The following is a 144,179-nucleotide window of genomic DNA, read 5'->3' as shown; positions in this document are numbered from 1 at the left end:
TCTAAAAATAATCCTTAGGTATTACAGTTCAAAAGAAGTGATTCAGGTTCACATATCCTTAGGCTAAGGTTTGCAAAACCTTACATACAAGGCTGTGCCAAACAGAATGGCTATGAACAAGCCTTCCCCAGAAAGGGAAAGAGCTGAACCACAAAACAACAGAAACAGGAGTGAAGCCCTATGCTTTTATCTTAAATTTATAGAATACCCCTGTGAGATATCTGGGATCTTATGCAGAAAGGCTGTTCCTGAGCCCTCTCCTTCAATGAGATGGCCTTCTGCTTTTCCCAGTTCCAAATAATTGTATCTTTGAAATCCCAATTAGAGATGTGGACAAGAGGAGACAAATCCCATGTCAAGGCTGTAAAAGGGCTACCAGTACTTAAACAGATTATCTCTGCCAGCACAGCTCTGACGAAAACGGTCTCTGGAGACCTATAATGCTTGCTATGCCCCTGGCTTTTACATGCCCTAGACTTGGACCTCCACACTTCACACAGGGAGAGGCATCCTTCAGCTTATTGATGTTTCCAGGACCTCAGCAGGAAAAACTCCCTGGCTAGGTGGCAACAGTCCTCCTGGCAGTATGTGGCACTTTGACTTCAGCCACCTACAGCGTGCTATCCAGGGACATCAGTGGAGAATAAAAAAGTGAAGTTAGAAGCACTAACACATTCAACCTCCTAATCAAGACTGCTCAGGCAGGCAGGTGTTCCTCAATACAGAGGCAAGCCTTGCAACTGAAGGACTGCTTCTCATTTGTATCCTCTTACATCCAAAAGCTCTGTCTTGAGCTCTTACAAGGTCATTTTTACACTTACCATGTCATACATTCTTTAAATGAGGGAAGAAGGGGAAGGTAGAATCATTTAAGTACTCTCTTTTAAATTGCAAGTTGCTTTGGCCATGAACCATTTATGTTAACCCAGAAATATCCGATACCCATCCAGACAAAGCTTTGCTGATAACTTGTCCCAATCCTTTGTTGACCAGTAAATAACAATCAAGAAATTAGTGCTTTTTCACTAGAGGACTACAGACATTCCTCTTATCCTTCATGCAGATATTTCCCCCAAGCTGTTGCTCTGTAAGCTACTAGCTGTGATGAGAGGGCAAATAATTAGTTAGACTGGATGTTACCAATGAAACCCATATAAAGCTGAGACAAGCAAGCTCAAAACCCAAGCATAAGAGTGGTATACACTGCTGTCTCAAAATTCATAACACTCCAGCTGATATCAAATGGCTGCTAGACAATAAGGTCATGTCTTTTTTTAACATTTTAAAACACAGACGAAGATTTAAGCATTACCTTGCAATTTGCATCCAAATGAATACAGAAGAATTGTTATCTATAGCAAACTTCACTGTAAAAAACAGAGTGTTTTTCCTCCCCTGTCCAAATTGTGATCTCTTCTTTAAAGCACAGGAAGACTGCATTTCTTCCAACAAAGAATATTGAACCTGTCAAGATTAAGTAGGAATACATCCCAGAACTGGATATTGACTGAATAGGATTCTAAAAGGATTTTTTTGGTAGTTCTTCGTTTGTTGAAAGAGAAGCTAGAAATGCTGAGAGTTTAAATATGTAATTGCCTAAAGGGTTATGAAGGAAGCCATGCAAGTGACTTGTTTCCAAATGATTTTAACCAGTCTTCAACCTTGCAGCTCTTTATGAACATATGCTCAGCACGTTGTACAGCAGTGCTCCTCATACAATTTAGCAGTCTGTTAATAAGGGTCTCTCTAACATCCAGTTCCCACTCCTTAATGCCTTGGACATAGCTTTCCATCATTAATTGAGCTAAACAAAACTTTACAGGGAAGTTAATGTAAGGAAATGTTTGGGTGCAGAAATCCATAAATATAGAAGTATATTACACACTTGTGTTTTTCTTCCCTTTTGTGTATTGCAGCTCAGTCCATGTTACTAGTTTCCCTTCTTGTCCACCCCTGCCCTAATCAAAGATGAAGCAAATATAGATTAGCACATGCAAATCTAGGACAGATAAGAAGCAAGAAACATCTTTTTGCAAACAGGCTGAGAATATAGCTTGTGCTCCTCCTGCATTTTCTAAGGTCTTTTTTAGTCCTTCTGATTTCATAAATTTCATAGCTGATGAACAATTTGGCTGCAGAATCTAAGAAAACCAGGAGCCTAAGGCACAACATTAATCAACTCAACCATTATAGTAGTCCTTATTTACTTTTGTGGTTTTTTTAAAATACAAAAACCCTACATGTCTTGCAAACTAGAGAAAACTGTGATCACTATGGTAGCAACACAATAGATTATAAACAAACTATAAATAGACTGTTATTTTTAGAGCTCTATGTTTCTTAATTGCCTATAAACTTACCCAGTTGTGAGCACTTTGTGAAGACTCTGATGAAAAAATGCACTCTCCAATTTTCCACAGGGCATAGAGACTCTACATTATATTTTTTAGATAGGATGCTGATATTAACTGGCAGAAACAGAACAAGACAGGTATTTTCAAATGAGAGAAGAAAGGAAAAGGGAGCTTTATTATCTCTCTCTTCTTCTCCAATTGGCTCAGCTGTGTCTCACAGCTGTGAGGAGATGAGAGTGCCCAGCAGACCTCAACCCTGTCTGAATTTTAAATTGCCTTTGGTAACACCTGGATCTGTATAGATTTACATGTACTAAAGAGAACTGAAGCCAGATGAGAACATCCTAGTGAAAATTCCTAGAAACCAGCTTTTGTCCTCAGCAGGTGTAGATCCTGCTGATGATTCATCCAGCATGCAGTCTCAGTCAAATAGTAAAATCCTTTTCACTTTAGGACTGGTCTTTCTGCAATAAAAAGTGTCCATGTGTCTGCATCTGTGTGCCTACTTACCATTAACAGACAGATTGAAGTGGTGATGTCACTATTTTAATAACAGAAGCCAGAAACATCAGAAGAAAAACATTGTCAAGTGGAATTTGTTCATAAAGGTTTTACAAGATTCTTAGAGGAAAAACAGTGTTAATGGAGACAGCTGCAATTATCAAGAAAATTACTGGGTGTTATGTACTATTTCTTTCAGTCTATGGCATTAGTGAGGTAAATGAGAGGTGCTGCTTTTTCCTGCAGAATGAGTAGCCACTGCTGAGTGCCTCTTGACCTTCCCTTGCCCAATTCCTCTAGGCTCACATCCCTGCCCGCCTGCTGTATCTGTCATAACCCTTCCCATTATCCTCCACTTCTGCTGCCCCAGCAATGCCCCACATGTATTTCTACCTCAGCCTTTCAAGTGCTTCCACCATTTTCCTGCTGGTGAGCCTCCTCTTTTTCCCAAGGCCTTTTCCCCGTCTTCCAAAGCTCCTTAGCTGTAGCTCAACTGCCCTCTTCACCTTGTTTTACTGACCTGATGACCACATATTTTTAAAAAGATGGTTTTGTTTTTTTTTTTTTTCTACTAGAACTGAAGCACCCCCTTGTTTTTCATGGCTTGGGTTGCTTTTGGGTTGTAGTGCCTGTGTAGTCTCTCCATCAGTGCTCATGGGCTACAAGATCTTCATGCAGCCCATGCAACAGTATCTTTAAAAGCATCAACTTTCCAGCAGAGAAGTCACTGACAAAAAAAAACCAAAACCCAAAAAGGATGGCTATTTGCTTTAAAGTATTCGATTACTTGCTCCTTGTTTGAAACAGAGGGACTCAGACTGTGTGAAACAACCCCCTTTTTCAGAAATCTGCACATTTCTCTAAGGCCAGATCGGTCTCAAGCATTTTCTTTAGTTTCAAAGGTGAGGCGGGGAGCCAGTGACTAGTTTTTGGCCAAGGACATTTCACTGGCAAATGAGTAACAATGCAGAATTTATTCTAAGATGTAGCAAGCTTTGCACAGCTGTAAAAAAAGTTTTATCACTGTGAGTAACAGTGCCATCTGCTGACTCCCACTATAACCATACTGAGAGGATTCCATCATCCATAATTAAGCAATAAATTTTTCCAAAATCCAATATCTTTTCACAGAAAACAGCTGCCGTTAGAGGTTTTTTAAATCATCTTATAGGGTTCTGGGGTAAAACTAATTTTTTCAGTATTGCTTCTGATATCAAGAAATCCTCACCCATTTTCCTATAGACCTGAGAGACAGCAGAGTCTTTTATTTAATATTGCTCTGATGCCTGTAGGATATTTGAATTACATTATTACACAAAACATTGGAAAGCTTTGCATAGCTTTCCATTTTTTGACCTAAGTGATTTTCTGTGCCCGATGAACTGAGTACCTACCATTTCAGATGGAAGCAGGACCCTTAAGGTGTGCAGAAAAATTCAAAGCAGCACTGTCTGAGGTCAACTGTTGAGAAGCTGTCACTTTTCACAAAGCTTAAAAAAAACCCCAAACTCAAAAAAAAAAATTCCTATTTGTTATTTACAATAAGCTTGCAAGTCTCAGGAGGCTAAACCCCAATTATCAGTCTCAAGGAATGCAACACGTAAGGACTGATGCTGAGGAGATCTGTTTTAAATGCCAGACTCTGAAGTCCTGCTCACAGCCTTCTTCACATTCAGACACATTATCTGTTTTTATTACGACTTTTAAGCTAGAGATCAGTTTGGTGTTTTGTTTTGTTTCCAAACAAACTGTGCTTGATGGGGCATTCCTTTCTAAATCAAGAAGATTACTTCCATACTTGTATCATCCTTATTCATGCCAGGGAAAAGCTTTTTGTCTACTCTTCACTTGGCCACAATCAGCTTCATGAGAAAGAGACAAACCCCTAAGAAAAATGGAAGGTAAAAAAACCAGATACTGGTGTGGGGAAGCAACACTTCTGGTGTGTAGCTGCAAGACTTGCTGAGTCAACCCAAGTCCTGATGCAAACGATGCTTTATCACATATTTCTTAGCAGTCCGGAAGAATTTGCCTTTCAGCCTGCTATTGCTAGGCTGATGTGGGTTGACTGCAAAGAGAAGATGCAATTTGCTGCTTCTTCAGATGTTCCTTTTCTGCCATTCCAGATGGTTGAGTAGAGTCTACAGCTTAAAGGCTATAGGGACCTTTGCTGTGGGACTGGCATCACTATATAATACTATTACCAATCCTAAAACATTACCACATCATAATATCAAGTTTGCTAGTACTAAACTGGCAGAAAATGCATGTAAGGCAGATGTGCTTGTCTAATTTTTATTCTGTGTTAACATGACAAAGCTTGGAAGGGCTAAGCATACGTAAATTAAAAGTCTGAAACAAAAAATGCAGAAAATAAAGAACAGAAACTGCATACAAAGCCTAGCTTAAAGATCACGGATAAATTTTGGACTTCTATAGTGTTTGGCTTTGTGTGATACAGCCAACTGCTGAGATTATGAGGACCATGGCAGCATTTAGAGCTGAGTGTGGGAAGGTAAATAGTAAGCAAATTTCTGGGACTTACGGCTGGCAAGAAGGGATTTCACTAAAGGCAGTGATTTTTTGGAGTCCTAGTTGAGATGCTGGTAGACAGCCTACATGAAATAGTTAAATAAGAGGAGACTGGAATAAATAATCCCTTTGAAGAGAGGCCTTTGATGATGTAGCCATGCACACTAGCTTGCAAATATACTGAAGAAGGTTTATGCGGTAACCACTTCTGGATTTGCCCCACTCAAATCAATGAGTGTATTGCAATTCCTTCCAGGGGGTGTAGGAAAAAAACTGACACCAGGCCAATGTCCATATGTGTATATGCTGCTTCCACCCGGTAATGTGAAATGAGGCTGTCTGGTTTTCCTTACAGACTGGAAAAGCGAAGGTAGATTGAACTGTCATAATCAGTTTGATGGTAAATGAAGCAATAACTTTATCTCTGGCTTCACTTTCTCCCTTTTTAGTACTATTTGCCATGTACAGAATTCATCTCTATTTATCAGGTTTTCTCCTCATCTGGCTTGCTCTTTCAAACAGGAGAGCTGGCAGGGTTTTCATGATTAAAGAGGTCCAGTTTTGTATATCCTCCTTGAACATCCACTGCCAATCCAGCCAAGGGTTACTTCATGTGTCTTTCAAGCTGTGCTCCAGTTTAAAGTACACCCCAGAATGAAATATGCTATTTTTAATTTTCAGTGAGACATTTCTGACTCCTGGTCATCTTGTGACACTCTGAAATCACCAGCAGAATTCATCAGTGGAAAGCCGCTACTCATGCAATTCGCATGCGTTCCTGTTTTTCTGCCTTGGCGCACCTTACTCTTCCATATTTCATGTCATTGCAAAGGAGATCTTCATCACATTTTTCAAATTCAAAGGGTTTTATAATCCTGTTCTCCAGAATCCACAGTTCTTCCCAGTCTGGTGCAACCTGCAAATTTAATACAATTATGATGATGTTGCCTGTGACAAGATGCTGCTCAAGATGTCTTCCGTGCTGGCACTTTGAAGATCTAGGCTGGACTGCCAGACAGTGAAATCACTTAATGGCTTGGGAAAAAGCATAATGACAATTCTGGAGTTTGTACTCAGGCTTACTGGGTAATGAGGTCTGTTCAGCAGGAAGTAGTGGGTAGGATCCAGTTCTGCCCACAAACCATATGATAGATACTGGTCATGCTGTGGCAGGGCCACCTCAGCTGGTCGGTGAGAGATCCAGTTCTGGAGTTCCTCCCAGGAATGCAGGAAATGCCTTACAACCAGAATTCGATAATATTCAGACCAGACTTATTCACAAGACATATATACATCATGCTGTGCTGTACTATTCAGCAGTGACCCTGGGATCATGTAGGAAAGTGTGTGGGCCAGGTGTGGGTGGCTCTTTCAGACATATTTGTACATATAAAGTTCAGCATGTGCCCCAGAGGTTAGTCAGGCACCCAAAGAGGCTTCCAAGGACTCTGTCAGTGGCATGGAATTGCTCTCAACATTTTCATTTCTGTGATGAGTACGTGATGCTTCTCATACATAATTATGATTTTTTAAAATATATTTTGAAAGGATGAAAGACAGGGTTAAACACTTGTTAAATCAACTGCCCTCTTTCAGTTCCTCACAGAAAACTTCTTCCTGCTAAAGGCACTTTCATACCTACCAGCTTCATGAAGCATGACAGAGCCACCCTCAGCAACTCCTGAACCAAAGAATTTGAATCCTTTACTCTTCAAAACCTCCTTTCTATGGTGACCTTTATGCTGATTCATTTACCTGCTTGTAGTGGTAAGATATGTTCATGTCTCCTTCTTTATCAATACTTCTGCCAATGTTCCCTATTTAAAATTGGCTTCCAGGACATAATTGTGTACTGATTTACATTAACAAGAAGCTGGTGAGTCACAATGGTTTTAGGTACTGGTAATAATTTTTACTCATTGAAAGAGTTCTTTTTCCTTGAATGAATTATAGCTGGAATTTTAACATGATCGTTATCACTTGAAAACTAATAATGTTTTTTTAACCAGAAATAGAACTTCCTGTGGACCTCCTGCTAATCCGACGACAAGACTGCTACCGGCTGCTTTGCATGAGGAGTGAAATCAGTGAAGTCGTGGTACAACAAGTTCTACTGCTGTAATATAAAGCAGGCTCTTGTGCAGATACCAATCTCAAATATGAGTGGCAACATTCAGTAGTGTTCCTACACAGGGCGAAATTTTCTGTGGAACTCCTATACAAAATAACTTCTCTAATTTCTATGCCAATCCATTTCTCCATTTAAAGGCAGAAAAAAAGTGCTCAGAAAACAGATGAGTCCTAATATTCATTGCCTAACAAAATACCTATCCGGTGGCTTTTGACAAAGACTATTAAACATGCAGCACATCCTCAAACTGGAAAGTCTCACCTAGATGCAGGTGCAGATGTTGGAATCTCCTTTCACAGCTGTGGCTACCCTACATGCAATTTACAGAAAAGCTAAGGCTTTTCTGTTCAGATGTGGTTCCAATTCCATCACACATTAATACTTCAATGCTGGATCATAGTTTTGCCCATCATGGAGATAAAAGAATTTGGATCTAGATCTACAGTCATTGTTTATGGTCTTTATTTGGATGACTAATTTTGCAATTTAGATTTATCACCCTGGGAGGACCACAGTTTATGAGTTAAGCCCTTGTACTATTAACTGGCATTGTCTATTTTTTAATAGGCTATTACAGTGGAGAGAATACATAAGACAAGGCAGCAGTCAGTGTGCTGCAGAGACGCTATTGTTCTGGCACAAGATTTTGTTTTATTTTTGGCTGTTTACTGAATTAATCCTTTTGCACTTCAGATTATGCAACACAGAAAGAATCAGAAAACTGATATTCTTTAATACTTGTGTGTGGTTTTAGTCCCCAAATTTATGAAACTGAACACAATTTAATCAAAAAGAAGAGACTGCTTCTCAAAAGAACACTAAATTATGAAAAGCTAACTACTTTGACTAAGAAACTACTCAAGCTAGGAACTACTCGACACCTAAATCAAAATCCAATGTATTTACTGCATTCACAAAACCAATTCAAGACTGTAAAAACTAACTGCTTATTTTAGAGATTTCAAAAAAACCCATAAAGTGAGTCAGAAATGTTTGCAGTCATCCACTGGCTCATTATAACCCACCCATTTGTTGGTTTTTGTTTCCTCATGCCATCTTCTGTCGTAGAGCTTGGCTGCACTGCAGGCAGTACTCACTGCTTTGCAACACTTACCCCAAGCACAGGTGTGCCACGTCTTCACATTCCTGGTGACTCCATCCATTTGCCATGGTGATGAACATCCATGGAGCTGGTACAGTCAAAACTTCCAACTGAGAACTGTGGAGCAAAGCAAGAAGCCACGGTGTGAAGACATGGGGGCAATGGTTTAGTGACAGACTTGGCAGTGGTAGGTTAGTGGTTTGACTCGATGATCTTAAAGGTCTTTTCCAACCAAATTGATTCTATGAGTGCCCATAGTGACCAAACTGAACTGGTTCTATCAGTGCTCTTTCTGCACTGCAAGTCAGCAGCACAGTCCATGTGGAGACATTGTCCAGATGCTCATGTCCAGTGCTGCGTGCAGATGGGCTCATCCTCACAGTGGTACTGTATCTAAAGTCATCTGCAGTGATCAGCTCCTTGCTGCAGACAATTTCAGATGAGGCCCCACTCTGAGGGAGCTTGGGCCTTTATTTTTGGCCCTTTTCATTTGCTAGTGAAGTCGTGAACACAAGATTATTTCTTCAGATGTCAGCAATACCCACTGATTATTCCCCTGTTCACTTATAACTGCTTAGTAACTGAATCACTTCCCAGCAAGCAATTGTGAGCTCAGAGATGGAGGCATCTGTTCACAGAAGCTGAGGTGTGGGAATGAATTAACTTTAGGTTTGGAAAGGGGGGAAAAGGAATGGGGGACTCATTTTAAATACAAGTATCTCAAGCCCTAAGGTAGGCAAGACAGTCTTGGAAAATATCCTCCACTGGACTGCAGTGGTGTTTGAAATGAACTTCTCAAAACCACACAGAAACAGTTTTAAAATTTATTAATTAAAAGAATCATGAACAGCAGTAAAGCTGGATGGTTGTACCCTGTTATAGCCTGTTGCCAGTCCAGTTCAGATCTTTGTTTTGTAGCTTAGCCTAAATAGTTTACCAGATTCTGTCATTATGCATGGCAATATGATTTGTTATTTGTTCTGCTACAGGATAGCTTTCATCAGTGTGAAATGATTAAAGACTCATCAGTTTGGAACTGCTGGGTTCTGATGGCTGACATGCCCCTAAGCCTTCGAGCCACTGAGCAGAGCATCCTGTTGTTTTTTTCCATTTCTCTTGCTCTCCTATATCGCTGTTTCTTGTATTTCCTAAATGCAACAGACTGCCTCTCAGCATCCGAGCTGGCCTCCTAACTGTCCTTCTCTGATGGAAGCCTATTCAAGACAGTCTTCACAAGCTTTCCCTAAAGCTCTTACATGGTCTGCTAAAAGCTCCATGGACAAACACACAATCAGCCACTTAAAAGCATCTTTACTGGGGGAATGCTCTGCATCTCTGATGGCAATTTTCCTGAGGTTAATTAGAATATGTCCAATTTTCATTGTATTTCCAGCATCACAGATTCCCTGCAATCTGCTATAAAGCAGCACGGACCTTTACAGCTCCTACCTCTCACAGTGACAGCTTTACACTTGGCAAAGTAAGAGCAGAGAGAGGAAAGAAGGCGTGAAGGGGAGAGAGGAACGTGGTCAAGCCTGAGGCAGAAGCAACAGTGAGAGCTTGTAACCGTGCTGAATTCACCCAGGAGCCTTACCCCTGCAGCCTTTCACACAAAATCCTTTCCCTACAGAGCAATGCACGCTCCCTTTTGCACCCTGCAGCCAGCATTAGAAAACAAAAACGACCAAACCTACAAACAAACAAACCCCCTGAGGTCTGGCATAACTTAAAAAATAAAAGAATGGCGCCTCAAAACTTGATTTTGCAACCTATTTCTTGCAACATGCCTGATCTGGACAGCTTCAGGCTCTTTTTGACAGAATTGCCAGATATACGTCTTCAGTGTGTAATTGCCCTCACCAGTGAATATGTGTCAGCATTCCCTCAGCCTTTTATATCTGTGTGCATTAGTGTCAGGAGCTCTGAGGGATAGTTAATGATTTCTTGCCTCCAAATCCACAGGAACAATAAACACAGACATTTTGCAGTGTGGTTTGGGCTTTGGTTTGTACACACGGTGCTTTAGGTCTGCATTTGGTTAGGTTTACTGGCCCCTGGACACCAAGAGTCAAAGCAAACTGCTGTGCTCTCCAGCACACACATGCTGCGGTGCAATTAACAGTTACCACCTTTTTCCTGCGAGGCTGAGAAGCAGAAACAGCAAATGAAATGTTGCTCCACTGCTGCTGTTTCTAAAACCACAAGAAGACCTGCACATGCAGCTTAATGAATTTTCATAGCAGCTCCTGAAAAAAAGGGAAAGAGCTGAGGAGGGCACTGATTTTCCTGATAAGGGCTCAGAAAACAGTTGAGCAAAGGCACAGGCCATAAGCTGCACTTTGTTGGGGGAGGGAGTAGGGCCTGGGGCCACTTGGATCCAAAGGAAACACCTAACTGTGGTGCTGAGAACATTCTTACAGGGAAAACTCTCTCTAGGGGTGGCTCATTTTCACCCATGCTCCAAAGCAAGATAGCACAGCTGTAGGATTTGACTCTGGAGTGACAACCCTGTGAACCATAGGCATTTGGCATGTATTAGGACTGGAAATGAAGAGTTATTGTGACTTAATGTCTTCCTTCTTAATTAATTGGCTTACGAGTAAAATGAACTAATGCAAAAGAAAACTAGCCCCATCTTCCCCTGCCAATAGGTTATACCTTCAGTAGCAGTACAAACACCTCGTTCTCTGGCTGACAACTTTTCAAAGCATTGGGAAACTATAATTTTTATGAGCTCCACGTTTCCAGCAAATTTGGCCAGGCAATGAAAAAGTAATGGGCAGAATCACTGGCCAACCTGCAGGTATACAGGCCTCATCTCCACAGAAGTCTAGTCTAAATAGCTCTTCTGCCCAATGCAGGTATTTGAGTGATGTCCAAAATGGAGTCAGAGCATCTGAGGCAGCTTACAGCTAAGCATCAACCCTATACTCCACTTTGATTCAGTACTGCACACAGACAACTTCAGACACCCAGATGTACGGTGACTCAGGAATTTTGTGAACTAGATGGGCTTGAAACAACACCCTGCAGAAGAGGACTTACAGGCAGCTCTGAATTCCCATCAGCTGTTGAGTGTCTGCTCAAAGGTCAGGCACCAGGACAAAGTTGAGGGATAAACACAAAACTCTTCAGAGGCTTTTGCTCAGAGTTAAAACTGCTGGTACGGATACATAGACGATGTGTATTATTAAAAGAAAAAGTTATTATCTCACCAGCACCTAGATACTTTGGTGTTTATTCACCTTCCACCCTTGATAAAGTTAATTAACAGATCTCCGGATAAATGGTTTAGTTATTTAGTGGAGACCTGGCTATTTATGTGATAATCACTCTCACTATTCATGTTCATTTGATTAATCTCTAGAATAAACTGAGGCCCTGCGTGACTTGATAACAGCAAGTCCTCATCCTAGGTGGGGTACTTGTCAGCCCAAAATGTCAGCTGCTCTCAAATATGCCAGCAATTAGAGAATGAGAAAGTCAGTGCCTTGGAAAACCTCACGAATCTTTTCCATCAGGAAAAGAAAAACTATAGCCTCCTGTGTGAAAGGTTGGCAGTTTAATGAAGGTGAGTGAATTTGTACTGATAAGCTGAGCTGGAACAGTACAGCCTTACTACAGTCAAAAGAGTAAGGAAATCTTTATCGGTTCTCAGGAAGCCTGCTTTTTTGTGAGATTGCTTTAAAACAAATTTATATCAGAAAAGTGAATGGGAGAATTTGGGAGTTAATGCCAAAATAGAATATAAGACAACTTGCTGGCACTTGACTGTCCTGCAAAAATGCTGTGTTTCCTCTGCCCAGAAACAGCACAACTGCTTCAGCTGCACCTAGACCACCACCACCACCAACCACAAAGGAACTTGGAAGAAAGGCTTTCTGAAATGTTCTGACATTTTCAGTGTGCAGTTTGAATTGCAGGAGATGATCACTGCAAATTTTGCACTGTTTCTGGGGGAGCTGTTTAAAGATCATTCCTAATACAGCATCTTAGCTGTGCAGAGTTGGGCTGCAAAATGGAGTGCTGAAATATCCCATGATCAAGAAAAGTCTCAGATTATAATAAGCTGGCAATTAAATTTGTATTGATGAAATTCATTTTGGATCATGTGTACATTACATACTGGTCTTCAGAGAACAAGAGAGATGACGTGATTTAAGTCACAATTGTTGATATATTTTGTTTCTGCATTTAACAATATTGTATATTTCAATATATCGAGTAAAAATATGAGCTCATACCACGAAAACTCCTCAGTTAAGAATCTGTTTGTTTCCTACTGCCTTCCGTTAGTCTTTTCAAGGAAACAAAGACCTACTGCACACTACCCATTGAATTGAATAGGCACAATGCCAGCAAGCTTTGCTAGAACAAGGAATTCCATCAGTATGGAATTAGGAAAGCCTAGGTTCACGTAGATTGGTGTCAAGTAACTCGTCATTGCTCTGGCCATGTTAATTCTTGTTTTCTATATCTGCACAGTATTCCCGTCATGGACCCTAATTATTTCTCAAGGCTGTATGTATTTTCCCACCTCTTTCATGCCTGGAGATTGTTGTTTCCATCTGCACATAACACACTCCTTTCTGCTAACCTGGCATCAGATATCTAGCTCTCAAAACCACCCGAGCATCTAATGAAACAAGACACTTTTCTTCTCGCCAAGTCAAAAATACAAGTTGCATAGTTGCTACTGCAAGTTCACCTTGTCATGGAATCACCACAGAGCACAGAGCATCTCTTATCTGAGTCCAAGATCATCTTTCACAAACAAAGAAAATTACATGAAATAGTCGAGTGTATTTTATCAAAGCAGATGTTTAAACAGTTGAATAATGAACTGTAAATAAAGAACATTTTAAATGTAGATACTTATCCTTTGGTTTTGAGACTTAAATTTTTCCTCTCCTCTCCCTGTTTATCTTAAAATATATTTCCATTGCATTCCTTAGAAACAATTTGTCATGGGAAACACAAATTGTTAAATAGCTCATTTGACTCATTGCTTTTGATTCACTCTAAGTTCTGCACAGAAAATAGACAAGTTGATATCATAGGCAGAATTTTGTTCTCTAGATTTCTTCTTCTCCTTGTCACTAACTTTAGGAGCTATGCACTCACACATACTGGAATATCCTCAGTCCTCTCTGCAGTGCTTCCAGTTCCCCAGCTCTACATCTACCCATGTTGCAGACTTCTATCTCCTGCATTTAGCACTCCTGTCAATCCCACCATACCCTTCTGGTGTCTCCCTCCATTATCCTGCCATTTGTAGCCTGATCCCATCCCATCACTACACCTGTGTTTGACCTCTTGATTTGATAAAAAGCAGACACTTATTAGACAAAAACCAGCAAATAACTGAAGCAACTGGGAGCTCTGTATGTAACGATTGGTGAAAGAGCAGCTTCCTCAAGGCTACAAGGCAATGGCTAAAGCCTGTCTCTCCCTCAATGCAGGCTATAGAAATGCCTCTTGTCTCTGTATCTCTAAGATATTATCCTTCAATTCCTTTGCCAAATTTAACTGAGGTGACTCAGCTGATGAAAAAGGAGAAGGGCAAGAGGAAGGAAGGAGAAGACTGGACGAAAAGAGACAGGCAGATCTGTCACATCATCTTTGTTTTAATAGGAAAACAGACTACTACTCCCAGACAGCTCTGAAAACACTATATCCTCAGATGCTGTGCTGTGTTCAGTTTGTGTTCTCCTTCCCAGTAGTCTTACTGAAAGTGAAAAACCAGAAGAGAAGCAGTTCAATGAGCCAGAGTGAAGCATGGGAAGAGAAGCCTCTCTGAAACAAAATGCATCTATGCTCCAAAATCCACCCAACATCCATCCTGTCAGTATTTGAACAAGACAAAACAATGAAAGGATCTTAAAATATGGTTCATATGTACAAATTATCACAGCTTGATTCCATTTAGCACACGTTTTATAGTTTGAAAACATGCTATTTGGTGGCATGACAAAGATGAGATGTCAGATTCTTTTTGCACAGATACTTGTTGTTCTGTTGCCACTGATACTCCTAATCTATGCCAGTGGAGACGATGTGCTTGCATTGAAAACAATTTTGTCAAGGCCTTCAGTCTCTATCCCTACAGAAACTTCTCTGGTAAAAGATATGCTCCCAGAAGTGTCCTTCAGGTGTGCATCTGAGGCAAAGAGAGTCTTTGGAAACATGAACTATCCCAGCATTTAACCACATTGCTCTGTTTTGTTGGGTTTTTTTTCATTATCGGAAGGTATCAGTAAAGACAAAGGGAAACAACTAAATTCTTCATAGGCACAAAAGGAAGGGAAGGCCTTCATTGCCCTGACCTAGTTACAGTTCTGTGGACAATGGGCACCATGGCACGTGTAGAGCAGTTCTATGTGGCTTTTCTCTCCTGTTATCACTAGTTTTCTGTGTTTGTCCTCCAAACTTCTTCCTGTCACCCCTGGTCTGGTTCTCGCTGAAATGAATCACACACTTTTTGCATACTGCACATCCTCAGGCAAAATATCTCATGGAAATGCAACCACAGTTTAATCACAGTTTGAATTAGATCCACTCAGGCACACACTACTGGGAGGGGGGCAGGGGCATGAAGTTGTTGATTTGTTTGTTGCATATATACTGGCTGCTAATTTTTATTGCTTATAAACTTTCTCTCTGTAAAATCTGTGTGAAAGCTGGACTGCCATGTTAAAGGAAAGTTACCAGATGGGGAAAATATGGTTGATTAAAGTGGCTGTTTCCATGTTTGCTCAGTGTTGTGACACATCTTCACATTGGGTAAGGTGATTGGCAGAGAAACAACAGCAGTGAGCACTGATGAGCGTTATGCGTCATGTGTAAATGCCTGGAGCTGAACAGGGCTTGGATTTGCAAACTTCACAGAGCTCCTGAGTCTGATTTATTGTAGGTTTTGCTGCAAAAATGAAGAAATTAAAAAAAAAAATTAAAATAGTGTCACAGTTCGTGCTTTAGAGTACTGAATACAAAATGAAGGAGAAGCAGGGAGACTGCCTCAGGCAGGGAATTCAGGTAATTTTAACACTCCAAGTACCCTACAGAAGGTACAATCCTATTTATTCCTGTGTATCTGCTTCCTTCTTTCTGAAATATGGATAGTTTTCTTGTTAAACCTAAATTTCCAGACCTGTCACAGACATTGAGTATGATCTGGAACTCCTGTCATCTCCTATTCCTTCAGCACCTCATCTATAAGACGTGGATAACGCTTCTTCCCCCTTAGTCTTGAACCTTGCATGTTCTGGGTGCAGTTTATTCCATGTATGTGCATGTATGTGTAGATAAATACTGAGAGACAGACAGAAATACACAGACTATTTAGCTGGCCTCTAACTGGTATTATAAAGTGAGAATAAGTAGCTTTTAGCAAGGTATGAGCATGACAGACAAATTGTTAACTCACCCACTAAGTCTACAAATGGACAGCAATTGGACCTGTAAGCACCGGTTCCCATGATGTGCCACAGGTAGCGAAGATTTGCACCTCAGGATATTTAAGCATTAGAAACAGCTTGTTTCATTAGGGAGGGACAGGACAGGCCATCCGTAGCCTGTGGAGTGGAAAGTCCAAACTTAGGCTCGCCTAAACTGTTCCCTAGATGCAGAAGCCCCTGCGTTAGTTATTCTGATGCTGTTGGACTTCTTGCCCCTGTGGCACAGAAGGATGTTGGCAGCTGGTCTGATCCTCACTGCACTGCTTATGGTACACATTGCTTCAGCCCTTGTAGATGCTTTACCAGCTGCCACTGGTACACACTCATCCTGAAAAAGCCTGGAGGCCTGGTTTTCAGATTTTCAGACTGTACACAGACATTTCTTCCCTTCATCAACAGCCTCTCCTCAGTTAACTCTGCTCCTACTTTAGTCACAGCAGGTAACCTAGAGCTGTCTTTTCTTCAGCCCAAAATATACCCTCACATCAAGGCAAAAGTCCCAGAGATTCACTTTATATTTGCTGCTGGCCTGAGGCAAGCCTCAAATCAGTGTGGTCCCTTCACCAGACATCACTCTCTTTCTCTATTGAGCTGTGTTCTGCTAAGGCCCGGATTTCATGGAAGGCCCTGATTTGCCCAAGGATTGAGATTTTTCTGAGCTAATACCAGGATAGAGGTCCCAGAGAGATTTCCCTGTCCCAGCTGGCACATCGCTGGCAAAACCCCATGCACTGGTACAGGCTGGAGACTGACCTGCTGGAGAGCAGCTCTGCAGAGAGAGACCTCAGAGTCCTGGTTCATAATAAACTAACCATGAGCCACCAATATGTCCTTTTGGCCAAGAAGGCCAATGGCATCCTGGGATGCACCAAGAAGAATGTGGCCAGCAGGTTGAGTGAGGTTCTCCTCCCCCTCTACTCTGCCCTGGTGAAGCCTCATAGAATTGTTTCAGCTGGAAGAGACCTTTAAGTTCACCTAGTCCAGCCTTTGTCCCAGCTCTATCAACCACTAGACCATTTCTCTAGGTGCAACGTCCAACTATCTCTTAAATACTTCCAGGGACAGTGACTCCATCACCTCCCTGGGCAGCCCGTTCCAATGCCTGACAACCCTTGCAGTAAAGAAATTCCTCCTCATATCCAGCCTGAACCTCCCCTGGCACAACTTGAGGTCATTTCCTCTTGTTCTATTGCTTGTCACTAAGGAGAACAGGCCAATCCCTGCGGCACTACAGCTTCTTTTCAGGTAGTTGTAGAGAGTGATAAGGTCTCCCCTGAGCCTTCTTTTCTGCAGGCTAAACAGCCCTAGATCCCTCAGCTGTTGCTCATATGAGACGTGCTTCAAATCCTTTACTGGCTTGGCAGCCTGCCTTTATCCTCTTCAGCACCTCATTGTCCTTCTTGTAGAGAGGGGCCCAAAACTGGACACAATATTTGAGATGTGGCCTCACTAAAGCCAAGTACAGGAGAATGATCACCCCCCTACTCCTGCTGACAACACTGTTCCTGATACAGGCCAGGATGCCATTGGCCTTCTTGGCCACCTGGGCACATGGCTGGCTCATATTCAGCCAGCTGTCAACCAACACTCCCAGGTCCCTCTTTGCCTGGCAGCTTTCCAGCCACTCCTCCCCAAGTTTGTAGTTTTGGGCTCCTCAGCTCAAGAGGGACAGGGAACCTCTGGAGAGAGGCCAGTGCAGGGCCACCAAGGTGATCAGGGGACTGGAGTGTCTTCCTTATGAGAAAGGGCTGAGGGAACTGGGGTTGTTCAGCCTGGAGGAGAGGAGACTGAGAGGCGATCTCATTAATATTTACAATTTCTAAACAGTGGATGTCAGGAGGTTGGGGCATCACTGTTTTCTGTTGTGTCTAGTGACACAACAAGGGATAATGGAAAGAAGCTGGAACACAAAAACTATTTTACTGTGAGGGTGAGGGAGCCCTGGCACAGGCTGCCCAGGGAGGTTGTGGAGTCTCCTTCCTTGGAGGTCTTCAAAATCCACCTGGATGCATTCCTGTGTGACCTGATCTAGGTGGACCTATTTTCATAGGGGTATTGGACTAGACGATTTCTAAAGGTCCCTTCCAAACCTGACCATTCTGTGATTCTGTGAATGGCACAGCAAGGATGAGGCATGGGGGAAGCAGAGCTGAGGCAGAGCAGGGAATTAAGGAAGTCTTTAGATAAGAGTTTCTCCTGTTTCAGATGGATCGTAGGTTTGTAGGGAGAAGGGGTGAAGTTGCCATTAAGCCTTGTCTGATTCTCCGAGTCTTGGGACCAGTCTGCCATGAAATCCACTCCTACAGCACTGAAGACTGCTCCATCTGTGAACTGCTGGTTACAGCTTCTCTAGGAACACCCGCATACTGCTGAATTCACTGAAGGGAATTAGTCAGGTTGTTACTGGGGAAATTAAGTGCTTGAATAACTCTGTGAAGTCTCACTGAAAACAATGGGCCTCAATCCCTGGTCTTGCATTTGCATCCAATTATTGCAACTGCAGCTGGCAAAATCCTATGGGGAAAAAAAAAAATCAGCTCAAATGAAGGAAGAAGAAAAGTATTTGTAGCTCTTGCAGTGAACACCTACAGAGAGGGAAGCTGCTCTCCAGCTGCATCAAAAGCTGCACTGGACACGTATGTAATGTGCAACAAAAAGCTCTTCACTTGGGCAGAATGGGGAACAAGGTAAACCCAGGTGGAGATGAGATGCGTTTCAGAAGATTTCCCACAATGCAGTAATGAAGTGGAACTTGACAGAAAGGTTAAAGAGTGCAGGACCAGCTTTTTAACTTTCCAAACAAAAATCAAAGGCACAAAAGAACAAACAACCCAGAGTTTATGATAATGCTAAGCTCAGATGATTATTTATAGACTTCATTGTACAGCATGAGAGACTTCTCCTGTTTGGTTATCCCAAGGGGATGGATCCTCTGCTCCCAGACCCCAGAAGCAGCAAAAACATCAAAGAGCTGAAGGGTGAAAGCGGGTGCTGAGGCTGGCACTAGTACAAGGAACTTTTCTGCTGAATATAACTTTCTATTTCTTTTACCAATGTTTTTCCTCCTTAAACCCTGCTTGGTAGCTAAAGAGCTAAACTGCTTGATGAAATGCTTTGCAGTACATAATTATTTATAGAGGCCTAACCAACAGTTTGCGAACCTTGGTGACAAAATTTACTTTAAATATTCTTAGAAATGGAAGAATATTCAGGCTTGCTCTGGTGTGGTAATTGATGAGCTAGCTGACAAGCAATAGTTTATGATCTTCCATTAGAGGGTATGAAGTGTTTTCTGTCAAAATTATCAGTGCTTCAGACATTATTTTAACTTGTGTAAGTTAGGCTTTTCCCCTCAAGCTTGTCAGTGAAGGATGTCTACCTACTCCAGGCATGTTCCCAAAGTAAAAACATGGCATGGGATAATTTCTGTGCAAGAAGGTGAAACATAATTTAACTTGATGGCATGACATTAGGAAAAAATACTTCATTTCAAGGGAGGCTTTGTTACAACAGCAGTGTAATATTCAGCATCACTCTAATGATACTTCTTTTGGTGGCCAGTTAGCAAGAAGAAAAGGGGGAGGGGAAGACAGCAAGCAAGCAAGCAACTTTTTTTGATTGTTAAATAATAATTTTCTGCTGAATTTTACAGGAGATTTTGGGATATGGGAAAAGTACATCCAAAATGAAATGTATGTCCAAAAAAGCCAAACATGGGCATAAAGTGTATGTCCAAAAAAGCCAAACATGGGCATAAAGTATTACTGTGTTTGGTTCTGATACAACACTCACAACCTGCCCCTTGCCCCTCCCCACCCCCTAAAACAAACGGAAAGTAAAAAAACCTTATTCTGCATTGTCATACTTAATCCCTCCCTGGTATCCATGAAAGGCAGCTTTGTAGGGTGAGACTTCTGGATCTTCATCTCTGGCCTCAGCTCAGCGCTGGCACCTTGGACACTCGACTTCTCCTCAGGCATCACTTTGTGGCATCTGGGAATACCAAGAGGCCCCATGGTGCACACAACTGGACTGACTTCTCATGGCATCTGGGAATGCCAAGAGGACCTGTGGTGCACACAACTGGACATTCCAGGTACTCCGAGTCCAGATGCCATGTATCTGGCTGTCAGGGCAGCATTTCCAGTGAAAAGAGATGCATTCTGCTGGGAAATAACTGGGAGGAGACTAATATCACTCTGGTGCTAGCAGTGGGTAAAACACCGATGCAGATTAAAAAAAAATCCAGCTAAATATAAGTTTCATGGTACCACAGGAACTGATTAAATGCATACTTTCTTTTGATATAGTACTCCGTTTGCTCACTCTGCTGATGAGGTAGGCACCAGGGACTGGACTCCAGTTGGCTGCTGCACAGAGAATAACACTGTTTATGTTGCCAGGACCTCCCTGGGCTTCAGTGAGACTGTCTGTGGCATGGCCTCTCCTCATTAGTGTGGCCTCATGGGGAAAGAGTGCTTCAAATCTCAGCTGAAACATGTGTGAGTGAGCACCTGCGATAAGCAAAACTTTCTGCTTTTGCTCAGAAGAAGGAAAGCCTGCACAGTGCTCACACAGTCCTGACCACCATCTGTGAGTCCTCCTCTGCCTCTTGCCATGTCTCATCTGTGGACAAAGGGACAACCCAGCCTCAGCTTACCCATTTAACTTTTATACAGCACAGCTGAATGCCAGTTGCCTTGTGGCAACTTGCTCACAGCAGCCCTGAGGCAAATCCTCTGAAATCCTGGAGAGACCAGCTGCTGATCCCATGGCTCCCCATAGCTAAGAGTGAAACAGCCTCATGCCTCTGAAAATACGGTTCCTTCTAGCCTGAGAATACCCTGTTTGGGGGTTGTGGTTTTTTTTCCTGATCTCATTTATTTCCCAGCACTTGTGCCTGTGATTACTCTCCCTCAAAACCCCTCTCTCTCTTACCAGCATGCCTTGCCTAATTCCTCCTGAGACATTATCAACTGGGCTGATGAGCAGCTGAGCTGCCAGTATTAGTGCTGACGCAGGCAGGCTGATAAACGAAAGGGTGAGCATGAGCTCTGCTGGGTTAGCTTTTGTGGGAAAGGAAGAGAGGGAGGCTGAGGGGCTGGCATAGAGGAAGAGCTGGTGGCTCTGGGCATAGAGTGATGCAGGGAAAGACCCATCTGCTTCACTGTCCTTGGCTTGCCAAGAGCCCCTGACTACCTGGCTTATCTAAGCCCTGTCCAGCACACTGTTGCACAGCCAGCTGGCAGCTTTGCCAAGGGATTCGGTGTTTTTTATCAGGTTGATTGGTTGTTTTTTTTTCCCTTGCCTACACCCCTAGGATAAAGAAACGTGTGTGACCTGACTGCTTGAAGCGTGCTCAGAAGAAAAAGCTGTGAGGCAGTGGAAGTGCCATTTGAAGAACAATGTTTCTCTCCAGAAAAGGGACTGGATCCTCAAATTTTCACAACACATTCCCTGTGACCACAGGGACTTTGGGGTCAGAAACCAATCAGTGAGGAGCCAGAGGCACAGTTTGATTCTGCTTGTTCAAAAGCCTCACTGCAAACTGCTGTGTCCTGTATTGCTGGTGCAGTACAGGGTGCACCGATGAATAGGGCAAATCTGGGATTAGCAGTGTTCATCTTTGTGCAGCACACTGAGAGAGCAGCATAGTTAAGGAGGAGGAGGAGGGTGGTGATCACAAAGCCCAGGGTCTCATGTTCTTTTTCACAGCAACCAGAGCTTGAGGGGTGAGCAATGAGGCAAGAGGCAGTAGGTCAGCCCTTGACAGATGCAGAGCCACACAGGTTGTCTAATTAACAGGAAAAGATCTGGGATCAAAGAAAGGAAATGGCACAGAGCCAGGAGACAGGCTGAGGACTATTTTAAGAAGGGGTGAAAGGGTGAGAAAAGGGAACTTCTGCTTTGGGAAGTGAATCACAGCACCTTTGGCTCCTTTGCATCCTTTTCTTAGAACTTCAAGCAGAACTAGAAATATGCCTTTTCTGTAACATAGGAGCACTTCTCTGGCACTAAACTGGTGACAAGACACAAGTGGAACAATATGGTCAGAGGGATCCGTAGGACCAGCCACAGTTCTTATCTTACCAGTTCAAAAAGGCCATCAGGCATTTGTCATTTTGGAGTGTAATTCCTCCTCAGACAAGAAGCTGAGTTGAAAGAGGGAGCAGAGCTTTTCTTTCCATCGGCATATGCCACAGACCTTGTTCCAGCAGGAGGGAGGTGTGTTAAGAGGAGGCTGCCCATGGTTGAAGCAGGGCTATGAGGCCATGTAGCCCTCTTCTTCCATGGGATTTTCCTTAAGCCTCGGTCCTTGGCTTCAACTGAAAATATGGGAAGTTCATATTTGTCCTGAAAAAAGGCACGTTTCCAGTTCTGCACTTGGAGATGTGCATTGAGTACACACAAGTGGATTCCAACTGTAAAATCGCTCCCACGACACGATGATTTCCAGGTGACTTGCAGGCATTCAAACTCTGCTTTTCCTCAAAAGACTCCCTCAGACAACACCTTGAGCTAGGCTTGTTGCACTGCAATTACTGTGATGAACTGTCAGGAAGCCAAATCAGGAAAATTGCACATAACCAGCCAGTACTTCTCCATTTTCCTTTGTCACCAGCTCAGCCACCTTTCCATGTGTGTTCCTGGTGAGAAGTGTTTCTTCTTTAGTATTTGACTCATTAAAAGAGAATTACTGTGTTTATGCCCCGCTTCACTAATGAAGCAGGATTCATGTGTGAAAGAAGGCAAAAGAGTTTGGGAGAAAATCTGCTCTGCAATGCAAAGATCTTTAATGTCCATTCTTGCAATGGACACATGATATATCACAAGGAAATAAATCTGTAAACATCCCTTATCAAGTAAAATTCCCACATAACTCCTAGGGAGTGAGGCTGAGGCTGGTGGCCAGTGTACCCAGACAGACAGAAGGACCCCTTCTGTACCTTTCCTGCTCATAGAAAAAGCTCTGGCTGAGCACCTTTTGTGTTTGCTGCTTGCTTAGCTGTGGTTGCCTCAAATTATTTTACCTTAGCCCACGTAAAGGAACCCCTGCAAGGACAAAAGCAAAACCAGGCGTTAACACATCCATCCCGTGAGGCTGTTAGAGCGCATGACGAAGGAAACACGAGGCACATACAACACTCTGTATGGAAACCAGGGGGCAGGTGGTGGCCTCTGGGGTTCGTGTGGCCTTTGTGGGTTTGTTTCACCGCTAGATGACACTCACGTCTCTCCGAAAGTCTCCCGTCGCGGCCGCAAGTGACAGAGACTTTGAAGCCTGAGATTAACCTGGCGTCTCCTCCCCAGGTGGGAGCTCTCTGAGCAGTGCTCAGGCACAGCCACCGCATGATTAATGCCAAGGGTTACACGTGAGGAAGATTTGCTTGGTTTTTTATTTTGCCAAAACTCAGGTGAGAAAAAAAAAAAAACAGCTGAGTTGGCTTTGCAAATTTTGGTTTCCCTCCTAACAGAAGGAAGGTAATGGTGTGCCTCAGCAAAAGGGTTTCTCCGACTGAGCTGTGGAATGGTGGCTATGGCTTAATGAGAAAAGGCATGGAAAAGTTACTTCACTGTTAAGGTGAGGAAGCCCTGGTACAGGGCTGCCCAGGGATGGTGTGGAGTCTCCTTCCTTGGATGTTTCCAGAACCCACCTGGACACGTTCCTGTGCGACCTGATCTAGGTGACCCTGCTTCTGCAGGGGGGTTGGACTAGATGATCTCCAAAGGTCCCTTCCAACCCCTACCATTCTATGATTATATGATTCTATGACATATGCTGTGCACAGGGCTCAGGTCCTGCAAGACCCTGAAACTGTGGCCATGCTCTGCCTCCCACCTAACACCATTTTCAAAAGGCCACAATGCTTATGTGGTATTACTGCTAATACTCAAATTACCCTCTGCAAAACTAGGGCAACTCCTTGTCACCCAGCACTCTCAGGAAACAGAAATTGGTCCTGTATTCAAGTGCCCAAATACCATAGGGTAATGGGCTGTAGCCACCACAGCAGTGGAAAACTTTCTGGGTGATGCTCTCAGTTCTTTTGCTGTGCTTGCCTATAAGCATTTGGAACTGTAAATTTTGAAATGACGAGTCAGTAAAAAACCAAAAAAAGCCTGAGATCAAAATGCTGGTACAGCTTTGGGTTAACACAGCCATCATGTAGCAGATAACTACAAAGGATGCAGGAAAATGTAGAACCTAGCATTTAAGAACAGCTGTAACTATATTTCTGTCATCTCTCTGTGAAGCAATATCTATACACTTCTGATTGTGGATATCTGTGCTTGTTGATGTCCAGGCAAATCTGAAGGCTTGAAGACTCTCCCAGAAATAAGAGAATACAACAACTTTCAAACATAGCCTGAGATGGCAGCCCTAATCCTATCCTCTGATTGACTTGAATGTGCTGGTAGGACCAGGAAAATCTCACAGGACTGTACTTCCATAGATCTGCTTGCAAGATGGCAGATTTATGGTTTTTTACAGCTTAGCAAGTGATTATAGAGATAATGGGGGCAATTTGTCAGCAAGCTAACCTTTACAGAAGCTTCCCAATATGAAGATCTTCTGCTCACACTGTGCATCTTAACATGAATAATGATAGCCTCATGAATTTTGCTATTTCAGGTTTTCTGCTGCTTACGGTCTTTGTTTCCTCCTTTGCTACAAAATGGAAAGCTGCTTCCCAAACACGTTTCCTCACTTGCAGTACTGGCCAGGCAGTTAACAACTTCACCCACAATCAATACTTAGAGTTTTCCTGGGTATATAATGCAGTAGGTAAGGAGATGAAAATAGATTTTTTTTTTCCCAGGTAAGATTTCCACAATAAACCCGAGTATTTATTTCTCTTGCAGTAAATCTACTTACCTCCTTTTAATCTTGAGGATGAAATCAATTAAAGATATTTAACTTGTCTGTCCAAAAAACTAATGAGGAGAAGATTTACAGGAAAGCAGGGTATTCTTGATAGTGAATTACTGAAGAGACGTGAGCTAGCCTCTAATTCTGTCAACCTGAAAAGTCTAGTTAAGACTTTACAGTGCTGGACAAGTCTGACGGTACACCAGACCACCAGTCCCTTAAAACTTACATTGTTCCTGTGGCAGAACGAAGCAAAAGCTGTATGTATGATTAGAGCTACAGCCATACAAAAGGGAAACCAGTCCATATAAGGGACCCAATTTACAGGAACAGCTTGTTTACTTTCAGACAAACAGTACTGCCTATGAGAGCCCTGTCTCAAGCACAGCTCCTGCTGACTTCAGTGGGAATCTGGTATGAGTCAAAAGTGGAGGCTCAGTAGTGCTCTACAGAGAAGTATAATCATAGTTATAGCAAGGATTATAATTGGACACTTTCAAAGTCAATCAGACTGCTTCTGTTAATACCAGTAGCTGCCTGGTGGCTCAATTGCCTAGACTAATTCTTTTTTAACACCTCAGACATAAGACTCATCATTAGACAAATGCCATATCCTAATATATACTGCAGCTTAAACACAATGAGAGCTTCAATCTGTTTTTTAATCTCAGTGATATTCTGTCTTGTTGCCCACATACTGGGAAAAAAAGTTTATTGTAGGCAGAAGGCTGCACGGACTGTTCTGCATCAAAAGGTTCTCGCAGTCTTCTCGTCCCTGAGAAGTGACGGGCTCCTGCAGACCTTTGGTGCTTGCTGGCATTTGAAACAGAAAAAATGAACACAATTTAAACCTAATGTAAGTGGTTTGCTGCAGCTTTCAATGCCGCAACTTGAAAAATTTGCTGAAAGAAATTTGCATAGTAATATTATCTGATTGGTACATGGAAGGAAAAGGTCCATCAGCTGTTCAAAAATCTAAGCAGCCTCTAGTATGATTCAACTTACAACAGTTAGCTCTTCAGTCTGTGCAAGAGTACTTGGAAGGCAGAAAATAGACTTATCCAGGCCCCCATTTTCATCTGCTGCAACATGAGGAGTATGGATTTGGTGTCCCAGCTGAAGAATCTGTTCATGATCAAGCAGATCCATGTCCCATGGAGCTGGCACTTGTCCTGTGTGTTAAATTAAGGTGAGGGCTTTTGGGTCAGGCTCCTCATTGGCACAGGCAGGGTCAGTGCCACTGAATAGTACCCTGAAGTTGTCTGGAATATTTTTATGCTTGTGCATTCCCTGGATCTGTTTTAAAAGGCAAGTGGAGACAGCAGCCCATGTTTTCAGAGCTAGACTCCAACAGCAGTTAATTCAAAGTGGCCTGGTTTTCAGTGCCCCAATTTGAAGCAAGTTCCTCAGCTCCTCACAAAATCAAGTCATTTTTAGTTAGAGTCCTACCTTTTGTTAACTGATTGGGAACATTATGACCTGCCTTTAAACTGTAATGTGTTATAAAATCAGAGGGACAATTTATGGGACAGCAGATACTTCCCTTTGCAAGTCACCGACTGCCAGTGCATTATATCCTTATAATGAGTCAATAAAACAAGTCACAGCTACAGCACAATGAATGTCAAGAGGCACAACAGACAGAGGGTATTTTTAATGATTTATTGTATCAGCCTCCTGAAGAAGTGCTTGTGCTTTTTGGAAGTTCACTGTACCACTCTGTACAAGGTAAGCAACTATCAGTGTTTCGGCTGCACCTCTTGTACTGCAGTGAGATCAATACTGTGCCCCCGCATCAACCTTGCTGGTGGAAGATGGTCAGCTGAGCATTTGTCTGGCCTGAGGACAAGCACTGCAAACAAAAAGTCAAAGTCTTCCAGGATTCAAGAGGCTTGAGGCAGCTGAAGTTCGACATAGGGGGCATGTGCATTCATGAGGGTTTGCAGCAGTGAATGTTCATCCACTGGTTAGCTGAGCTGTGTTTGAGGTTACTGCGGACCAGTTACAGACTCGGTCTTTCAACGGGCAGGGGGGGTGGAAACCACGCAAAATCCTTCCATTTCACACAATCATTTTCTTTCAAAAGCAGAACAGGGCAAGAGAGGGCACAGCTTTAAAGGGCCTAGCTGAAAGCACTAAGCTTTTGTTATTTTGCAGACCGATGCTTTTCAGTTCTTATTTTTCTACTTTATTTATAGTGCTACTGAAAACTGAGTACATATTTTGCTGTAGGGTAAATTAAAGAGACATCTATCCTTTGCCTACAGTCTCTCAAAATTAGCCCTGGTCCGCTAGAAATTTAGCATTTCTCCTTTCTAGCCGTGAAATGCCGAGCGCTCGGGTCTGGTGGAAGCCGGCCGGGACGCAGCTGCAAGCAGGAGCTCTCCCGGGCTCTCCCGTGCCGCCTCCCCCGCTGTCGGCAGCTGTGGGAGCGGACTGTGGGCGAAGGAGCGGGCAGCAGCGCAGGCTCCGACACGGGGCCGAGCCGGGGAAGGGGGGCTGTGGCGGGGGTGACCGCTCGCCCAGGCAGGCGGCCGGCACAGAAACACTTCCCTCTAGTGAGCAGCTCCGGCAAGGGCTGCCCGGCGCTCACGGGCGGCCGAGCCGCCTCAGGCTCTGCGGTACTCGTCGGGTGCCGGGCTCGGCGCCTGACCTGGGTGTCGGCGCAGGCCCGGGCTGCCGCTTTGCCCCGCTGCTGGCAGCCTCAGCCAGGAGCCGGAGCACCAGCGAGCTGAGCTCGGCAGGGAAAAGCATCCCTTACGTGCTGAATAAAGGACACGTTCGGAGCAAAGGCTCGTGCACCCAGCCCGGGGGCTGTGGCGAGCCCGAGGCTTGTGCTGCGATCGAAGCTGGTGCTGGAAGGGCGCTTATTGTTGCAACCGCTTTGGGAAGAAGAAAAAACGTCTTCAGTTTGGCAAAGCAGCACGGAGAGTGCACTCGGGTTTTTGCCTGCTTTGTGTTTTTATGAGTCTTGGAAACACCTCATACAGGCGGAAGGTGTTTGTTAGACTCCTGTAAAGCTGTCTTGTTCTAATAAGGAAATCATTTCTGATCTTTGCATGAGAAAACAGCAGCATCAGGGCTACAGAAAAAAAATTACAAGCCATTTAGTAAGCTAAATACTCTCTTAATTGCCTTATTCACGGTGTATATTACCTGTTGTTGGCATTGACAGAATTCACAACTCAGATTAGAAATTCCTCCAGGCAACAATCATCATGATGAATTCTTAAAAGTGACTGAATGACTCAGCCTTCAGATTTAGTTGGCCAGAGTTATGCATTGCCTCTGTACTGTTGGTACTATCTTTAATGAAAAATAGCAATGGCACAACCTTTCTGCAAGTGTCTCCCAGCTTCTTATGCACCTCCCCACTGGCAGAGCATAGGAAACTGAAAAAGTCCTTGACTTGAGATAAGCACTAATTAGAAATGAGTAAACCCACCAGAGTGTTTTCAACATTATTCTCCTATGAAATCCAGAATAGAGCACCATTGCATCTACTAGGAAGAGAATTAACCCCAGCTGAAATCAGGACAAAAGTAACTTCCACATTATCTGTATTTCTTCCTCATCTACCCCCACTGCTGCCAGGGTGACAGTATGAAAGCAGCTATGAATCCAGTGGAACCCATAAAAAAAAAAAAGATGGAACAAGGAGACTTTGGACCCTGTAATATCTGTAAGCAAAGTACTTAACTAAGCTAAGGGTGGTATCACACAATATCCTACCCTGTGCATCCTACTGCTGAAGTCCTAGCCTCTAATAAAACTCCAGCTGAATTTCACCAAGCAGGGACTTTGTCTTACAAATGTCTTGCACCTGATTTGCAATAGTTCTCCTCTGCACTGCACTCCATGCTGTTGTATCAGTGCTGTGTGTTAAATTACACAGATTATATACTCAGCACACATGTGCTGATAGATATGTGGGAGAAAATAAATAGATCTCTAGCTCTTGCTAAGATCAGTGAAAGAACTGGAAATAGAATGACACCTTGACTTGCTTTTCTGTGCTTCCAATTTATAATGATGGTAAGTAAGTACATTCTCCTGATCTTAGCTAGTTTCCAGAGGGGTTTTTTTGGCTTGTTTTGCAGTTGTATTGGGGTCTTGAAGAGAAAGCAGAAATGGATACAGACAAACACCCCAGACAGCACTTGAGTCTCTCAGTCTGTGTATAAATGGTATTTCAGAGCATCAATTATCAAAACGATTTCCATCTGCAACATCACAGCTGCAATGTCTTAAGGCAGTGATATATATGGGAGAAAAAAAACCACTCAAGGAAGCTAAGATGCTAATGAACTGAATAGTTTAGGTGAAAGTCAGTTAAACAATGTGCTTTTGGGAAACATACCTTTTGCACTGGAAAAATAAAAGCATTTCCTTTTCCTAATGCTTTCGATAATAATGGAGAAGTTTTGTGAAACTCATTCTAGCAAGAGTAAAGGACAAGATGAGAGGGAGTGGCTTCTTATTTCTTCATTAGCTGAACCTCACAATCCCAGGCCACATTTCTGTGGCATAAGAGTACAGGCGTTGCTTTAGGCACTTGTGACAAATTTCTGGTCTCTTGTCTTCCTCCAGTTCCCAAGAGTCATATTTTTAGGGGATATGTAAAACCTGTCTACTCAGATGCCTGGGAGTGGGGCAGATTTAGACTTTCCTGTATTTCTAGGTGTATGCCTCTGCCAACAACCATCTCCAGGGCCAACTCAAGCTTTCTCTGTAATGCCACAAAAGAAAGCTGAAGGGTCAGAGTTGTGTTGTGATCTTTGGCATGGGCAGAAAAGAGGAGAGGAAGAATGGATATTTCACCACCCCTTTGTATCCCTTTAGGCACTTACTGCTTTCTTTATGTCTGAAGTAGCTGTGGTTGCTCCTAGCAGTGCCACAGAGGAATCCTGATTGCCTCTGTATCCTGTCCATAGACGACATCTGGTTTTTGCTACCTGTACAATGTCCAGCCATAGGATAGAAATTAAATCTATGATGCTCCAGGCCATGAAACCGGTCTCTTTTTAGCAAGACAATTTATGTGACTTCTTAGCAAGTTAAACCTTACCAATATCGCTGAACTTGCAGCTGCTGTATCCCAAATCCTTGCACGTTCCAACTTTGTAATGAGTTGGCTTATACAGAGTCAGGGTTTCTCCTGCTATGCTATACACCCAGTCTCATGAGCATTGCACAGTGGTCCCGGTACTTGACAGTAGATGTCTCTGATGCCCTGTGGAGCGGGGTACACACCCATGGAGTCCACAGCTTCCTCAGGCTGGCTATTGCCTTCCATGGATGTGCTGCGCCCACTGGGCTACCGTGTGGCAAGGCCAATATCTCTCGTGTGCTCTTGACAGAGTGAGTATTTTGGTCCTTGCCCATAGGGAGAAGTCAAGGTGCTGGGCAGAGGAGCCCAGGTTGCAGAGAGGAGTGTGCATCCAGGCCTGACCTGAAGTGACATGTCCTAGCTACACCTCAGTCTGTACATTACCTCATTCTCAGATTAGCCTGCTAGTCCTTGTACCACTGTCCCTAACCACATACTTACTGCCACAAAAATCAAAGATCCTGAGTCCTACCTGACCATCCTCTCATCTCTTTTATTTTGGCTAGTAATATCTTCAAAACATCTTTCTTTTGTGCTATTTTCTCACTTCATATGGTGAAGACAGCTTCCTCTCCTTCCCTGACTTTCTACTTTATTTCCTGTCTCTCTTCACCTTTGAGATGGAGGACAACAGCCTATTGTTTTCTGCAAATAACATGAATATTTAAATTATCAAAACATTACCTGGACTGTGAATCTATTAGAGCTGATTCAAGAAACGAATAAGAGGAAAAAAGGTCTCTGAAAGTGAGATTTCTTTCATTCTGCAAACTGCTGTGTGATTATGCAAAGCTGATCTCTTATGTTTTCTGCCAGACAAAATATGTAGACACTTTTATTGCCTTTTGGAGGGGAAATGCTGTGCATGTGCATAAATGCTGTGTCTCTTCCTTGAATTAAAATGAGACCTTACAGAGCTGGTAAATTGCACATTGCCAGGATGAGCAGACTGGCAGCTCAGAACTGAGCCTGATTTCAGAGCACATTGCTTGTCTCAGCAGCGAGGCATCCTGGAACGGGCTTGGTCTGGTTTTTGGTCTGCAGCTCATTGTGTAAATGCCAGCCAAATTAAAGCAAAGCAGATGGGACAAATCATTTGAAGATTAATGAAGCTACTTGTGTCGAAAAGTAACTTCAGATATGTATTTCAATGAAAAAGATCCTTTCTGGTTCATAATAGCTGGTCAAAAGAAAAAGATCAAGCAGTGAAAATCGCTAAAGCTTAGCAGAGCACATCTACAAAGAATTATTAGAAGTGATTAACTCTTTCCAGAGTTAATCTTCATTAAACTCAATTATCAGGTCAAGACTTAATTTCTTTCTCAGGTGCTTTGTGAATGCTGCCATTTTCCCTCAAATGTAGAAGTAAAACAAGCAAACTGAGAAATTCTTTAGGGATTATTCACAATGCAGTCTAAAGTTGAAAAGTTTTCATTCTCCTGTGGCACTTGCAGGTTTCATCAAAACTTTTCAAAACTTCTGCTGAACAATGACATTTTCCTTTGTATAACAGGCTATATTTCATATGAAAGAGAAGTGAATGTCAGGGATCAGCACAGTAAACAAATTCTTTTTGTTTTACCACTACAAAAATGCAGCTCGACCTTAAAAATGCTCTGAAAGATGCCCCTGTGCTCTAAAGACTCTTTAAATCTTTATTAAAAAATCCATCCAATCACAAAGTACAATTGTAAAAGATTTGCAGTACTGCCTTAAGCTCCGAGGTCATCAGGTCTCTCAAACTGCATAGCTTTTCCCCAGAGAGCAAGCCAAGCTTGTGTCTCACATGCCACTGTGCTGCTTCCTGAAACTGCTTCTCCTTGTACAAGTCCTCAGTGATGATTAGCTACTAAGAAACTGTTTGACAGCATTTTAAATGCAGAGATTGGAATTAGCTTTGTATTTGGCTCATGAGTTGGAGGTACTTAAGGTGTGGGGGAAATCACACAAACACTGAAAAGAAAATCTTGCCAGAATATTGGAGAGCAGCTCTTTATGTAAGAAGCACACAATTTTCTACTAGAGATAGATCAGGTTTTGTGAACTGTTGTGACTACCCCATCCTCTTCATCTATGTACAGAGATGGCTATTGCCATACTCTTCTTCAGGAGTAAGACTTGGCATTTCATAGGAGAAATATGCAACTCTCCAAGTTACAGTACAACTAAACTGCAACATTTAGAGATCAACATAGCTATCTGTGCTGTTCTTCATATACAGAGTCCTTCCACGAACAAAAATTCAAATCTGTGTAAGTGACAAACTGTGCAAAATTTCTCAGGGATGGTTTTCTATAAGAAATGTTAGAAGGCAAACTGTTCAATCCCCGCTTTCACTCTCCCAAATCCAAACCCTCTCTTCTATGACTTGAAGCCACCAGATACCTGCAAAAGTGTGCTTTGATGCAGCCATTCCTCTATTGCACTTTCAAAATTACTGTCATCTTCAAAGATTGAGCAATCATGTCTCGATTCAGAATAGCAGTCCCTATCTAATCTGTTCTGTAAAGGGCTTCACTCCATGTTTCACTCCTTTGCTGAAGTTTTTTCCTGAAGAAGAAAAAGGCACATAATTTAAAGCTTGTCCTTACGCCCCTGTTCCTGAATGGCCAACACTGAGTATATGCAGGAATTATGACTATCCAAATTCCAGAGCTTTTATTACAGTAAACCTTAAGAAAATATGAATACTTGATGCAATATGGCATATTTCTAAAAGGTACAATCTGTAAAGAATTTGAGTAATTTCTTGCACTGAATACAGACAGCAAATTCCTTTGATATAAAGGCTGGTTAAATTTCATAAAATTATGGTGCTTAAAAGCTGCCTTACTCCTAAAAGGAAACAGAATAAAAGTGTTTTACCCATGTGAACACTATTTGACTACTGGGCAACTTTATCTACAAACTTGATGCAACAATCCTTTCAATTAAAACAATGTATAGTTGTTTGTTTTTCTTACAGTAGAGCGCTAGACATGATGGCTTCTTGAATTACTGCAAATGTCTGGTTTGAAATGCTGATACATTTTGTTTTACTTTACATCTTTCCTGACTAGCTTAGCCTGTAATATAGCAGACCATGTAAAAAGCTGTTGTGTTGATGTAAAACTGATGCATATGAAATTCCAACAGTCAACTGTTTCTGGGTGTAATGTATGTAAATTCTTTGGCACAATCCAATCAAAGCCTTTTCTCTCCCAGGCTCCATTACAAGGTAAGTGGGTATTTTGTTCTTCTGGAATATGCACAGGGATTTAATACAACTGCTGCTGTGTTTCTCTTAAGACATAACATACTCCAAAGTACAAGCAATTAAACAATGTGACACTCCCTCTTCATATCTGCATTGCCAAAATGATAAATGAGCCAACAGAGAAATTCACAAACCACACAGCAGACTCTGATCATGCCACATTGGAAATTTTGAAACTTAGAATTGTGCCTAACATCAAAATTAGATTTGATAATGTAGATCTGAGTACATTGTGTCTGAGTTTAAGTCAGTTTATAGCTGATTACATGCTGGGATGGGTTGTGATCATGCAGGTTATTAGCTGAATTTTTGACATTTAGATGCCGATTATACTGGCTCTGGGAATTGGATTGATTTTTACAACAGAATGTCATTACAGCGCTTACAGTGACATCAAGAACAGAACTTCAGCTTGATCTTCCTCTACAGAAGCTCATTAGAGATTCACAGAAGAAGACAACCAACACGTGCTATTGCCATGGAAACAAGATGGAATATTATGAAGCAGTATAGCCCATATTCCAAAATAGAGAGGACAAAGTCAGTGCAATTACAGCACAGGTCTGAGAGGTTTTATATTTGCAGCCTGTATGGGTCAAAGCAAAACTTAGCTCTTGCTCTTTGAAATGAAAATCACCAGTGCGGCTTTAGGACTCTCATTTCAATTCCTCCTTTCAAACATGAAAACTCAAGGCAGTTAGTTTTGTTTATCTTGTATGGGAGGAAAGGGGACAAGTGGAGGCAGAGGCATCACAGCAGGTGTGTAGGTGTGATGATGTACAAAGAACAGACATCACAGAACTGAGTGAGACAAGTTCAGGGCAGGCAGCAAGGTCCTGATAAAACAGAGGTGAGCAAAACCAGTAGAAGCTGAACATCTGCTGTGCCATTAATTTGCAGAAGAAAGGCTAGTTTCAAATGCAAAGGCTGCCCAGTACCAGTGGCCAAAGATTTCTTGTAATTTGCATTAAATAGGTGAGCCTTTCTCCCATTGCCTAGATAATAAAATGCTTTTGGACATCCTGGACATTGCAGGTATACAATGTGTACGCAGTTCAACTTCCTGAGTTTCTGCTTGTGACTACCCACACAGAAAATTCTTTAAGCCATTTAAACCACCTCTGTCTGGTCTAGATAAGAGTTTTCACCATTGTGAGAGTTTTGACCATTGTCTCCAAGTACAGAGTGTTAGCTAGTGAGCATGAAGGCACACATTCTTCATGTTTGATGACAATACCAAAAAAAAAAAACCTATGAATTCTATGCTAATGGAAGCGAGAGCTTAGAGGAAATATTTTTACCCTTCATGCAGAAAGCCTGTGATTGCCACTTGATTCACACACTGGTTCAGCATTTAAGAAACATTTTAAAATTCCATCTGAAGGTCTAGGAACCAAGGGTCTGTTGTAATCACCTTAAGCAAAGCCACCAAGCGCAAAACATAAATTAGGAAAGGTAAACAAAGAGAGTAACAGGGTTTTAAGGGGTATTCAACAAGTCTTGGAAGGTCATACTGTAAGTTTGCCATTACAGGGAGTTACTGTGAGATTCAAAATCACTGAAGAGAATCATGAAAGGGAAAAATACACAGTATCACAGAATCTTAAGGGTTGGAAGGGACCTCGAAAGATCATCTAGTCCATCCCCTCTGCCAGAGCAGGGCCACCTAGAGCACATCACAGAGGAACTCATCCAGCTGGGTTCTGAATATCTCCAGAGAAGGAGACTTCACAACCCATCTGGGCAGCCTGTGCCAGTGCTCCCTCATCCTCACAGTGAAGAAATTCTTCTTTGTATTTCTTTGGAACCTCTTGTGTTCCAGTTTATACCCATTGCCCCTTGTCCTATCAATGTACACAGAAAGCTTTTGACTGCCTACTGAAGTGGGCTTTGGGAAGTGTTCCAATGCCTGCAGATGAAAAGTGCGGTGTGACACTATTTCATTATTATAAACTCCACACATTGTCATGCACTTGAGTAACTAATGTTTCTGCCAACTACGTGACTTCAAAACTGATAGGACACATTTCACTGTTTCAGTCCTGATTCATTCTTAACTGGTTCTGTTTTGGTTGGAAAAAGAGGATGAAAGACACTTTGATTTTAGGAGAAGAATCTGAATGGAATATAAATTTTTATTGCAAAATTTTACTCCAGTAAAACACACAAACCTTTATAGTAGTGAGCACCCTTATGAGAAGCAAAGTACCAGACACGTGGTTAAAAAGAAGGCTGCCAGACCATTTTTTTTCACTAATACCAGGCAAAAAGATAAAATGTGGCATAGTTGACAAAAAAGTACTGGAAAATAACAAAGATTCTTTCTCATCTTTGCATCTAAACTTTCTTTCACAAACTGTTAAATACAATTCAGTAGTATTAGCAACTACTTTTTTTTCTCTAAACCTTTTCTTTGCTTTTTTTTGTGTGCATCTGGGATTTGCTTCTCTTCCTCTGCTTTCAGGGCTGCTTCATGAGCTGCTAGCTCCTCTTGTTTTCTGCGCTCAGCCTCTAGCAGCTTACTTCTGTATGCTTCCCGAATGCTGTGGACTCTGCCTCGTGTTTCATCTAAGGATGCCTAGTGAAAAACAAACAGTAATTACCCACCCTCACCTCAACACAAGTCTTGATTTTGACACAAGAAACCACATCCTTCCCATTATATTTCACCTTGTGACTCTATAATTACAGGGAAAGCATCTCTCTTTTTTTTTTTTTTTTCTTTTCATAGCGTCATAGAATGGTAGGTGTTGGAAGAGACTTTTAGAGATCATTTAGTTCAACCACCCTGGAGAAGCAGGTTCACCCAGATCAGGTTGCATGGGAACATGTCCAGGTGGGTCTTGAAGACCTCCAAGGAAGGAGACTCCACAACCCCTCTGGGCAGCCTGTGCCACTGCTCCATCACACAGTAAAACAGTTCTTTTCTTATATTTAAATGGAACTTTTTGTGTTCCAGCTTCATCCAATTACCACTTGTCCTGTTGCTAGATACAACGGAAAAAAGGGATGTCCCAACCTCCTGTCACCCACCCTTTAGATATTTGTAAATGTTAATGAGATTCCCCTTCAGTCTCCTCTTCTCCAGACTAAACAGCCCCAGTTCCCACAGCCTTTCCTCATATGAAAGATGTCTCCAGAAGTTCTCTGTCCCTCTTGAGCTGAGGAGCCCAGAACTGGACACAGGACTCCAGATGAGTCCTCACCAGGGCAGAGTAGAGAGGTAGAAGAACCTCCCTTGACCTGTTGGCCACACTCTTCTTAATTCATCCCAAGATGCCATTGGCCTTCTTGGCCACAAGGGCATATTGCTGGCTCATATTTAGTTCAATGTGACAAATCAATCAGGATTTGTCACAGGGACACATCTAGATGTCAATCTTTTCACCATAAAGAAGAGAAAGTTCATGAAATGGCATAATAAGAGAATTGTATGAAAGGAGAGTAGGGCAACAGACCAGTTACTCACTTGGGTGTAGTCCATCTTCAGTTACTGGCTTGCTTTGTTGTCTTAAACAAGTCCCTGAAAACTTAGTTTTCAGGAATGCTGAAATGGCTTAGGAATTCTAGTCCTTTAAGAGACTAAAGGAGCCAAAATCACAATGACATTCAGTGAGACTTAGGGCAAGTGGGACCTGTGAAAATTTTTAAATTTACACTTCCATCCTGGAAGTGATGAGGACACCTGGAAACCTTTATATAGGTCTATGTGGTCTACAGATAAAAGAACTGTAAAAGTGCTAATCAGCACAGTATGCATATTCCCAAAGAACTCATTGTAAATTTGTACTGTGAAAGGCTTACTTCTTCCACAGAGACACTTTCTAGAAAGAAATGAGGAACTACTCTTAATAAGAATTTGCCCTTCTAGTCTATGATCTGTTAGACATCCAAAATCATTCAATATCTGAAAACCCAGACATACTCTCTTACTGGGATCAATCAGACAGTGGTAGTGAACTATGGCTCCTAGGAGACTTGTATTTAATATACATCAGGCTGTCTGAGGACTTGTTAAAAGAAGGTGTTTCCAAGTGATTTCTGTAAATAGGTTGGTTTGATGTAAAATTATGTTTTGTGTCTCTTGTCCAGTTTTAAGCGCTCTGAATAGTTAACCAGCTGATTGCTACTCGTTATTGTATCACCACTGTGTGACAAAACATTCTGTTCCTGTTGCCACTCAAAGGTTACGCCAGTTTTGTGAAGATACTTTGTACCGATTTCATGTGCAATGTTTTGGCTTAGTTAATCCTAACAATCGATCCTACACTAATGCTACCAAGTTTATTATTTTTATACAGTATTTTTAAGGGTTAATAATACCAGTTTTTTGTTTATTGGCATTGTGCATATTCCAAGAAAACTGTGTTCTGGAGCTTTGCTGTACGACACGCTAGGAGCAACTGATCCTCCTATATAAATTATCTTCTTGTTATTACTTTCCAAAAAGCCCTATACAATTCTATAACCAAAAAAAAAATAGCCAAACCAGAGATGTTTTATCTAATATGCATCTATTCATGCATGTCAAACATACAATTTATTCTTACCCGTAACTATCCTTTTATGGTAATATTCTTAAAATAATGGTTTTTTAAAGAGTTGTATTGAGAAAGCACTAAGAATATCATATTAAGGATGTTGTGTAGTACTATTTTTTTCCTTAAAACCTTTAGTTTTAACTTTTGCCCCCGCGAAATTTCAAGCTTGTTCACTGTTTCTGATTATTGTCACTGAAGACAAAGTCTTGAGAATAGTTGATGAAAACAATCATACTAGTGATGGGTATCACAAGTTATAGTTACTGAAAAGTAATCTTGAAAACTTACCTGCAGATTCTCATACATTTGAAGTATATTTTGCTTCAATAAAGCTCTGGCATTTTTTTCTTTTTCTCTTTCTTCCAAGGCCAGTTCTCGAAGTTCCTTAAAATGTTGGATTTTTTCTGCTTTCCTTATCTCTTGCTGTTGATTGATGGACTCACTTCTCAGCACAGACTCATTTCCTAGTGTAGACTCAGGCGTTGTTTCTCTTAAGGAAACACAAAGATATTTGTCTCATTTCAAATACAGTTTTGGGTGGTATATATTTTTCTGAACATATTTCTGAACATATTTTCTGAACATATTTCTGATATTTTGCCTGTTTATTTCATTGTCAACATCCTGTGGTTAGACATGGTTGAGGAATCACTTTTTCTCTGCTTATATAGAGCATCAATGAGAAAGTATATTCCTAAGGCCAGGTCTTATACTCCAGTGTCTAAATGTGAAACTTATTTGTAATTTTCAAGAAATATAACATTTCCAAAAGATTTTGATATTAGAATTCAGCATTGAGACAAAGGTTTTGAGGGTTTTTTTGTTTTATTTTTTTGCCATTGGCATAATGGCAGCCAAGTGGATAATATATTTTTATAATTTAACTTAACTAATGTAAAAAGTCAAGGAGCTGAAGGTAAATTAAATGTTTGCAAGACTCAAGCCTGTGGAAGATATTTTGCTGTATTTTCTACCATTTTAATGTTATTCACTTCAATATAGCACCAGTTTCCCCTTTGATTTAAAATTAAATTTCGGGATTTTTTTTCAGCATGTTTTAAAGTCTTGAAAAATGAATGAGCTGCATAAATGCCACACTGAATACAAATGGATCTAAGCATGGACTGGGTTCTAGTTGCATTACAGCAAACATGCAGGGGCATGTATATTCGATAGATAGGTTCATATCAACATACGTTATAAAGAATATAGTTCTTTTGACTAAAGAATACAATTATTTCAGATATTAACTATTATTATGAACTCAACTGCATTTGTTAAATATATTATTTTAATCTAGCATCCCATCCTGAAAACTTCATATCTGCTTCTTTGAAGATGACCACTAAATAAACATATTTGCCTGAACGTGCATTTTCTTCACATTTTTATGTCACATTCTCATTACATTCGGTGGAGTGATTCAGCTCCTGTGGCATGTATTATGTTAAGGAAATGACATAAATTATAAATGAATGTGGGAAAGCACAGATTTTAAAACACATCACTGCCAGGAAAATGAAAGCTGCAAACTATATCTTGATGCCAGTTCACTGCTGAGTGATTTTGCGGACACAATATAAAGGAGAGGGATTTTCACAGCAACTTTAACATGAGTGTCACAGGACTGTAGCTTACTCCAATGACATGTAAATAATAAGGCTAAATCCACATTTATTATACTATATCCAATTACAAATAGCATACAGGTGCATAAACATGTATCGCATTTGCTAATTTCTGTATACAAAAATCCTTAGCCAATCTTGCATTTTGTTTTTTCACTGGTTCCTGCTGCAGTTTACCTCATGTAAGGACTAAGGTCTATAGGCTCCCATTTTTTCTGCTGTATTTGTAAGCTTGAGTCAATAGCTGCTTCTGATGTTTTCTTTCCTGTGGTAAAAGAATCTACAAGAGAAGAGATTAAACTAGTTATTCATTTATGCTAGGAGGCTCCATCTAAAATCTTACATAGTTTTTTCTTCTTTTGGCTCAGCAAAAAACATTATTAAAAGAGAATATGGGTTAGAGAGGATATAGTCCTGCCTTTTTATTTCCAACACTCATGACAGAATCAAAATGCTGCAAAAACCCCCTATACACTGGAGTGAAATTAATATATGTATTTTAGCTAAATCTAAAGAACTCAAGAAAGTTTGTAAAAATAAGCAAATCATTCAATTTAAACCACCTGAAAATATAAGAGCAATGTCTCATCAGTAAGGAATCACATTCTTTAGATAAAAAAAGAAAATCAATAAAAATCTGATTATTCCTTCTTAGCTGGAATTTGAAAAAAAATATATTCTTTTTTAGGCAGAGACTTAGTTTGGGAAAACATCAGTCTAAAAACAACTGGTCCCATGACAACTTAAAACTGACATTCTGAAGACTTAGAATTTCTTTAACCACATGGATAGTAACCACGTTATGCTTCAATGTAGCATTCTCACAATACAATGACATGTCTGACATTAAGCATGCTGCTGTGGTGAGCTGTGTTTTGATCACTGCAAAGCTTCCTTCTTTCAGTTCTTCTGAATGTGCTGAAAATGCCTGTGGAATGTGATGAAACTTAGCAGTGACTGAAGTAGTTTGTTTCTATAAAAACTCTCCTATTACCCTACTAATAGTAGCACTAAATTGAAACATTTAAAAATCTTACTGGAATTTTCTTGTCAAAAATAGGAAAGAGGTTTCTGAGCATTAAAAAAATTTACTGTCCATCTATTTACTGTGTATACATAGACAGATATACCAGCCTTCTCTGATGATCTAGAAGGTGAAATGGACTTTGGAAGTGCCTTAGACACTGCTCATTAGAAAAGTATTCTCCAGAACATAATTCTCATTAAGATAGTGAACATTACAGAAACGTTTAAGCACTTTATTATCTATTGCTGCACTCTATGGAACTGAACTGTAACAACTTAAGTTATTTTGTGAGCCTTTGCATTAGACTCCAAATGTTTAGTTTAGAACAAAGCTCTTGGTAGACATTCATTAATTTTTAAGTCCTTATCCAATAACTTAGAGGGAAATAGATTTTTTTTTTCAAGTTCCTTTGGAATGCAAGAAGTAATTAATGATATGTTTGTCCAAGGCATAAGGAAATGACTTCTGCTTTAAGTTCTGAAACATTCCCAGGAAGTTTACTTACCTAACTGGCAAAATACTAATCTTAACAAGTTACATACTGGTCACAGGTTCTAGTTCCGTACATGAGAACAATGAACAGATACTGTCACAATCAGACTGGCTATTATACTTTTGTTTCTGTGATGGTCTGATCTCAGCATTACTCTCAGAAGAAAAAAATAAATGGCCTCACAATCTTGAATGCTGTTCAGATGTCCATCAGAGTTCAGTAATAGCCAGAATTAAGAATTCACAATAATTAAGAATTCACAATAGTTGTAACCACTAAATAAAATTAGATAACAGTTATGGAAGCTGCCAGGAAGGTGATGCTACTTAGTATGTATTTTTTGATACCTCACTTCCAGAGCACTGTCCATGCACAGTAACATAAAGAAAACGCATATTAGAAGCATTAGTGTCTTACTGACATGTTATTTCACCTGCTAAACTTTTAAATAATATTTCTGCATTAATGACCTCTTGTACCCAACTTGGAATTGAGGGTGTAGGTGTTTTCCACTGAACTTCCAAAAAGTTCAGGTTAATTTAGTGTTAGAATTCTAGTACAGAAGGACTGTTTAAAGTTTGCTTAAGGGTAACTTGGCAGCCTCCAAGAGCTGTGAGACTGTATCTGTGTCTGAAAACAGAGCAATGCAACACGTAAAAGATAGAGGGGATGGGGAAGACAGATACTAAGTGTGTCATTGTGCATTTGGGCACCTTTCTTGAGGCAATCTATCCATTTTCTTATCATTATTTAATAAAGAAGTCTCTTATAAGGAGATGAACATGATGAAATGATAATGTGCTTCACAGAAAGTTATACTCTTACCTCTTTCTCCTGAAGTAGGTGTTAAACTGTCAGCCTCGGTGCCCGCTGTGGGCTCCCCCGAAGCTCTTGCAGCATACTTATTAATAAACCGCATGCGTTCCTGAAAAGCCTAGAGATCAAAGTTTTAATCCAGATAAGAAACCTTCTGCTCCATACTTTAAATCCCAAAAGTAGGAATCTTTAAGTGGTCAATAAGACAGTAAATCTTCAAATCCAGTGCATGTGAGAGATGATACTCTTTCATATTACTGGTGTGTATATTTCACTGGTTTGATTTAGGAAAAGATCTGTGTCTTGAGTATACAAATAATAACCCCTAAGTAAACCTTTGTGAGATGGTAGTTGAGTAAAATGAAAACTAGGCAGTACACTTGGAGTGATTTCACTCCACTCAGTACATACTGGTTCTATTTAGTATATATGTCAAATGAGAAAACAACGCTGTCAATACAAACCTAAACCAGAGTGCAGTACGCAACGCTGCCTGGGGATGGAACTAGAAAAGATGCTGGGGTTCCTATTGAGTCAGTCTTGAGACATTGAATAATTAACACTGAAAATCAGAATGTAATGAAATACTGGAAAGATCACTAATCTCAGGGCAGTTTAAAATAATTTTAAAAAAAACAAACCCACAATCATGAAAAAACAAGGTTTCCTCATAGCTGAATATGTGGTCAGAATACATTCAGGTACTGCAGATCCTTGGGGAAATACCACTTCCTCCTGGGAACAAATACAGCTTGGTGATTTAGGCTTTCTCCTGAGAAATGGGAGCTATGGGTGCAAACCCTTTCACACTCAATTACCTTTGATGCCAAAACCAGGCATCACCACTTTTGCCTGTCTTTTTAGAAGGTGACTTTGTCTCACTGGACTTTCTTTTAAGGGCTCAGATTGTCAGAATAGACAGAGAAGCCAAAGGTCAGCCTAGAGTCAGGCACCCAATTCTCAGATTCATAGGGCATGTGATGCCCAAAGGCAGACTTTGGGGCAGAGTGATCAGGAAGAAAAGAGAAGGGAAGCTAATTAGTCTGAATAGCAGATCCCCATTTTTTACTTTATTTTTAAGTGTACTGCATGCAGTTGCTGCAATTTTCTTAACAATAACTGTTTGAGAAAAATGTCACAGACCTAAAGGGCTTTTAAAATGGAAAACTTTAGCTGTAATTCAGTTGATTTTCTGATCAAAAAAGGCTATGGTGTTAGAACCAGCATTCTGAAGAGACTCTATACATTATAGGGCATACATTTCCAGTTAATCTTTAGGAGATTGTGCTTGCATTTTCAGCCTCAGCACAGCCAATTAAAACTGCAGAGTAATTCATCTCTCCTTAGATCAGAATTCAGTAAAGTTGTGTCAGAAAAAAAAGTGGGCCTTGGATACACTGAAGAGAACTGAGGAAATTTGAAAGTGTCACTGGGAAGACCCATGTCCAAGGTCTACTTCCCAAAGGTAAAATAAAAAAGGCAAAACACTTCTGAGCTGGGGTTTCTAGACAAGTATCCCTCAATGGTGGTGATAGCGATAAGGAATGACTGTCAGGTTAGTTCTTTAAAGACTCCATTTTATTCTTTTATTTTCCTTTTTGGGGTAATGAGGCTTCAAATTCGGAATCAGCAGTGTAACTTTTTGCTTTGCTATAAAGAGCTTGTATTATTTTTCCATCTTAAGCATCCATCATACCAAAAGACCAGCTGCAGCTGACATCTGAAGTAGTATTTCTTCTCCAAAGCAGTGAATTCACACAGAGCGGTATGTACTGGCTCATGAGTAACCTGCAACCCAGAATGAGTTTGGGAATCCTGGCTGCAGGTGAAAATTTGAGTGATGATATGGCCAAATGCCAGTTCTTCAAGATAAATCTTTTTGGCATGTTTATAACAGTTTATTTCTCACCAGAGTCTGTTCCTGCCAAACATTTAAAGTTGTCACAAGTAGCAGCTTCACGATTATGTAGAGGTACTGAGCTTTCTAAGGAGAACCTTTCTCTGATTTATAAGGTGGAATCTAAAGTCTCAGTGATTTATGGGAGTCTAATTTAGATGATCTGGATTCCTGCCTGGAATTCATACACATAATTGGTTTCGATTCTTTAAGCTGTGTAAAAGTTTCCTATCTTCCACAGAGTCGTGAAGAGTACAGCATATAAAGTCAAGTCTCCATTAGGGCGATTGCTCTACCATCAAAGCAGCTCCTGGAACTTGTGAAGAAACATTACTGCAGAGATTGCACGCTGATATTACCTTGATAGCTCTTCCTGGCTCTGCAGATTCCCATCTTTGTTTCATGGCTTTGATCTCATCTGCTCGCTTGGTGTCTTTCTTCACCTCCAGAACGTCTGCCTCTCTCTGTTCACTAACAAGACGTAAAGTCCAGTGTGCTTTGTTTGAAGCAGCTTGCTGAAACTGAAATATCATAAACATAATGTATTGATTGGTATACATCTACTACCATTATTCAGGTTGAAGTTGTGTTTCTGTATCCTGATAATTTTCCTGACTGATAGACATTATATGTTGATAGACTTTGACATGCATTGCTAAACAAACAGTGTCTAACAAAGGAAAGAAAAATTACTTTGCAATGTCTGTAAGAATTTGAGGTTATTTTGTTTTTTGTTTTATGGGAGTATTTCCCCCACTCCCATACAGCATGATCCACAAGCTCTTCTGAACAAGACTATTTTATAAAGATTTTACATGCAATTCTCATATCTCTATGTCAATTTTTTTTACCTTTCTTCCCTCCTTTCCTTTCCTTTCTTTCACAAGTTTTTTTTACTAGCTGTCTTACTGTACTTAACTAAGCTTTTTGTGTAGAAATAGATCTCACTCTGTCTTATGAAGTATCAGGTTCTTTCCAATCACTTTTCAAACTTTCTAAACCACTTTAACCCATGGCTTCTCCAGAATCATAGGGTACAAGTAGTGCCTGAAATTTGGGAGACAGTTCTGCTATCCTGACTAATGAACGAGCTATTGTGCTGCATATATTTCTGGAAACCTTACCATCTGTAGAAGCTTTAAGCCCAAGATTTAGAAGTAGAGATAGGAATTGAGCTTTTATTTGAGACTAAAGGTATTCGTCTTCTTTATCTGCAAGCAGTCTCATCTCAAAACTTGCATCTGTTTTGGTGTCAGATTTAAGGACTCCCAAGAACCACCATCCAAGCACACCTAGCATACCCTGTCATTGGAGCTGAAGGCAGAATTTTATGCAAACTGAAGCTGCATTGCATTTCTGTGGCCAACAATCTCAACTGCAGACATTCAGACTGCTCTGAAGAAGGATTAAGGCACTATTCCAGAACTCTGTTTAATTAGGTGTGGATACGAATCACAGGGAAGTTTGCTGTGCAGTAGGCTTAGTCAACAAAAACTCTATGGAGATGCCCTTTCCTTGAACTACCTGCCATGAGGCAGCAAAATTCCCAGCAAAAGCAATACCATTAACCAAGGAGCAGCCAATTTCTTCTTTGCCTTCCACTAATCTATTTGCAATCCATACAATCATTATTCCTTTTAAGGCATAAAGGCTGGCAGTAGCCTTTCAGTCCACCACAGAACACTCAGATTATCTCACTACAGATAAGAATTTGCCAGTAGGCAAGCAGGTACTGTTTTTCTGTCACTGAATGCCAACAAGCTAATGACAATTGTGAGACATGAGACAGGAACTGATTATAGCAGAAAGACTTGTTTCATCTCCCTGAGAACTCATGAAGACCACTACAACGAGGGACTAATTAGGACATGAACATGGTAAATTCATGGAATTTAATAAGCCTTCAGCAGAGACAGAAACTAAACCAACAAAAGGAACAACCAGTTGTTGCTTTATACATAAATAAATGAGCACATTACATCTCTGAATGCAGGATGCATGTCTCTTACATGTGTATGTCTGACTCTCTCAGGTGTAAAGCAAGGCAATAGAGAAATACAGGAGATACACTGGAAGTGCTAGTAATACTGATCTCCAAACCTGAAAATATCTTTACATTCAGTACAATGACAGCACATTCAACAAATCCAGTTTTTTACTTTGTTCTCACTTGAGATTCAGATAAAGATGCAAGAGATCCATGTGATTCTCTTTCTTTATTGGACTTCTCCTTTTCTGTCTTCTCAGGTGCCTTATCTTTTGATTTTTTGGTTGGTTTAGGAATCTTTGCAGATTTTTGTCCTTCAGAATAACTGGAGGGAAAGCTGTGATCCTCATGCTTTTCTCCATATACTATTCAGAGGTAGTAATGATGCATGATGAATTAGAGGACACCATAGTTGTTCAAAAATATATTTCCCCATATATGATTTCCAAGGTGGAATAACAGTGCAAAACAGCCATGCAGAAAGACAAAGAAAAGTCAGTTAATTAGTTGACACTTTCAAGGACTACACTAAAATTTAGTGTTGGACCAAGAAAGAATGTGAGAACAAAACAACTTTTAAAAATAGACTTACAAAGTGGACATATTATGACAGCCTTATCTGTCCTAAATACCACTTTACCCAGGGCTTAATTGTGAGTTTGCCATGGTTCCTGCATACCACACACTTTATTGTTGCCTTGTATATGGGTTAGCCCAAAGATTGCAGTGCAGACAATCACAATCTGACTCTTACTTACATAGTCTCACAAAACCTCTGTCAGTGTTATGCACCAGGCAAGTGAGAAGCTCAAAGTAATTAAAGTCAGTATTCTCACTGTCTCATATCCTTGTAAGCCTGAAAACATGAGGGGCAGAAGGGAAGATAGGGCCCCCGCAAATTGTAAGGCAAAGAAAAATATTTGAGGTTGATGCATACTTTAAACATTTTGAATTATCATTCTCAGAACTCTCTGAGACTGTTTTGGATTAATTATTTTATCAGTACGTGTGCATGCTATAGGTATGCTATATGTTTGAATTAAATGTAGTGAGAATTAACATTTCTAACACTAATTCTTCACTGTCTGGGCTGGTTGGAGTTATTAACAAGATATTTGCATGTCATATTCTTGGGGGTGGAGGGGAGAAAGAAGGAGAAGGAGAAGGAGAAGGAGAAGGAGAAGGAGAAGGAGAAGGAGAAGGAGAAGGAGAAGGAGAAGGAGAAGGAGAAGGAGAAGGAGAAGGAGAAGGAGAAGGAGAAGGAGAAGGAGAAGGAGAAGGAGAAGGAGAAGGAGGAGGAGGAGGAGAAGGAGAAGGAGAAGGAGGAGGAGAAGAGAAGGAGGAGGAGAGGAGAGGAGAGGAGAGGAGAGGAGAGGAGAGGAGAGGAGAGGAGAGGAGAGGAGAGGAGAGGAGAGGAGAGGAGAGGAGAGGAGAGGAGAGGAGAGGAGAGGAGAGGAGAGGAGAGGAGAGGAGAGGAGAGGAGAGGAGAGGAAAGGAAAGGAAAGGAAAGGAAAGGAAAGGAAAGGAAAGGAAAGGAAAGGAAAGGAAAGGAAAGGAAAGGAAAGGAAAGGAAAGGAAAGGTGCAATAACATATAGCTTTAATAAGAAATCAGAATATGCACACAAATACCAAGAACCTAGAACAGATATTGCAAATCTGAGTCTGAAATCTCAGTTTCCCCCCACCTTCATACTCCTTGAAACCTTAAAACAGTTGCTGAAAACATGGAATTAGTCAATAGAATAAACCTGAGGATTTCTGTTAGAAAAATAAGGAAATGAGTGACTGTTTTGCAATCCAACAATAACAAGGTACCTTTCACATAATGCTATGCTTTTCTAATATCTGTCCAGTGAGGACAAATCACTGTGCTGCATGATTAGTGAGCTTTGGATCAGATGTACAATGTCATGGCTTAGGTTATATAGATATGCAAAATTGTAAATATTAAATATATAGAAATATATATTTAATACACATATAACTACAAATATATATTATATGATATACACATGTATCATAGAATCATAAAGGTTGAAAAAGACCTTTTAGATCATCAAATCCAACCACTAACCTCACACTGCCAAGCCCATCACTAAACTAAACCATATCCCTCAGTATTTCATCTACACATCTTTTGAATAGCTCCAGGAATGGTGACTCCACCACCTCCCTGGGCAGCCTGTTCCAATGATTCATAACCTTCTCAGTGAAAAAATTTTTTGTAAGGTCCAATCGAAACTGCCCCTGGTCTAAATTAAACCCATTTCCTCATGTTCTATCATTACTTACTGGAGAGAAGAGATCAACCCCTACCTCACTACAACTCCCTTCAGTAGTTGTAGAGAGTGATCACGTCTCCTCTCAGCCTTCTCTTCTCTGGGCTAAACAACTCCAGCTCCCTCAGCTGCCCCTCATCAGACCTGTACTCCAGACCCTTCACCAGCTTCATTGCCCATCTCTGGACATACTCCAACGCTCCAATGTCCTTCTTGTAGAGAGAGGCCCAAAACTGGACACAGTATTGGTCCAGTTGCAGCCTCACCAGTGCCAAGTACAAGGGGAAAATCACCTCCTTGGTCCTGCTGGTCATACTGTTTCTGACACAGGCCAGGATGTCATTGGCTCTGTTGGCCACCTGGGCACACTGCTGGCTCATGTTCAGACAGCTTTGATTAACACTCCAAGGTCCTTTTCCACAAGACAGCTTTCTGGCTACTCTGCCCCAGGCCTGTACCATTGCATGAGGTTGTTGTGGCCCAAGCATACTTGGCCTTGTTGAAACTCATGGAACTGGCCTCAGCCCATCTATCCAGTCTGTCCAGGTCCCTCTGAAGTACCTTCCCGTCCTCAAGCAGATCTACTCACCCACCCAGCTTGGTGTCATCTGCAAATTTACTTAGAGTGCACTCAATCCCTTCATCCAGATCATTGATAAAGAAGTTTCATATGGGAACCACTTGATCCTGCACCTTTAAGATCTCCTCCTTGAAGAATGTGCAGCCTTCCTGGTCTCCTTTGCCCTTCAGGATTGTCTCCCAAGGAACACTGGCTACCAACTTCCTAAACAATTCAAAGTCTGCCCTCCTGAAATCTAAGGTGGCAGTTCTGCTGATCCCTCTCCTTGCTTCTCTGAGGACTGAGAACTTACTAGGCAACCTCCAACCACCACATCCCCCACCAGACCTTCTTTTTCTGTGAACACCAGGTCTAGTAAGGCATCTTCCCTCATTGTCTCTCTCACCAGCTGTGTGAGGAAGTTATCCTCCACACACTTCAGAAACCTCCTGGGCTCTCTCCTTTCAGCTGTATTATATTCCCAGCAGACATCCAGTAGGTCAAAGTATCCCATGAGAATGAGGGACAGCAATCCCCAGAGTTTTCCCAGCTGCCTAAAGAACTTCTCATCTGCCTCCTCATCCTGGCTGGGCAGTCTGTAACAGACTCCTACTGTGATATCCCCCTTGTTGTCCTTTCCCCTGATTCCACTATAGACACTTGACCTTATCCTCACCATTACTGATTTCAGAACAGCTGAGACCCTCCCTAACATAGAAGGCTACCCCTCTGCCTCTCCTGCCCTTCCTGTCCCTTCTGAAGAGTCTGCAGCCATCCAGTGCCACACTCCAGTCCTGTGACTCATCCCACCACGTTTCCATAATAGTGACAACATCATACTTCCCTTGATGCACAATGGCTTCCAGCTCCTCCTGTTGTTGCCCATGCTGCATGCATTGGTGTAGTTGCACTTCAGATGGGTTACCAATCCAGCTACCTTGCAGGGAGAGGAAGTCCTACCTTCCTCATGTTCATTTTTAGATACATCCATGTCCTCTAGCATAATAACCCTTGTTTCCCTGCCACCACAAAGAACTCCAACTCCAGCCTCCACTGAGGTGGCACACCCAAGGATGTCAGGAGCAGACGCCTGCATGCTGCCCCCAGGCTTCCTCTACCAAGCCTGGTATTACCTCTTTCCCCCTTCAAATCTAGTTTAAAGCTCTCCCAGTGAGTGCCACTAACTCTTGTCCCAGTTGCTTTTTCCATCTTTGTGAGAGATATATCCTGTGCCTTTGAATTACCCCCAGTGCCCTGTAAAGTGATCTGTGTTCAAAAACCCCCACATTTTGTCAGTGACACCAGCCTTGGAGCCAGGTATTAAGCTGTTTTGCCTTCCATATGCTTTCCTCATCCCTGCACATAACCAAAGGGATAGAGGAGAACACTACTTGTGCTCCTGATCCCCTAACCAGATGTCTCAATGCCCTAAAGTCTCTCTTAATGGCCTTTAGACTCCTGCTCGACACTTCATCACTACTCACCTGGAAAACCAACAATGGATAGTAGTCTGAGGGCTATACCAGGATAGGTAGTTTCCTCTTGACATCCTTGACCCGTGCCCCAGGAAAGTTACATAAGAAATGGGTTAAGTCTGCATATTGGCCCTTCTATTCCCTTCAGAAGGGAGTCTCCTATGTCAATGATCTGTCTTTTTCTCTTCTTTGAGGAAGCTGTTTTGATGTTGGGTGCTGGTTGTCTGAATGTTGGCAACTGCTCCAGCTGGAGTGAGCCCTCCTCCTGGTGACTGCTTGATCCTGCTAGCGGGGCTGTATACCTCTTCTGTAAACATAGGGGTACCTGGCAGGGTGGAGCAGTCACACAAGATGCTCTGCTGCACTAGTCAATAACTTGCTGCCATTGTTCTCTGTCCCTTGAGTCCCTGGATTCATCTGGGCTAAGAGAGGAGGGGGAATCCCCTGGGTTAGCCCCATGATTGACCTGCCTCATGGAGGGGAGGGTTTGATCCCAATTGTCCAGTTCGCACTCACTCTCCCTAATACTCCTCAGCCTACTGACCTCCTCACAGAGCTCTGCCACCAAACAGAGTAGGTCCTCCACCTGGGCACATCTCACACAACAGTGCTCTCCACTTCCACCCTTGACAGAAGGGCACCTCTCCTATCCAGTCACTTGGGTTCTGTGCTCCAGGAACCCCTTGCTCTCTCAGACCAGATGCTCAGTGGCAAAAACCGAGCCTCGCCGCTGCCGTGTGTCTCATTGACTACAGCGTTATACATAATACGTGTGTTTATATATGAGTTGTATTATTCCTATGTCTTTATGCTTCTTAAATAATGCACAATGGTATCAAAGTGCTAAGCTTAAATTGATTCAGTGCTACGAAAGCATACATTATAGAATGAAAGCAAAAATTAAAGCGGTCTCCACAAATATTGAAGATGGTAAAACAACTCCAGAGGAAATGCAAATATAAAATAAACAGTGATAACCTTATTTGAAGCTATAATATCATTACATAAATGGCTTTCCATTTAATTTCACATTATCGTAACATATTAACACCGTAAATCAGGCTGATGTACATGCATTATTCAGTGAATTATTAATTTTAAAGATAAATTATTTATTGTTTATACAAATACTCAAGAGAGATTCAATTTTTATATCATTGGATGCCACAAGCTTTGTCTGGGTTCTATAAATATTTTACAACTCTGAATTTTAACACTTTGACACTCTAGGCTTATTGCATACACTGAGAAATTACTAAATGACAGGGCTAAAATGAGATAGGTCTCCTGCTTAAACTCCAGATATGAAGGTTTATGGCAGGACCCAGTCGAGCTTCTTAGTTAACACTATCTGTGTTCCCTCAGCCCTCTTCTCTTCCTCAGCAGTGTAGGTTGATCCCAGTTTTGGGATCATCCTCTAGATACTCCTGGAGGGGGCACTGGTGGCAGTTTGGCACTATAGAGTCAGAATGGGAGATGTGAGTAGTTCCTCCAGGCTTTTCCAAGGACAAAGCCAGGGAAATGCTTTATATGGGATGCAAAAAGAAAAAAGGCAGGGAATTGATACAGAAAGTAAAAGGCCATTCTGGTTCACAGCTCAATCATCACAAACTCTCAGTGGCAGTTATTCTACATGTTGACAGTGTTGACAATAGATGAAAGCAACCCTCAAAATCAGCTTCTTTACCACTTTTCAGTTATTTACTTAGAGATTCATTTTGTCTAATGCCAGAAGGAGACATAGTGATCATCCAGTCTGATGTCCTGTCTACGACAAGCTAAATAATTACACCAAAAGATTTTGATCTGAAACTCGTAACTTCAGACTGAGATACCAAAATGGTCATTTTTAGGCAAAGTAGACAGCCACTCCTGATTTATAAAATTCTAACTAGAGAATGTATCTTATTCATAGGTAAAATACAGCGAAATCTTTTGAAGTTTTCTTTGAGAAAATATCCTGCTGCCACTATCTGAAACAGGCTCTGAGCATTTAATGGGGACACCCAGTAGTTGGCAGGAATGACAGTCATTTGTCCCATGGGAGACATTCAGATTTGGTTAAGAAATGACTGAGAGGGTCAGATGTTGCTTTTCCTGTCTCTGACTGGACCCTCAGAAGGAGTCTTGACAGATGACAATATCAAAAATCTTTCCAAAGGTGGGCTCACTCAAATGCTAAAGTTGTGGTAAAAATAGAAGAAAACCTCTACTACGGGTTCAGGAGTAGGGTGGGTTTAGAGCATGGCTTAGACGTCTACACATCTTTAAACCCTAGCACCATCATGTATCCTCAGTGATCTATTTTTTCACAGAATACCAGAAAAGTGATTAATCACTACAGACAGGTAAGGTAAGAGAGAGAGAACTGACCATCCTGTTAAACATCTCATGAAATCCTGCCCTTGGCATGAGCCAGCAAGTTCTTTTGTGGAAAAAAAAACCCATAGGAGAAAATTTCCCAGCTCTTGAGACAAAAAAAAGGGGAATATTCCAAATGGTATTGATTCTCCTTCCTTTTCAATTCTTCTGCTGCTGCCTGAGTTGGGTGCAATATCTCTCCCTACGTTCCCAGTCAGACAGCCTTCTCTCATCAACAGCTAATACTCTTGAGTTAACTTAAGGCAATATATAAAATAAATGCTGCAGTTTATGCTGGTGATTCAACTCTGGATTGTGACAGGTGCACAATAAAATTTCTCATCTTACTACAAGAAAAGAAAACCCAAAGAGCTGAAAAAGCAATAGCTGAAAATCATATATACAAAACAAATTTAAAAAAACCCCAATTTTGTTTCCACGATTGAGCAACTTTAAATGGTATTAGATGTTACAAGATTGCCTGCAAATTTTTCCCCTTTTACACAAGAATGATGATCCTTAATTTTTTAAACTATTTTTCCAGGTAGGTCTTGCCCGTTTAAGAGTTCCCAATGGAAAGAAAAAAAGAGATAAAATAATGAAGACCGTGTAAACAATAAACTATCCGGCACTTTCTAATTTCTATGTACATGGGTTTTCCTAATTAATGCTTTTTTAATGTTTTGTTTGTATAAATGCTCTTCAATAAAACATTTAATAAGAATTCATGGATAATAGATATGGCTAAATATTAGTAATGAAATAACTTTTGTTAACACAATTCTTTTTAGAGGTACTGCCAAACTGCAACATTTAGGATTTTGAAGAAATAAAATAAGAACAAGCATCAACAAATATAAAATACAAAATTATGATAGTATGTGTATGCCAAAGAACTTACTTTCTTCAAAAATGTTCTTAATAAATATTTATCATATCAGTGAATATCGATAGTATAACAGTATGGGTCTTAATTTAAATGGAGACTAGTTGAAAATACTTTAGTAAATGCTAATAACAAAGCTGAATTATGTTTTTGCCATGATAAATTAGCACTAGTACAAAACTAACTCCAGATGGCACTGTTGTGTTACATAAAAAAAAAAGACACTCAAAATTGTGAAAATTTGATGCAGGAATTTTCCACCTGTCTCCCTGCAGCTTTCTTTAAAGTCACACGGTGAGAAGATGTCTTTTTGGTTACATACTGTCCTGGTTTTGGCTGAGATAGACTAAATTTTTGTGCCAGCACCTGGTACGGCACTGTGTTTTGGATTTAGGACAAGAATAATGATGATAACACACTGATGATGTTTTAATTGTTGCTAAGCAGTGATCAAGGACTCTTCAGCTTCTCACCCCACCCTGCCAGCAAGTAGGCCGAGGGGCACAAGAAGCTGGGAGGGGACACAGCCAGGACAGTTGACCCCAATTGGTCAAAGGGCTGTTCCATACCATAGGACATCATGTCCAGTATATAAACTGGGGGAAAGCTGGACAGGAACCAGCTCAGCTGCAGTTAGCAGGTGTTGAGCAATTGCATAGTGCATCAATTTTGTACATTCTAATTATTTATTATTATTAGCATCCCTTAATTTTCTGTCTTCTTAAACTGTGTTTATCTCAACCCGGGGCAGGGGGATTGAGCAAATGGCTGTGTGGTGTTTAGTTGACTGCCAGGTTAAACCAGGACACACACCAACACTGCTATGATATGAATTGTGTATTTGACAACTGGTGTTGGCAGCTTTACATGGTAAAGCTCAGTTTTCAAATTGCTTTAAGACTAGTTCACAATCAGAAAAAGATTCTAAGATTAAATATTGTTTCTTCCAAAATACCAACCTATAGTAAGCACTCCAGATAAGAGAGGTACATAAAATAAAGGCTAAGTAGTAAATGCAGGAAGTGGTTATGTTTAAACTTTAGGATATATGATTTTTTAAAACTGTTGGTGGCCTGGGCAATCTGTTGGTATTCTTGTATGAATAGAAACACCCAGTTAATATGAATTGTGAAATCAATTAGAGCTACTTTGAAAGGCAGAAACTGTGAGAGGATACAGAAATCACAGCATTTTAAAAGAATCTTAAAAGTGCTTATTAGCACTGACCATGGCTTGAGTACGGTTGACTGACTGCAAATAAGCCAACGTAGAGAAGAGAAGCTATGAACTGGAGACTACTACCTTGAACTAAACAGGAAAGAGTCATAACAAGCTTCAGTAACAACAGCTGAGAAGTAGTGAGAAACTTACAGAGTAAGTGATCTCCTTTGACCTGCAGTTTTACAGACCATGGGTGATAGCTGCATGAGAGGATGAACACAAGTAGCATGACTGGTATGTTAAGTGCAAGCTGTTACTATGTGTATGACTCAGAAGGATATGAGAATGTAATAGGATAGTATTTTACCAAAGGGAGAATGAGGAGAATAAATTAACTTATCTAAGGAGAAAAGATGATTTTGTGAAGAACACAACAAACTAAAAGTAGGTGAAATCACTACTAAAAAAAGCTGTGTATGGTCCTGTAAGATTACATGACATAGCTCCTCATTTATTAGGAAAACTGTCTAGGGACTATAGTAAATCAACAAGATACATCTTTGTAAGGTTCTCTAACACTAGCTGAAAAGACTGAAAATCTCAAACGTTGAACTCATCTTAAAAACAAGAAATGAAATAATATATGTCAGCAATTTCTACTGATGAATCCAGGCATTTAAAAAGAAATCTGTAACTGGAATAAGAACTACCAGTAATAAATAAAGATCAAATCTTAAGAAAATATAAGGGTATTAGCAAATGTATATACATATAAGAGGAAGGATAATGCAATTAATTTCTCATATCATATTTGGAAGATTGAGTTATAGAACTTTAATGATGTGGGAAATTTACTGAATGGTGGAAAGTAGTATTTTAGCTTCTGCAGGAATCTAGGAGCAAGAGTAGACGGGAGTCAGCTGTGTATGTGCATGTATGTGTGGTGTTCTGCACGAGCAGATGGAGTAGGGCTGCAGCCTCTGGAGTTCATATGTGATCCAGGGGCCAGTAGAATAGATCCAACTGGGCAGAATAGGTCCAGCTGCTGGAAGGATCCATCAAATTATCTATCTCTCTATATATCTATCCTCTCTCAAAGAGGCTTCCAGTGTGTCCAGCCAGAGAGGGAAATAGGATGAGGCCACTGATGCTATCTGTGTTTTTGTTAGCATTCTCTCTACCTGTAACCAGCGTGGCTGGCAATGCATATAAATACAGTCATAGTGTGTATGTGTGTTCTATGTGCATGTGCCTGCTGAGACTACATCTTCAGCATTTCTAATAGTGGGGCCTGGGATGTGGAGTGTCAGCAGCCTCACCTCTCTCAGGCTGTTAAATCCAGCATTGGTAAATTTTCCTCTAACACAATTAAGATCTAAATTATTCTGTGTTAGCCCCAGTGGTAAAAGGAGAAACAAATATGAGACATTTATCTAATTTCTAGGACACTGACTGGTATTGTAGCTGCTTTTAATATGTGGTATGTGTTTTGGGGTTTTTTTCTGTCCCTTAACAAGAAATACTAAGAGAATCTGGAAAAAAGAAGACCAAACATAAAAGCTTCTGTATTTTTATGCCACCTTCCTGGCTTCAATATCCAGCCTGTTTTCAGACCTTATCTAGTCTTTCCTCCTGCCTAAATTCTTGTCCAAGCAGTACAGAAGTAACATATACACCAAAAAAGGTTTGGGGGTTTTTTCCCCTCTTGTCAGTGCATTTTCTTAAATTACCAGTGGGCATGTTTCTCTAGTTTCAGTAGAAACATCTGTGTTTGGATATACTTGGTCAGGGCACTCTAACTTTATATTACACCTCACTGTAGAAGTGGTCATACTTCTACAGCTGTTCCAGATCCCTACCTAAAATTGAGCTACAAGAAGCTCAGGTGAGTTTAGCAGGGTATTCTCTGAATTATTTATATCTGAACTGAAGGTAGAAATCATATAATCTAACTTAATTCCTATGTACCACAGAACAAAGAGCTTTGTTGCTTAATTCTTTCACTCAAGCTCAATTCTTTCATAAAGAAAAAAATATGGTCTTGGCTAGGAGCAATGGTACATTTGACTAAAACATACTTAGATAGACGTACCTTTGATTTGATTACTCTCCATTTCTTTCAGTTCCTGAACAAACAGAGATTGACTCTCGGTAAGTGGCCAGCTATTATACAACACCAATGCTTGTATGATATACTCATGAGACTGTGAAAGAAAATACAATATGTTAACATGCTGCAGATGTAATAATTATAGTAAGCGTTCAAAAGTTCTTTAGGTTAGTAAACTGCCAGCTACTGAACTCAACAAATGAAAGACATAATTAATTTACAAGCTTGCACATTACAGTGTTCATAAGAAGCTTAAAAAATCAGTGTTAATTCCAAAGATTTTATTTAAATTTCTGTGAAATTAAACAATTACTCATGTGTGTATCAAGTGAAACTAAACTAGGCTACATTCCTTTAAGATTTCCATGTAACTTTCCTATGTATACTAAGTCCTAAACTGAAGATTTTTGGTTTTGATTTTAAAACAGGACCTTTAGCCCTAGTACAGGCACTTAATAATGTCTTAATTTGAAGTAGAAGTCAAGGTCCATGAGTTATTTTAAACATTGTCTACACTGAACAGGAAATGATTCTCTTTAAAAATTGGTTTTCATTCTAAGGCCGATTCTGAGTCAAAGAAACAACCCTGGAATTTATTTAACTTTTTTTTTTTTAGAATATTTTGTTGGAATTGAACTCAATTATCAGGAAAAATCCCAGTCCAGTAACACTTGGAGAACACAAGAACTGTTTTAGAAAGTAAATGCTGTTTTTCTAAGACAGATAAATGGTACTAGGTGAAGTCACAAAAAATCCATCCGTCTCTGAGAAATTCAGCTCAAGTAGCAGGTATTGTGTATGTGTGTTACTAAAGCTTTCAGCTGTCTGGCAGTAGGTGTTTTTCTATTAAAACTATTAAAGATGGCCTTCTCATATCACATTTCAAAGAAAACTCACATTGAAGCACCAGTAATTTAATGTTATTGCTGGTAGCTTTTGACCCATAGCTGAAAGTTATACTACATTTGATTTGGATTTGGCAAATGAAGTACATTTCAAGATTGAATATATCAACTTGATTTGAAAACAAAAATTACCTTTTCCTATTGGGTTATTCGTATATGCACACTATCCTTTCTCCATAGCCTCCTTCAGAAGCTACAAACAATCTTAACTTTGTATTCCTTATTCTTGCCTCAGTATATCAGATCACCATGTGTACCAAAAGAATTATAAATACTCCTTCATTGTTTGTTTTTGTGTTGTTTGGTTTTTTTTTTCCCCAAAAGATTTGGAATCTCTTACTTGTTGTGGACTTCCATCAGTATTTTGAAAGTTTTCCAAAAGGAAAGATTCATCTTCTAAAACAGGTGGACATTCTTCTACAACTTCTGTCTTGAAAGAAGTTTTGGTGTCCTTTGAAGACGAAGTATGACCTTTTCTTTTTGATCCTCCATTTTCTGATTCCTTCCATGTGCTACTTTGAATAATCTGTGTTTTGCTTGCTGCAAGGTGATAAAAAACATCAGTGGCAATTTCCAGAAGTTCTAGTAATTATTCGTACAAGTAAACAGATACCCCCAGAAATTGTGAGAAAGAAAAATTACCATAGTCAATTTTCTTGTGCTGTATTATGCTTACAAGGTTCCAATCAAAATGATGCTTATTCCAAATGCTATCCTGATTTCATTCTGCGTGCAAATCACAAATCTCTTTGAAGTAAATAATGAGATATTTGAAAGATTGCATATATAACTGTTGTTACTGTTTATAAAGCACGTATTTCCGCCCCCTCTCCCCCAACCCTCACACTTCTTTGCTACTCTAACCACCACAGCATCGGGCTATATATTACAGTTCTGGCAACTCCTACCCTTACTGAACTGTCTTACATTGATCTGACATCATAGTTGACTCAAGTTTACAAACAGTCAATCCTGAAAGAAGCTATAGAACTCTTTGTGGTCTACCATTTATAAAGTTATATTGTTGTCTCCTAAAGAAAGTAGTACTGGAGAAAATCTGAAATCAGGAACATGCTAAAGAAAAGCATGTTCTTAACAGAGTATTAATCCACATGTAAATGTGTGTTTGTTTCTAATGCCACTGAAATTTATGAAATTAACTTGCCTGAATATCTACAGAGAAAGGGATATATTTAAAAGGGAACATCTATTACAGAATTGAATAAGGGCAAAAGTAACACCTCTGTGAAAAGCTGCTTCACCTGTGCTACACTAACAATAGATGGACCATTAACTGTGAAAGAGATATCACTGAGGACAGAAGGTTTTCCAAGGTTTATTAGAGAAGCAAAGGATAATACTCTATCATTGTAACACTTAAAAAGAAAAATGCACAGAGTTCCATGTGTGTTGACAAAATGTTAACAGAAGTTTACAGGAGTTGACAGGACTATTAGACCAGATCCAGCAAAATTCACTGGTGGTGTGTCAGTGTATAAATGCAAAATAAAAGGTTAAGTGCACCATTAGAAATTCAAAGAGAGGCAGGAAATATTGTTTCTTATGGAATCCAAATGTCACAGATCATTTGTTATTGCATCTTTCCTCTGCATAAGGGAGTGCTTCCTTTTTCCCAAGAAAATCGGTGAAAATCAGGACATAAAAATGACACCTTGCAGAGATGTTTTTTTCAAGAATTCTCAAACTCCTAATCACAAGCCATGAGGTGTTCTTCTGCATGACATTCAGAGTCTTTAGCGCCTGAGCTATCCTTCTTGCTGTCCCTGTGGTAAGCAGGCCTGTGAGAGAAACTTACAGACTACAGTTGGTTTCTTCTAACCCATTTCCTAGAGTGATGCAACTCCATGGATGTTGTTTTGTAAAAGATGTGTCTAAGCAAGCCCATATCTATGTAATAGTTTCTTATTCAAATAGAGCCTGTTGAGCTTTCCAGGTATCAGTTAGCTTCCCATATTGTGAAAGTGAGAAGAAAATAACTCATAGCAAAACTCAGAGAGATGCAAAATCATGAGGCTTTGACTAAAAGAAGTGAAGAAGAAATATTATCCAGAGATGAGAGTCTTGCATGAAAACCTGGTGCAAAGAAAAAAATTTGCTTTCAAATGGAAGAATAACTCTCCATAAAGACATTTTAAAGTCAGGTAATTTGCCTTTAGGGTATCATTTGCAACACTTGCATGAAAGTTTCTAGTTGGGAAGGATCTTCAATGTTTGTCTGAGCACTGTTATAGAGGGACCGTGCAAATAACTTAAAAAAGGGTAGCTTGAAAGCACTGAGGCCAACTAAATATACTACCTATTGTAGTCAACAGAGAGGAACTTTCCTCCAGCAGGTCGGGTGTCTGGGCTCTAGGAGCATTGCACTGCCTTCTCAAGAAGCCTACCTATAATTATCAAGGTAGGTGGGCTTAAGTATTGAAAAATTATGTAATGGCTTGAACAGAGAATGAACCTGGAATGAAGCTAATTCAGCTCAAAATAGTGGAATCCTCTATAAGACTCATTCTGCTTTCCTTGCTGGAAACATGACTTGGAAAAGTTAAAAAAAAAGCATATTCCAAAAATAACAGTTCTAGAAATTGTCACCAGGTGGTGCTGTGACACCAGATTACTTTTCTTCCTACATACATTAATATTCAGTCTTGGTTTTCTTAAGCAAAGCTCTGACTAGGTTTCAGACTCAAACAAATACCTCAACAAGATTTTGGTACTTTAAGACTGGATTGTATCAGACTGCTGCTAAGGGGGAAAAAAAATGATTATGACCATTCATTTGCCCATCTGTGCTTGCAGGACCGCTGTTTTTGTGCCAACAAAACCAGTCGTGCTTGCAACATGTCAATGTATAACTCCTGTATTGGGAAGTGAATGTTCAAGATCTAAATCACCTGCTGCATCTCAGAAGAGGTAAATATATCCAGAATCAATTGCTTCAATGTAGGTTTTGAGATGTAAAAGACATTTATAAAACATCTGTGACTGGAGATGAATTAATAGGTTATGGGTGGGAAAGGGGGATAATGTTTTTATTGGTGTTGCTTCCACAATTCCACTTAAGAATACTTTTGTCAACACAAAGATCAGTTCTATGAGAGGCAGAATGGGTAACACTGAATAGGTCTCAAATGTGAGGAATGTGTCTTGCTTATCTAAAAAGCCTAGTGCTGATGTTATAGCAGTGGTTCCTGATTGTTCCTGTTCCGTAAAAGAGCATCTTTTTAGAGAACTACATATCGACAGTACAAATTTTGTTGTATTGAGTGGCAATTGTACAAATCCTCACCCACACTTGGCATCAGTAATCATGAAAGTTCCTACACTCTTATTGTACAGGCCCTATTTTCCTAATACATTTGACAATAGCGAAGAAATATGCTTTTACAACACCATAAATTGCACCTACAGACACTCATCAGGCTGGGTAATATGATACTGTCACATTGGTTGTACTGAGTACATTTCATAATCTTTTCATTTAGTTTGGATGCTCTGAAAGATTTGGAACACACACACAAAAAGTGATATACAGGATATATAAGAAAACAACGTCAGCACTAAGGCCACTTGGTCTAGTATTGTAAAAATACTAGTAATAAGACAAACCACTAACAAACGCTGTCAGCTTCATAGTTGTTTGTTCCAAATGACAGCTCTCTATAGACTCACATACACTTAAATAGCATCTGAATATTCATTTCACCTTCAAATATGGTCTAAAGTTGTAACACTCTTTGTATAGGCTCACTGCTGATATGACAACCTTTCTATCTTTAATCAGGTAATATAATGGTTTTTTCATTGAATGAATCACGATGGATTTCATAAACATGATTAAATTAGTTATTCCCACATATAGCATTGGAAATTTAGATAAAACATTTTTTTAAAGGATCATGTTAGAAAATCACACAACTGAAAATAGTAGAGGTGAGCACATGAAATATGATGACATTTTGAGCTTTAGCAAAGCAATAATCCAGTATTTGAACAATTTGTCTTTGCCTCAGGTTCTGAATATGCTCAAACAGGTGGAAATTGACTTATAGAAATCTATTGTTTAAATGTGTTCCTAAAAAGACTGAAGACTTTAATATCTTACAACATTGATATACAGTGGTGTCAATGGAGACTACAGTAGTTGACCTGTTTGCTGACAAACAACTGCTTTAAGAAAACTTGTAATGCTTATGAAGGATATAATTTTCCAAATGAAACCCACAGATATAGTGAAAAATTCAACATACTACATGATCTTACCAATAAAATGGAAATAGCTTGATTAAGAAGTGAGGTGTACAGAAAACAGGGAAACAGATTCACATCGCAAAAGAAAGTGGCATCTAAAATCTACTACATACAGGAAGTGTTGTGGAAGTGGGTAGATAGTACTTCATATTAAAGATTACCTGAGTGCTTATAAGAACGACTGTTGAAAATATGTCTAAGAGTTATGTACCTCATTCTGCTCTATTTACTGTTTCTGAACAGTAAAATTAAACAGCAATGTCACTCAATTGTCCAAGGGTATTTTCAGATAACAAAATTTTCATTCCTGTTTTGGTCTAACTTCTTCAGTAACCCAGTCTCAATGTTATCAAACAATAAAAATGCCAGTAGGAAACAGATAATATTGTCTGCTGGTAGCTCTTGAGTACTGAGTTTGGCATAATGCTAAGTTCTGAAAGCATAGAAGTGAGCCATGAAAGTCTGGATAAGCTACCTCTGTCCTCTAGACTGCAGCAGACTATCTCGCCACATCAGAGGTGAGTGATAGCTGAGTATTGCAAAAAACTCAAGCTGAAGGCTCTCTCTTCTAAGTCCTGTTGAAAATTAATACCTCCTTAGTTGGACAGCACACCCAAGGAAATTGGATTATTTGTATCATTAAGAAAAAATTCCACATAAGCCTTAGCTACTAACTGATATCACAGGATGACAGAAGGCTGAGTTTTCTCTGCAGAGGCAGGAAGACACCTCTGGAGATCACTTAGTTCAGTCCCATTGAACTAAAGCACATCAATATGGCAGGTTGCTCACAAGCCATGTCCAATCAGGTTTTTATCTCCAAGGATGAAGACTCCAAAACCTCTCTGGACAACCTATACCAGTGTTTAGCACCCTGAGAGTCAAAATGAAACAAACAAAAAGCCCCAAACCAAATAACCCCTCCCTCCAAATCATCTTTTCTAATGCCTAACGTATACACTTCTATATTTCAGTTTGTGTCCATTGCCTCTTGTCTTGTCACTGGGTGCCGTTGAAAATAATTTGGCTTTATTTTCTTTACCTCATTGCATCTTCTCACAGAATTTATATGCTGCCAGACTAGAGCACACAGTAGATTCAGCATGTTAGTTTGTCAGTTTTAACTGATGCCAGATGGATTTTTGTTAGGTACACTCACCGGTTTCAAAGTACTTTGAGAAAATATAGTAATTTTAGCAAACTTATGAAAAGTGACCTTTGAACACACATTGGTTCCAACCTTTAACAAGAGCTGAGCTGACAAGACTGCAATGTAATGAATGGCAGTAAAAGAATTAAAAAACCTAAACACTCCCTTCAAAATAAAAACCCCAAATTTGAACAATAAGCTTCTCAGATTCAACTGTTCAGAATGGCAATAAAGTAATTTTTTTAAAAAAGCAAACCTCACAAAAAAAACCCCTTTAGGCAATAAACTTCCTAGATTCAACTGCTAGCAAAAAATGAGTGTTTGGTGTATCAAATAAATTTGTCTAAACAGAAATTTTGTCTAAATTCAAATGTTCCTATAAGGTATAACTTTTCCTCAGTATTTCAGTTGCTATCATAAAGAATTGACAGTACTAATAACAGCATAATGGATATTCATGCCTTTTATGTCAACTATGTGAGTCTAAGGAGTAGTTCTTCCTCCAGTGTCAACTACTTCCATGAATATCATTGTGAAGCTGTAGTAGAAGTAAAAAAATGAGAGCTTTTCTTAAGGATAAATATTATATAAATTGTTCATGACTCTTGCTGTGGACTCTGGGGCTCATATGACTGATAAGAAGCCAGTAAATACCTGCTTCTGCTAATAGGTGTAATGCTAAGAATGGTGCATTTAAACCAGAAGGCTCAGTGTAACCTGTGAATTATCAACCATGTCTTGCTTTTTGAACTTTAAGGCCAAACAAATAAAAGCAAGATCTTGAAAATGAAACATTTTATTTTATTTAAATTCTCAAAGACAAGGCAAGCATATGTTTACAAATGTAGCTGATCTCACTAAATCATCAAGCAATTAGGAATTCATGGGAAAAGTAGGAAAATGTATTTTCTGTGATTACTAGAGGTTGGTGTAAGAACATACATTGTTCAGTGAATAAAATTTTCAAATACAGAACAAAGTACTTACAGTGGGAACTCAAAAGCGTTTCATTACTCAAGAAAGTAAAAGCAGGGATGACTGCATGGCCCTTTCCAGTGACACTCACAATTTCTTCCTCATTATCTAGGACTTGTAGTTTAATGAATACATCTGATTTAGAGGTTTGTACCTGCACCGTAGCCATATGTGATGCTGTGACTTTTACTGAGTACCTAGAGAAAGACAAAATATTAACACTATAGCCAACTATACCAGATCATTCTTCTTTTAGAAAAGTACCTCAATGTTGTGCTGGCCTGAAAGAGAACACTTAAAATTGAATTTGTAGTCAGCAGTTTTCCTGCAATCTGGTAAGCTAAATTCATGTAGTGAGGTGTACTGCAGTGAATCCATGATCAATGTTAAGTGTTGCTGCAAAAAAAGGGGTAGTCTTGTCATTTCTGCTTTTCGCTATCGAATGTCCAGATACACATTTTACCTCCCTGTGTACTAGCATTTGTTGAAAAATGTGGGTAGCCAGATTAGAGAACTGTTTAAATTAAAAAGTAATTAAGCAAAAGATTAAAAAAAGGAGGAATTGCTTAAAAAAGTGTAAAGCTCCTTCATTTCATGGCAGTTGCTCCTCGAGTCAACTTAAAGAACTGCAGAATTATGAGTCTTAGGATGAAATTTAAATAATATTTTGTCTGCAACTCATAACTTTATACATTAATTGCTTGTTGCCCATACATTCAAATTGTTAGACTAAACTCACCAAAGCAAAACCATCACCAGAGAAAAACTTTACCACCCTGACTTTAGTGCATTTGAAGCCAAAAATATAGAATTGTTTTGTAAATTTTTTGGTTTTTAAGGACTGGCAATATCAGAGGGGAGAAAAATACCCTTCATAGAATCATAGAAAGGTAGGGGTTGGAAGGGACCTTCAGAAATCATCTAGTCCAACCCCCTTGCAGAAGCAGGTCCACCTAGATCACACAGGAACACGTCCAGATGGATCGTGAAGACCTCCAAGGAAGGAGACTCCACATCCTCCCTGGGCAGCCTGTGCCAGGGCTCCCTCAAGATAAAGAATTCACAGAACTTGAGGGCATTTGTTATATTTTCGTTACATGATTTCCTCATTTATATTGAAACAGATTCCTTCTGCTCAATAGACCTCTGTTCCAAGAATAATCCATTGATTTGAAATATTGATACAAATTGTCAGAAACAGAGGCAAAATGTTCTTGGATTAATCTTCAAAATATGTACATTTAATCAGCTCTAATAAAAGGGCTTGTTTTAAAGCAGTGTGTGATCATTTGTGTAAAAAACATAAGTATAGTGATTTAGTCAGGGTCAGTTCTGAACTCAAACTCAGACAGAATAAACTTATTTTATAAAATTTAAAATAAGATTAATGAAAATTACAATATCACATTTTTATTAAATGTGTTCTCCTAAAAGAATCAGTACATTAAAACAATATGTGTATAAATTTTTCTGCAAGATGGAAATTGGTCTGATACATCAAAAAAAGATAGTGTTGTATTTCTGTATCAGACTTTATGTCTCCTTGCCATCTGCAAAATCTTGATTTTAATACATATTTAATCCCCAGAAGTACTATGGAATTTCAGTAATGGTCATACAGATAAGATTTCAAGATTGAATTTACAGAAATAAAAAATATTGGTATTATGATTTTAAAGTATCATCTGTCTACTTCATACCTATCCTTCATTAAGCCGTGGTAATATTTCATCAAACAACACTTTCAGGAATGAAATGATAAATACTGCAGATTGCCAGCCCATAAAAATAAAACATTTGCCCCAATACCGCACCTTTTTAAGAAAGGGGAAAGAATATACTTTTCTTTCAGGGATGATCCACATGAAAAGCAGAATTTATTCATTTTTCTCTTGATATTTACCTGAACATTACATGTTTGTCATTAGGTATGTAATATTCTTTAATTTCTTTAGTAGAATAGACATTATTTACAGCCTCACGAGACAGAAATGGGAGTGGACTATGAGAACCGATAAGCCGAAGCCTCCATCTTCCAGCTGCCAAAGGTAGGTCACCAGTGCGTGCTTCAGCCATAAATATGTACCCTTTCTGAAAGCAGAAAGCAAGTAATTTTTAGTTGGAAATAACACTACTCAAAATATACTCTGTGACTACATGCAAGGAGCTTTTTGCCCATGTTACACTTCTAATAAGGTGGTATAGTTCTATTATAGTCTAACTTACAAAGCATCTCTTTTTACAGGAATTTATATTTAGCAGAAAGTTACAAAGTCCAAGAACCTCATCTAACTTCAAAGTTGGCAAGTATTTTAAACGGCAGGTATAATCAAATTCCTGAAGTAATTTTCTAAGTATTTGATGGTTCTAAGTTGTTTGTGTTTAACAACATATACATTAACATATATTAATGAGTTGTTATTCTTCTATTTAAGTGGGTGCAGTACTCCCATCTGACAAGTCTTATAACATAATAAAAGTTCAGTACATCATATTTATTCAATGTATCCTTGCGTTGTACATGATACAACTAAGCAAATAGCTCCCAAATAAAGCACATCTTTGCTCTGTAATATTACCATTCCTTTTCTTGTAAAACCATCAGCAATAGTATCAATCAAATTCTTTTCATTTGGCACAAAATATTTTTTCTCTCTTGCTGTCTGACCAAAACTGTATGTGGTGGTGGTGATGATAATAATAGCAGTAGTAGTAGCAGTGAAGAAAAAAGGAAAGACTGCATAAGCAAAGAACTTTCATTCCAGCCTCTGAGACAACCACATCAAACCTCTACTTTGCTATTGCTGGAAAACATCTCATGTACAGGCTAGATGTGGCAAACAGGAAAGATGTGTATTGTAAACTGTCGACGTATTTAAAAACTACACAACAGTTTTGAGTTTATACTTTTAACTCCAAAGGTGACCACAGCTGAAGATAAGGAAACTAATATTTTGTTAATTAATGCACAAGATATTTAGTAAAAGCTATCAGTCCTCATGAATATTAAAGCAAAACTAGATAAAGATGAAATGTAAATGTCAAAATTACTGCATTCGCTGATAAATCAGAGATTTTAAAATGTCCCTTCTTGCTGTAGGCTGTGTGATAGTATGGATCAATACAATTTGCTGCATGAAAATTTAGAGATCAGGTTCACTCTGTCTCTAAATTTGAAATTAAATTAATATTGCTCTTATTTGTAATAATTCTATTTCAATTATAGAATTAAATATAAGTATAACAATTTTATGAAGATGTTGATTCAAGAAAAATTATTCCCAGTATTAGAAAAATAAACTAAAAAACATAATTAAAAACACAACATAATTAATTAGCCTGGTGCAAGTTTTTCTGCTCTTTAGGAATCCTGAGAAGAGGAATATGGGAAACCAAAATATAAATTTGAAGGTTCCAAAATTTGATTTTACTTTGTATTTGAAAATAAAGAAGACAATATGAATGTGATTACTTGAAAGGCAGGAGCAGGAAAAATGGATATGAGTGCAATAGCCAGCTGCAATGTAACCTCAGCCTAAAATTTCTTCGTCAAATTCTCTAAGCTATCCTCACCACCTTGTTACTTCAAACATTAAAATGTCATGTGTCACCCAAGGAACAGTCCAGAAAAAAAAATCTTTGAAAGGTTTTTTTTCCTCTTGGCAATCTTCTGCTAAATTTAAGTTAAAAGAAATCTGTATTTACTAGTAAAAAAAGCTAGTAAAAATTCTTATAACAGGGTTGTGATTTTAGGACTATGCAATAATGCAAAGTTGTGACTTCAGGACTACTCAATATTTAGAATGAAAGTTAAAAAAAAAAAAAAAGATTCACAATTCCAATTTGTTCAATTGTAACTGAAAGGCACTTTACACCCTTGAATTACTACAAGGTAATGGCAACCACCTGAAGCTATGACACAGGAGAATTCTCTTATTTAAGTGTCTAGTTAAATCCCTCCTGTTGGAAACTGAGAGGGATTAAATGAGATATTCAAGTGCTTACTGACACCATGGTGTTCATGAGAAAAAACACTTTCTGTTGTACACCTATTTATAAAGACAAGATTCTACAATTTTAATGTCCACTACTTATATGCAGAAAAATCAGATTTAAGATTAAAACATGGTTTGAGTAGGCACTTTCAGAATATTACAAGCAAATAGAAAGCACAACAAATGAATTTTATGGCTGGTAGGAACACTGAGTAATCAGTCCTTACTACAGATCTAAGCAAATAGATCTAGACACCACCATCAGATTCATGTTTCTTTCTTAAAATCCTTTGACAGGTTTCATCAACTACTTAGATATCTTGTTACAATTCACTGTCTCTAGAATCACAAAGGGTTGTTTTACAATATACCACCTAAATAAACTTTTTGGTAGACCAAGATGATTTCTTTGCGTCCTATGACTAGGTGAGACAAAAAACGGATTGGTACCCTAGATCAAACAGACTTCTACTTTCCAGACTAAATATGTTGTTAGTGATAATTTCTAAAATTCCTATCTTTATTGGTCAACTGAAGCTTGAGAAATGTTTATTTCTAAGCTTTTCTATAATCTGTTCAATAAACTTGGTAATAAAGAGTAAAAAAAGAGATACAATACAATAAAATAAACCAAAACTGAACAAACCAACTGTACCCAGTAATAGAAAAAATTACCATGAAGAAGAAAAGCTAATAAAAAAAAAAAAATCAAGTAACACAAAGCAACAAGCTACTTTCTACTAGACTGTAATGTCTGCAGAAAGAAGACAGACTTTTTTGCTTGTGAGTAGATTTTATCCTTATTGTCAATCATACTGAAATGAACTTTACTGTGTTTCAGGAGTGTCTTTACAGCAGAATAACAATATCTATTGTTAGGATTTCTTTTCCGCTCTGTTGTAATTTTGTTGATTCATAGTTTTGAAGCAAAACAGCTGTAGTTTTACTTAAAAAAGTCCTTTCTTTTTTATATTGGTGTTACAATATTGATATTTAGGAATTCAGGCACACTGTATAATTTATTGCTTCATTCACCATTTTTTACAAAATACCACTAAAAACAAAGGTAACAATCAGAGTAAAATAATACCACTGTGTTCCTTGTTTTCTAATAATTGCATAATATCTTGTCAAAACATCAATAGAGATTTCAATAGCTTTTGTAAGTCTACTGAAAAATTAATGAAGCATTTACAAATAGGAGGAAATCAAGCAAAAAGACTGCAAAACTCAAGTCCTATTGAAACAATCAAGCTTCCTTCCATAGAAAAGCACACTATGGCAATGGAGACACTTGACACTTGATCGTTCATCTAAGCCTAAGGAAATGCTGTTATAATGAAGAAAATAGGGTGGCCATGGTAAAACATCTAGAAAGCACATATTCATGGCTCCTTTTGGAAGAGAGGGAGGCAGCCAGTGAGACTTCAAAGACCTAATTTGAATGTGATTCTATTAAATATTTTTTGTTGTAATGTGAATGGTGGAACGGAGAACATCTACGTTTACTTAGCTGGTGCCACAAAGCTAAGAGGGATTGTAGCTTTAGAAGAAAGGGGAAAAAATACAGATTATTTTAAACCAGGGAAATGGTCTGAAAAGAGCATCAAAATCAGTAGTGAAATACACTATATTTAGTCAAGAATAATAACTTATACAATTCAGATCTTCAGGAAAGCACACAGGGTTGCATGAGTCAACAATGGTGTTGCAAAATAGGACGAGCATCACAGTTGGATATATGAGCAGAAGTCCACAAGACATGTAAACTAATCAAACCTTACTCATCATTCATATAGCCACAAGTTAATCCTAGGTGCAAAGTTTACTGTGCTTAGTGTTGTGCATGATAAACAAACAAAAAAAAACCCACTCAAGAGCAATTTGTCATGGTTTGGCCCAGCTAGCACAGCAGCACCACAACAGTCTCTTGCTCAGTGCCCCCATTCACCCCCACCCCCATTAGGATGGTGGAGGCGCCAGCAACATAGTAGTAAAAAGATAAGCAAGGTTGTTGTGGATTAAGACAAGGGCAGGGAGGGCTTGCTGCCAATTATGGTTCCAGGCAAAACAGACTCCAGTACTCGACTTAGAAAGTAGGAAAGTTTATTCTACAAGAAATAGAACGCAATAATAGCAAAAAGGGTGTAGGATGATGAGAAAATTTCAACCAGCACTTTAAGACCTCCCTCCCCCATCCCTCCTTTCTTCCCGGGCCCAGCTCACCAATCCCAATATCTCTACCACCTCCCCCCTCAACAGCTCAGAGGGGCAGGGAATGGGGAATGTGGTCAGTCTCTCACAGATGGGCTCCACCGCTTCAGTCTTCTCGGATGAAGATGACTCCTGGCATTCTTCCCCTGCTCCAACACAGGGTTCCTCCTCCCCTGGGACACAGTCCTTAATGAACTCTGGTGTGAGTTGTCCCCAACAGCTGCGGCTTCTGCTGATACAGGGTCCTTCACACGGGATGCAGTCCTTGGTGTATACCTCTGGTGTGGATTCTTCACCATGGTTGCAGTTTCTGCAGTACAGGGTCCTTCTCTCAGGACAAGGCCTCTTCTGGGTATAAGTTTAATGAGCTGCTGCTGTGGGTTCATCCCCACAGTTACAGCTGTGGATATTGGGTCCCTTCCTCAAGACATGGCCTCCTCCAGCTGTAGTCACTGTCCCTGGCTCAGGGCCTTTAATGAAGTGGATCACTGCCCATGGTCTGGGGTCAGCTTTAGCAAAACAAGTCTCTGCTCCTGATATGGGCTCATTATCAAAATGAGTCTGTACCGCTGATGCAGGGTCTTTAAAGAAATGAAAATAAATCTCAGCTTCACCAGTTCTCTCCATAGAATGCAGGGGAGTCTCTGCTACAGCACATCTCCTCCTCTCTTTCATCACTGACCTTGGAGTCCACATGGTTGTTTCTCTCACTGTTCCTACTCCTTGCACCACCTCAAGCCAGAAGAAAAAGAAGGGGCAGAAGAAGAAGGAAGAAGCAGGAAGAAAATGGAGGAAGAAACTTCCTCTTCTGGCTCTTAAAAAGTGATTGTGGAGGCGTCTAATTGGCTCAGCCCCAGAAGTGGGTCTGTCTCAGAGCTGGGGAGAGTTGTGAGCAACTTCTTACAGGATCCATCTTTACAGCCCCTTCTCCCTTACCAGAAAAGGCTATCATGTCAACAACTGAAGTCCAGAGGAGAGAGTTATCAAGTGTATAGAACCATAATTATGATTAATTATAATAATTATGATAATTATTTAACAGTAAAACTATTATTTTAGAAGCAATTATACTAACACTTCTGAGGTTAAGATACAGGCTTTAAGAGGCAGCCTATCTAAAGCTGTATTTGGCACTAACACTGCGATTATCATTAGCACCTGAAGATGTATGATAATTTAATAATTGTGTAACTGTGACTTATAAAAGGCTATTCAAACCTCATTCTTAGTTTGGCCTCTGACTCTTGAAAGTTGTTCTGTCATATGGACCGCATCAACAGCAATTATATTGCCATTGAGTAGATCAGCACAGGAAAGGTGGATGATAGTGCTCCATTTAGAGATAGTGAAAAAATACCAGATAAACTTAAGGCTATGCTTTCCCTGTTAAAGGTTTAGCAGAGAAGCAAATCAGTGTTAGTCTCTGTTCAAGTCGCTAATAAATAAGGGCACATTTCTAAAGCAGAACAGTATGACATAGCTGAAAATGACCACAGAATATGAGCAAGAGTAGTTATTTTTTAAATTACACTTCTCACAACCACTCTTTGCATTTACCTTATTTTTGGGATAAACACGAGGTGCCTCTTTGAAAAAGACAGGTGGCATTTCCTCCAGTGTGTCATTATCAACAACATGAAGTATACAGGAAGGGATAGTGGTATAGACCTTTGACACTATAAGCATGTCTTCTGGAACAAGAAATATTTCTCTAAAAAAAAAAAATTTAAATTATTTTTTAAAGTAAAATTATTTTTGAAACATAAAGTAAAATTATACATTAGAATTCAAGTAAAGTAGACTTATGTAAAATGATGTTCTTAAAGCAAGTTAATGAAAAGTCATAGTGTATCAATACTGCTTCCCTGTAAGAGTTACATAGGGATGGTATGAAACTCACCTGAAAACCACAAACCATGCATTTGGTGCGTGATCAGCATATGTTACAGCATAGTCAGCGAAAGAGATCTTGCACCATTCATCTTCATAGCAAGGAAACTTTTCAATTGACTTACAGCTTATATTAAACATTTTTCTGGGAAGCAGAAAACAAGAGAAATATTTAAATCCGAGCAGGAGGGCACATAAATCTTGACTTCTGCTTACGACAATAACGAAGAACGATGGTTTGTGCGTGAATGTAAACCAATGATATAAAATGTGTTACTAATGTTTCTAGCTTCTCACTCTCCAGATATAAGAAGTTAGGTAGGGATCAGCTCTTTTAGAGCTAATGGCCTGTAATGGCCAATACTCAGATACAAATATTGCTATCAGTCAGTCACTGCATATCTTCTATTTCTTTATTTATGCTGTCATCTTAAACCTGTGGCATCATTAGGGGATCAAAAAACCCACTATTTCCCATTAAAACTTTTTGGAACAAGAAAGTAAGAAAAGCAAAACCAAATAAATTTACAATTGGATTAAAGAGATTCCTTTCACACAGGAATGAACCTAAGATTCTAAATTCAGAAGTTATTTGAAAGGCAAATAAACTGTCAGGTGCTATGAAGTTCTACAAAATTAAAGCTAATCTCACTGATACCATGATTTTTTTATCATATGTATATTAATAATTACTGTTCCTCTGGACAAAGCAATGTGAACACCACCATGCAAAATTCACTGCCCTCGAGGTGGGCAGAGTGAAGGGCAGAAGAAAGATCATACTTCTTACTCCGTGCTTTTGTCATCTTCCAGTAATTTTCTCTGGAAATTATGACAAAAAAGATGCCTACATGGATGTGAAGGAAAGAATATCCTTCTCCCTGCCATTCCCTCAGTCTTGCATTATTCTTTTACTACCTGCTTTCTGCAGAAAGTAAACAAGATATCTTTTTTGTGTTCTCTTAATTTCTAATTATCTCTAATTAAAAGTTTAGTTTATATAGTTTATATAAGGGCACAGCCTAAAGAAACCTCACAACACTCATTTTCAGTAATTTGTGTCTTTTCTGTGTCAAACATGAATGTTTTCAAGTTGTCCAACTGCAACAGTTTTATCCACAGAATTTGGACAAGCTTATTTTGATGTTTTACTATTCCTAGATAGTAATTGAAATTGCAGAATCAGTCTCCACATTCATGTTTTTAGCAACGATAGCAGCAGAACCTTGATCCACCTTAATTAAGACAAGTTACAGAGTGGATATAAACTTCACAGAACAACTTGGAAACACTGCCAATCTGAAACTGAGGTCTAACATCTGGAACAAGGCTGTGGTTTCAATGTCAATAGCATCAACATTCAAAGGTTTTATAAGATATAGTTATCCTGATTATTCACTAAGAAGTGAAATACCATTATACTCCATATGAGTGTATTCCTCAATTCCATATGAGTGTAATCCTCAAATTGCTGGTTATAAGGAGTGAAGATTTATATCCATAGCCAGTAACTATTGCTAATTCTCACTACTCACCCCTGTCAGAACAGATCTACTCCTAAATGTGTGAAAATTTGCAGAGATTTTTGAAGGACTTTTGTGATCCCCACTGAGGGTCATGCTTGCAAATGACTTACGGAACACTGTTCAAATTAGAGTAGCTATCTTTGCGACAGCTGTGGTTAAATATCACCTACCTAGAACAACATCTACTTTCCTTTAAGCAAGTGCTACAAATAAATGCTCCGATAATATAAAACGTGGTACAATTAAATATTACAGTTATTTCCATTATGATGTCAACCAACATTCCTTAAAAGATACTATGAATCAAAATGTTTCTTTAAATCAACTGGCTAGCTGTTTAATTAAGGAATCAGAATCAGATTTATACTTATGAAACAGCCTAGACGATATTAAAAAATTAAATACAGGAGAAAGGTAATATTCTAGCTCAAGCTGTAGGGAAAAATCTGTTACACACTTACCTAAAGATTAGATTTGCTTAGTTTTACTCTTGTAGGGTACACAGAATAAAATATAGCATATTTTTCCTAAAAACATCTTATATCTTCCAACAGAGTTTTGTAATTTTTAAAACTACTAATGCTCTCACCACAGTTATTCTGTGAACCCATAATATGTGGCAATTTAATGGCTGCAATAAAAGTTTAATTTAGTATATGATTACCTTAGCAGCATTACAGCACACTCTTCAAAATTTAACTCAATTGCAGTCCACAATTTTTGCAAGGTTTCTTTGACATGAGCATTTTCTTTAGTACCTGGAAATAATAAAAATTGTTAGAAAATGTATATAACATCTAGGTTTTGTATTTTCCTAAATATATACCTGATGAATACTTGTTAAAAATGCCATTCATACATGTAAATTGTTTCATGAATCATTAGTTTTCATTTTGAGTTTTACAGAAGTCTCACTGAGCTGAAAACTAATTTCTTCTTTGACAGAAGAAATTCCTTTCATCATCGCCTTTGTATTTTTCCACATTCTTAGAATTGTAAAAAGGATATGATCAATATTTTCTCTAATTTACAGTTTTTTCACTGCAGTATGTAGTGCTATGAAGTGATATCTGTACTTGGAGAATACCTCGTTTAGCTCCCAGCAGCTTTTATTTGCAGATAACATGAAGGGGTAGGTATGTGCCCAGGCAATCTCTGCAGCTAAAAAGGGAAGAATCGAGCACCTGTAGGTATTTTATTCTACCCAGGTGATACCTCTCAGATGACAGAGGTGTTGATATCTCAGGGTGTCTAGTTCTATTCACAGAATACAGATGAAGACTAGGCAACTAGCTTAGACCTGTTGTCTAACTTTTCAAAACTAATGTTAGGTGAAGAGTAGATGAGAGACCTGGGGCTGTTTAGCCTGGAGAAGAGAAGATTGAGAGGGGACCTTATTAATACTAATAAATACCTAAAGGGCAGGTGTTGAGAGGATGGGATGAGTCTTTTTTCTATAATGCCTAGTCACAGGACAAGACACAAGCTGGAACACAAGAAGTTCCACTTGAACATGAGGAGAAGCTTCCTTCCTATGAGGGTGAGGGAGCCCTGGCACAGACTGCCCGAGGAAGTTGTGAAGTCTCCTTCTCTGAAGGTTTTCCAAACCCACTTGGATGCATTCCTGTGTGACCTGATTGAGGGGAATCTGTTTTAGCAGTGGATTGAACTGGATCATCTATACCTTCCAATCCCGACCATTCTGTGATTCTGTGAAATCCTTCTTTATTGCATAAGCAAATAGTAACAGAAATTGAGAGAGAAAACAAAACAACAACAACAAAAAAGAGTAATAACACTTTACTGTAATGACAAATAAGGAAGAATAAATTACAGTTAATAGGGAAAGGAGAAGAAAATAGTATGACTGATAAATCATGAGAAGTTTAGAATGACATAGTAGACAATGGAAGAAGAGTTGGGATACTCACATAATGCTCAAATGACAGAAAACTAAAATCTAAACTTCTAAAGAGCAGCTTTTGGGCTCTGGGATTTATAGGAATTAGGAATACTAGTGAAAATTTATAGAAATTTCTAGTTTATATGGTGCTGCATAAACAAAAATAGAAGAGCACTAAGACTACTTAGTAGGAAAGCTTAAGCAAGACTGGCTACAGGTGATAGTTTGGGAGACAGGTGGCACCATATTTACTGATGAGGAGATTATCTCTTGAAGCTGTCTTTTGTACCTTCATCTGGTGCAGGTAAATAAACAAATGAAAGAAGCCCAGCAATGATGACAATTGAAAAAGCAGCTTCCAGCAGAACAAAGGTGACTTGCAAAACAGGGAATGTATATCTCAAATGGAGCATTTTTCTTTGTCATGATCCTCAGACATTCATATATTGTGAAGCTAGAAGAAGTCATTGTGATCTGACTTTCTATGTAACATTCCTGTTAACATATTAATTGCTATTTCATTATATATAAATGACTAATCCTTTTTAAATTTGATGAGTATCTGTTTGATTTAAAAGTTTTCAGTAGTTAAAAGTACAACACAAATCTCAGTTTGGTTCAATAAATACCTTATCCCTTTAAAAATAAATGCCACTTTTTCTAGTTTGAATGTGTCTGGATTTAACCCACACTCTTTCAATCTCAGACTAAAAACCTTCTTGTTAACATTTTGGATATCAGACTAAAGACCTCATTGTTATCCTTTGCTTATATGGGTACTTATAGATTACAGTGAAGTAATTCTTAATCTTCTCTTTCTTAAGTTACAAACTAACAGCATGCAAGTACAAGGCCCTTCTTTAAAACTGATCCTTACAACTCTGCCCAGAATTTCTTTCTTCTTGGGCTGTGGACACTGAGCTTGGACACAATATTCCAGCTGAGATAACAGAACTACTGAATAAGAAATGTAACACAAGTGTTCAACTGCTATATAAGACTCCTCTATTTATGTATATAAGATGGAAGGATAGTATCTATACAGTATTTTTCAGCACAGTATCAGCCTTTGATGCTGTCCTGCTGATGATCCATTATGCATCCATTAAGTTCTTACGTGGATTTCACTTACCTTTCCAGGGAAAAAACCCAAAAAAACAAATTAGCCCAGTTCTGAGCTAAATCTACATTAATGTAAATTCTGGTTTAATATCTACGGAAATCTAGGTAGGGTATCTTTCCTCTACTTCTTAGTATCATGTGTGTTAACTGAGCGATTAGGCTTAGTACCAAAATTTTGATTTTATAAGATATCAGAGATTGAACTACAATTTTCTATTGCATTTCAGTTCATTTTAACTAGATATTACTTCGTAATGAAATCTTTACAATAAATATTTGAACAAGGTGATCTAGGAAACTGTTTTTCAAAGGGCATTTTTAAAGGCATACCTGGTTTTCTGCTGTTCAGTACTTTCCTAACATAGGCCCCTCGCCAGATGGCTTGAAGTTTGCAAGCTGCTGCGTCTTCTTCAGATACGGGAGTTTGGTTCTGCCAACTACTAAGAGAACTCTTCTCACAACTCTCTGAAAGATGGGGAGGAGAATGAGCAACGTCAATAAAGCTAGAGGTCACATGGCTGCTTGCAGTGAAGTTAAAAAAACAAAACCAAACAGAAACACAAAATGAGATAGTTATATTCCAGAAAGAGTGGTTTCCCATAAAGCTTTTGTTTATGATAAAAATATCACTCGTAAAATTTTGCTCATATTGCAATCAAATTAGACAAAATATACTAATTCCACAAAATCAGCACGCAACTACCATGGCTAATTCCAAATAATAAATAATCTACTTCTTTTTGTGGACAGTTAGTGCAGCGCATTTTAAAAAATCAAGTCTCCTAATGTAATTTCAAAATATCCTTCCAAACATAAACCAACAGGATTTGATACACTAAAGACTGACTGAATACAGTTCAAAAACAGCTTCACAAAATTTTAAGTGCTTCTGCCTCTCAATCATTGCATTAATTAATAATTTAAACAACAAAATTATTCAAAACATTGTATTCAACCATGTACTCCACTAAGGAGTCATGGAATAAGGGTAAGACATATGATAAAGAAGGAGTTAATTTACCTGTCTGTGACTTCCTGTTACCAAGGAGTTTTAGAGTGGAACAGAAATTAGTACATTCTGACAGGTTAGTAATGAGCATTTTGAAGGAAACCTTGCCTAAAATTAGCATCCTGGGAGCCCTCAGCAACAGAGTTTAGGAGGAGGGTGTGAGTGGCAATACAAGGATGTTGTGCCAAGGCATCATCTTACTAAGAACAATGAGATAGTATGAGAGGAAGGAAACAGTGCTACAAAAGGAGGTACCAAGAAACAAAGAGGAGAAAAGAGAGAGATCTACAAACTAGCTTAAGAAAAGATATTGCTGTCATTAGCCAGGAGATCATTAATTTCAGTCTAATCTCTTTTATTAAGTATTGTTAAATGTGGCTTTGTTCCTAACCATCATTCCTCATTTTTGTCCCATTTCCAAACCTCAGAAAGCCTCTTTAATATTTAGATATTTCTAAATATTAATGAGATTACTCTGCAGTCTCCTCTTCTCTAGACTAAACAGCCCCAGTTCCTGCAGCCTTTCCTCATAAGGAAGATGCTCCAGTCCCCTGATCAGCTTGGTAGCCCTGCGCTGGACTCTTTCTCCCTCTTGGGCTGAGGAGCCCAGAACTGGACTCAGTACTCCAGGTGAGGCCTCACCACGGCAGAGTAGAGGAGTAGCAGAACTTCCCTTGACCTGCTGGCCACGCTCTTCCTGATGCATCCCAGAATGCCATTGGTCTTCACAGCCATGAGGGCACATTGCTGGATCATGTTTAGTTGGCCCACTATTGAGCCCAATGAAACTAGGACAAAGTAAACCGAGGAAATGTGCAACAGAGAACAGGCAAGCAATATTGAGCTGCTGAGACTGTGTCCCCTCATTCTGTGTAACATCATCCTGATATTCATCCTTTCCCAGGAAGCATCACATAACTCTGTAAAGTCAGCATCTCATGACTGTCCAAAGCTCTACAGTGCCCCTTTATCTACTGCCCTCCCAGAAGACCATAGAAGAGCCACGCCATGAAGAAGCACTCAGCTTCAGAAACTTCCATGTTTTTGCCATATATGTTCACATGGCACGGTCTTCAATTTGTTTCTTGTAGCTCCTGTGCTAATTGCTCAATGGGGATGAATGGCCTTTGGTAGACAAACAAGTTTTGCTAGATCATTTTCAGGATGGCTTCTCAAAAACCTTACCAGGCATGACTTCTAACTTCAGTACATCATAATATCTTTGCCCTTGGTAAATCTTGAGATGAATTCTGCACATAGTGCAAAATGAATATGCTAATATAAAATGGAGGTGACATTTATAAAACCTATCAGATATTACCTAGTATAGATGTTACCAGATATTACCTGACCTAGTCTCAGACACAGACAATAACTATTGTTACTGTAGTCTACAGTGGGGACTGTTAGGTTCAAAAGGGTTATAACTCAAGTTACAAGACAAGATCTGAGGAACTAATCTGACAGTATAGCAGTGCTAATGTAGGCCAGTCAAATTAGGTGATGGCAGTCCCTCTAGGCATTCCTACAACGCATTTCTCACCTAATTTTTCCTACTTATTTTTTCTTGATGCTTCACTTGATTTATGCTTTTTTGAATGAAGTTATCTGCTTTTTTTAGAGTTCTGGGATAGAACCAGAACATGAAAAACATGCATATTTTCCAATATAATCTTTATTAAACATGGCAAAATGTTTATCCAAGGTCAATAAAGCTAAAGGGCAACAATTCACTTTCTAGCCCAATAGAAATCTTAATTTAAGTCTGCAAAAGCAACTAAATTAAAATGATACTTTGGGCTTCTACAGGGGGGTTGGACTAGATGATCTCTGGAGCTCCCTTCCAATCCCTACTATTCTATGATTCCATGACACCGGGGGAAATCAAACAGAAATAGAGCTTGCCTCCTCCATACATTTATTCCACTTTTTTGATTCACTCCTCAAATCCTAAAAAATATTCTGTCACAGTAGATCTCATACTTCAGTAATATATATGATGATTCTGTCAACCTGTCAACCACACTAATTATTCAAATCTAATTAAAAATGTCTTCTCTGTTATTGCTGACAAGTGTTTAAGTTTTTTCAGGGAATATAGAAATCAGTAAAACAGTCATCTTGAAAAATATGACAAGTATTGTTGACTTCAAGTCATATTACAAATGTCAATACGCTGACCATTAGAACTTATACTCTTGCCATAGGATGTAATTCTCTGAAAAATACAATGAGTTATTCAGTCATTCTGGCTGATTCTTTATCTCTGATGTCTCACAGAAAAGCAACTTTTGGAAGAGAGGAGTTTTGAGAGGAAAGTCCCTATTAATGAGTGAGAGACAACTATATGTGCTGTCTGAAAGAATAAGAGTATTACATCATTTTGTCAGTAAAGAAATTTGTGTAAATTTTAATAACTTTTTTAATATCATTTTTCCAAAATAAACTGAGACGTGAAAGGAAGTTCATATCTTGACTGATCAAGGAGAAAGACTATACTGTAAATTCATGACAGCAGAAGGAAAAGCTAAGGCACCTTGAATGGCCTTCAAATGCTAATGATGCATCTTCCCATATTTTGCATAGACTGCAAAATATGTCTTAAAATTAAAAAGAACCACGTTTGATTGCCATGTAAAGTTAATTCTAACTGTGGCAAGAAAATTATCTCTGCTTGCACTAAATCTGTTTACCTTCCAATGGCTCCTCCCACGGTACTTTGGGGTATACAGCATACCCTAATCATACACCCCAGAAGAGGCAGATGGTGCTGTAGCTAGTTCCCCACTACAAATGTGTGACTAGCCAGCTAACCAGCCAGACAACAGGGTAATTTATCAAATAATAGGCTTAAAAACATGCAAACAAGCAAAACCCAAGATACTACCTCCCCCAAACATAAAAAAAACCCTCAACCCATCACTAAGAAATAGTTGAAATTTCAATGAAAGTGCTAACTTGAGTCTTCCTTCATTCACATTTCATGAATAATACGTGCCTTTAAGATCTTTTCAGCTGGTAATTTGACAAGAGCCTTGATCTCCAGTAACTCAGGTAGAAAAAACATCTGTAGAGGCTTGTAATGCTTGTCATTACTGACAAATGCAAGTCAAGGAAGACAAAGGGCAATTTCATAAATTTTACAAATTAACACAACATGAAAAATCGAACAGACCTTCTGGAACAAAGAAAAGGACCACTTCTATTCTGAATCTCATATGAGCTGTCAACAGTGGAAGGCTCAGGCATCTCAACAAACGAACCATGCTTACTTAGCAAGAATATACAAGATTAGTGAAGAACTGGCTTGCTTGGAAATAAGAATGAGCAGATTGCTGTGATTAGGGGTACCAATACAGTACCTGAATACATGGTGTCATCCTCAGAAACCTCAGTGTCTTTAAAATCCAAAGTAAAGGATCTGAAGGCAAATTTATAGTTGGAAGCAGCCTTCTTGCCTAATACATGTTCGATGAAATACCAAAATGCGTCATTGAAAACCTAAAACCAAAAAAAGCAAAAGTATTCAAAGAATGGCTAATTTTTTAAAAGCTGATTTATATTGCTTCTCATTATTGTTTAAAAACCTAGTTTTCTCCTTTTTTTCATGTAAAAATGAAATATTTAACTTCTAAAAAATAGAGCATCTGAAAATTAGTCCCAAGTGTAGGACTACAATAGTTCAGGCTAACCATTAAGAGAAACCTGTTTCATGCCTAGCTTATGAAATATAGGACTAATTTTATGTCATACATTTTTAACACGCTAAAATATCTTAATAGTTTCTGTAAAGTGAGTGGCTAGTCTCTTGCCAGAGACAGAAGAACACGTTATAATCACCATCATTACAACTGGCATTTTAATTAGAGGTTTCAGAAGAGAATGACCACCAAATGTGCTAACTGAATTGAATTAGGAGGTGGCAACAGGATGAAAAGTAGGAATATATTGATGCTCCAGAGGTGAAGATTAGGTGTCCCACTTATATAAAGCTAAATTGATGGTCCTATTTTATTCTTAACTTATTGATGCACTTTAAAAAGCATAAATCCAGTCTCTTTTTCCTTCTTCCAATAGATGGGAATTTTAGAGTGTGTTTTACAGTGCTTGCTTCATAATTTTAATTGAAGAACATAGCTATAACTTTCATTATTCTGCTTTCTGGAAACATTCTATGTATTTTAACATTAATACATATTTCCTTTACTCTGAAAGATTTAAGACTGGTGAAGAAAGAATCTACTTTAAGATATTCTTAAGTTCAGAATATTTTTTCAGTGTTTGTATTATGTTTGTATTAAAGATAATTTCCATATTTTCTTTCTTGAATCAGTGCCTCTCATTTCTTGCAACTATATATTAATGTCTTTAGAGGGAGCTAGAGGAAGATATGTATGTTCATGCCTACTGATCTTTTTCTTAAGATCCCTAAATTTTACACATATTTCACATGAATATATATATTTGAAATTTCTGTTTTCCATTCCAGAGAGCTCAAACTGATTTTTTTCAGCTGAACTTGCCATGAAAAGTACTTCTTTTATGAGTGATGCACCAGCAAGTCTGTTATTTTGCTGAATTAGAGCCTAGTTAAGTCGGTTTTTAATGTCACTTGCTTCGGTGTTCTATTTTTTAATATCAATTATTATTAAAATATTCATCCATTTCTATTTAGTCTTCTGAAATATACAGTCTAAACTGGGTGAGCTTTAAGTAAATGAATCTGGAATATACAAAGTGCTGACCGTAGTAAAGTCAAGTTATAGCACTATTACTAACATTTCCATATACATAAAAATTAGCATACTTTTACACATCTTTTTGTTGCAACCTTTATAATAGTGAAAAGTACAGAGATTTACGGAGAAGTGTAACATTTCATTATGTATTGAAAGACCCTTTAGATACATACAGAGCAGAGAAGTTAAATAATACCGTTGTAGTTTCAAAAAACAAAAAACAACAGAGGAATACTGTGAATGAGAAAAAAAAAATCATGATTGTCTTCAGCAATATGACTTGTAATAATGATTTCTCGTGATATCAACATTAGGGACAGAATTTCTGCATTTCATGTACTGTCTTTTAAATCCAAAATTAAATCATGAAACAAGAGCTGACACTTGATGTATGCTAAAGTATGCTAAACTAAACTGACAAAATTAGAGATTCAAATTTAGAATGTGATAGTCTGTGCACAATTAAAATTTGTTCATAGTAAAAGAAAATAATTATTGTACACAGTTGCAAGTTACGTCATTTGGGCTTACACTTAATAACGAATGACACATTTGGAGCACTCAAGTAGTTGTTTTTAAAGGCATAGACATTGCTTTGAAGAGGCTAATGACAACCTTAAGCTGTTTCCATCTTCTGTAGCGTTTAGATATGTGTTTATTAAAATCGTTTGTTCACCTTGAAGTGTTCTTCAGCCATTCCAGTACCGTGGAGGCCAGGAGGACAGTGAGCTAGTTCCAACTCCTTCATGGCTTTAGAAAATTCAGACTTACTGCTGAAATTATTTATCACATTTCCGACAGCTCTCAGGATAGCTGTAGCCTGTTCTATAAACCGATAGCTCTCCTAGGGAGAGAGAAGCAAAACAATCATTGTTAGAAAGATTGCTTTAAGACTTTCCTTTGTTTTCTTTCTAGGCTGTGACAGCATAAAAGTGGTTTTTGTGTGATGAAATATAAAACTTTTCTTAAGTCAAGTAATTGTTATTCAATTTCTAAACTGTAAAATCAATTAGGTGTCTGGTATACAAAAGCATACAAAATTTTCACTGGTTTTAGCTATTGAAATAAAAAAATGATACAACACTGTAACGGGCACCATAATATGTAGATATCAAAGATTTTATTTTTTTCTGGTTTATTAGTCCGAGGACATGCAATGAAAAATAAGGTAGAGACTTTTTACTGCTGCAATAAGAAGACTCTTATCAGCCAACTGTATCCTGGGCTGTATCAAAAGAAGTGTTGATGGAGCTGATTCTCCTACTCTGCTCTCGTGAGTCCCCACCTGAAGTCCTGAATTCAGGTCTGGGGTTCCCAACATAAGAAGGACATGGACTTCTTGAAGGGAGTCCAGAGGAGGGCCATAAAGATGATAGGAAGGCTGGAGCAGCTCTTCTATGAAAACAGGCTGAGAGAGACGCAGATATTCAGTCTTGAGAAGAGAGGGCTCTGGAAAGACCTGATAGAATCCTTCTAGCACCTAAAAGAAGCCTACAATAAAGCTGGGGAGGGATAAGGGACAATGTCTTTAAACTGAATGAGAATCAATTTAGGTTAGATGTAAGGAAGAAATTCCTTACTGTGAGAGTGGTGGGGCTTTGAACAACCTGGTATAGTGGAAGGTGTCCCTACCTATGGAAGAGGGCTGGGACTAGATGATCTTTAAGGTCCCTTCCCACCCAAACTATTCTGATTCTAGTTTGTGAAATGCTCAGCATGTCCTCTATTATGAATTGACACATAAGCAGTTATATCGTGCTCAAAAACAGATCCAAATGCATGCTGCCTAAAGCACCATTAACCTTCATCTGGATCTCTGTGCAAGAATATGGACACCTTCCTTGAAATGACACTCTGCAGAGAAACTATTGTCTTCAAAAAGAAGTGCAAAGAAGTCCCTAGCATTCTGCTTTATTTTCTTGGTGAGATATAGCTTTTCATCCAAAACCTGAGGACCAGGGAGTAATACAGCCACAAGACATTTTTAATGGCCCAACTTCTTACATTTAAATTTCTTTGTCACAATAAATGTAATAAATTCACACAAGCTGCTTTAATATCCTATTGTTAGGGCCCTAAATCCAAGCTGATATATAAATTTGCAGTTATCATTCACTTTGCAAAATATTTTTGCACAACTGTTCTCTAGAAGCTATAATTCCCTCCTTTCAGTGCCCGTGACAAATATTTGTGCCTACTGCTTGCCTAAGATATCTTGAAAATATGGATGACAATGATACCTGTCTGGATTGCAGGCAATGAAGAACAAAAGCTGTTGTAATTACTCCCCTGAGCCTCTTATCTCAGCTATGAAAAGTTGTTTCAGTGAATTGTTCATTTAAGATATAAAAGCTGCTCTGGAACCCAGTGAGTAATATGTGATCTCGTGGGACAAAACAAACTTTACTGATGTGACTGTTTATTTTACTAGGAAGGTATTTTTGAATATTAATAGCTATACGTGCATTTAATCACTTTTTTTCCATGCCTCAAAAACAGAGCTTATATGCTATCTCCAACACAAGCATTTCAACAAGAGTATTTATAACATGCCATTTTATGCTGCTTTTGTATGTAAACCACAATACTACCCAGTGCTTCCTTATGTATTAATATAAGAAAATTGTTGCAATATCCAACTCAGTGCATACTGTGCTGTAAAACACATTTATTTTATCAATTCACTCATTAAATATTGAAATTAATATCATAGCATTAAATATAATAACTCTAAATGAAGATCCAACAGTATTTCACTTTATAATCAAGTAATAGTCAGAAAAACCATTACCACAATGCTTGACTACCTATGGTTATGTGTACCTTTTCAAGACTTGGCATTACAGTATCTTCTTCTCCAAAGACACATGGGATCATGCTACACAGATGGATATGGTGCCCTATAGCAGAACTTACTGTGAAGAGCAATATGTGTCGCCTATAAACAATAAAAAATAATAAATCAAAAAAGCATTCTTTTAAAAAGAAAATAAAATCATGGCAATTCTTAAGCTTTTCCTTTCATATATTTTCACAATAAAAAATAAATACTTTCTTAGATGTCCTGGCTCTTGAAATTGTGCATTTCTAACTGTGCTTCTCAAGAACCTTCAAACATAGGTAGTAGACGAAATCAGAAAAGTCATTATTATTTTATTGCTATTTGTTTAGGTTTTAACTTTTATTTTCTTTAGCAAAACAGATAGTTTCACTATTTCAGATGGATACAAACCCAAAGCTTCTTAGTCAGGATTATAGTTAGCTACATTTTAAAACATATCTGCTCCAGAGAGCTTATAGAAGTCAAATGTTCCATTCATATATAATGGTCTAAGACCATTATTTGCCTGTTTGTATTGACAAAATCGGGAAAAAATAATCCATAATCATGTCAGACCAGATGAATGCTACGGAGAAAACATTTATGGAGCAACTGTGGGCCAAACCACTCAAAAACAACCTCCTAAGGTGGCAAACAACAGAAATTCGGTATATCCTATTGGGGTACATTCAGCTCATTCTTTTTTTGCCTAACCATATTCTATAATGGATTTCAGTCATAAAGGAAACCATTCCTAACTACACTTATAAAACACGGAGGACTTATGTTTTTTCCAGTTAACAAAGTCTTGCAATTCCACTGCCATACCTGAGGAGCTTGCTGATACCAAATGGTGAACCTTCATGGCCTGTATCATTGTCAGAGGTCATTTAGCTGGAGAAGTTCATGCAGGCTACAGCTTCAAAGTGTTAACCAGAGATCCAGCAGTGAAAGTCAGAAAGGGGAGTAACAACCCCCTCCCCAAACACTCACAAGTATTTGAATTGTATTTTCTTGAGAGTGAAATTTTAAATGTCCCCTGGCCACCAACAGAGAGAGTGAAGAAAGTGCTTTCCTGGCTTAGCAAGTCATTTCTTGTTTGGAATGAAATAGGGAAGTGGTCAATAAGCCCATTTATCTCCCACACCTGCTGTTAACTAAATATCTTGAAAGCCTGCTGGCTCTGCCTGGAGTAGAGAGAGTCAAAGGTGAGAAGCCTATCAATCTGAGCTGCCTGTATTTCTAGGATGTTTGAAATTTGCAGATGCAAAATGGGAGTCCTGATTGACAATAAGCTAAAATGAGCCAGCAATGTGTCCTCGTGGCCAAGAAGGCCAAAGGCATCCTGGGATGCATCAAGAAGAGTGTGGCCAGCAGGTCAAGGGAGGTTCTTCTCCCCCTCTATTCTGCCCTGGTGAGGCCTCATCTGGAGTCCTGTGTCTAGTTCTGGGCTCCTCAGCTCAAGAGGGACAGGGAAGCGCTGGACACAGTCCAGCACAGGGCCACCAAGATGATCAGGGGAATGGAAAGTAGAGGGCTTCAATGAATTAGTCAGCAACTTTATCCTTATAGCAAGATATGAAGATGTCATCTTTCTTGTTTCACTGGAAGCATTTTCACAAACTAACAAATACCCAAGGCTCTCGCCTTTTATCTATTTAGTTAAACAATCAGTCAATGGTCTACACTGACTATCTAGAGTTAAATGCTAAGAGAAAATAACTAACTTCAAGCACTGTGTGAATAAGAAGTAACATACAAGGCTTCATGGATAACCTCAGAATTTCTCCTGCCATTTTTCATAAAACCTGTTTCAAGAAAAGCTATGAAAACTCCTATGGTATCATCATGCTTTTACAGTTCCACTAAAAATTCTTTAATTTGTGTTGGACTTCAGGAAACATCTCAAAATCATTCCAGTTGGAAGCAGTTTTAAATGGGAATTTGTATTCTAGTTTATTTTTTAGCAAATCGCTGTGATTTTTCTTGCTAAATACTCTTATACAAGAATAAAGAAATAAAAATCTTTGTAAAGGTTTTGGTAACTATTTTAAACTCACAGGAATTTTGCAGTCTTATCACACCCTAGCTATGAACCTGTTTGATATTGCCAAAAGTTATGTTTTAGGAAGTAAACTTCAGTTACTACGTAAAACTGAAGTGTTAGGACAGAAATGACGCTTCATACATACCCAACAGGAAGATTTAACACAGTAGTTTTGGTTGCAGATGTATGCATTTTCAACAAAAGTTCTCCAGGAGTCACACATTTCCAAGAGAAACGCTCAACTGTCAGCACACCCTTTGAAATACTAGAACACTTTCGTTTAGTACCTAAAGACAGAAAAAGAAAAAGCAACCAAATTCTCACAATTGCGGAGGAGACTAACAGTAAAACTAAAACAAATACACCTACACATAATCTGTAGCTACTTTACAGTTACTAAAGTTTTGATTCGGGCTTTAATAACTCAGAGTAAAGAGACAATCATTTTGAATGCAAGCATAATACAGAATTTGGCTTAATTGTACTATTTACTAGAAAATAAAGAATTTATTTGGTGAAAGTAATTTAATAGGAGGATGTATAAATCAGTCATCTTCCAAGCCACCTAAGGTTGCACAAAAACTCCATAAAAAACATTTGGTCCAGGTGCAAAGGAAGGAAACAGCCATACAAAGTTCATATTTATATTATATTTTAATTATTTTAATGTGATGGTCAGTTTCAGGTTTTTAAGCTTTATTTTAGTTCAATCCACTCTACTACATATGCACTAAAATTATGACCACATCCAATGTTTAACTGTCTAATTACCTTGACTGTCATTATATGCATTATCTTTTTTTGAATTCCATTCTATGATTTTGATAAAATACAAGTGATTTTATTTAACTCAAGATCCAAGTTGCTGGGTCGTGAAATAAGCCAGCTGTAAGTACACTTATGAGCTTACTGTGAACCAGTTTATAAGCCTTTCAAAGATAAATTTTGATCATGTTGATTTTACTGCATTTTGAATAGCTAAGACAAAAAGTAGCTTGCAAGAATGAAATTTGTAGAGAAAGAAACCCTAAGAAACACAAAAAAATCCATACCAGAATTATATTGATTAAAAGCTTGCAGTAAAGCATAACAAACAGTAGAGAGGGATCCTTTCAAGAAAATATTAATCAATATGAAATAACAAGAAAGTATTATTTTGTGTATTACTTAGAATCAATTCGACTATTTAATGCTAAACTCTCAAACAGTTCCAAAATACACCACAAGCACAACAGCACAGACATATTCAAGAATGGGAAACCACAACATTAACATGCAGTTTTCTGTATTGACCTTACCTCCAGTCTCATCCCAGTGTACTAATGCAGAAAAGCTGACCAGGATTTCAATGGGTATCAGACTGTCCACAAGTAAATAATAGAAGACTTGGTCATCAGTAGACTGCATAAAAAAAAAATGGACTTTTGTTCATCTTTAATTTTCACTGAATGTAAGCCACCTAGGTCAATATATAGTACAAGTAAGATTTTGGATATTGTGACCCTAGATGTAGCATAGGAAATCAGTACTTAACTGTCACTATTTATTCCAAATGTCAGACATCATTTAAGCCCAGAGCTTCATGCTGCATGTATAAACCATAACATTCAATTAAGAGATAAAAGGAAACACAAAAAGTTTCTTTAATGTGAATATATGTACTTCTATATAATATTCTTCATATGTACTTCAATTTAGTAGTCCTATTTGCCAAATAACATTCAATGGAACACCAAAAATTTTGTTTTGTGCTGCAACTCAAGGCTCATCAATAGAGCTTTAAACTAGTTTCAAAGAGGAAATGGGATATAACTGGGCCTGCTATGAATAAGTCCAAGGGAAACATGCCAGGGCTTGTAGGATGGTGTGCCAGTGAAGACTCTGCCTTCTCAGTGGAGATAAGGGATAGACATATAATGAAAAATGAAGAGGTAAGGACTGTGGATGACTTAGAAGTCAGAGAAACACCTGAGAAGTATCTCGTAGGAAATGGCCCCCACACTCACAAAAGGTGTTGGGATCATTAGCTCATCTGAAGTGCATCTATACCAATGCATGGAGTATAAGCATCAAACTTCAAGGGGGAGCTTGAAGCCATGATACAACAGGAAAACTATGACATATTGGCTATTACAGAAATGTGATGTGATACCTTACATGACTGGAGTACCACAATCGATGGCTACAAGCTCTTCACGAGGATAGACAAGGAAGGAGAGGTGGTGGGGTGGCTCTGTATGTTAAAGTGTTGGTTGACAGCAGCTGAACATGACCCAGCTGTGTGCCCAGGTGGCCAAGAAGGCCAATGGCATCCTGGCCTGTATCAGGAACAGTGTTGTCAGCAGGAGCAGGGAGGTGATCCAAGCCCTGTACTTGGCTTTGTTGAGGCCACACCTCGAACACTGTGTCCGGTTTTGGACCCCTCTCTACAAGAAGTGCTGGAGAGGATAGAGGTGGGCTACCAAGCTAGTAAAGGATTTGGAGCACATCTCATGAGCAACAGCTGATGGATCTGGGGCTGTTTAACTTGGAGAAAAGAAGGCTCAGAAGAGACCTTATTGGTCTCTACAACTACCTGAAAGGAAGCTGTAGTGAGGCGGGCTTGGGTTGTTCACCCTGGTACCAAGCAACAGAACAAGAGGAAATGGCCTCAAGTTGTGCCAGGGGAGGTTCAGGCTGGATATGAGGAAGATTTCTTTACTGAAAGGATTGTCAGGCATTGGAACGGGCTGCCCAAGGGAGATGGTGGAGTCATCGTCCCTGGAGGTTTTTAAGAGATGGTTGGATGTTGCATCTAGAGAAGTTGTTTAGTGGTTGACAGGGCTGGGACAAAGGCTGGACTCAATGATCTTAAAGGTCTCTTCCAGCTGAAACAATTCTGAGGCCTCACAAGGGCAGAGTAGAGGGGGAGAAGAACCTCCCTCAACCTGCTGGCCACACTCTTCTTGGTGCATCCCAGGATGCCATTGGCCTTCTTGGCCACACGGGCATATTGGTGGCTCATGGTTAGCTTATTATGAACCAGGACTCTGAGGTCTCTCTCTGTAGAGTTGGTCTTCAGCAGGTCAGTCTCCAGCCTGTACCAGTGCATGGGGTTTTGCCAGCGATGTGCCAGCTGGGACAGGGAAACCTCTCTGGAACCTCTATCCTGGCATTAGCTCAGAAAAAGCTCAATTTTAAAGGTCTCTCCCAGCTGAAACAACTGTATGATTCTATGAACTTTCTGATTCTAATTAATTATAGTAAGCTTGGGAAAAAGAACCCCACTTTTCATTTGTAACACAACTGATTCTGCTTCATTGTGTTTTTTTTCTATAAAAATATATGGCAACACTACTTCTCACTCTCAACAATAACACATAATCCCTATCCCAATATTAGAAATTATAGAAATATTTTGCTGTTTCAGAACCATTTTAATATACATCTTCCTACATTCTCCAGTCATATCAATACATTTTTTTGTATTTCATCCTAGAATGCCACTACTATTATCTTGATAGCATAACATAAAAGTGTTCTTTTATAAGTCTGATATGGAATCTACCTAATAGTATAAACACTTCATCCATATAAATGTAAAAAAATGAAATGGTTTCACATAGTTTATCAGCACAATAGCACATAGGCATTCATAGTCTTGGTGCTGATTATGGCTTGTGAAAGTATATCACACAGTGATTGGGAAAATGTCTTGTGAAGTGATTACGAATACAGAGGTGTGTGAAATCGCAGGCATACTACAATTACAAAGCATAATCCATGCAATTAAGATTCTCAGTACAGTTCACACCTGGAGTTTACATTTCAGCACTCTACAATTACACTTCAGTCAGTATAAATCTAGAGATGGAACAGGATATTCAAGCATGTTGAATAACCTTCTGATAATATAAACTAATGGCAGGTTTAAAGAAATACTGTAATTTCAGTGTAACTAAGGAGTATCTCTAATCACTGCAACAGAATCTTGAAAACTGCTAAAATACTTCGCATGTGAAAAGAAGATGGAGTACTTCACTATACAGACACTTCACTTCGGTTTCAGGTGACAGGTGAGGATGAGGGAGAACTAAAGGTCAAATTCTGCAGCTGAATCATTAAATTTAATTTAGTCTCTACACTGTTATAAGGTAGATTTAAATCAAGAAATAAGAGGGGGTGGAGATCTGATTCACTGTAATATATACTCTCACTACCAACTTTCATGATTTACAAACTCAATTTGTCTATTATTGTGCAATAGCATACCATATTTTTTTCTTGTCTTAAAACACAGTTGAATACTTCTGGAATTTGCTAGAAAACCTTACCTTTGTATTGACTATAGAAATCTTAATGCATTATTATTTTTTCATATGTGATCTACCAATATCATTTAGGATATATATATTATTTGACAAAGAGTGAAAAAAGTACATAAAAACTCAATACGGTTAAATACCTTAAAATCTGTCTTCTGATAGTTATAAGCATATGTATGTGGCTTGTGGAAAACATACAGGTTCCTAAGGAAAAAATAAAATAAAAAAATCATAGGAAAATAATGTTAGTATAAATGATGTCAAGTGAGCATCTATTTCATAGCATAAAGTACTAATTTTACTTTCATAAATCAGATTTAACAGCTATTACTCTAAAAATGGTTCAATATTTTTAGTTTCACAAAAGATGCAAATATCTCTAGAGAAAGAAGCTAATTTCTGTCTGCTGTCTTTCTACAGTTTTCCACTGGAGGTCAGGCTACTAATTTGTCCAATTTTAATCTACAAATGGTAACAAGCTAATATTACTTTAAAACTTCCATGTCTATCTGAAAATTACTGTAATAAAGTTATCTATAAAGAATCAGGAAGGAAGGAAGAACTATTTTGCATAGTTTATTAATGTGCTTTTTCAATTCTGTGGTGTTCACACACCTTGAGAAAGCTACTTAGTCCTGGACAGTTTTTTCCGACCTTGATTTAACCAAGGGCAACAAAAATGGCTTCAGCTTTAATAGATGATGGAATCAGATGCAATGACCAATGTTTTATGAAAAATAAGTGCTTTGTTTACTTAGCAACTTGACAGGGATCCTGATCCATTGCTGGTATATCCATTCCTACTAAAACTAAAATTTTCCTCGTTTCTGAAAGTCAATGCAAACTCTGAATATTGTCTTGTTTTTCACTGTATCTGAGATATAGACAAGTCAGATAAGGAAAAGCTTTCAACAGAACTGACCAGAAAATCTCAGGTGCCTAATTTCTTCTGAGTGATAAATTCTTCAAACATAATTAAGATGCTTTGTTAACCGTTACTATATCAGCTCACTGTGAAAATAAGTAAACACACCCATTTAAAGACGAGAATAAGAAACTGACAAATGCGCTTTACCTTAATTAGGGTGGTCTACAAAAGGTCAATGGTACATTAACATTTGGTTAACAAGTTAAAAAACTCATATTTTACATAGTCTCAGTATGACACTGTGAGTAAAACTTTGAAAGGAATGGAAATTACTTCGCTTGTGATGCTTTTGTCTGAAGGCCATATCTTTTTGGACCTGGGCCTCACTAAAAGTAGTCAGTCAGGCAAACCTTAACAAAGCCTAAAGTTATCTATGATCTTTTATTCATAAAGTTTCTGAAGTGCTGCTGGTATAAAAGATACACATTCTCTCTCAGACAGGAAGCAGTTTAACACCTGCTTAAGATGACACTCATTTACGAAAATAAGAGCTTCACAAAGAAATCTGTTCTCTAAATTCTTTGATAAAATTACTTCCCTCAGCAATGTCAGGTTCTCTAGAGGATCTATATTGTACCAGGCTTCTCAAATTTGAAAGATAGAACCTAAAGATATTATTCTACAATTACACTACCTTTTTTTATGTTTGCAGAGATATAAATGCCTTGGGATGATGTAGAAAAGGGAGCTGAGCTATGCACCAGATTTCAATGACTAGTTTGCCTTAGAATTGTGTCGATGCAGACTATGTCTGACAAGTGGCTGATGGATCAGGTATGTGAGCACCCTAATGGCTGCATAATACACGACCTACCATCTTCCATGCACATTACAGTCTGACATATACTTTATGAAGCTGGTATTTGTGTTCTCGACTGTACTCTGGAGGGCATAACCAAGACACAACATGAGGCTGCACCTACAGACTCACAGTCAACAGGGAGAGTAAGCCTGGCCTGAAGAGTAACTTTGGGAATATCCTGAAAGGCAGGGTAGTTTTAAAAGGACCTGTTGAGAAGATAAAGTTTTTATGTAGTTACATTGTGTAGTTTACTATTGTTATACTGTACATTTTATGGAAATAAACATAAAACCTGTTTTGCTTACTGGAAACAAATACAGAAGTCTTCAAAGCTAATCCAGGTTTCCCTGGAAACAGAATTCTTTTCTGACTCAATTTCTTCCTCTGATTTAACCCCTGTCTGTCTATTCATATCAGTATCAGCTGTTTCTGACACCCGTTTTGTATCAAAACTGATATTCTCATGTGGTTCTTCTGCAGAGACAAGAAGACACACAAAACAAATATAGTGACAATAGGCACATTGACGTATCATTCTTATGTTAAAAATTTATCCTAAAACTATCAGGATATTTTCCATATATCTCAGAGTTTAAAAATACAAACACACTAACCTAAAAAGCTCAAAATGTGACTGAAACAACTATATACATATTTTTTTTGTTTACAACTGCAAATGCTTAAGCATTTGGAGGGGATCATAGATATTTTGCATTAAAAATAAAAGTTTTCCAAAGTGGCATTATATGCCTTTTCCCTCAAAGGGAATCAACCTTCAGAAATGTTTAAAAAGCAAAGGTGCATTACACAGGCTTCTACATGGACTGAAGAGCTGAAAACCAAACCCAAGACGAGTGTTACATGTATGAATTGTGTTGGAAATACAGCACGAATCCTACAGCCAGGTTTCGCATATTCTTCTGCCCTGGATTTGCTTACAGAACTCTGGTGTTCCATTAGCAGTTAGCTTCAATAGAGGTTCGCTGTACACCAAGCAAATCTGGTTAGTTTTTTTTTTTTCTAAGAAGGCCCTTACTAAGTTCTCCTGAACACATCCTGAAATTATTCACTAAATAAAGCAGTACCCATTTTGAAAAATTACTCTATTTGAATACTCATCAATCACTAATCTTAAACACTTTACAAAGTAACATTTATCAAAATGGAAGTTGTCCTTTTTTCTTGCCTTTTATTTAAGGAAAAAGAAAGTATCATTCACAGTGATTAGAAAGAGTTCTGTGTACAAATCCCAGTGTATTTTACTGGAGAGTAACTTATATTTTTTCAAAATATTCTTGTAAATTAGGAATTTTTTTTAATACTAATCTAAAGATTTTATTCTATGTAAATACATATATTACCAGCTCTTCAAGACCTTTTTATGTAAAACCAACACCCACAAATAAGTAAGACTGCTGATATTTGTACAAAAGGATTAACATTAAGACAAATAGTACGGGAATGGTGAGAATCTGAATATAAATGTCAGACACACTTACCTTTAGTGGGACTGTCTGTATTTTGCTGCTGAAAAGTGGTGGTCTCCTATATGATGAGAAAAACCCAAAACCCCAATGACAGTGATTAGAATCTTGCATTATTTTATTAAAGAAAATACTTGGTTTGGGGGCAGCTCTGAGAGAGAGAAACAAACTAGTAAGTTATAATTGTAGTATATATATTTTTTTTAAAAAAAGAAAAAGATAACAACATTCACCAGAATACCTACATGTACATCAGTAACAGACAGACCGATGTTTTTCTGAAGATGTACTTGTGATCTGAATTCTGAGATATACATATGCTTACTCCCCTGCCATTAAAACATTCTTATTTTATATTACTGTTCTTTGACAATAAAGTAAGTTCTATTGTAAGAACTAGTTACTTTAATTCTAAAACCAGTTCTGTTCTTTTCTATTGTAAGTTTCCATTTGTGGAAAATATAGGAATGACTCCTTCTCCATCAAGCACTTCTTGCAGTGCAAGTGTACACAACTGTCACCAGAATGACTGCTACAGCATCTTTTCTATCAGCTGCATAAACAGAAAGTAGTCTGCTCTTTTAAAATGTTTTTAGGAAACAACTTTGTCTTGGTCAATACCATTTCCAAGCTAGAGCTGCTGAACTAATATGAATGCAATATCCACCTAAGTTTGAAGCTGAAATCTGGACAGCTAGCCAGCCTTTCAGAAAGTACACTCATTAAATTTGCAAAGACAGGATCCTTTTCTTTGAGAGATTAAAAGCCTTATGGCTTTCTACTTTAATTACTAGCTGTGGTGAAAGTCTTCCTGCAGCATTTTACAGGACATCCACTGTCCCAGAATAGGCTGAAGAATCTCATGTCTGAAGTGTTTTGTCTTCTCTAAACTAAATAAGAGTTGAGAAAATAAACTACATTTAGATTTACGAGTCTCTGTCCCAAAATAGGAAGTATCAATTAATACTTGTAATTTAACTGCATTATTGTTTATTTACATAAATTGAAAGTCTCATTTTTGCTCAACATAAACCCTAAATGCTATTCTAAATCCATTGTGAAAGAATCTTCATGAGCCAAAGCTGGGGACAGATCCAACACAAAGAGCAATAAAGAGAAAAATACAGACATTGCTTGAAATTGTTAACAATTGGTTTAACAATCGGTAGTAGAGATATATTACATCTTACATGTCCCTTTTAAGACTAATTTCCTGCTTTTCTAGAGCAAATAAGCAGAAAAGGATTTTGCAATTGCCCATGTACTCCAGTTCCTTTTTCCAGACTTCTGTATGTACAACTGTGATCACTTGTCATGTGACACTGACAGTCACATCTCAACATTTGGGTATGAGAAATCTCTAGCAATACATGAACTATCTCTCTCCCCTTTAACTGTTACTATTGCCAAATTTCTTGTAGGGGTCACAGGATGTCCTGAACAGGTACAATTTATCAAATTTCTTCTCAGAAATTCTGTATGTTTTTAAAGCATAAAAAGTATCAGATCTATTGTACAAGCCTTGGAGACTGTAAGATTTGCATCATGACTCCAGCATTTTCTGCTAGATTTACTATTCATGGACCATACACATGATCCCTGCTACTTTGTTCGTATTAACAGCTGATAGCAGTAAGGCCTGGAGAGATACAGAAAATCTTCAAAAACAGCCTCAGTAGAACATCCAGCAAAGAAGGAGAATGTACCCTGGAATGTAATGTTATTTCAGCCAGTTTGAGCTGAGAAAGCAATCTAACCACAGCTGTGTACAGTCCTGTAGGCTCATTAACTCAGTTTTTGGAGTGCAAACATGATACAGTTAAAAGCTGTCTGCTTCTCTAATGGTACAGAATGTGTCCATCTACCTAAACCTCACTGTTTCTGAGCCAAATGGGAGTATCAAAGAAGTTCTCATTCTGTTATGCTATTGCCCAAACTACAGTGAAGAAAACATTGGCACAGGAAGAGAAAGTAAAAGCATTTTTGCTCCTTAATGAACACACGTTGTCCAAAAGGTTGGATTTGCTGCCATAGTATCTGATAAAGAAAGAAATAAAAGCCTTGGATACAGCTGTGAAACATGAAAGGATGAACACAGATTCTGGGAGAATTTAGTTAATTATTGTTCTTCCTGCAATCAATGGGAAATATGAACAAAAATGTGATGAAAATTTGCTGGTTAACTCAAAATTCTAATTTTTATCTATTATGTCTTATAATTGTTAATGCATAAATGTAACAAAAAAGGTAATTCAGAAATGTATCACAATCTTGTTATTTCCAAGGATTTATTTGTATTTTTCAGACTTCTAACATTAACTTTGTCATTATGTTATTCAAACCCACCAAATAATATTTTTAAAAATCCATCTGATATTTTAATAAAACGAGTATCCTTTTCTATTATAGAAATGATTCATGGCCAAACTTTTCATACCAGTTTTTCTGCAAAAAACCTCTCTTCCAAAAATAAGATCCTGGAAATAATTGCAGGTGAAAGAATAAAGCTTCAAATACATCATTTTTAAGATTAAAAATCCATTTTAAATCTATCTCCAGAATTACAAAGATGACAAAAGTATTTCTTAAGATACAACTCTGTATTAAATTTCTAGATTTCATGTGGACCTGAGAGTTATATAATCAAAGGGTTTTGCATCTATAGTCACTTCGATACAATCTTTTTGGTCTATTCCTGAGTCACTGTTTTCACTAAATGGAATATCAGTTCTCCTTTTAACTGTGATATGGAAAAAGGTAACAGAGGTGGCTTTTGAAAAAAAGGCAGTGGTAAAAAAGAGCAAACAAATGCAAATTGTGCACAGACTGAAGTATAAGAATGGTTTTAAACTACTGGATTAACAATTTAGCTTGTCTTTAAATTCAGTCTCTAATGTCAGAGTTATCCCAATCTTTATAAGCAAGTAGATATTTGTGGGCTTGTCAGATACTCTGTATCACAAATGTCTAAATTAGTTTCCCTCTTCTCAAATCCCTCTTGTAATCCATATGTCTCATATCTCATGTATGCTTTTTTTCCATGAAAAAATAAGCAGGGAATTGTCATGCTTTGAATATTGAAGGAGTTTTCAAACTATAAAATTTATAAAGAAAAAAACTTTTTACATTTTCTACTTATCTCTCCCCTTAATACCAAATCACTGGGCCTATGAAATATATAATAAGAAGGATTAGAATAAGAAAAAAAATATCCTGCAAAAGTTTGGAATGGGGAACATGTAAAAAGCACACAACAGAGCATGCAAACTAAATAGACTGCTCTCAGTTTTAAAGCAGATCATAAGATTGAGCTTGCATATATTAAAGGATGTCACTGAAGTAAGAAAAATGAGGTAAAAATGAACGTTAAAAAACAAGCATATTGTGTTTATGTCACTGGGAGAGAGTGGAGACTTTAACTCTGCTGCTCTAGAAAGTAGCATTACCAGGGAGCTTGACACTGAAGAAGCCACAAAGAGAAATCAGAGTGTTCTGCTTTCTGATTTGTGAATATAACAAACAGTTCAGCCTATGAAAATATATAGCAGACATTGCAAACTATGATGGCAAACATACTTGTATTAGATTTTTCTTGCTTTGTAAACATTTCCTAAAAGAGAATGCAAAGAGCTTACTTCTCAATGGAACTGGATATAACTTGTATTACAGAATTCATACAATATTCAAGTAGGCTTTTGAATGGCAAAGCTACAAGGAAGTTCTGTTTCAAGATAATCTTTTTCTCAAAAGGGTTTGCCAAAATTACTGTTCTAGAAAACTGCAAGACATTTGCCGTTCACATATGCAATCTTTTTGCTTTTTTTTTCCCTGACCACGTGGGTAATGAATAAAAAGGAAAGGAAAAATCAAATTCTGAAAACCTTCAAGTTCAGGATGCTATTATTCAAAAAATAATTTATTCCAACCAAATGGAACAATCTAAAAATCCACTTTCACATGCATTTCAATGCATCTTAGACATCTAAATTAGTTACCTTCCTATTGAAGAAGAAGTGAGCCTCTTCATTAAAGATCTGGGCCCTGTTTTATAAAGGTTTTAAAAAAAATAACAAAATGTATTTTTTTAATAATAGTGTTATTCAAAATCAATTTAACTGCTAAAAATAGATATTTTAAAACATTATTTTCCTGATCAAAATCCACAAAGCTTTCAGAAATGTAAAATTTGAGAGAATGGGAAATTCAGGGGGAAAAAAGTTTGAAAAATCAATAATATAGCTTTTCTATTCTTTGGCATTAGTACCTTGGGGACATGAGGAACAATGCCATGTCTTTGATATTCTCCAAATGAGGTACAATCAGATCCTAAAATTTTACCCTCCATTTATCACTAGTCTCTGTTTCTGTGACAACAGACCTTAGGAACAGTGAATCAGATATTCAGTGATGTAACTTCATATAGTTTACACTGGAATTAATTGAAATATGCCAGTTTAAACTTGCTGAGGATCTGGCATAGAGCTAACTAAATGTCAGTCATCGGAAAGCAAAAACTGCTGTATCCTAAAGATTTACCAAACCTATCCTAAAGATTTTAAAGCAGACATATCCAGAAGGGCAATTGGACAGCTTAAAATGAGACAAAGTTATTCACACTTAGTATAACACAACAAAAATTTCTACAACTTAGCAATAACCTAGTGAATTGGAGATATCAACGTTTCTCTTTCAGTTTGCTTTTTTACTCACTAAGGGTTGTATACTGTTCATTCAAGTTTTTAAACTATGGAAAGAAAGCTCTTCTATAATGACTCTCCCAGAGGTATCCAGATAATTTTGTTGATTAAAAGATATAATATATGAAATAAAGAAGATTGCTCTGCCAGGCAAGTTCACTCATGACATCAAATTGGGAGGACTGGCTGATTCACCAGAAGGTTGTGTGGGATAAGGCAAGAAGGATCTTTACCAGCTTGAGAATTTGGCAGAGGATCCTCATGAGTTTTAACAAGGGCAAGTGCTGAGTCCTGCACCTCAGGAGGAACAACCCAAGCACCAGCACAGCCTGGGAGTGACCTGCTGGAGAACAGCTCTGCAGAGAGAGACCTGGGAGTCCTGGTGGACAGCAAATTAAATATGAGCCAGCAATGTGCCCTTGTGAGCACGAAGACCAATGGCATCCTGGGATGCATTAAGAGTGTGGCCAGCAGGTTGAGGGAGGTCTCATTCATGGCTGAGGATTCCCTTAGAAGGCAAAGCCACTGAAATTTAAAGTAGGCAAACTCAGTATTGACATTTTTAAGATCTAGCCTGAAATTTTTCAATTAAGAACCAAATGAGGATCCATTTTAAGGTATGTGTTTATAAAGTTTACATTTTCAAGTAATCATGTGCCTAGGTACATCCTTAACTGTAGCTGAAATACACTAATCTTAACATTAACCTATGAAGTTACAATTATTTATGAAGATCCCTGACTATCTTCTTAAGATTCTCCCATCAAATTGATTTTAAAGAGCAAAACTAAACTACTTTATAGTGTTAGCAATAGGACCTTTGGAAACTGAGGAATAAATAATAAAAAATCAGGTTCAAAGAAAAGGTTTAGGAAAGATTTGCTATCCAGTACACATCAATGTAACTATAAAGTGGAAATGGTAGGGAAGTTACTTAAATAATGAGGGAGAAAAAGCTTATTGAAAAGTCTTTTAAAAACTATATTTTTAAGTATTTTCTGCTTTGTCTTTCACTAGCCTTTACAAAATAAACTAGGTCAAGTTAAAAAAAAATAGGGAAATTATTACCTGAGAATAATCTGCATTTGAGTGTCTGTCACCTTGATTCATATCCACATTACTGTCACTTACATTTTCATCACTTTCAGTAACAGAAGGGAGACGTGACAAAGAACGAAATCCTTTTTTGATGGTAGAGCGCGGAAAGTGGCTAGATTTAATAATAATTTTAATAAAAGAAATAATAAGTATTAATAAAAGAAAAATCAAACAACTTGAACCATACATTTACTTTAAAAATATAGTCTCATAATTACTATTCTTAAAATAATATTGTCGGAATAATTTGGACGCCTTTACTTTGACAGCTTAATATGGCAGCACAAAATCTCTATATGCAGATATTCTTTATCATTACTAGCTTGTCACTACAGACATATGCTCAAATATACCTATGCTCAAAATACCTGAACTGTTCCTACTTAAGTAGGATCCTCAAAAAACCAAAACCCAAGTCAGACGAGGAAAACTAGATGACAATGCCAGAAGTCAATAAACTTCTACGGCCCCTGGAGAAGAAAAATATTTATAACACACACTACTTAAATGGAGGTATGGGGGGAAAAATGTTTTGTGTCAGAATAATTTTTGTCTATTCCCTCAAAATGGATCTCCATAGCTACCAGACAGCTAAAATACGATAACCTGTGCAAGGCTTATTCAGGTTGTAGTAAAAGAAAGCTCTGTTGCTGACTTCAGTAGAGGCAGAAGTAAAAACTGATGGAAATATATTGCTTGTTAAGTGAATTAGGAGAGCAAGATCAAAACATTGCTCCACACATGCCAATTAGATATAAATGCATACATGTGTTATTGCAGCAATAAAGAACAGAGAAAAATGTAAGCATTTGTTATCTTGCCTCCTTCTTAAGGAGTAAGATAATGAAATATCAAGATCTTTAATAGTAACATGGTCACAATTATTTTGCCTTTGAGTGTTTCAAATATTTTATTAGAATAAAAGCAAGAGATTAAAAACAATTTCAGTCCCAGTTGTGTATTAAGTCCCTTATCTTATTTAGGCAGCTATTTAACTTTAATGAAATGCTAATACCTGCTTTAGATCTTTGGTTACTATCTGTTAGTTAAATCACAAGAGACTAAATTAGCTGATTGCCATAGAAACTTAGCACATTAAATAAACTGTCCTTGACAAAATGCAGTAAGTTTAAAATGAGACAATCCATTAAATATGAAAAAACAATATAAAATATATTAACATGTAAATAGTCTAACATCTTAATTATTATTCTCTCATTCTTTAATAAACTATTAATGGATATTGCTTAGAGCATTTTTTTCGTATTTCTACTCCTGCAATTTGAAAACAATAAGTAAATTATTGTCTTTTAACCAATTTAATGCAACACTGATCTTCCCAGAATATTCCAAGGTCATCTCATCCATGAACAAAAGCTGGTGTTCAAAAAAAAAACCCCAAAATATCTAACACGTTTATGACCAACTCATCCAATCACAATGATCAAAATGCAGAACCTGCCAAGTATGTCATTTACTCAGTTGACTTAGAGAGGTACTTAACAAAAGGTGTATACATCTCAAAAAAATATGCACCTTTCCAACAATTTACAGATTGTTGTCAGATTGATTCTCAAGAAATATCCTCCAAAATAGCATAAACCATTTGGTGCTCACTCGGTATGTGATGCATTCAATGCTTCCTCTGTCAGTAATTCAGTCAGAGTGGAAGAGAGGAGATTAATGATTTTAGCTGTTGTCTACCAAATGTTCACATCATAAGCTGAAGCCTGACAGAAATGTATTATGCAGTGGGTCAAATAAAAAAAAAATAGGCCCTAGTACACTTAATGGTAATCTTTCTTTTATCATCAGAGAGTAAATATTATGCTGAATGTTCAATATTGATTAGAAGTCCTGTATACCTCTGTTTCTGAAACACTCTGTATAAAAATCCTGGTTTTCAAAGGTTTATAGGGCTTCCAAACAGTCTTTAACACAGGGCATTTATATGAAGTTATGCTTTGAGCATGAGCTTGTTCCCCTGCACTCTTAGGCTTCTTGTAACTATAATGAACAAACATTAACACTAATTGTTCCATGCCAAATGTGTGATGGCCATGAAATACCAACTGGTCAGTCAATTACTTCATTGTTATGTGAAAAAAATTAAAAAGACCAGTATTTTAAGGATATTGAAGGTCATCAAAGAATTCTCCTACTTCTGGTGGAAGTGATCTATTGAGTATTCAAGTAGAGAAGCTGGCAAAGCAATTTTGGTAGAGACCTCTGCCTTTCAAGGTCAGATGCTTGAGAAGAATTCATCCACCTAGGGGACTGTCTGTACAGGTGTTACAAGTAGGGATGTAGCCCTCAGGTGTATATGTCCACACAGTGTGTCCAACAGTGTGGGCTTTCTCAACAGCATGCAGACTAGCAGATTGTAGGGAGCAGCGTATAAAGTTTAGAGAATCCCAATTTGTATCTTCAACAGGAAGCACATACACTTATAAGAACCTGCACTTCCAAAAGAGAAGGTGTGTTTGTAACCCTCAATGCCAAGAGGGTGTGTATAATTGCATGTATATTTAGAAATTCTTGGGATTAGTTACAGAAAGCTGTTCAGAAGCTTGTTGGTGTAAATTAACATGTGGTAAGCATCTAGTATACTGGTTTATCTGTTGTACTCTTGGTGTTAGCTTTAAACATACAGACCACTGACTGTAAATTAATTTTGTGGCATCAATAAATCCATAGAGTGCTCCGACTCTGATGTGCTTTAAAGTACGTGAACTGAGCAGCTTCTCAGCTTGACATAAGTCAATGTAAGCCATTGCGCTTTCACAGTGAAATGGGCTAACTATGCAATGCTGAAACTATATTGAATACTTACACATCTGTGGGTATTGTGATACGAATCAGTTTGTAATTCAAAAATGGACTAGTAACCTCAACATACTTTTCAGGTTTCTTTACCACAGGCTCTGAAAAAAAAGAAACTTGTTAAATATATATTTATAAGAAGTATTTAATATTATAATTTTGACAGTTTCCATAAGAGATTCGTCACCCCTAAAAATTTCACCAGTATCGTTGCATATACTTGAATGGAAGAGAACGACCAGGTTACTGTAGCTCAAGGTTACACATCATGAAAAAAACTCAAAAGCTTAACGCTCTGATACTCAGTCTGCAAGGCATTAAAAGTGTGCTTAATTTATAGTTAAAATTGTCCAAGGTAGCTCAGAACAACTACAGCAGCACATTCTGCCTTTGCTAATTCCCTCTGCTTCTTATCCCACTATATTTTACTAGCATGTCTGTAACACTTTCATGTTTAAGCTATCTCATATCATGGATTTAACTCCATTAACCAGTGTAGAGAAACCCTAGACCAAGTTCCAAGTTTACCTCTAAAAATATGGCTTGTTGCAGCAGGACTAGTCACATACTTTAAATGTTTGAAAGGTGTTCAAAAGCTTTCATGGCTCTGCATCAGAGAGCTTCTGTATTGCTTTGATAACACCCCCTCTTCTTTTTCTCCAGTAGAGTGCTTCTTTAGAGATAAATTAAGACAAAGGATTTAAGAAATAATAGGGCTACAGGTAATAATAAAAAATTGGGGAAAGAAAAAGAAAAAAAGTAATTCCTAGGGAAGTTCCATTGAAATTAAGTTAGATGGTAAGTATGGTGCTGAGAATATTTATAATAATTGAAATGTAACTACAAATATAATTCTGAGGTTTCAGTACACAAACCTTGAGGTTCAGATGTCACAATAGTTTTCTTTTTCTGACGGAAAAGCTTCCATCGAGGAACTGGTGGTGGTTGTGGTGGTTCTACCAGAGGACAGGACCTAGTTCTAATGATCAGGACAGGATGACTATATACATGGGAAAACCCATATTGCCTCAGCTTCTCTGAAGAATCAGCCTATGAAACATAGAAACACAATTTGACTGGGGTCAGATCTCCTTTCTCAATCTATCTCTATCACAAAAAAACCAGTATGCACACAAAAGCATCCAATGGCTTGCAATGAAACAAAAATAGTTCACTCAACAAGATTATCCAAAAACATTCTAAATAGAAGTTTATTCAGTAGAAAAAGTATAATTGAATACATAGAAACATTTACATATATATTGCTTTAAACTATAGACTCATCATGTCTTTCAACTTATTTATAGAACTTTATTCTTTTACATGCTACAGAAAACATGTAAGTGAAGCAGAATGAAGATGTAAGAAAACAACGGCAACAACATTTTTTATTAAATAAATATATTTTAAAACACCTTTTTCAAGTGAAGAAGTCCTTACTGGTCTTTTAGGTAACTTGTAAAATCTCCATAATGTGATATCACTTTGAACCAACACATCATTAAACTTCAGCTTTTTGACTGGCTAATTTAGAAAATACATTAAAGGCATTGCAGTTGATCTGTCTAGCAAAGCCCTTACCAATAGATTTAAGAGCAATTTTAGATGTGGACATTGAATGGTGCTCTTCCCATCAAAATAATAATGGTCTAGTACCTAAGATCTTTCACTGCTGAAGGTTCTATTACAACATTTGCACATTATCTGCAGAAAAGAATGTAGTTGTGGTTGTCAGAATTGTTTGAAGGAAAAGGAACAAATCAAACACAGTGAAGGATACACGCAATTATCAGCCTCATTTGACCTCTGAATTTAGAAAGATATGCTACAGGAGTGGTGACTGGGTACACACATATTCAAGCAACTTAAAAATGCAAGTTAAAACATTCAAGATTAGAAAGGATTTTGAACATCAGTTAAGTGCCTTAAAGGAGAACTTGACAGCTGCTGAGTAGAAGATGCACTGAATGACTCAATTAATGATTTATTTTATTTGAGAAAACTTAAGATAATTAAATTCAAGCCACACTGATCCATGAATATACACACCAGAAAGCAAAGCTACAAAGGATACCGGAAAAAAATCTACAGGCAAATTATTGCACAACTGCAATCAATAACCAAATTTCCTTCAAATTTAGGGAGCAACACTTATCCCAGTGAATCTACTCTTCCAAGCTTTCTGTAGTTCTTTCAGTGTAGTGTGTCTCAGCCCTCAACAAAAGCTTGAAAATGGACTTTTTCTAACCCACAAGAAATGCACTACACTGCTATGACTTTTGTCAACTTCCATTTTTTTCTCACTCTTTACTAAAATACTGGTTTGGACATATAGGTATTCATCTGCTTCATCCAGTTGGGTTTGCTACACCTCTTTTTCAGTAATTTCTATACCCTAATAGGCTGAAGCCAAACATGAGATACAAGGTATTAGGTGATACAAAAAAATATAACCCTATGTCACCGTTTCCACTTTGCCTTTTTGATGACTAGCACTATTTATAATTAGCAAAAAGAGTATTACCTGAGATTTTAAATTAAATTAAATAAAAACAAAATCACAGACAATAAGCTAGTCTTCAGAACAACATAAAGTACACAGTACAATTTTTAAAAAGAAAATACTGCAACAATTAAGAGCAATAAAGCATAAAATCTGCAAACCATGTCTAGAAATTTGTTTGTTCTATGAAGTTTCCAGAGAAGGCAGCTTAAATGTTAATGTTCTAATTATGATAAAAATTATGTAAATGTAAAAAAATTAAATCTAATTAATAATCAACTCAAGAAAGCTTGCTCTGGCACTATAAATAGCTTTTGTAGACTGTGACTAAGTGGAAATTTAAGTATTGTTTTTACCTCAGCTGCATAAAGTGCTACACTCTCTCCAGTTGTTTTCACCAGTTACAATACTAATGATAAAAATAGATATAAACATGATATTTCTTATAGACTATCATATCAGAAAAAGCATCTCAGAGAAGCCATTCATTGTACTTTAAAAAACCCTATAACTTATGTTTTTCAAGTAATCCTTAAAATAATTAGAAGTATCTCATCATGGTACATTATCTAATCTACATCCAGTTTTCCCCAGGAGACTTTAGCTCAGAAGAACATGGAATAAAACTGAAAATTTGAGGAGGCTGTGTTAGGAAAGTGCATATTCAGAACTTGGAAGTACCAAAATATAAATTTAAATGATAGTCATTACCTGGTGACTGCTCCACTTTTATTACTTTTGTTACAACATAGCTGCTAAAAAAATGAAACTCCTTGATAATAACAAAAGTAATGCCTTTTTGGCCTGAGAGTGTAGAATCTTACCATCTGCCCTAATGAAAAAATATCCTCTTCAAACAAATGTAGTGGTACACAGACAGCATATACAGCCATTTCTGGCTGGTTTGGCACAGGAGATTCTACAAAGAAAACATCAACATGACTTAGAACAAAGTAAAGAGTAAACAAATGTTGTTGTGCCTCACCCTAAATTAGTCTGCTTTTTCTCCCTTATTTATATCAGTCTTTACCTTGTCTGTTGTTTCATTTGAAACAAGAGTTCATTGTAAAGTACTTAGAAGAGAAGCCATGGATGGAAAAAATACATTGTTTAAATCCTGGCATTCTTACATTATCAACAACTCTTGCATGTTTTACTTCGTTTACACATACAAATAACAGAAACTACAAGAAGAAAGCAGGTGCAGACAGGATTTCAGTACACAGGTTGTGTGATCTGCTATACATAAGAATATTTTGTCTTTGTTCCTTTCATCTCCAGCTTAAATATACGATAATTGCTTTCCATGTGTAGTAAGTATTCAACTGGAAGTTGTTCTAAGAATAGACAATTTTCTGTGAAGTGAAATTAAACAATACCATCTGCATAAAATTACTTCAATCACTTGATTAAATATAAGCTGATGTAAATCAGAGTTACTTCCCAGTGGATTATTAATATTTCTCCCTGCATGCTTATGATTCCTGTGTTAACCATAGCTCTTGTGTTAGCTGTGCATTTCAACTCATTCAAAAGAGAGACTATAATCTACATTTGATCTCCGACCCTACTGATATATCTGATCTATTACAAATACAGAAGCAGATCTTATGAAGTCCTACATATTACAGAAAAGTACATGTCACAAGGCACACCAAACTCATTGGCTATGAAAAGTATTTCTCAAGTAAAAACATTTAATCAAATACCAGGTGGAATATAAAGCTATCATACTCAGTCCAGATGGGTTGTGAAATAAAATGTCTGCAGTGCTGACAATAAATAGCAATGAAGAAATCATATGGATCATACAAATGATTAAACAGACACAGCAAATTCACTTTAATAATACAATATCAGAAACGTATTGTACATTATACCAGTACCTTTTAAAAGCAATATGTAATTTGATCCTATTTCAGTGTACCAAAAATAAGGTTGTATGCAAATTATTTGCCACCAAAAATACCATTGACTAGAATGAATTCAGAATAAGCGGAAACTAGTTAAAACTGATAGCCTTGATACATTATTAGATGAAAAACGTTACAACAAAACAGTTAGATGCAGCAAACTTGGATACCTTTCAAAACATATTAACCATTAACTGGTTTTATTTAAGAAAAAATCACAGGTTTTGGAGATTTATAAAGAATTTTCTCACTGTATCTTAATGTTTCTCCTACACATTTATTTGACAAACAAGAGTTTTACCTTTCCAAAACACTTCAGTTGGCTTTAAATATCCTTTTAATCAGGTGTGCATCTCACTTGATATGCAGCTCATATGTTAACTTCTCCTGTTGTGTTTGGCTTTGTTTATTGAAAAGTATTTTTTTAGTCTTCAGAAATCAACCCATGTGCTTTCCACAACTGACATAAATATTGTAGAATTATAATATGTGTTTGAAAAATCAGAACAAAATATTAGGTTCTGGTCCCTACTTACAAGTGAAAACTCTTTTCAATAGGTAAAAGGAACTTTACAGTTATGTGTTATGTACCTAACTGACTTTGATGGTCATCACTAAACACCTACTTAGAATAGATTAGACTAGACTAGAATAGAATGGTAGGGATTGGAAGGGACCTTTAAAGACCATCTAGTCCAACCCCCCTGCAGAAGCAGGTCCACCTAGATCAGATTGCATAGGAATGTGTCCAGGTGGGTCTTGAAGACCTCCAAGGAAGGAGACTCCACACCTGGGTAGCTTGTATGCACTTGGATGATTTCAGAATTTTTAAACACAATAATAATTTCTCAACACTTCTGTGCCATAAAAAAAAGTATCAAAGCACAATAATACTTAGCAAAAATAAAATGGCAGGTTTGTAGAACAAACTACTAAATTCTCAGATAGTGTCCTCTACAGTCGCATATTATTCTCTTCCAGCAGTTCAGAAATTATTAGGAAAACCATTAGCCTAGAAATATAAATGAAAAGTGAGGTGGTGACTATTTATAGGAACAAGGGGCCTAAACAGCTCATATCATATAACCATAAAAACCTCTTTATGGAAAGAATAGACTCCCCAGATATGGAAGGAGACATAGTTACTAGAAGAAAAGGCTGATTAGTGGAAAAGTGGAGATTGTGTGCTGAAACAGGCCAGTAGGACAGAGGAATTGTCTACAAAAGCTGCATGAGGACTAGTTGGCTGATAAGCCACAGGACAAAGCAGCTGGTTGCTCTCAGGAAGAGCCCTGACTGATCAGGTGAAGGGCTTGTTATTCTGCTGGATCCATGTAATGAGATGAATAGAGAAACAGGTTCAATGCTTCAAGGATCCAACTTATATTGTACTTGGAGTGTGCAGTGGGTATTGATTTGATTGTATAGCTGATTCAGGACTGTACTCATACCTTTGCATTGGGGATGCAAATTTCCTAAGATGAAGCCAATTTTGTTCAGAGCAGCTCATATGTTTCTGTGTTTTAGATATGTGAACAAACCAATGTTGATAACACAGCAATGTGTCAGCAATTGCTGAGCAGAGCTCACATAGCACTAAATCCTGCTGTTTCTCACTGCTGCCCTAGTGAGTATGCTGGGAGTGGGCAAGAGGTTTTGTCCTTCTGATTCCTCATAACACTGGTGGGGAATGAGGAAGTGACTAGATGGAGTCTTAGCTGCCAGACAGTATCAACCCATCACAAAAGTGTTACCTACAGTAAATCAAAAGTCTAAGCATTTTCGAAATAGTTAGAAGTAACTGGTACGTCAACGTTCATGAAACTCAACAAGGCAATGAATATATAATTCAATGAATGTAAGAGGTTTTGCCATTTTAGAAATAAAATATAAATGATATCAAGAGTAGTTAAATATCTCTATAGAAATGATTCATATTCATCATAAAAAGAAGAAAAATTCCATTAAAGTTTGCACACTCAATAGATAGAGTGAAAACTTGCAGTAGGGCAATAATCACTTTAATGGTGCTGGAAATTAAAGGCTTTGTAAGGAATTTGCATTAAAAAAGAAAGAAAAAAGATTAAAAAGATAACAAAAGAAAAAAAGAATAAAATAGAAAAAAAGGATAACAAAATAAAAAAAAAAATGGTGCGTTAGGTAAAGTCATTGTCACAAAATTCCCGAGAACGACTGAGAAACTTTTACAACTACAGCCTCTGGAGTCTCATTTTGAACCTAGTCCTAGTTTCAGATATTACTTTATGCACCAAATTGGTTCTACTGTCACAGGTCAGTCTGCAGACCATGTGCTTCATAAAGCCTGCAAGCTTTTCCTCTTGTGACTACAATCCCACAACAAAAAGGCATTTTAATTCAGTATTATTTCAAATTGCAATATCTTTTCTTTTTTTCTTGCAGTCTAATAGTCATAGAATTGTAGAATCATAGAATGGTAGGAGTTGGAAGGGACCTTTAGAGATCTAGTCCAACCCCTCTGCCAAAGCAGGTCCACCTAGATAAGGTCACACAGGAACCTGATCCTACATTTGATCTGTTTCTTACAGCTTCTGACTTTACAATCTCCACACTTACATCCAGTCAGATTCTTATAAAACTTATATAGTGAGATATCTACCTCTTATTCTTTTTCAAAACTCTTTTCTTGTTCAAACTTAGGATAAAAGAGTTTTCTGACCACCATTTTTAACACCCGAACCAATAATCTTTCTAAATAACCTCTTCACAGACCACTAACTGTCAGTCAGAAAAAAGCATAAACTATGCTTTTGTTTTTTAAAGACCCAACATGATGTAGTTTTTCATATGGAAACACATTGCCTGATGATACTTAATTCTCTTTCACTCATTTTGCACAATTTCTGGAATTCATCACTTGGATCCTTCTGCTTTGCCTTTGCTTTCTTTTCCCCAGTCATGTTCCTTATATTCATGTGGAACTCCTGATTTCCTATTCCACAACTACTACTAAAGTAATCTGCATTCCTGCAACACATTTTAAAATTTACTGCTGTTTAACTCATCTAGTAGTATATAAAAGTAGGAATTCAAATTAATATATTTGATGGTCACAAACAGCAATATTGGTCTGATATAAATTAAAATAATTTAAAACATCAATTTTAATTAGAATTTAAATCAAGAAGCAGAAATCCAATTTGCATAGTGAGCTTCATTCTTCTACATATTTTTACTTTGTAGTTATTTCCCCAAAGGAAGATACTCTAACTTTTTTTTTCTATTGATTTGCAACTACATAACATTCCAGTTAATGAATGTTTCCTTCTCCTAGCCATATGGAAATACTCTATGTATGCAAATGTAAGCAACAAGAAAAGAAATCTGCTTAATATATGTTTAGGAAGATTTTCTCTATTTTATGCTAGTAAACACGACATTTCACAGATTATCACAGAATCTGTTATTAACTGATTTCTTGACTGACTAGTATTTACTTGTGATTTTCTTAGAAAGTTTTATTTTGTTTTTAATAATTAAATCAAAATGCACAAAGGAAGAATTTACTTAAATTTTATGCTGTCATGAAGGTATCAAAACAAAAAACAAATTCATGAAGATATATTCCCAGGATAAAGGAAACTAATTTATTAAACAATAAAATCATGGAGTAAATTCTAATGAATGTTTCTGGCCCCCTTGCCTCCTTGTTCTTCAACAAAGATTCATTCCTGCTTTTCTCAATCACAATTTACTGAATAAAGTAGATATCGAACAAAGAGAAGCTATTAATAGAGAACGACCATTTACCACTAGAACATATCTTGATCCTACATGACTGGCTAGCAACTTCCAAATTTTCTGCATAAATTTACTTTATCTTTTTACATCAAACACAAATTACTGCAATACTACTCTTAATGTTGCATGATTTTAATAGGTTAGAATTTCAGTCTGTAATGCAGCCCATACAGAACTGCAATTTTAAAAAACTTATATATTTAATCCTCCCCCAATTAAGTTCAAAGCCAAATAAAAGTAAAGTCCCTTGTTCTACATAAATCTCCTCTCTGTATTTTTACCTTCAAAAGAATAAGCCTTACTTTCAGTTGAGGTCTGAAGAGAATGCTGGGCTTCTGACATTTGTGAAGAGTGATGCATGAACTTGCTTTTTTCTTTTTCTCCTTCTCTCCCTTTCTTCTTTCTGATTTCTCTCTGCTCTACTTTTTCTACTAAGCAAAATCAAGATTAAATATTTTTCTTTTTCAGATACAAACTTTCAGTTATAAAGTCTCATAACTCTCAATGCTTTGTAGATACATTTAATTACATTTTAGATACATTAAAAAAAATTGACCACAGGATACTAAAAGTCAGAACTAATGTCATTCAGATTTTATTTAAGTCTTAAGATGTAAATGCAGATTTCCCAACAAGGGGCCAATAGGGCTTCAGTCTCACCTTACAGTTAGTGTTAAGTTATCATGTCCCTACTAAAATGTTTGGAATTCCTGCATTGTGTGAAATATTTTCTTCATATTGTTGTTTGTGTCCATCAGTAATCTCCAAGGTTCTGAATGGACATGGAAGAAGAAAGTCTCCCACAGTCAGAACCTTCTTTCAAGTCTTAGAAATTAGACTATAGCAAAATACACTTCTAATATATTAATCCCAAACATTAATGCATCTGAACAGGCTCTGGTAGCCTCAGAGTTAGAGATTACAGAGTTGTATCATATCATAATGCTTCCCTGATTCTTAGCTTTTTCAGTTATTAATAGAATTTCTAAGTTTTAGGCAGGATTACATTTACAAAGTTTTCTGGGAATAAATTAAAGCACCCCATTGGATGAATGACAGTGCTGTTCCCAGTGACAGTATCCCTGTGCATGTCCATTCCAAACTCTGATAGCAAGAATTCCTAAAATGAGAAAATACTCTCTCAGCTGGGTCTCTTCTAACTTTTTTTTTTTACACTTTTGACATCAGGACATTTGGGATTTCAGGTGGAGAGGCAGGAATTTTTTTGAAAATCTATGAAATCTATGAAGAAATAGAAAATTTTCTATTTGATTTATACCTTCCAAAGACATTAGAAATGTTGTGACATTGTATCCATGCTTTCAAGTTAAAAACAGCAATTAAGAACACTCAGTCTCAAATATAAACATTGAAGAATAATATGCTGGAACAAATAAGCTACTAAACCAAAGTTTTTAAGCTGAAATGTAAATAGGATTAGCAGCTCTTGAAGAAAATTAATACCTATAGATAATAGCATAAGCAGAAAAGTTGATGTAAATAAAAATGCAAGTAGATATTACAATGTACTTGTTAGAACTCTCTGTAGGTAATCGTGCCTTGTAACATCCATTATGAAATGTATAATATATTGATGGTAAGAGTAGTGTTGCCTTTAGGGAATCTGTAACCTCTCTGATTGTTATTCCTCTGCAAGGAACGAGTCTTCAGAAGAATGGCTGCTACATAGATATGAACAAATCACTGCCATAAAATAAAGCTGTTTTCATTTAAAAGAGAGGCCAGTACTGCTTCCAATGTGATCTGTAGATAAAACTTTGAATTTACACCACAGTAACATGTTTAGCAAAACAACAAACTCACAGACTTGCATGTGGTATAATGAAGACAAAGTTTCGAAGCCAGAGATTATGCTAACTTTACGTTTAGCCTACAAAAATAACACTACCTAAAATTACAGACCTTTGCCAACTTTAGCAGCTTTCTCTGCATTCTCAGGTTTATCTGACTTCTTATTCACAGATGAAGCTTCATTTTTTAACTGTGAGACTTTGGTCTCTTCAGGTTCTGTATCAGACTGAAGATTATCAAGTTCTGGAGTTCTCTTATTTGACCACTTGAATTCTGGCACAATCTTTTTCAAAAAGCCCCAGACTTTGTCCAAGTATCCAGGCCTTCAAAAAAAAAAAAAACAACCACACACATACTTGTATGTCAATGATAATTATATTTGCGATAAGAAAAGAGTGTGATTTTCATTTAGACAACACTACGCTACAACTGAGAATCTAATTCTTAGGAAAGTTACTGTGTTATTTCAATTAATAAAACACACTTTCCTCATCTTCTGTATCAGCCAATTTGCTAAAAGACAGATTATGGACAGATCCATAAAGAATGAGATGGTGGTCAGAGAAGCATGTAAATAAAGTGTCCTTTCTAAAGCTTTTTAACTAGATAAAAGTTGCAGCTGGGAAATTCAGACCACTGTATCCTGTTCATTCATTCAGTAAAAATAATGTCACATTGGATCTGTTTTAAAAAACACAAAACGAACTTAAAACACACAGGAAACAAAACAAAATGTTATTATAGGTTGGAAAATCTATTTTTGCTTGGAAACAAAGAAATATCTTCTGTTTCCATTTAAAATGTGAAAATGTTATGCTAGCTGAAGTTCATTACTTCCAAATCAATGATGTGTACTTTGTATAGTACATTCAGATATAAAGTTATTATTACGGGCAAACATTTTGTATTGGTATACTAGAGGAAACAGATATCTCTAACTGCATTTTAACCACAGTGATTCATATTACTTAAAAATAAAGTAATTTTATAAAGAACAAGCACCAGCTTAAAGCGACAAATTACTTTACAAGTGATTGTATGATGCACAAAGAAAAACAAAATAAAATTGCATCCCTTGAAAGCACATTTCTCATGTGCCAGAATTAAAAACTGTACACTTCCTGAAATTTATGCCTAAGGAGTTTTAGGGCTCAATCTCACTTTTCATAACACCTTATAGAATTACATATTAAACAATTAATATATAAATGATTTAACAGAAGAACTTACTGAAGAGGAATAACTTCTGGTATCCATCCAGTCAGTGCATGTAGAACTGTAAATTCCTCCAGTTCTCTTTTTCCAGTTTCAAGTACACTATAAGATAAAACCAGAAATCATATGGAATTACAACATAACCACCTCAAGGTAAACTCTGTAGTATACATAGTTTTCTGTAGGAGCAAGACCATATACAAACAGAATAGCTTTCTGAAAACCAAGTAATTACCTGCTATTTTAGTTTTCCAAACCACTGCTGACTACTAGTGTACAAAATGCCTCTGCATCAAGTCCATTACTTTAGTGTTCCCTCCAGTACAACGGCACAGTTTCAATGTTGTTAGCAAGCACACTATGTACGCTTGCACACAGTAGAGCCTCTTTTTACAGGGCTGGAGATGCAGGTTTGAAATCCTTCGCACTAAAAGTGGGATATGAATCTAGAATTTCCATTTCCTAGGCAGGTGCTCTATCTCCCAGGTTATTGTGCACAAGTTGACTGTATTTACAGTGTACCAAGCTCCATGCTTTCAAATGTATATGGACCCAACTCTCTTCAGAGATCTGTAGATCCTGAGAGGACCAAGGCTAAAGATGCCAGCACTTGGCTATGACTAACCCTTTTCTCTTAACAGTGTTTCAAACACATTCCTGCAAACAGAGTTTCCTAATGGGCAGCTCGAGGCAACTCCCTAGAAGTACTCCCTGTGCAGAAGTACTTTTAGATCACTCTTCTAACAAACATGACATGAACAGAATCAGATCAGTGTTTTAAATTCTTTTCTGAAACTTAGTTATTTAAACACTTGATCATTCGTTGCTCATCTCATAGAAGCCTGTGGACATATTGTCAATCACTTGCATCATGGGCCACCTTCTACTTTCCAGGTCAGTTTTAGGGAACTGGATCACCATACAGCCCACAACAGCAGAACTGCAATAAAAGCATCAAAAGTACCTTATGATACTCTATTCTAAATACTGGTTAAGGCTGATGATTAAATCTTCCTTAAAATGTCTTGGACATTTTATTTGACAGAAAACTGTATGTTAAACTTTTTAGGAATAACGGTATACAGATAAAGCAAATAGAGTACTTCAGGGTTTTTCAGTTTTCTGTGCATAAATTTACAAACATATCTAAAAAGGAAAGTAGCTGTCTGTAGCTACAGAGGTTTTTGCTTTATTGATTTACGGTGTCAGCTTTCAGGAAAGTGTATATTTTCATTACAAAATTTTTAGCAAAATATATTTCTCATATAAACTAAAACATTTTTTTGCAAATTCCACGTGACTTCACAAAGCAAACCAAAACTGAGATGACTAAACATACCTAGTATTTGCCAGCTTAATGATGGCTTTGGATAGCAACATTGGCCAAAGTTCAATTTGACAGGTTGTAGCTGGTAGCAACAAATTATCCTCTTCATTGAAAGGCATAGTGTCATCCACAAGGATCTTTCTCCAGCACCCCTATGATAGAGGGAGGGGGAAGAAAGGAACTGAGTTTGTGGGCTGGAAACAGAACATGGTCATAAGAGACCTTTAATGCTTTCCTTAGAATCCAATTTTACTCTAATTTGATTTACATTGCAGATATCTTTAAAAAAGGTTCTCATAAAATATCTGAGAAGAATGGAAATAGTATTCACAGCACTTTATAACCACTATGACATTCATTCCAGAGATTAATCTTATTACAGCTGTTTCTAAATGTATTTCTTCTCACATATGTAGTCCATCATGTGCATGCATACATTGCTGTTTCTTCAGCTGCCATGACAGATGCCCGAGATACAGTAACAGTTAAAATAAGGATTAACTAAGATATCAATTTTGCAAATTCCTCTTCAAGGTCTTAGTTTGGAAAATATTTGTGAAATAAGCGGTCCCCCTTGCTTGCTAATAACTAACTGGAGTTATTTGCTGCTGTGTTTAATGTACAGGAAAGCATTAAGACTGTACCTTATAAAACACTATAGGAAACAACACAAAATGGTCAAATGTAAATAATATTCATATTTCTCGAATAAGAAATAAATAGGTAAGACAAGATACTGCTGTCTCCAATATCAGATATTTCATTAGTAAATTGAGCTAGTATCCCATAAAAGAATCTTGCTTCCCATTCTCCAAAGAAGTCTCTGTCCTAGTGATCAAGACATAACTGACAGACTAAAGAGTTAGCAAGGCAATAGCAAATACTTCTGTTAACTCATTCAACATGACAAAAAATGACCAAATTACTAAAATGTTCACCATGTATTACCAGGGAAGGCACGATAATGGTTCTCTGCTTGTAACTAAACTGTGGCTTCCAGCTGAAATGCTTTGCTTAACTCTGTGTGAGTTCTATAGGTCTCAGAAGAAAACAAATTTAGGCCATATGGCTAAGATTCCAAAAGCATAACAAAGGCTAATATTTTTCTTCTGGATAAAAGCTATTTTCTGAAAGCTGAAACTAAATTGTTAAGATTTCCCAAGTTTGAAAAGGACCTAGTAAATGAAATGACCACCTATTCACCTTGTCTTTCAACAATAGCTGAAGTTTAATAGAGAGGGCAGTACAAGTTGAGAAGTAAAGGAAAAGATTGAGGAGATATTTAGGACATTTTTTAGTTCAGAGGAGTAATTCTCTGCATGTAATTCTTAAAATGCAACCTATTTAAAGGCATAATTTTTTTTCTCCTCAACAATTGCTCTCCTTTTATACTTCAGAAATAATAGAATCTATATTGCAAACATTTTGCATCAGTGATAATCTTTTTAAAGCATTTTACTATTAACTCTAAAAACAATTATGCTGTTTTAAGGAGATAAGACACCAAAAGAAAAATATGTGGGCCAGAAGGTTTAAGGATAGAAAAAATAAATCTATAGGTGAGAAAAGGTGGAAATAAAGAAACAAATTCAATAAATCTCAGGAATGCAAAACTATAGGAAGATGTGGGGGAAAACCGAAAGAATATTTTTCCCCTTATGTGAAAAATTGTTATCCACAGGTTTCATCTGGTGGACAACAATCCCCTCAGTGTTCAATACAGCATTTTACTGAAAACAGTTCATTATTCTTCCACCATGATTTGCCTCTCTTTTTCACTTAATTTTCCAATTTCTCCTGTGAGATAGATTTCTACTAATTACTGATATTTGTCTTTTCTTATTTGCACACTTTCTTCAACCTTTCATTATTTAACCTTTTTTTTTCAATGTTTTTCTTTCTGTAAAATACAGCTGTACTATCAAAGGAAAACAAATGAAATAAAACCAAAGGCCAAAACCAAAAACAAAACAAGAATGAAAAAGAAGCTAAACCACCCTGATAACTCTGCTTTAAAATGCAATCCCTTATCATATGAATACACAACCTTTGCAGCATTAAATTCAGACATAGAATAATGTCCACTGCTGAGGAACCTAAGCAACCTTTTTGCTTTGTCAAACTCATGCACCTCTTATTTCCTAGAATAATAAATTTTATTCTGTATGTTAATGCAGTAGTAAGGGATGAGGAAAGCACGAGAATGTAAATCTGCTAAGCGCTGCCCCTTACAGGAAAGTTAAGGGATTCTTCCAGTTAAAGATTCTTCTTTAACTGCTTTCCTATTTCTTCCTCAGTGCTGGCTAGCTGACATGTATCTTTTGCAAATTGCATGAAACTGACTTTTCAAATATCATATATGATCAATACTGTATCAGAATTGTAAATTTTTATTAATACAAATCATAGAATAATAGAATCGTTTTGGCTAGAAGTGACCTTTAAGATCAACCACTAACCTCATCCTGCTAAGCCCATCACTAAATCATGGTCTCCGCACCTCATCTACATGTCTCAAATATATCCAGGGATGGTAACTCCACCACCTCCCTGAGCAGCCTGTGCCACTATCTAAAAACCCTCTCAGTGAAAAAATTCTTCCTAATATCTAATCTAAACCTTCCATGGAGCAACTTGAGGCCATTTCTCTTGTGCTATCACTTGTTACTTGGGAGAAGAGACCTCCACATACATGGCATAGGAATATTTAGAAATAAACCAAATATGTTTAGGGTTTTATTACCTCTCAAGAGACACATATCAAGAAGTAACACACATAAGTGCAGTCAAGTTCTCACCCTATTCATTTGCATTCATATTCATTCCAAAAGATGCACATATTTTTAAACAATTTAACAGGGTACTGGAAAAGTAAAAGAAATTCCTCCTTACGTTTACTCATGAAGTGTTTATCTGTATAACCACTTGAGTAATGGGTTCCACCATAGAGACAAAGATGGCCAATATTCCCAGAAGTGTTTGGGTAATTATTTGGTATTTTAAACTGTAGAGATTTCTGAAAAAATTTTGCACTGAGGTGTTTCTAAGTGATGTGCTACATGCAACTCGATATATCCAAGTATGAAACTTGTCCAGCTTATCCATCTGAGGCACAGACTTGCTCTTGTCCCTCTCTGGGAGCATCATCTCTTGCAGATGTGATGCAAGTTCCTTCCCTTTGAAGTTCTAAAAACATTGTGAAATGGGAAGTTTGTGCCCTCTCCTTTTGTAGAGTAACACTAATTATTTGAAAAAATTGTCATAAGGACCATTAGAAAAACAAGCTACCTTAATTCTTCACAGAATTATAGATATATTTTGTTCTTCTCCTCTGGTATATTTTTCAAGACACTCTTACATTCCATCTTCCTTCCATTAACCACATCAGTGCTTTTCATGCACACATACCTCACAAATCGTCTTTTTTCCCAAATTTAAGAGCTTCATTCTTACACCTTTTATTGCTCGCTCTTTCGATTTCCTCCTATTGGCTGAGAACATCTCCTCAAGAGACTTCTATTTTATTTTTATTTACCATAGACTAACAACAACAAAACCTCCTCTAGGTTACTCTTTCCTGATTGTTGTCTTCTTCCCTCGCATCTCCTTCAGTCTTTCATGGTTTCTTTTCACCTTATGAGGTTCTTTCCATACAGATATATTAACACATTCTTCCAGAAATAAAAACGTTCCATTATTTTTTATTACTTCATCGTATTTTAAGGATTTGAAGTAACACTGAATATACTACTTCCCTGAAAAAATAAAAGTTAATAACTAATTGCTTTTTTTCTAATTAATTATGCCATATTTTGGACTGAATTTATCTCAAGTGAAATTCTAGTTATTGGATCTTTTTATATTTCACTAAGAGACCGTGCCTCTGTAACCTTTAAAAAGCTGTAAGAGACCAAAGTTAAACACATGACATTCTAAAGTCTAAATAATACCGAAACTTTGGAAAAGAATTCAGGAGTCATCTTTTGGTTTTTGGTCCCATGACATATTTTTGTATAATCAAAGCTGTAGTCATGGAACTTTCCTTGCAGAAACTGCAGAAGGGAAGAATATTAAGTTCTTGCACTCCTTGATAAGCATTCTAACCATCACATTTTAGGCAAAAAGAGAGGTGGTAGTCATCTGATAAAAGATATGAGCTCTCTGTATCTTTCCACACACTCTCACAGAATAACATAGTGCTTGACATCTGCGTAGACAGATGTACTTAATACAAAGCCTTAACTCAGCTGTTTAACCTCCAGGAAAGCTGTCAAAATCTCTGAACATTTGTTTGCCTAATTGCAACAGTGCCTCGTTCAGTGTGTCAGACAACTTAATCACCCTTGGAAAAAACCACATCTTTCCCCATTGGCAATAACAGACTGTTTCACCACTTAAATTCACCTGCTTAAATTCTGCTGTTGGAGACATTTGGTATGGTGATTCCTAAAGCAAGTATCTCAAGCAGTCACCCTAAATGTTTTTCATAGCTTACTTGAATCTACTGATATGAAAATATTTAATTTGAGCAGCTGGAGGCCCTAAACCTGCTTTATCGGAGCTGGTTACGTTCATTTAATTCACAATGTGCTGTGGAACAGATATATCTCCTTCAGCTTTCCAAGGCACAAAAGAAATATGAATTGACTAATAGCATATTGGTGATTTTTTTTTCTTAACCGTGCTGTTTACATTTTTATTATCAGTAACTTGCAATAACCCAGTTTTAAAGAAATACTATTAGCCACTTAAATTTCATTAGTACATTTGGCCTGATTAATCAGCTGTTCTTAGCTATTCAATTGTATTCGTGAGCAATTTTGTTTAATAAGCTTTACACATTCTCTTTAGGTTTTGTTTCCTTTTTCAAGTATAACTTTTTTTATTTTCATGAATTTTATCTTTTCATGAGTCCAATGGGATATCTTTGAGTTTTCATTAACACTTTCAACTTTATGCTTCTGACTGTGTCAAAAATATTTTCAAGTTTGAGCAACTAGAAGTTTAATAGGGTCAATTACATGTATTAGTGTTTTGTTACACACTCTGTCATTCTTCATATTTTTCTCCCTAGCAAAAATGAAATGCAATATTAGTTTCATTTTATTTATTAAAAAGCCAACAAACACTAAAAAATCAACTATCAAAAGGAATTTCCATTCAGCCTGCACACACAGATGATTCTTAGTATTAACATTTTGAGACAGTGTGAAAAAAACCTCCAAAATATCAAAAAGCAGTACTTTAATAAAACAAAAAAGATATAAGAAAAAAACAAGAGAATTTCTGTAAATGTGACAAATGAAAACTAGTTTACATTGGGATATAAGAGGAAACATGATTTAGAAATCAAATCCCGTAAAAATAAGATGTAAAGTACTACAAGTGACAAAAATTAATCACTTCTTAAATCAACATTAATTTTAACACTCACTATATGATACATAATGAACCAATTTTTTTCTGTCAAATGTATTGAAATTGTGTTTTGGGCTAAAGAATGACATTGAAAACTGCCATTGACAAAAAGACTATCACAAGTATTTCAATAGGTATTTTGAACGTATCCAACATTAGCAATTGCCATTACCAGACACTCTTTCTAGAATGCAATAAATTAATGAACTCAAATGTAGTATGTTGTTGCTGTGCTCAGAGGAAAAAAAATCTCCTAGCAATCAGCAAAATTCTACATAATCTATGAAAAAATACTGCTTTTTCAAGCACCAACTCTATTTTATCAAGTTCTACTTGTACAACAATCACATGAACTGTAAAAAACATTTTTATTAACATGAATCAATAATTTGTCACCACTTCTACTACAAATTCAAATATTTCCAGTAATAATAAAAACCCTAGCCATCAAAATTTGTCATGCTAGCTGCGTAATATTTACATACTGTTGGAGAGTACTCACCATCCAATAAAGTTTCACTATGTATTTTCCATAGCTATTATAGAGTGGCATGTGTCCCCTCGTAGCTTTACATAAAGCATAAATGTGTTCCCATGGTTTCCAAAGATCTGTGGATGCTTCATTAGTTAAGGTCTTTTCATCATATATCATCCAGACTGCATAAATTTCACTTATAATCCATCTCATCAGCTGAAAATAGAGAAAAATCGAAGAAAAGGATTTTATTTTTTTAAGAGATGTAAGTTGTAGAAACAAGTCATATAATAAAGATCAATGAATAAAAAGATTATTTTAAATAAAGAACTGACATAAGAGTATTGCTATGATTTCATGCAAAAATTAGTCTTACTAGTACAGCTTTCTTAAAATCGTAATATCTACAGTACCATGAAACTTCATGAAACCAAGCAAAGGCACAATATAAATTATGTTTTTCATCAATTAGAAAAAAAAAATCACCTCATATGGTTTCTAAACAAATTATGCTACAGGACTTCTGAACTGATACTTAATTGCTTATTACTAGATATAAAAAAAAATCCGTATTGGCTTTAATAGTCATGATTTGTTCTTGGGAAAGCACAATCTTAAATCATTAAAAGTATTTAATAATTTTTAAAATAAAACCCCTATAGCTGTGTGCTATGGTTTCACAAATATTGCCATACTGTTCCACTGATTTATATAAATGAGAAGCTTTTATTACAAGCAATTTGCCCCAAATTTAATTATTGGTTCTGTGGACAGCAAAATTGACATAATCTATTTTCTCTTTCCATACAGTTTCTCTGGTGATCAATTTGAATTTGGATTGAAGCATTGAATTAAATAGAAATCCTGATGTAATATATTCAGTAAGGCATTCAGATGCCATTGTTCTAGTTGCTTTATATTTTACCCTGATATGTAGGAATTCAGTAAACATTTATTCAGCTCTGGAGAAAAGCAAAAAGACTGCCTGAGTGACAGACATTTGTATACACATACAGGCACACAAAGAACATGACTTCAGCAAAGCTTGAATGAAAAATATAAATCCTTTCTAAGATAGCTTTTATTCGCTCTTATATTTAGAGAATATTATCCAGTAGTTCATAGACTGTACATTTAAGAAAACCCTTTTTTTTAATCATCAATTTATTTTTCAAAATCTTGAAAATGTAAACATTAATGATGTAAATCTAGATGATTTCTTGCCATCATACTCATCATTCTTTCATCCCTTCAAAAATTTGTCACAACTATTTCTTCATAGTATAAAATTGATGTGAAATCCAAAATGTTAAAAGTAGTTAAAAAGAATGAAAGAAAATCTTTTTTAAAAGGGAAATTAATGTATTTTACTTACCTCACTACAAAATATATGCTCATTTGCTGAAAAAAGGTCAAATGAGGATTCATTTTTAACAACCACAGGAACCTAGCAGAAAAAAAAGTGGTAAATTTCATAGATAAATTATCTGGAAAAAATTAAATGATCACTAATGTTTAACAGTAGTGACATAAAAATGCTGGACATTTTGCAAACTTTCATTAGACAGTTGCAAACTAAAGGCCATCAGTTTTGCAAATCTTGGAGCTGCTTTAACGAAAATGTCTTAAAACGTAGATGTTCAGATTTTTTTAAAAAATCACTATTTTTACCAGGAGTTTTAAAGAATATCAAGTGAAATAATTACATTAAATTCATATTCCCTCAGTTTATTCATATTTCCTGTTTTGCATTTAAATCATGATCATAACACTATCTCATACTTTGAGATTACCTCCACCCAGATTCAAAGGCATGTGTTTCCTCATGGTCTTATACAAATGCTTTCTTCATAGTGTTCTAAAGATACATTTTAATAGCTATTTTTAATACATGTTTCCACAGCTTTCTGGGCTGCCAGTTCTCCTGCCCTCATCTTTCAGATACCTCTACTCACTCAGTTTATGCATTTTGGCAACATTTCTCATCTAATCTTTTGGTCTTGTCAGTTAATCCCCTGACCTATCCCTCTCCTTCCTCCATTAAAAATTAAACTTGGACCTGTTTAGTGTCTAGTTAACAAAAAGTGGAACTGACAAGCTGATGAAAGAAAAATTGACAAGCCTGAAAAAGTTGGAAGGGTGGTCAAAGTGTTTTAAAACTTCAGCATTTCATCTGAAGGAAAAATGGTTTAAAACTTATATTAGCAGCAGCATGGCAGTACACCAACCTTTGAAATGATAGGCTGTTTTGTGGGGTTTCTTTGCAATTAATTTTAAAAATAAACTGAATAAGAGCTTTGCATATATTTAAAATGTTATGGTTACCTTCCAGACAAGTAGTGCCAAAGACATGGATGTGTTCTGCATGCAGACTGGAGAAATATAATAGTTGAAGTAAGAATATTTCTTGTAAAGCTAATTCATGGTTTCAGGATAGATATTTACTTCAGGTAAGTGCTCAAGGGAAGCCTTTGTTGGAACAAACAACTTGTTCTGCCATGACAATAACTTTAAAGTGGAAAAATGAGAATACAAAACCAGAATACAAAACCAGAAAGGCATCTCTCTCTATAGGTGTCTTCTAAATTATGGTAGAGTCAAAAAGCAGAGCAGACTTTGGAGGATACGCTACCATGATGTTTTTTGCACCAAGAAATGCTGGTCCATGGTGATCCTGGTAAGAAAGGCACTCAGACTCATAGAATCATAGGAGTTGGAAGAGACTTTTAGAGATCATCTAGTCCAACCACCCTGCCAAAGCAAGTCCACTTAGATCAGGTTGCACAGGAATGCATCAAGTCCAACCACTAATTTAATACTGCTAAACCATGTCCCTCAGCACCTCATCTATGCACCTTTTAAATATCTCCAGAGATGGAGACCCCATCACCTTCCTGAGAAGTCTGTGCCACTGTCTAACAACCCTCTCAGTGAAAAAGTTCTTCCTAATTTCTAATCTAAACCTCCTCTGCTGCAACTTGAGGCCATTTCCTCTTGTCCTATCCCTCATTACTTGGGAGAAGTGACAGACCCCCACCTTGCTACAACCTCCTGTCAGGTAGTTATAGAGAGTAATAATGTCTCCTCTCAGCCTCCTCTTCTCCAGACTAAACGTTGCCAGCTCCCTCAGCTGCTTCTCATAAAACTTGTGCTCTAGAACCTTCACCAGTTTTGTTACCTGTCTCTGGACATGCTCCAGCACATCAATGTCTTGTAGTGAGCAGCTCAAAACTGAAGACAGTATTCAAGGTTCTTGATTTTTCTTATTTCTTACCTTATTTGTTAAAAATTCATGTGGACGTTTCCATGAATGCACTTTTAAGGATGCTGGCAACTCTATTTTTCCTTCAGGATCTTCAAAGACAAGCTATATAATAGAATATTTTTTGTTAATTATGGTGGTGTTTTTCCACAAGATTAAAAATAATATAATGATTGGTTGATAATTCATGTAAGGGGAAAAACAGCATAAAAAAGGAACTATTAGTATCTATAACTGAACTAAAAGGGTGTAAAGCCCAAAACAAAGATTGCATATTGCTTTATAATTATTGTACATACTGCTTTGTAAGTGTAGTGGTTTCACCTGGGCCAGGTTTTGGTAGTGGGCAGGGGGCTACAGGGGTGGCATCTTTAAACAAAGAGTTGCCAGAAAGTTTGCCCTGCAGCTGACAGGGCTAATACCAATCGGTTCTAAGACTGACCCGCAGCTGACTAAGGCCTGGCCAATTAGTGACTAGGATAACACCTTGGGGAATAATGTATTTGAGAAAGGGAAGAAGTTGCTCTGCAGCTGGAGTGGGTGGATGTCTGAAGGAGGTCCTGCCAGGACCTGGGAGCCTGTGGGGAGAGAAGAGTACATGCCAGAGCTGGTTTGCTGTCAGGACTTGTGATCCTGTGAGGAGAGAAGAGTACATGCCAGAGCTGGTTTGCTGTCAGGACTTGTGATCCTGTGAGGGACTCAGGCTGGAGCAGTCGGTACCTGAAGGACTGTTCTCACAGTGGGTGACCCATGTTGTGGCAGGGTGTGAAGAGCTGCCCCTGTGGGAGGCCCCATGCTGGAGTAGTTCATGAAGAACTGTGGGCTATAGGAAGGACCCATGTGGAGAAGTTTGTGGAGGACTGTCTCCCGTGGGAGGGACTCCCACACTAGAAAGTGTTTCACCACAGTGGGAAGTGTGAGAAACCCTTCCCCTGAGAAGAAGCAGCAGCAAAATCCATCTGTAATGAACTGACTGTAACCTGCATCCCCTCTGGTGTTGAGGGTGAAGGAAGGAGAGTCCTAGGAAGAGGGAGGGGTGGGGGGAGGTGTTTTAAGATTTGGTTTTATTTCTCATCTCCCTGTTCTGATGGTTCATTAATAAATCAAACCTTTTTCTCCCCAAGTTGAGTCTATTTTACCTGTGACGCTAATTGGTGAGATTTCCCTATCCTTATCTTGACTCATAAACCTTTTGTTGTATTTCTCTCTCACCTGTCCAGTTTAGGAGGGGGAGTGACAGAATGACTTGGTGCGCACCTGGCACCCAGCCAGGGCCAAACCACCACAATAAGCATATTGCTTATATTGCTCTGAGAAGTCTATGTGGTCTGCACTGCCTAAATAAGTCTATATGAAATGTTTTCTTTCTTTTCCACCTTTCATAGAAAAACCTTTCAAAAAACAGTTTATGCTTTTAAGGCAGGTGCTTTTATATCAAGTTGTTTCTGTGTACCTTTTCTAACTCACTCACTTCTAAAGCTTTTTAAATTGAAGACTGAAAGTAAGTATCTAAATATTTAGACACAAATTAGGTTACGTGCATTCAAAACTGCTATAGAAATCAAAGACAGCTACAATGCATAGAGCATTATGAATTAGCCCATTAAAGACAGTTTCATATGTTCTTGCTCAAGGTGATACTTATCTTCCATGTAAATAGAACACATTAGGATATATCTCTTTACTTAATAGCACAATGTAGGATGAGGAGATGCCTCTGATACTGCTCATACTGACTGAGAAAGTGATCAGTTATATGGTTAATGCCTTTTATTTGTACCTCAAATTTTAAATAGTTTGTAGGCATATTATACACTTCTCTGTGTTTCACAGTCCACAATATACATTATTTAACTTCTATAGACCAAACCATAGAAAGAGTTTCTGGGAAAGAAAAACCATGATGCTTTGAGTATTTAATCATTAAAGTAAGGCAGAAGAAAGTTCATTACAAAAGCATAAAAAACAAACACAAAGACAAATCATAGGACTCTACAATAGCATTTTCTACACTTTTTTTTCTTATTTGCTTCATAGTGTAAGTCTCTTCAAGACATCAATCTTTAACAAACTATTTGAAATACCTGAATGAAAAAAGGTAAGGTGATGGGAAATAAAAGAACGTTGCAGGAACATATATTTTTGTGAAAGCTTAAAGGAAGCCTCGTAGCCTGAGCCATACAAAACCATTCATAAAGTTTATATTCTGCCTTCAGAGACATCCAATCCTGACTACATGGTGTAACAGGAAAGTTTAGCACTTAAACACCAGATAGACCAGAAAAAGGAAACAGATCAGAGACATACCATTACACAAAGAAACACTGAAAAGAGAGATACATCTTTCGCTTATAAGTGCAAAAACAATTTGAAGAAGGACATTGTAGGTTCAGCTAAACTTGGCTGACAAAATCAGGTTTAATTTATCTTTCATTTCAGGTGGCTATAAGAGACAACTGCCAGATCTCAGGAGTTCATGCTCTAAGGACAGCCTGAACCAAAAGTTCTACAGGAAGGAGAGGCAAACAGTAGGAGCAAAAGAAACAGGTAAAATATACAATATCAGCAGCACACTGCACTGCTTCAAGAGAGGCTATTGTGTAGGAGTGCTTAGTAAAAGAGCTTTAGTGTTAAAACAAAAGGATCACTTTTTACTGAATCCTTTTTCCACACAAGAAAATAGCATTGTTTATATTCATGTTCTAAGTGTACTTAAAGATACTGGATGTCATCACTAATTCTGTTTCCAACTGAATAACACTATCTGATGTTGAATTCTGGCTAGCTGCTTGGATCAAGAGATCCCATTAGAAAATTCTTTAGATTTGTAAATTCATTAGCTGTGACCATTATATTTAATAACTACTTAAACATGTAAAAAGATCAATGTTTCATATAGCTTCTGGCTGATGAACTGAATGGTCCAGCAAATACCTCAGAATGCTTCTTATGCTAGAAAACAGGAAAGATTTTCAGTTACAATTATTTTTTAATTTTACCTATTATCATAAAGTTTGGCAGAACTGATAGATTAATGCTAGATCAATATTTACAGTAAAAACATAAACTGTGGCAATGGAACAGAAGAAAGACACAAAGAAAAATTATTTACACATCAAGTAAGCGGTAGCACTCAGTATAGACTCTATACCTTCTCTCAGAAGAGTATTTTGGCTCTATAGCAGTGTAATAAATTTAAGCTTGGGACAAGAAAAAATACATTCTGTAATGAAAACCACCTTGAAGTAAATATCCTAATAACACTTAAAAGTTATTCCAAAGTTGGAAAGACTGAGGAATTTTTCTGCACCTAGTAGTTCATTTTCTGCAAAATAATGATATCTCTTCAAAGAATTTTCTGCACACTAGAACTCCAGACAGTGCTTCACATGTCCAGAAACTGAGGTATATGAAAGAAAATATTGCAATATCTCTTTTAACCATTATAAATATTGGTGCATTTAACCTTTTGAGTCCACAGAAACTGCAGTGCCCAGGGATCAGATTGCTCAGATATGCTACATTAGTTCAGCTGTTCCCTCATCCCCAGTTTTAGTGATGCTATGAAATAGATTTTGGGGTTGCATTGTTATGAAACCATTAACCTGCACGCATTGATGCATATATATGCATTAACAGTTTGTTTAAGGAACAAAAAATAAACAATGCACAATACTTTTTGTTTATTGTTAAAATTAGTGAAAGGATATGACTGAAAATTATTTTGAATTTGTGACAAATACTCTATTAAATGCAGCTACAAAAAATGAAGTGGAAATAAGACATATGTGTCACTCAACTTACTGAAGTGGGACTTTTGACAGTTTTTTCTTTTTCTCTTCCAACTTTTCCACTATCCCATTTTTCTGCATTGATATCTGCTTCGTCCCATTCTGGCCAAACAGGAAATCTCCACTTTTCATTCAAAGCACCTACATGGGAACAAACAGTTGCCCTGGGAAACAAAGAAGGGTATGAATATAAATGAACAGTATATTAAGCAAGGGTAGTAGGACAATTTTCATCTCGTAAAATATTATTTCATTTATGTAATAAAAAATTTAGTGTTAGTGTCTACAATAGCTTTTTGTCCCTAAGGTAAGCAAGCCTATAGAAGTGCTAGATGATATTATTAGGTATAAACCAGGAAAATATTCAAATACATTTATATAAGGAATCCTGCTGAAGTCAATAGGATAGCTGAAACACAAAATCAGAATCCAAGGGCAGTTTCCTCCCTCTTCCTTTTCATCTACTTCAAGCCACATGGTTCTCCTACCTCTCCTGCACCAATTCTAGCATTCACAACAGAGTTCCTCTCACTCACTTATCTGAAGGCTATACTTTTTTTTTAACCCCTTATTTTTTTTCTTTAACCAACTAAAAGAAGCTTGTGATGCATAAAAGACATACTAGGGAAAGAACTCCCACTTCTAGGCACATGTGAGCTGGTAGACAAGCAGTTTCATTCTCAAGGCCTCTTCTACTACCAGCACTTTCATTAACCTCTCTTTGGGATTCGCAACACCAGTAAAAAGACATGGATAAAAAGAAATATTTCTCACTATATTTCTTACTATCACTTACACTATTTTGAAACTTTATACATTTCAATATAGATTTAAATATACTACTGGCAGCTTCTTAGATATACTTACAAGCAAAAAGTGACAAGTTCAAATTCTTACGTTTTCTCCTGTTTTATTAATTCAAACGAAATACGAGTGATGTCCGCAGCAATTTCAAATATTCAAGGACTATTTCTAATTTTTGGTATCTTTTTTTTAATGTTTCTAAGACTGCATTTGTTCTTCTCAAAATTTATAGAGAAGCATGGAAGTTCCACTCAATAATAATGATAAGATGTTTATGAAACTATCATAGAATTGGAAAGGACCTTTAGACATCATCTAGTCCAACCTATTTTGTTAGCTACTATAGAAATACATTTACAAATATCTAAATAGTGGGTGTCAGGAGGTTGGGACATCCCTTTTTTCTATAGTAGATAGTAACAGGACAAGGGGTAATGGGATGAAGCTGGAACACAAAAAGTTCCACTTAAATATAAGAAAAAACTGTTTTACTGTGGGGGTGACGGAGCCCTGGCACAGGCTGCCCAGAGGGGTTGTGGAGTCTCCTTCCTTGGAGGTCTTCAAGACTCGCCTGGACATGCTCCTATGTGACCTGATCTAGGTGAACCTACTTCTGCAGGGGAGTTGGACTAGATGATCTCTAAAGGTCCCTTCCAACCCCTACCATTCTATGATTCTATGATCTGGTGTGTCAGATGAGACTCAGAGATGAAACTTTTATCCTTCTTTCCTATTTCAGCTCCTCTCTATGCTCTGAATTCCTCTACATATACAAAAGTATGAGCAATGTGAAGGAAAAGAGTGAGGAATCTCATGCTTCCCACTGGATACCAACGTTGGGCCACAGGGAGATAAGAATTTTGGGCTCTTTCCACTTAACAGGAAACAGTAAAGAAAAATATGTCCCTTCCCTTGGATTGTTTGAGCAGTCAGAAAAACAATTTCTGGCCCCAGCAAGGGCTTTTGTATTGGTAAAAAGAATGATGTGAACAAACATCTGTTTCTTCAAAGGTTCCTTGTGGGCATCTACTTTGTCATTAATCTCTTCAGAATTGAAAGAAGAAAGGCCTCTTTGAAGATATTATTTATGGCAGAAAGCTCTTATTAACTCTAATCACTGATAGAGTGTTTTTTAAAAAAAATTAGCATCTGAATATTTTAGAAACCCACAGCAGAAACCATGGCAACACTCAAGTTCATAAGAATCTAGAAAGGATATGAGAATGTTTGACCAAGTATCAGTAACTCTGTGGCATGGATACAGTTCAGGTACTGTGAGTAGAACAATTGCAAAGCATTTAACTTGCAACGACAGTTGCTTGCAAGCCTACGACAACAGGTTTTCTTGTAATTTCCCTTTCATATACTGGAGTAGGATTTCTTCCTCAAAAAGAAGCGTGCTTTCTATGTGAAGCAAGATCAAACTGTGGAAAATTAAAGTGATGATAAAAAGAAAAGATGAATATCAACTGATTATTCTTTATAAGCATTTAATTTTTTAAAGAGTCTGTAATTTGGATCACTACTTTCTAGTGTAATAGTCTCATTTCTAAACATAGCTGACATCCTTGTAGGTGTCAGACAAATCACTAACAGACTTTGGTAACTTGCCAAAATGAACCTATTTCAAATGCACACATATTTGCTAAGACGGAATGCTCACCTAACCTCACACTTAGTCTTGCCAGCTAGCAGTCCAGGTGTTTTCATATTTTTATTTGCTCTAGTTTTAATAGGGGATGAGATGTTCCTTCTTGGGTTGCTTCCCAGGTTATAGAAGCGGTGGAGGGGAAGCTATGTGCCTAAGTCCTTGCTCAAATTGTACATAGTGGTGTTTCCTGGACATGATTTCAAAGAAAAATTGATGGAAAACAATGGAATACAAACATTGTGGGTACCCATTACCCCTTGCCCTGTCACTGGACACTACAGGAAAAAGTCTCTTCCCATCTTGGCATCTGCACTTTAGGTCTTTACAAGCATTGACAAGGTCACTCCTCAGTCTTCTCTTCTGCAGGCTAAATAGCCCCAGGTCCTGCAGCTTTTCCTCTTAAGAGAGATGCTCCAGTCCTCTGATGATCTTGGTGGCCCTTCCAGTAGTTCCCTATGTCTCTTGAACTGGGAGGTTGTTCCAGAAGCTGCTTATCTCAAGAAGCACATACCTCTGTCAAACTCAGGACAAAAAGACAGAAGGAATGTGCCGCTTGAGAGACCTTGGTTCCATTCCACCAAGCTCTGTGTGAGAAACCACTGACAGTAGAGTCACTGAGCATCTGCTTGTTCCAGTGTGATATTGCCACTAGTATATTAACATTTTCATGCCCATGAGCCTATGAAGTTTGAAATCTACAGATCAGGGTATAATTAGCTCTCAAGAGTTCATTGTTTTAATTAGAATTAACTAGGAAAACTAATTTGAATACATAATTTCCTAATTAAAATGTAATCTAGTTAATCAAAACCTTAACTTGCTGGCTGGCTTACATGCTATTGAAATATGTTTATCATATTTACTTGGGGAACAACCCATTGTCTTACCACAAAGCATGAAACTAAAAAAAAAAAAAGGAAATGAAAAAAAATGAATCTAAAGAAAAGGAAACTAACAAATTTGCTATATAAAGTTGTACTACATTTACACACTGAAATATTTCAATGAATGAAGCACAGGTGCTGAAAACAAGATCTCCATCTTTCTGGAGAGAAAATGCAAAACTAAAAATTCTAAGTATGGTTAACTTTATGTCTGAAACTGAGAAATTGCCCTTGGATATATAAGTTATGTACAAAACAAATAGACAATAAAAGATAGTAAGTGAAAAGTGGATATTTTCTGCTTAGGAAGGATAGTGCCAACTTTTCAGGAATGTCTAGTTTTTGTTAGATTGCAATGTAGATATTAGTACAGTAGTACAGCAAAAGAGTTTGAAGATGCACATTGATGCAATAAATAACTTCTGAAGAACAATCAGGAACCAAAGAATTTCCCCTTAATTGAACCTAAGATCATAACACTTTTATCCTCTAGGATTACTATGGATGGTGAAAGCATGCCAGGTGTATGACGATACCATTTGCTCAGTGTTTCAGATAGTTAAATTCTAAGCTACACAGACACTTCTCCCCTCAATTCTGCAGCTGGAATCCTGGGCCCTAACAGATATATGTTGCTTCTGAATTATTTGAGAGAATAGGAAATGCCTTGTCATATTGCTAATGCAAACAGTCAATAAACCCTTCCAAAAAGGCTCTGTACAGCCATCCAAAACAAAATAATTATGTTTACCTTTGGAGTAACTGCAATTAACAGCCTTCTAAATGAGATCATGATCTCAAAATGCCCATTCAGTAGCTGTAAATTTGAAATGATCGACTGCTGTAGCTCAAGATATACTATACCTCACTCCAAGACTCTTGTGAAGCCTTAACTGGCTTTGGTGATGTATGTAGTTAGGAAGGAACTCAACTGAGATATTTAAGATAGAAGAGCCTCCTGAGTTATCCAAAATCAGTTTTGTAGTAAGGATATAATATCTTATAATCTTACCAGTTACAATTGTAAAGATAGTTATGACTGTAATGAATGTTTAAAATTCTTAATATAAACACTCTTTTCCTTGCAAAGTCCAGTAATTAGCTAGGCTTTTGGCTAGCATTCAGTTAAATTTCTTCACAGAGGCTTCTATGGGGTTATGTTTTGGGTTTGTGATGAACATACCATTGACAACACAAGGATGTTTCATTTGTTCCTGAGCAGTGCTGTACAGTGTCGAGGCCTTTTCTGCTTCTCACACTGCCTCAGTGAATTGGCTCGGGGTGCATAAGAAGCTGGGAGGAGACACAGCTGATTTCAACTGACCCAGAGACATTCCTTACCATCTGAAATCTTGCTAACCAATAAAAGCTGGGGGAAGAAAGAGGAGGAGAGGATATTTAGAATGATGGTGTTTGTCTTCCCAAGTAACAGCGACACATGATGGAGTCCTGCTTTCCTTGTAATTGGCTGAACGCTTGCCTGGGAAGTGGTGAATGACTTCCCTGTTTCATTTTGCTCGAGTGTGTGTCTTTTGCTTTATCTATTAAGCTGTCATTATCTCAACTCACAAGTTTTTACACTTTTACCCAGATTCTCTTCCCCATCCTGCTGGGGGTGAGTAAGCAAGCAGTTGTGTGGGGCTGAGCTGCCTATAGGGGTTAAACCATGATACTGACATGGTTGGAACTCAAGCACTATGTTTATGAGAACCATAACTTCAAAAATAACTGTACTTCTAAAGACAGCCTAGTTTCCAATAAATGGGGCAGAATTAACCATAAAATTGATATGCCTAATCTAAAAATTGCAAAAAGCAGGAGTCGTCCAAAGCCTAACTCATCTCTGACTGAAGCTCAATGCAAGGTCAAAAACACGTCCAAGTATCTATACAGGAATCTAACTAGCTTTTACAACTCTTCCTCTCAATAGCACGTATGTTGCAAGACAAAGACATGCCCCTGAGCTAACCATTTGAACCACAAACAGGGAGTACTGAGTCAGAACAAGGGTGAATTATAGCCAAACACCTCCAACAATACTTGCAATTGAAAGCATGAAGGCTACAAAAATCATGAAGGCCTGTATAGTCTATTTCTCTTAATACTTTGATAGTCTCACATCTTTTTTAGCTCAAGCACTTCCTGAGCTAGATGTGGTTGCTATGTATTTATACAATATTGATTTCATTTCTTTTCCGCAGGCTTGTTCCATGACCACATGCTAAATTTGTAGTGTCCATTAAAACTTACACAACCAACAAGAGTGCTTCAGCATAACACTAAAAGCAGCTTCAAGTTCAACCACCATTGTGTTATTCACAAGACAGTAGTTCCCACCACTGCCAAACTTCAGTCAACCTAGTGAGCCCAAACCGAAACACAAAATTCATCCATTGAGTCTATATTCTCTAAATCACTGCTGTAGACTTAAGAATACTTACCTGACTAACACATTCTGGCATTGGATAAAATGTCAATCACCAGCCTTGGCTGAATCCTTATCCTAGGCATATGAGAATTCAAGTATGAATTAGCAATGCTGCTATTTTTTCTGTTCTTACTGTCCTAGCCTTTAACTTAATAACAAACATCCTAGGCTCTAGTGCAGATCCCATTGTACAAGAGCAGTACAGCAAACTGCTACTCATTGCAATCAATCAGGCACACAGCTAAATTTAAAGCATTTCTTACAGCCAATGAAGCCTGTCTCTGCAGGTCCTTAAGGATCCATCAGCAGTAAACATTGCTCCAAGTTATTTCTATTCCTAAGAACTCCAGCATCACCCTGACTTTCCCCCTACACGACAGTGACCTCTGTCTGTGCCATAATTATCCCAAAATCGCTTGCCTCTCTTGGCACAGACTATTAACTCCTCACTTTTGCTCCTAATAATCCAAACTCTAATTCAGGCAGATAGTAATAACTCAAGTTTAATTCAGAAGATTGAGCTAGATGGCATAGAGCCTCATCAAATTCATTTAAAAAGCATTTTAATTCATTATCCATTCTTACTAGCCAGAATCTCTTTCAGCACTGACAAAGACATCAATTTCTATTCACTATAGCTGTTGAAATCTGGGAAAGACCAGATTCTCAGTAGCCTCTAACGGTGCAATTAAGAAAAGTTATAAGGATGGCAGGTCTTTGAGCTCTTCAGCCTGTCATCTCTAGTAACTGCCTATGTCATGAGGGCAATTGCTACCTAATTAGAAAGCATTAATGAAGAGAGACCCAATGGAGTATCCTGCAGAGACCCAGGCAGAGTCTAGATTGGCAAATCCAAAGGATTTTCCTGCTTTCTCCATATGCCCCCAAGCCCTTACTGCAGCACCACAATAGATCTACCAATAATCCCCATTGATCTTCCACAGTGCTGGGCTGACTGCTGTAAGCATTTATGAGGGAAGAAGCAGCCTGATCTCACTAGAAATCAAACAAAGTGATCAAAATATATTTTGCCCAGATGCTTGTATGCATTACTTTCAGATGGCTTCTGCATTCATGTTATCCATAAGAGCAGAGATTGTAATTCTTTGTGCTAAGCATTGACAGCTCTCAGGACTTTTTTTACAAATTCTTTTTAAAAACTCTAACCCTTTTTTATATTTTATACTACTGATATTTCTATTCAGTATTTCAATTATTAAAGACACAAAACCAAGTAGCTTCTACTATCAGAAAGACAATATTAGAAAAAAGACGAAGTGTTTTTTACACTTTTATCCCTGCAGCTATAAGTTGTGTTCAAAAATTTTTTTAAGAGATCCGCAGGGAAAACCTACCTTGCAATTACCACAAGAATACTAAATTTACAAGGCAACACTTTCCCAGGTAGCCTGCAAACATCCATTCCTCTTTCAGATATAGGTATAGTAACTTTATTTCTTATAGACTTACAGAAAATTTGTACACTAAAAGTTGTCCCTCTCTCCCTCAGAAATGAACAAGCTGAGTAACAGAATGAACAGATGTCCAGGAAATATCTAACAAGTAATTGTCCTATCTCCAATGAACACAGCTCCAATCTTGTGTAAGATTTACTCCTAATCTCCATGATCCACTATAAAAAAAACCCCAAACTTGAGAAACTGCCGTTGATAAAATATTTATGACCATTACTAACAGTTGCCTACTACTAGGAGAAAATAATTACCCGAGGAAACAGAACAATCTGTCCATTACCAACCAAAAGGAGTAAGTCACAGGGTTACACAGCACAGCGGTTTTATCACTGTGATCAGCAGTTTTTCTCAAAAATTGATAACATTAAGAACGTCAGTATCAATCATTTAAACTCCTGCAGAATCAGCTCACTACTCTTCTGATTTTTCTTGACAACAATGATAAAGATCTAGCCTTAAATCAGAAAATTGAACTTTCTCTGCATTTGGAGCTAGAATGGTAGTTTCTAGAAAATAAGTGACATTTGCATCTTCTTCTCATGCACCTGCAAGCATATAACATATTTTCTGTAACACGGATCTACAATACAGCATTTTTCCAATTCCAACTAAAGAAATCACATGTCAATCTATCTGCTGTCAATTGCATTCTCATCATGCTGACATCAACAATCATGTAACAAAGGCGCACTATGGAAGCAAAGGTGAAAATTGAACACTGAAACATGGCCTCCGTTTTGCTTAAATCACTGTCTGCAGTTCTAAGTATAGAATATAAACCTGACCCAAATGAAAAGTCCTTGTAGACTTTAGCAGCCTGCAGTTCAAAACTTGGAACTGTCTAGTTGCTTGTTCCTTCAATAGCAATTCTATAGCTTCAAGCTGTAGTGATCGGAGTGGAGTGTGCACACAAGGAATAATATATTAGAACTTCAGCAGTGAATGTATATAATTTATAAATAAATACACACCTATCAGGGAGGTGAGATCAAATCTATTTTACTAATAGAGTTGCATAGTCAAAAAAGTTTGGAGACCATTGGCTTGTAGCATGACTAAATCTATTTCAACATTTCAGTCCTTTCAGAGGGACTATGAATGCTAAAATACCTTTTTGATATTGGGTTTGGGGTACAAATTCCAAGCCACCTGAGAAACTTGGGCAAGCAAGGAGAAAGGTGATTCAAGGTGTCAAAAGTGGTCTCTCAAGGGTAAACTTTTAGCCCCTCTGTGTTCAGTTTCCAAGTATCAACATTTTCAGTGATTTCAGCAAAACTGCATTTTCACCAAGATCTTTGACTAGAGTACTAAGATGCAAGTGGATTTTCAGCAGGATAAAGATCTGACTGAGATGAAACACTATAGTAGAACAGAGCCTTTGATACACTCTGAAAGCAGTCACGAGTTATAGAGCAAAACAATATGATTGAATGTGTAGCAAATTCTGAATTCAAATTTTCAAATATTTTATAGCACCATTCTCTGTCGTTTCATGAGAAAATGGGGCTATTCCTTATCTAAATTTTTTGTTTCAAGACAAAAATTTGTTTATGTGAAAGTTCAGAATAAGCTATCATTAGCTTTCCTTGATCTACAGCTCAAAGACACTACAGTAAAACCTTTCCTGACAGCTTAAACAAGAAGATTTATCAGGTCATTTGCTGAACAAGATATGCACTGACCTAAACCAACACTTTTTCAACCATCCATCCATCTGGCCTTAGTAATATTTCAGAACAATGAAAAGTGAGCAGGGAGAGGTTAGTCAGGAAATATATCTGAGTTGCTGGAACTTCAGGTTTTTTGTGTCACATATTTCCTGGTCTCCCCTTTACATTATCACCATTTCTGGTATAAATATTTATTGATGGAAATACTATGGTATGACTAAAGAAAAGAAATGTTTCTATGTTTCAGTACTTTCAGAGGGACTAAGAATACTAAAATATATTTTGGATATTTTGGTAGTTTCAATTGTGAAATGTTAAACACAATGTGAGCATATCTGCTAGGTTGAATTTCAGAGGTGTTCATTAAAAATATCATTCAAATAGTTGGTAACTAAATAGTGTCATCTCAACCTGACACTGGGAAAACAATTTTCTAAACTGATTTAGCCATCATAGCCTCATTTAATAAAGCCAAAAGCAAAGATGTACTAAAGAAAAATGCAGATACTATCCTAATATGATACAAATAACTCATTTCATAAGAATGATTATTTCACAAGTTATTATGTAAGACATAGAACAGAATTAAGAATTTTATTACATAAAAAGTACATGTTTTTAGAGTCTCAAAAAAGTAGTATCTTAATGGGAGAACTAAAAAATTCTGACACTGTAAGAATGCTTTAGGAGACAAAACCTGAAATATTGAACATAATTTTTTGGATGACAGCCCATTTAGTGTCACACACACTGGCAAGTAAGAAAACACATCTCTTCCTCCAACTAAAAAATAAAAGTGTTACTGACAGCTTAGGTATCATCAAAAAAAAACTTGATAAACTGCTTGAAGCAATAAATATGAGGGGCTGCATGGCTGTGGCCAAAACAAAAGTTATTAAGCAAAAGGATGTAATAAGGAGAAGGGATGCAACAAGGAGAATGGAGGGCTGCCTGCAACAACAGAGAAGTTACCAAGATGAGAATCGGAGTGTGAAATGTGAAACAGAATATGAAAATATGAAATAAGAACCTATTTGTAGCAAAGGCTGGGTAACTGAATATGAAATAAGAACAAAGGGGCATTTGAAGAATTATTTTAAAAGAGAAATCCGTGATACGACAGAAACCTTTATCCATGGCAGGAAAAAGAATAAAGAGGCATGAGCACATACTTAGGTACCCTTTCCATCTGAATCCTGCCAGTGCCATGTGTGCAAGCTTACTTACCTTAGGATAAGAAAGCTGCTCAAAACAGTAGAACCCGCAGGTCAAAATAAAAACAGTGAAAAGTGATGTACTTTATGAAATGGAGTTTTGCTTTAAGCAAGGACAATAAGATGAATATTCTGAGAAACAGGATGCGGTGGTTAGAAGAAGGGGCTAATGCTGAGGCTGTAGCAAAGCTGTTTAGGCTGGGATGACCATGAATCAACAGCTTAATTATGTGAACCTTACTACTTTGTACCCTTTAGGAAGGACTAGAGGCTGACAAGGAAAGAACCTCCTTCCTCAGAAGGCCCAAAAGCTGGCTGGTGCCTAATCAGCAGAAAGTCAAAAAACATCTGCAGTAACTGGGGGAAAGGTAATTACGGCAGAGGGAGATCAAGATCACCAACTCACAGTCCACCTGCCCAATTTATACCCCAGACCCAAAAGAAGAGGGCAGAGGAAGTGAACTAAGAATGAATACTCACTTATATGCTAGGCAAAGGACTACTAACCGAGCACTAAACAGAATAATAGTACATATGTATTAGACTATTGAATATGCTAATGTTCACAGAGCAGGTGCTGCGGGGGAGCACTAGCTTTGGGGATTACCACCTAGCACCCATATCTGCACAAACAGGCAATAAACTACCTCTGCTCTTTGTGTGTATATTGGCCACTCGACCACCAGGTAAACACTCTACTTTTGGGACAACAAAAGGAAGCCAGTGTTTTCTATTTATTTATTTGTCTTTGCAGGATGCAATATACATTTTAAGAGAAATATGCAAATTCATGCTAAGTACCTAGCAAATAGTGAATCATTTTTAAATATCTCAAGAGATGCTATTTAAAGAGAAACACTTAAGAAATTAATTGGAAGAATGACTGGAGTTTTTAATGCTTAGTTTCATAGAATCATAGAATCACAGAATGGTAGAGGTTGGAAGGAACGTCTAGAGATCATCTAGTCCAATCCCCCTGTCAAAGCAGGTTAATTTAGATCAAGTCGCACAGGAACATGTCCAGGCAGGATTGGAAAACCTCCAGAGAAGGAGAATCCACACCCTCTCTGGGCAGCCTGTGCCAGGGCTGCCTTACTCTCACAGTGAAATAGCTTCTCCTTATGTTTAACTTTTTGTGTTCCAGCTTCTTTCCATTACCCCTTGTCCTGTCACAAGATAAAACAGAAAAAAAGTGATGCCACAATCTCCTAAAATTTAGATATTTTTAAGTATTAATGAGCTCCTCCCCACAGTCTCCTCCTCTGCAGACTGAACAGCCCCAGTTGCCACAGTCTTTCCTCATAAGGAAGATGCCCCAGTTCCTTGATCATCTTGGTGGCCTTGCTTTGGAATCTCTCCAGAAGTTGATTTCTTCAAATTTGTTCTAACACAAAGAAAACATCCAAGGCATTGGAAACTGTTTCCCTTCTGTAAATGAAACTGACGCACTCATTGGGAACTGTTTCTGTAAATGAAACTGACACACTCTAAGAGTCATTAACCATTTTGCCCTAAAAATTGAGTTAGCTTAGTTCCTCTACCTGCTAAAAGTGGGGCATGTATTCCCAAAGTTATTGTCCCGATTCACAGACTTGAGGCTGTTTTCAATCCAGACAACCACTTCAGTGAGCACTTACTTCTGTCAGCTCCTGACCACCAGTCAAAGGCTTCATACTGTGATCTCTTTCCAACGTGCTGCCCCAAAGCCACCCACAAGCATACCACATGTGCTGTGGTCTTCTTGTTCCTACTCTTCTCCTCAGGTTCTTGAGGAGCCCTGGTCACTAGATCAGGTATGGTACAAGACACACACAACATTGTTTTAGCAGGCTGATACTACTAGAGAGGTATGTGAGAAATAGCATGGGAGGAGGTAAATACCACTTCCACATGGACCTGAGCCTCCAGTTTGAATGAATGAAGAAAACAAAAAACAACCACCAAATCCCACTTTGAAACCACGTTTAACTAAGCATCGACTTAAGCAAGTAAACTTTTTTACAGCAGCAGTTATCTGCACACATGGGACCACAGGTAATCGCTTCCCTCCACACCCACCTCCATCCGCCGCCAGCGGTGACAAGGCCGCGGTCCAGAAACAGGAGCTGCAGGAGGCGGCACCGTCCCGCCGCGGGACTTAACGGCCGCCCGAGCCCGAAAATGGCCGGGGGAGGTTTCCAGGCGGCCGCAGTGGTGGCCGAGTCCCCTCCCCGGCAGCGGCCGCCGCGGCCCCGGCAGAACACCCCGCTGTGTCCCGTAGCGCGCACGCCTCACGCCCCATGGCAAGTCGGCGGGCGTGCGGTGACCCTTCTCCCGTGCCCCCCTCTCCTCTCTTCCCGGCGCTCTTACTCTTTGCCGGAGGCGCCCAGCGTCCCGGAGCTGTTACGGCTGCCAAGCTCCTTCTTCTTGCTCCCCTTGGAGGCCATGGCCGCGGGTCCCGCCGCGTCCGTCGCGTTGCCGGGCGACCCAGCCCGTCGGAGGTGAACGGTCCAGCGCCGCCCTGCGGCCCAGCAGCCCAGTGGCCGGCGGCCCCGCCGGCGTCCGCGGGAGGAAGGGCGGGCCGGGTCGCCCTTCTATGAAGTCGCCACTCTGCTGCGAAATGCCTTTGCGAAAAAAGGCAAAGCTTGGCAGGTGCCGAAGCAGTAGCTTCAGGGATACTTCCGAAGGCAATATTTTGAGAACTGATAAAGACATTTATTAAAAAAATATACTCTAATCAGGTAGCCAAGTTTCTGTTGAATAAGAGCACGTGTGAACTACTAGTTCTGATTTCATAGCATAGCATGTTTTTTTTTCCCTTTTTATGCCAGTACACATAAACCACACGAGAAGAAAACAGAAAAATAATTAGTCTTGAAGCCCGGAGAGATTTTAGAGCTAGAATGTGCAATTATTTTCAACTTTTCATTTCAAAATGATGCAACTAAATAATTCCTAACATGAAGCCTATGATTACCAAAGTGAATGGAGTTCCACCAAGGTCATGTAAAACTACCAGCAGCTGGTTGACTTCAACCAACGTAAGCAGACTTTTCCAAATGTGTTCCAGGGATTATATTATTGCCAGCAACTCTTATTTTTAATTCTTAACCTGTTTGCTATTTCCCAATCCATATTGCACGATGAAAAATCCATGATAGAACAAAACACACCTTACTTATGCAAGCAGTCTTTTTGAAGTATAAAAATAAATGGATATTTACTTGTCGAAGTGCAGAGGGCATGAGTAGATCTGAAGATGCATGGGACAAAAAAAGCAGATGCTGTTACATCTAGAGGCTTATTATAGACAAATGTCAGATCTTGACTTATATCAAGATGACAGAACTCCAGATACCTACTTCTAAATTTCAGTGTGGAAAAATCTTTCAAATCTCTGCATTTCCTTCAGCATTATGTCCAACAGCATCCATTTAAAATAAGGTACCTTAGGACACTTCTCACTTGAGAACCAAGAAAACATTTCAGGTTTATTTATTTCTTTTCAAGCTGAGACACTGGTCTCTCTTCAGACAATTACACTGTCAGATGTTGATCAGGACTTGAAGATGAATAGCAGAGACGGGTGAGTTCAAACAGCTGGCTACTGCTTCCATAGCAGTGCAGGGCTCATAACTTCCATACCTTGCTTGATGCTGATGCATACTTGCAGACTGAGGCTGGAGCTCACAGAACTGATGAAACCACCTTAGATAATATGTGATTTCCATCCATTCCTCCGAATTCCCTTTTGTATAGCCACTAAATAGAGAAACTACCAAGAGAAAGTATCTATGTAAGTGTAAGAAGCACCTGTGAAAAGTAACAGAAAAACTTTCTTCCCAATCTCATTGCAGATAACCAGTGAGGTTTGCAGCATCCCAGCAAATACATTTTTTTGTAATAAAATTATGTGAAAGATAATAGAAAAGTAACTGAAATTTGACTGCATCTGTCTGTAAATGTTTTTGTGTGATGAAAGATAGAAATCAGAAGAGAATGGAAGTTACAGAGGGCTTCATTCTTTGCTGTTAAATGATAGCTGCTATGTGAGTTCTAAATGCACCTTTTACCATAAAACTGTAAAAGTTTGTTTGTAAAAAGAATCTCAAGGTTTGCATCAAGTTACATATTTTTATTTATCCAAGAACTTAATTTAGAATTCTGTAACTTAACAGCAATGACAAGGGCAGCTTGTCATTGGAATGAGAAGTTTATATGAATTTTTAAAAAGCCAGTTTTCTAACTGGCAAAGAATCTGTAAGGTCAAATCAGCTGTTTCACTGGCCTTATGTCTCAAGCCATGAAGCGTATCTGACAGACAGTCCCTGAAGGGAAAAGTTGCTAGGGTAGAAGGGGCCTTACAGCTGGAATATGTGAAACAAATATACAAGACAATAAAAAAAAAGAATGTTATACGTTGGGAACCCATTGAGACATAGCTAAACAGGTACAAAGGTAACAGATACTGGGTTAGCAATGGATGGGTGGCATTTTAGTCACCATTGTTCTAAGACACTATTCAAAACAGTAGCTTCTTTTCTCCCCACCTTAAACTGTCACATTGTCAACTGCTATAGCATATACATTACTTAGAGGAAAACAGCCTTTTAGTCCTAAATATTTTTCACTTTTTTTGTAGCTACAAATACTATCTGGAGTGAACAGAAGGAACAACAGTACTACCAAGGACCCTCTCAGGGGTCTTAGAGCTCAGGTTTAACTCTCCTTTGATTTTACAGAAGGCACAAGGGCTCTAGAACAAGAGAAAGTTTGTGCCTTAAGGGAAGGCCTTGGATTGTGGTAGAGGATGATGAACCTGGGGTATGTTACTATTTTCACTTATTTTTTGTTAAGTTCTGTATTTGCTAGACCATTTTTTGATCATATTGTTGTGATACAGATTAATTTTGAGGGAAGAAAGTCCCAGAATATTCAGTAAAATATTCAGCAGCTATCCAAACAAATAGAACAGTACTATCCAGTCCCACGGCACCTCTCAGAGCACATATTTAACTTTAATCCAAAGCAGTTCCATGAACTGGGGACCACTACAATTTTGATACTCTCTCCACTCCTCTATGCCTCTAATACTTAAGTGGAGAAAATGTAGGCAGCCAGAGGAGGCAGTGGAGGAAAATTAAAGTACATCAGAGAACCAGGCCATGCCATTAACTTTCTTTTGTAAATTTTCCTTTGATGATTCGTAACAAGAGTATCTTTCTATGCCAAAATTAAAGACTTCCTGGTTCTGATACTGTGTGAAAACCCCTATCTGCAGTTTTAGTTGAGGGCAACTGTGGTGCTCCAGCTATTGGAATTGTCAAGAAATGCAGATACTGAC

At 37.8% G+C, this 144,179-nt stretch overlaps 1 protein-coding gene across 1 annotated transcript; it reads right to left on the bottom strand.

Moving 5' to 3' along the window:
• Window positions 1-35,701: 35,701 nt before the first annotated feature.
• Window positions 35,702-142,080, bottom strand: ADGB (androglobin). Its single transcript, XM_061989647.1, has 36 exons — window positions 142,060-142,080; window positions 141,206-141,429; window positions 128,744-128,894; window positions 124,952-125,044; window positions 123,053-123,124; window positions 121,705-121,893; window positions 115,797-115,936; window positions 114,473-114,559; window positions 113,354-113,565; window positions 111,733-111,858; window positions 106,562-106,656; window positions 104,110-104,284; window positions 103,245-103,335; window positions 100,382-100,523; window positions 94,632-94,659; window positions 93,438-93,606; window positions 91,543-91,606; window positions 88,397-88,499; window positions 87,244-87,385; window positions 85,054-85,168; window positions 82,907-83,074; window positions 80,854-80,992; window positions 76,813-76,947; window positions 74,122-74,215; window positions 71,942-72,076; window positions 71,599-71,752; window positions 65,736-65,923; window positions 63,845-64,029; window positions 57,782-57,981; window positions 56,519-56,630; window positions 45,888-46,069; window positions 44,077-44,238; window positions 41,830-41,938; window positions 39,662-39,764; window positions 38,145-38,346; window positions 35,702-35,893 (listed from the first exon to the last, which is right to left on the bottom strand). Exons 1-36 carry the CDS (start codon window positions 142,078-142,080, stop codon window positions 35,702-35,704), a joined length of 4,899 nt encoding a protein of 1,632 aa, XP_061845631.1.
• Between the last annotated feature and the right edge of the window lie 2,099 nt (window positions 142,081-144,179).

Source organism: Colius striatus, chromosome 2 (genome assembly GCF_028858725.1).
Source record: "Colius striatus isolate bColStr4 chromosome 2, bColStr4.1.hap1, whole genome shotgun sequence".
NCBI lineage: Eukaryota > Metazoa > Chordata > Aves > Coliiformes > Coliidae > Colius > Colius striatus.
The sequence above is the reverse complement of the archived record's forward strand: the minus strand, read 5'-3'. Positions and strand labels throughout refer to the sequence as shown.

What these genes read in the sequence shown, in the direction of transcription:
- ADGB (XM_061989647.1), bottom strand. Translation starts at nt 142,080, where the DNA reads ATGCCCTCTGCACTTCGACAA. An exon ending in TACAGACAGTCCCACTAAAG is followed by an intron (nt 93,607 to 94,631) that starts GTAAGTGTGTCT and finishes TTGTCTCTGCAG; the next exon opens with AAGAACCACATGAGAATATC. An exon ending in AAATGTATGAGAATCTGCAG is followed by an intron (nt 35,894 to 38,144) that starts GTAAGTTTTCAA and finishes GTTTTTCACTAG; the next exon opens with GCATCCTTAGATGAAACACG.